Genomic DNA, 138,818 nt, shown 5'->3' with positions numbered 1-138,818 from the left:
CTGGGTTTAGCTATTCGGATTTTCTTCCTCGGATGATGGATTTTTAAATTAGGAGAAAATCCCTCTCAGAAACAAAGATGGCAGGAGGAAGCAATGATGAGAAGAGGGGCTTCTTAATTGGCTTATTAACTCCAGACTGAAGAGCGTTAAAGAGCGCTGACAGGCAGCAGGCCCCTCCATAGGCTGAGACTTAGGTCTACCTGCCTCTAAGCCTGACAGCAGACAGTGGAGTTTGAACTGAGGATAATTTCAACTCGTCCTTAAAAAATAAGAACATAAATAACAAAAAAGGATAAGAAAAAAGCTCTAAGACAAATTACTATCTAACAGCAGAACTAACAGATCTGAGGCAAGGTTGGAAAATGATGAGTAAAACAGTCAATTCCATCTGGTTTTAAAAGAAAGCAAAGTTAATCCTCTGAGCGAGTCTTAAGAGAGAGAAAGGGCCCTTTGTCTCATAGGCACTATCACTTGAGCCTGGAGGTGATTCCACACTGTTGGTGGCAAAGCGACCATGCAAATCATTCGCAGCCTCTGCCAAAGCTCCAGAAGGGAATATGACAAGTCCAAGTTCTATCCCTGTGGTGGTGCGGGCCTACCGTCCAGTCTGGGATGCTGAGGCCGCAAGAAGTTCAAGGTCAGTTTAGACTCCTGGTGACACCCTATCTCAAAATAAATGAACAAATAAGTCACAACTTCTGCATACCATCCTTTGTCTGGAACCAGAACTGGAAACAAGACTGAGCCTTGATGTCCCTGGAAAGGGACTATATACCTGGAGAGATGGCTCTGTCTAAGAAGCACTTCCTATGAAAGTTTAAGGATCTGAGGCCCCTGCCCAGAACCTGAGAAAAAAGCTGGGTTTGGTGGCAAAAGCTTGTAACCCCAGAACAGGAGAAGATAGAAACCGTGCGTTCTGGAGTTTGCTGGTCAAACAGTATAGACCAATCTACCAGGAGCTCCATCTATTGAGACGCTCTGTCTTAACAAATAAGGTGGAAAGAGTTAGAGAGATGGCTCAGCAGCAAGAGAAGCTGTTGCTCTCATAGAGGACCTGGGCTGGTTTCCCATGGTGTCTCACAGCCATCCACAATGGCAGTCCCAGAATCGGTCCACCTCTTCTGGTCTCCTCAGACACCAGAAATGAATGTGGTTCACAGACACACATGCAGGAAAATCAACTGGTGCACATTAAAAAAATAAGTAAAGAGCTATTGAGACCTAGACCTCTGGCCTCCCCATGTGAGTCACACAGGAATGTGTAAAACACACGCACGCACACACACACACACACACACACACACACACACACACCATGCACCTTTATTTCTGATCTTCTATAAAAAGCCCGCTGCCCAGTTTCTCATCTCACAAACAATGATTTGTGCCACTGTACTCCACACAGCCGCTAAGGATGCTGAGCATCTAGAGGACTGCAAACACATGTGCACTTATCCAATCTACTCATCAATGTATGGAGGTCCAGCAGGACATTATTATCTGAGTTTCATCAGCAGGACCTACATGAAATAAAAAGAAAACCAGCTCTCGTAAGCTGTCCTCAGGCCTTTACATGCGCAGCATGGCTGGTGTGTGCACACATCTTATTGAGCTGAAATAAAGAGCACGCCAACAGCTCAAGTCTAGAGTGAAGATTAAGCATGGTAGCACGTGCAGAGTAGCCACAACCAGGCCAACACAAAAGTGCTGTCGAAAGGCGCAGTAGAAGTGAGTGTTGCCTTATAAAATGCTCTTGTCGACTGTGGAGCGCTGGGTACTGAGTGCAGACTTCATTTCCCTGTATAACAAAAAATCAGACCATTAAAGGTTTTAAGGAGCCCCTCTACATACCAGGACCTAGTGATATAAAATGTGTCGTTCATTGCAGTAGCCGTGGCGTCTCTATCCTCTCTGTTTCACTAGTGAGAAAGCAGCATCACAGGAAAACTAAACAACGTCTTGACCAGGCAATCACTAAGCAGGGATTCAATCAGCATTTGTTGATTACAATGGCTTTGCTGAGATCTCATGTACCCAGACCTGGTTGTTCGGTGCTGGGGAACCAGCAATGAGAAAAGTTTGCCCCCTTGGGACTTAGGGGTTAGGTTAGGGTTAGTAAGTCAACAAGATCATTCTGTAAGTTATGACAGCCACTGTGAAGGAAACTGCAAGGGTATGTGACAGAAGGAACCTGGTTATGTGACAGGGGACGCATCTCCGTGGAGCTGAGGACAATGAGCCGAGGTGAGCCTGGCTGGTCCTGGAGTTCCAGGAGGATGTGCTGCCCCATCTTGGAAAAGCTGCCAGAGGGTGGGATGGTTGATAGGACAACCCTGAAGCATTAGACTGGCCCTGAACAAAGGTGGTGGCCAAAGGGAGAATGTCCCTGTTACCTCCCCGCCCCATAAGACAGGTCTCACACAGTAAGAGGGGCAGGGCAGGGCAAGGGATCTGATTTCCCTTTAGTTCAGATGTGGAGGCAGTGCCCTGGCCCTTGACTTCAGGGTCCAGAGTCCCATCTTCTGGCCTGTACGAGAATTACAGAAGGAAAGTAGGCCAGAGCCAGAGCTGCTGAGGCTGAGACCTCTCTCCTAGAGCTCATTTGGTCTCTCCTTCCCAAGCTGGGTAGCTGCCTTGCTACCAGGAATCAGGCTTCTAGCTCCCAGCACTCCCTACACTGGTGTAAAAAGTGCAAATGGGCCCTGGAGCAGGTGGAGAAAAAACATTCAACTAAGAAACAGCATTAGCAGACCCCTGGAAGGGGAGTAAAGTGGACAGGAAAATACAAAAACACACACACAGAGACAGAAGTCATACAGGCGCATCAAATTAGCAGGACACTCGATGGGTATGACCTCATCTAATCCTTGCCACGCCTCTGTGAAGTAGATTCTCTCATCCCATTTCACATTTGAGAAACTGATGCTTAGAGAAGCCATGCCCCAGGTCACCCAGCCAGAACAGTAGGTTTGTGGAGATGCCAGCAGCTGAGGCCAGGTGCATCTGATCCAGGCAGGAAGGCTCTTGGAAGCCCTGGCTTCCCTGTCTCGTATAGACCCCACCCTCTCTTTCTGTCCTCCAGATGTAGTCTCTGCTTCTCTCTGCTCTTTAACATCGGTGGTTCACACACTTGGGGGAAAGAGGTTTGTCTTGAAAGCCCTGATACATGACAAATTGTTTAAGTCTCTCTCTGTATACAAAGCACACAAATTTGCAGTGTGTACAGACATAGCTGGGGACGAGGATGGTCCTAAGATACTCACCGGTAGGCAGGTCTATCCCTGTGCAAACATGTAAGGTACACTGCGCACAAACGGAGTCTACTAACACAAATTAAGAGGACTACCGTGTCACTCCGCGACACAATCCTAAAGGACCACCGTGTCCACATGTCCTACCCTCAACCAAAATGTCGTTATGTGTGAGTGTGTATGCATGTGTGCGTGTGCGAGTGTGAATGGAATGCGTGTGTGTATGTGTTTGCATGTATGTATGTTTGACTATAAATGCATGTGTGTATATGTGTGACTGTATAAGCATGTGTGTATGAGTGACTGTGTATACATGTGAATGTATGTGTGACTATGCGTGTGTGAGTATGTCTGACTGTGTATGCATGTGTGTGAATGTGTATGTGTGTGAGTAAAGTATATGTGACTGTGTATGCATGTGAATGTATGTGTGACTATGTATGTGTGTGTACGTGTGATTGTGTATGCATTTGTGTGTGACTGTGTATGCATGTGTGTGTGAATGTGTATGCACGTGTATGAGTTTGTGTGACTGTGTATGCATGTGTGTAAGTATGTGTGGATGTGTATGCATGTGAACGTGAATGTGTATGCACGTGTGTGAGTTTGTGTGACTGTGTATGCATGTGTGTCACTGTATGCATGTGTGTGTGAATGTGCATGCATGTGTGTGTGACTGTGTATGCATGTGTGTGTGACTGTGTATGCATGTGTGTGTGATTGTATATGCATTTGTGTGTGACTGTGTATGCATGTGTGTGTGAATGTGCATGCATGTGTGTGTGACTGTGTATGCATGTGTGTGTGACTGTGTATGCATGTGTGTGTGATTGTGTATGCATTTGTGTGTTACTGTGTATGCATGTGTGTGTGAATGCGTATGCATGTGTGTGTGACTGTGTATGCATGTGTGTGTGACTGTGTATGCATGTGTGTGTGAATGTGTATGCATTTGTGTGTGACTGTGTATGCATGTGTGTGTGAATGTGTATGTGTGTGTAAATATGTGTGAATGTGTATGCATGTGTGTGAATATGTATGCATGTGTGTGTGACTGTGTATGCATGTGTGTAAATGTGTATGTGTGTGTAAGTATGTGTGAATGTGTATGCATGTGTGTGTGACTGTTTATGCATGTGTGTGACTGTGTATGCATGTGTGTGTGACTGTGTATGCATGTGTGTGTGACTGTTTATGCATGTGTGTGACTGTGTATGCATGTGTGTGTGAATATGTATGCATGTGTGTGTGACTGTGTATGTGTGTGTAAATATGTGTGAATGTGTATGCATGTGTGTCAGAGAGTGAGCATGTGAGTGTGACTGTATTGGCTGGAGGCATTTTCTTCCTAAGAGACAAAATGACAAAAATGTGAGAAACAAACATCTGAGAAAATGTTCTATAATTGCAATAATTTTTTCCATCAAAATCATCTTAATTTTTCCTGTTAGCTTGCTTTTCCGCTCCAACCAAGGACCTCGCCTACATTAGGCAGGTGTTTCTACCTCCAGACTACACCCCAGGCTCTCCAGCTGAGCCCTATGCCAGTTTTGTTTCTTTGGTTTTTGTTGTTTTGGTTTTTTCTTGTTTCTCCCCGCTCCCCACCCCAGCACTGAGGACTGAACTCGGGGCACACTGGACATGCCAGACAAGCAAGCAAGCATTCTATCAACCGAGCTACATCCCAGCCCTTCGGTCAAGAGAAATGTTGTCTCTTGGTATTCCTCTTAATTACACATCTAAGTCCAAGAAAAGGCTGGAGAAAAAGATGGATCCAGGAAAGACTTAATTAGGGCTTGTTCGAGTGCAATCTAGAAGCACTTCCTGTGGAAGAGAAGGGGACAGGCTTCTTTGTCGTGCCAGAAAGGTTAAGCAGGTGCATGATTTGTTTTCAGCCTTTGCCAAGTCCCAGCTAAGGAGATGAGAGAATGCAATTGTCTTTGTTCACAGCATGCTGCCAGCCTGGAACACTGCATGTCACAGGAAAGAAAAGCAAATACCACACACACACATCCCGAGAGGAGAGCCAGCTCCTGACTGAGAACCACTCCCCCTCACCATCAGCATCATCCAGAGAGCTTCCTTGTGCCCGACTCCTTTACACCTTGCTCCAGACTAGCGACTCTGAGATGAAGTGCAGATACAGAGGCAAAGCCCTGCCCCACCCCCGCCTTCTTTGCAACCCTGATTGACAAGTCTAGACAGAAGCAGAGGAGGGAAAGGGGAAGCAGAACAAACAGAAAAACAAGTCCTGGAAAAGTGTCACCTGCAAGTGGGGCCCAGAGGAAAGGCACTGTGGAACTACAGGACCCTGACGGGAAGCATGTCGGGCATTTGCAAGACGCAGGTGTTCCCAAGGCATCTCTTGCCAAAGCTCTTGATACCAAATCTGAGCCCTTCTATGTTATGCTAAACACATTTGTCTTATCTGTTTCTAACCAAGTGTAACCCTGCTCAGAAATGTTTGTTTAAAGTAGTTTCTCTCTGAACCTTATCTTCCTGGGGTGAGATCTGTTCTACTTAGGCAGGAAGTTCTTGGCTCACTTCTAGCCCTCTGGCCTGGCCTGGCCTGGCCTTAAGGTGGCAGCAAATCCAACCTCTGTGGAGATCAGAGGCAGTGTGTGTGTGTGTGTGTGTGTGTGTGTGTGTGTGTGTGTGTGTTGGTCCTCCTTGCATGAAGGAGGGAAGAAAAAGAAGAGTTTCATAGTTTCATATTTAATATTTGCCTTTTGACTTTTAGGTGAAATGCAAGTTGGGTTGATGCTGTCTTCTTCTACCCACCTAGCAGTTCTGAGCTCACACAGTAAGTGACTGCTGAGAACTACTAGGGCAAAGGTACTGGGCTTCACATGCCATCTCCTTACAGTGTGGCAATGCAGTGGGCACAGGACTCGGCAGGGCTCTGTGGTCTGGGCAAGCCGTCTGCTCCTCCTGAGTTCCCATGTACACTACCAGCAAGAGGGGAAAGTACAGGAGACAGACATGCTGAGTCCATGTCAGTGTCTCTACCTTTGGACACAGTCGATGCTGGGGACCACTGGGACCTCAGGATGTCCAGGAGGATGCTGCCATTGCTGCTGATATTAGGGTGATAGATTTTGGTAGTGAAAGCAAACCTTTAGGGGTTTGGAAGGATAACCTGTAAGGTAGTGGATGGTCAGTGAGAAAACCCCTTCCTGGTAAGACTGTCCTTATTGCAGAACACTGAGCAAGACGATCCCTCTGTGACCAGGCAGTTCCTTCTGGACCTGATTCAGAGCCATGTTCCCACTGCTCAGGCCAACCCAGGGTTGCCTGAGACAGTGGCTGAGCCACAACTCTGTGTGGTTTCTTTGCCAAATGAAGTCATCTGAGACAAGGGGTTCCTCCCCATCGCATTGGCCCGTGGGCCAGCCTGAGAGGCATCATCCTGATTGATGGTTGATGTGGGAAGACTTAACCTGCTGTGGGTAGTGCCCCCCTTGGACAGGCGGTCCTGGGGTGCATAAGGAAATAGACTGAAGCAACTATAAGAGAGCCAGCCAGCCAGCCAGCGGCTAAGTAACCTCCTCCGTGATCTCTGCTTCAGCTCCTGCCTCCAGGTCCCTCCCTGACTCTGCACACACCTTTGATCCCAACGCTCAGGAGGCAGAGGCAGGCAGATCTCTGTGAGTGTGAACCCAGCCTGGCCTACAGAGTGAGTTCCAGGATGGCAAGGACAACATTAACACACACACACAACAATTACCAATGTGTTTCGCTAGGGTGTGTGGTTTCCTACAAATACAACTTCAATATGCCTGCACAGTGACCATCTCCCCCCTTGAACAGGTCACTCCTCCTACCACAAAGCAAAAGCCTGGGCATGGGTCCTCCTCTGCACAGTGAAAATTCCACGTCTTTTTCACTGCTTTCTTTTTCCAGTGCTGAGGATCAAACCCAAGTGATGGTTGGAACCTCACCCCCTGCACAATCCAGAAAGCCCCATTCCTGTCTCTCTCCCTCTCCAAACCTTGCCCGCTTAGAGAGTCTCCAACAAAGGAAAGGTGTCAAAAAGCCATACTTTTGGTGGCTATTGCAGCTTCCTCCTCTGAAGTTGCCAGTCACTCAAGTCCTGGCCTAAGCCATACCTAGATACAAACCCATGGTTTGTATGGTTGACATGTCATGATCCCTTGTCTACAACCTAGAAAATCTTCCTGCTTTTTTTCAGGGGAACGACTTTTCTGGCCCCAATCTCTGGGGCCACAGGGCCCACCTGGGAGTGGCATTGTTCTAATAAACCTGTTGTTTATTTTTCCATTTGGCTTCATTGGCATATCAGTAAACCTATTGTGGCGGAGGGGCAGAAAACCTATTACCAGACCTTGGACTGGCTGGGCAAGCTTTCTACCCTTGAGCAACACTCGCAGTTCCACAATTTCCCCTTTGAAATCTGTCCTTTCTGAACAAACTCGCACAACATAATGAAGAATTGCTAACACGGGCAAGGCTTGGGGTCGACTTTTAGCACATGGGGCATGAGACTCTAGTCTTAGAACACTTTGTAGTCAGGCATGGTGGATCATGCCCAGAATCCCAGCACTGAGAGGCTAAGGCAGGGAGGTGGGGAGTTGTGGGCCAGGCTACATAGTGTGGCCCTGTTGAAACAACCAAAACCCTCAGCTGTGTCTAGGGAAGGTGGACGGGGCTAGAGTAAGCCCCTTACAGTTACATCATAATCTGCACATCAGTCTGTCTCCCCAGAACTTCCCGCCCTTAGCCTTAGAAGAGGGGAGTTGAAGAGAGACTTAAAGTCCTACAAACCAGTTTTCTAACGTCATTTCCCCCCACAGCAACCCAGAAAAAGAGCCATCCAGCCATCCCAGGATACCTGTCCTGATGGTCATGCTGACAGTGGCAGTCCCTTCCCGGGATCAGTTGGCCTCACTGCTTGCCCAGCGGTTCTCAGCCTTCCCAATGCTGCAGCAACACACCCTGCTTTGCCATGTCCTCTGGTCCTCATGCCCGCCTGGCAATTTCCCTCAGTCATTCCCTCGGTGCCTGCTGGGATCATTTTAGTTATAGCTGGCAATTTTCGCTTTGTGCAGAATTCCAGAGATAATGTTTGATTGGAGATCCCAGCTTGTTCCTGTACAATTTGGAAAGCCCCATTCCCCCCAGCCCTGGTCTCTCACTGTCTCTGTCTCTCCAAACCCCACAACCCACTCAGAGAATTTCCAACAAAGAAAAGGCACCATAAAGCCTCTTCCTTCCTTGTACAACAGAACCACCTGTCCCAGGATCACATTATCCACCATAATGAGACTAGGCTCCCCTGCATGAGTTAACAATTAAGAACACACCCTGTAGTCATGTCTGCAGGCCAATCTGGTGAAGGCAACTCTTTGAGGTTCTGTCTTCCCAGGTGTGTCTACTTAATAACTGAGCCTATTACTGCAAGGTTTTATTCATTTTTGAGAGAAGGTTTCATGAAGACCAAATTGTCCACAAATTCAATATTTAACCGAGGATGACCGTGAACTTCTGATCTTCCTGTCTCTGCCTCTCAAGTGTTGGAGTTACAGGTATGTGCCACCAAGCCTGGCTTAGAAATTTTTATTTATCTTCCCAGATCCATATTATTCCATAATGTAGTGAATCCCATGGTGCAGTGAACTGTCCCTACTTTAAATTTTTACGTTTATTTGTTTATTTTTGCAGTGGTAAGATCATATGTGCAGGACCTTGGGAATAATTCAAGATTAGGCATGTGCCACCAACTCAGCTTGTGTGTGTGTGTGTGTATGTATGTATGTGCATACATGTGTGGTCATGTGTGTGTACATATACCCAACTAGAGTGTGATGTCTTTACCTCCTTCTATCTTTTCTTCCCTCAATCAATCCTTGAATTTGTTTTTTGTCATTGCTTTGAGACACGGTCTCTCTGTAGTCCTGAAACTCCATATATACACTGGCCTTGAACGCACAGGGATCCTCTTGGTTCTGCCTCCTGAGTGCTGGGATTAAAGGCATGTGCTGCCATATTCAAATAATCCTTGTTGTTTTGTTTTGTGGAGCCAGGATCTTACTATACAGTCCAGGCAGGCATGGAACTTGGTATGTAACTCAGGCTGGCTTTGCATTTATAATCCTTCTGTCTGTCTCCCAGCTGGTGAGATTAAGGCATAGGGCATCACACGGGTTCTAGGTCCACTTGTTTATTACTTACGACCATGTCTCATATAACCCAGGCTAGCCTCCAACTGGGAAATGTTGAGCCAAGGTTGGCCTGAGAGTTCTGATCCTTCTCCTTCAACTTAGAAGAATCAGAAGTTCAAGATCTAAGTAGAGTAAGGATCATGTCTAAGTGCCGGGATTAAAGCTACGTGTCGCCATGCTCAGCTTGGTACTGGTTTCTTTTATCGTCATTTTATTATGTGCTTATTTATTTATGAGTGAATATTTGTGGCATGGAGCATATGTGGAAGCCAGAGGACAACCCAAGGGAGTCTGTTCTCATCCCCCACAATGGATGTCTAGAGACTGAACTCATCAGGCTTGGTAGCAAGCGCCTTCCCCCACTGAGCCCTTCAAAGTTTCTGTATAAAGCCGGATGTGGTAGCACATGGGTGCAATCCTACCACTCAAGAGACAGTGTGCCACGATCTAGTGTGGACTAAATTTGGAGCTTTTTTATTTTATTTTATCTATCTACCTATTTATTTTTGCTTTTCAAGACATGGTATCTAAGTAGTGATGGAAGCAGTTAGGACTCACTCTGTAGACCAGGCTGGCCTTGAACTCACAGAAATCTGCCCGCCTCTGCCTGCCTCCCAAGTCCTTGTGCCACCACTGCCGAGTTACACAATCCAGTTTTAAAACACTTTCTTATTGAGAAGCAACTTCAGACTTTGCAAAGGTTGGAAAGAGGGGCGTGGGAGAAGCCTCGGTCAGTAAAATGCCTGCTGTGTAAGCATGAAGACTGGAGTTCAGATTCCTTGCATCATGTAAAAGCTGGGGACAGTTGGGACAGGCGGATCCCTGAAGCTGCTCCCCAGCAGCTTAGCCAGTCTGTGAGCCCCAGGTTCAGTGAGAGTCCTTGTCTCAAAATGTAAGCTGGGGAGAGAAGAAGAAGACACCCAAAAGATTCCTTCACTCTCATACACGCATGACCACCCGTGCACACACACATACACACAAGCTAGGCTGCTGCCACATGTCTGAACTCAAAATACTGAGGAAATGGACACAAGAAAATCAAAACCAGCCTCATTCCATAGTGAGTTCAAGGCCAACCTTGACAATATGAAATTCCAAAAAACAAACAACACCCCCCAAAAAAGGAAAAAGAGAAAAAAGAAAGAAATAAAAAAAATTGAAAGGCAGAAAAATGAAGCCCTGTATGGTTGGGTGTTGGTAGAGCATGCCATTCATCCCAGCACTCGGGAGGCAGAAGCAGGTCTGTGAGTTCAGGACCAGCATGGTCTACAAGAGCTAGTTCTAGGGCCGCCACCAAAGCTACACAGAAACCTTCTCTCAAATACCAAAAAGAAGAAGAAGAAGAAGAAGAAGAAGAAGAAGAAGAAGAAGAAGAAGAAGAAGAAGAAGAAGAAGAAGAAGAAGAAGAAGAAGAAGCAGCCCTGAATATACAAAAGTCATTTACATTTCCCTAAACATTTACATTTCTAATCACTTATTTTGTATTCCCTGAAACATTCAAACATACGTTATAGACATGGTTCTTCATGACAGGAATATTGTCTGCAGAGCAGTTTATCAGCCCAATGGGCGCAAAGGCCACTCTTATCCTGTAGTTTCTGCTCTGCTGGGGCTCAAACCCAGGGCTGTGGGCATGCAACACAAGCATTCTGCTGTCGAATTCCACCTCCGGCTTTTGTTTTGAGACGGGTTCTTAGGCTGCCATTGAGTTTGTGATCCTCCTGCTTGGGCTCCACAGAGCTGGGATTATAGGCATTTATACCTGGCTAGTGCTTTCCTGTTGCTCTGAGAGTCCAAGGGATCATCAGGAAAGGCATGAAAAGGTCTTTCTTCCTAAACCTCCTCTCCAAATCACAGAGATCCTCCTGCTTCTGCCTCTCGAGTGCTGGGATTAAAGACTTGCATCACCCCCACCCGGCTCTTTCTTTTATGTGGAGAAAAAAAAATCTCACTAATCCTAGACTTGTTGAGCTTGCTAATTAGTCAAAAATAACGTCCAATAAATCTCCTTCCCTCCACTCCCCAGTACAAGGACTAGAGCGCACACCATCTCACTTGGCAAAAATCTCTCTCTTTTCAATTTACAGGCGGCAACGGACAGTTTTATTTATTTATTTATTTATTATTTATATTTATTTATTTATTTATTTATATATTTTGGAGACTGAATCTCACTAGGTAGACCTGGCACTCAAGAGAGCTATCTGCACTGCCTTCTGAATGCTGGATTAAATGGATGCACCCCCATGTCCAGGCTTCCTTTTACATTTTTTTTTTGAGACTTAATTTTGTAGCAAAGGGTGCCTTGGAACTAAAGATTTCCTCGGGCCTGTGGCTTAACTCAGTGGGCATGGTAGTTTGAAAGAGAAATGCCTTCTATAAATTCATGAATGTAAGTGCTCGGTCCCCAATTGATGGTGGAGTTTCAGGAGATTATGGAACTTGTAGCACAGGAGCCTCTTAGAGGAAGTATGTCACTGTGGGTGGGCTTAGAGAACTTAAAGCCTTGCCCTCTCTACTTCAGATAACTCTCCCTCTCTGCTGCCTGTGTGTGATGGAGATGTGATTTCTCAGACAACAGGCCCTGTATCCAAACAACCAAAAGCTAGCTCATTTAACAATGCTATTTTATTTCCAATATAGAAAACATATATTGCCATGATTGGGGAAGAAGCAGGGGTTAGCGCCAGTAGAATCGATCAAGGTGGCCTTCTTTTCTCCCTAGTGCAGGGTCTTGGCTTCTGAGAGGCGCCTAGTCCCGTGCTGCAGAGAGGTGAGACATCCAGGTGACCCACAGTGCTAAAAAAGCTGGGATCACCTCGTCAGCCCACCAACTCAATTCTACTCAGCAGTAGTAAGATTCTCCATGGCTTGGCTTGCTGGGCTCTGCCAACAATCTAGCATCCAGAGAGGACCACCCAGTGTTCTCAGGAGCAGCAACCTGTCTCGTTCTCCTAGGTTTGGCCAGCAGGATGCTCCTGCAGAGGAGGTCAGATCTTCTACCTGCTTCTTCAACTAACTTTGTACTGCTTCCTCTTTTCCCTTCACCTTGTTTGTTTTTTTTATAGACCGACTTCTGTGGGTAGCCCAGGATGCCTGGGACAGCAAGTTCTGCAGTTGTAGATCAAGCTGACGTCACAGAGACCTGCCTGCATCTGCCTCCCAAGTGCTAGGGCTAAAGGTCCACAGCGCCCCAGGCTGACCTTGTGTTTCCTTACACTATTTTGACTTAAGTGTGTGCAGATGCACTCACACACTATATGCTTACACTGTGTACGTGTGCAGCGGTGTCCGTAGACACACACACTTGCAAGCTCAAGGTATTTGTGTGTAGCACAGGTGTTCGGTGTCAAATGTCACGTTGCGAGTGCTGGGCACCTTGTGTTTTAACACAGGCTTTCTCAAGGCCACTGAGGTGGAAATGCATCTGCCTCAAAGGTGGCACACACCCACAATCCTGGCATTCAGGAGTCAGAAGCTGGCAGATCTCTGTGAGTTCAAGGCCACCCTGGTCTAGAGAGGAAGGGCCAAACAGAAAAACCCTGTCTCCAAAACAAAAAAATCACAACAACAGAAGAAAAACGGAGATTCACCTGTCTCCATCTCCAGGTGCCGGGGTGGCCAGCTTCAGCAAGCCTGCCGGTCCTTTTCCTTGGATTCTGCACATGAACACATACCAAACAAGGTAACTAGACAGTGTACAGACAGACAGTCACTGTCGGGCTTCTTGTGCTTCTGAATCTCACCCAGGGCGTCGATTTCACACTCTTGCTTAGTGACAATCGTTTCCCATTATAGACAGCGGGGCCAGGAAGAAGCAGCAATGTTGTTTACGAAGTTTCTTAAGGGACAACCCCTGGGCAGAACGTCTATGATGGCTATTTTGTTCTTTTATTAAGATACTGTAGAAATGGAATGAAGTAAAGAAGGATAGAATCATGTCAGATGGGTACAGAGCAGTGGAAGCCTCCCCTCACCCCACCTCTGAGCACACCCAGTCACCCCAGTTTGTGGCAGGAATTGAAGCAGGGACCCCAGCAAACCAGGCTCACTAACACGGAACTGGTACAGAAGTGCCACAAGGGGGCAGCACAACATCAGAGTTTCTGATGTGTGGCAGGGCCAGCAGCCTTCCTGCCTTTCTCATTGGCACAGGTGGGGATCTCCATGCTCCCCAAACCTTTTGTCAGTGCCTCCCACCGGGCCAGCAGGGAGTACTTACCCAACAGATCCTCAGTGCTGTGCACAAGGATGAACTCAATTGGCTCAGGACAATTCCAGATGTGAATCACTGGAAATAGCCCTGCACATCTGGATGCCAAATTTCTTCTCTCTGTCAGAAAGATCTTTTGATTCACAAGGAATACGTGGTTGGAATGGGCTGCTATGTCACTGTTTTCTCAGATTGGGGCATTAAGATTTGGGGGTAGGTGCTGTTGGTTTTTCAAAAAGAGTGGCATTCCTCCTAGACGGGCCTCCAACTTTCTGTGTTGGAAGAAGGCCTTGACTCTCTGATCCTCTTGTGTCTTCCCCCCAATACCGGGATTCACGGCATGCTCCACCTGGTTTCATTTTATGCTAAAGAAGCCAGGCCCAGAGCCAGTGTGTATGCTAGGCACAGTGAGCATTAGTCCTTTGTTCACTTTCTGTGTTTTAGACAGAGAGCCACCAAAGCCTAGCCTACTGTTCCTCATGGAGGCCAGGCTGGCCTTGAATTTATGGCTAGTCACTAGACTAAACCTCTAGAGTCCTGGGATTATAGGCATACACCTTCACCCTAGCTCTATCATCTAGTTTTAAGACAAATCCACAAACTCCCTAGAACTGTCTAAATGTGAGGGATAGGAGATTGCCCCAAGGGGTGAGGTGACTAAACCTTCAAGCAGTGGGGGTGAGGCTCCATCTTCCTAGTTTAATCAGCCTGAGGTCGGGACATGGGCTGGTTAGGGCTGGTGACTTCCATTTTGTTTCACGCAGGTGCATAGGGAGTTAGTTGCGGGCGACTCGAGGGCTTCTGGTCAGAACATACCTTCAACGCTGCCTGGATACACAGGGGAGAGTCTGGGGACTCTGAGATGATACATGACTGGGACAGCCTGCTCTTCCTCCCCCACAAAGAACACAGCTCACTAGCTTCAGAAGAAGAGTGGCGTCCAGCTACACCCCTTGTGTGTGCAACTTCTAAAGACTCTCAGTCAGAAAAACAGGTCATCTAGAAAGGCTAAAAGAGAGACAGAGAGAGGGAGAGAGAGAGAGAGAGAGAGAGAGAGAGAGAGAGAGAGAGAGAGAGAGAGAGAAAGAGAGAAAGAGAGGGGAGAGAGAAATCAGGGTCAATGTGTAAGATCTTCAGTTCCATCAGGAGGTATTTCTCAGCTACAGAGAGAAATACCTAGTCTGAGGCTAGCCTGCCTGAGTTCTAGGTGTGACTCAGTTAGGGTAACTCTTCCTCACCAAGCAGAAACATGGGTTTGGTTTTCAGAACCAAAAAACCAGGCTTGGTGTGGAATTCCTGTAATCCCTACATTTGTACGCAGAGGCAGAAGGATTAAAATATGAAGGATATCCATCCCTACATAGATGATTTAAAAAGTAAAAATTCTAAAATACACTGAGACAAGTTACATACCTATACCACCTACACTCAGTTGGCTGAGGGTAGGAGGATCGACGGTCCTTGGCAGCTGGGACTACATACAGTAAACCGGAGTCCAAACAAGAGGAGAGAAAAAGAAAGGATTCTTCGTTAGAAGGAACCAATAGATATGCCACTGTGGGGTTTAAGAGTCATATGCTTTCGCAAAGAAAATAGACGACCATGAGTACAAGGTACAGACAGTCAGCAGTGAAGGGGAACAGACAAGGACAGGGTTGAAGAACTCTACAAAAGGCAAGTGAGTCTTCCTCCCACCTCTGTTGACGATGCCAGCAAGGTGGCTTCTCCAGCTTGAGGGCTGCCAGTAAGGACCCTGCATCACCACCTCTTGCCATCCAGTTTGCCCTTAACAGTCTTAGAGCCAGAGAGGGGCACATGCCACCCATTGCGGCTGAGGAAAGAAAGTGAGAAAGCAGAGGCTGGCTAGATCCTTTGCAAAGCGGGAGGCCGGGGCTAGAAGCAGCTTTTCTAGGCTAGGGTGCTAAACACTGAGTTTGGTCTTAACTAACTTCTGTTGTGTGGGGCTTGTGTGAGGCCTAGAACTCCTGATCAGCATGCATCACCTCCCAGGTACTGAAAACAGACACGTGCCACCGTTCCTGGCTTGCTTGCTTCGTTTTTTAATATTTGCTTTTCAAAACAGGGCTTCTCTGTGTAGCCCTGGCTGTCTGGAGCTCACTCTGTAGACCAGGCTGGGAGGGAACTCGGAGATCCACCCGCCCTTGCCTCCCATGTGCTGCACCATCACGACCTGGCTTTACCCGGCTCCTGACTGTTTCTTGAGACAGACCCTCTGTGTGTGATGCTAGCTTGGTATTCCCTATCTCATGCTGGCCGCGAAGCCTACCATTTCCATGCCTCAGTCTCCTGAGTGCTGACATTAAATCTAATCCCCATCGTTAATGGCTAAGTAATGTTTAAGGCAGGCGAGCGAGGGACGAGGCTCAGATATGGAGTTTGTGCCTAGTATGAATGGGCCCTGGATTTTATCACCAGCATTGTATAATATTGGGCTCGGTAGCTGCCATTGGGAGGTAGAAGCAGAAAGATCCGAGTTTAACTGCTGCATAGGATGGTAAGATTCTCCAAAACAAAGCCAGGCAGTGGTGGCTGTGCTCGCCTTCAGTGCTAGCACTCGGGAGGCAGGTGATTTCAGGGCCAGCCTGGTCTAAAAGAGCTAGTTCCAGGACAGCAGGACAGACTCCAAAGCTACAGAGAAACCCTGTCATGAAAAAGAAACAAACAAACAAACAAATTAAAAATGATTCTCCAAAACAAAAGAACATGTGACACCCACTTGTAGTTCCAGACTCAAGAAACTGAGGCTAGACGATGCTGGGACTTAAGAAACCAGCCTGGGTTGGACAGAATGTGGCTGATTCCCCGAGTTATTAGAAATGCTGTCTACAGTTCTAGGTTCACAGTGTGGGGTGGGTTCAGTTTCCAGTGTGTGTGTGTGTGGGGGGGATACTCCCAGTGATAGGGGTGAGAGTGACCACTTACCACTGTGGGGCAAAGTCTGGAGGGGCTCGGATAAGCCACACTTCTGTATCTTGAAACCGCAGCGCTCCAAGGAGAAACGAGGGGGATCCGAGTCTGGAGATATCGCCATAAAATTTGGGGGGACAGGAGAACAGAGTGACACCAGAGGCCGGGGTATCCGCCATCACAACGACCTGCGCTGAATGCTGGGACACATTCTTGAATATAGAAGATACCCAGGATGGTTCTAATGAGGAAGACAGCTGGAGAGATGGACCACCACACCAGTCGCACAGTCTTCTCTGGGTCTCTTGCTGTCACAGTTTGGCAAGGTCTAGGCAGAAAAAACACGAGATGAGATTTTACCAATGTGACTGTGGCATGGATGAGGCAGCTTCCCGGAAGCACACCCCACCCACCTCCAAAAGAAGTGGAAAAGCCTGCTCACCTTTAAAAGGCTGGGAAAAACAGAAGTCTTCTTAAAGAATTTCACTGGCCAGTGCAGATTCAGGCAGACTCAGGCAAGTTGGAGGCAGGAGGCACAGCAGGATGCTGACCCCTCATTAGGTTTTCAGGTTTAACTCTGACACCTACCAGTCCCTCAGGGTGTGGCACATGGTGTTAAGTGCAGGAGCTAGTTGTCACTGATGAGAATGGTGGCCTTGAAGGAACAAGCAGGCAGAGGCAGGAGGTGAGTAGCTGGAAGGCAGAATTGGTGGAGAGGGGGACTCTGCTGCCCTGGGGTCACTCACTCCCCAGCTCAGATTTTCCCAAGCTTTGGGTCTGAGGACTCAAGCAATGGAACCTGCTGGAATTACTTGTGGGGATTCCTGCTAAAGGTTCTTGCGGGAGCCTACCCTCTAGAGGAGTCGGTCCTACAGGGCTGCTTGCAGGACACATTCTCAACCTGGCAACCCAACTTAGGCCAGGCTGACTAGGAATACTCTCCTTGGGGGAGAGAAGTCTCACCCTATGGAGAAGACCGTGTTCTCTGCCAAGAAATGGGGCAAAGGTCAGTCACTACCCAGAGCACCACTTCTGATGTTCCCGCAGGCATGGGGAGAGGGCAAGGCACTATTGTTCCACAAGACAGCCTAGGGCACCTTTGCACCTCAGTCCTCCACACTGAGCTAGACCCTGTGGGAAGCCTACCCTTCCTGCCTGGGATTTTACCTGGAGAGATAGATGTTCTCTGGAGTGGACAGCTCTTCCTCTGCAGGAGGGGCCTGTGGCCAGATGGTGTCCTGGGCATCTGGCATGGGTCCCCAGAGTGGCTGTCTGAATCTCATCCAGACCGATCCCCAACCCGTGGCTCAGAAGCCATGGAGCTGGGGCTCGACCTCTTCGGGGCTTCAGAGAGAAAGGCACAGGAAGGAGACTCTTAGTGACTTCAAAACACACAAGACTTAGTGCACTGCCCAGCAGCGCCCAAGAACCCGACATGTTCCTCCAAGGAATCTTTGCCTCCTTTGGCCTTGCCCCCACCTCTCCCTGCTTGGCTCAGCATCTCTGCTGTCCCCCTGTTGCTCAACAAGCCTGAGGTCACACTTCAGGGGACACCTGGTCTTTCTGAAGTGACAGATTGTTATGCTCACAGTGTGCCATAGTGGACACAGGCATCATTTATCACAAAGGACAGGAGGAAAAGTACAAATCAGATGAAGTGAGAAAGGTGCTCACCTGGTTCTGTGGGTGCCTCTAGGATCCCCTGACTGTGGAGCCTGGTTCTCACGGGAGGCATGGTTACTCTCTGCAGGAGGCAGGCAGCAACATAGGTGTCGGAAGCCATTGACAAGGGTTTTCTTGACCCTCTTCCAGCGGTGACGCCTCTGGTTTTGGGAGGAAGCTGGCCCGGCATCCTGGGGCTGACCATGGCTGATGGCCTCTTCCTGTCTGGTGGTCAGCAGTGTGTCCCCAAGGGAGGAGCCTTTGGGGGTTACACGCAGAGTCGTCCCCAGCGAGCTGCAGAGTTTCTCTGCATCATTTGCAGCCTCATTGTGGTCTGCCCCATGAGGGTGGTACAGAGAGCAGGATGTCTGGGCCCTCGCCGTCAGGCTGCCACACAACCCAATCTTCGATGGAGAGAAACTCTTGCTGCTGTCCGGGCTGCTGCTAATGAGGGAATCAGCCACAGGACAGCGCAGGTGGGATAGGTGGGCAAGGCCTGGCTCCATGGGTGTTGTGGGTTTCACCTGGTGATGGCAGCAGTCCCCCCCGGGTGCCTGGTGTTGCAGACTCAGGTATGTGGCCATCGCCTGATCAAATTTTTGGACTTCTAGACACTCAATTATTTCTTCACCTGCCATGGTGCCGACAATGCTAGGGCTCAGGGTGCCTGGGAGACTCTGGATGGATGCCCGTGCCTGGCTGTTCCTGATCATGGGGCGCGTCAGGATTTGACTGATGGTGGGCCTCCTGTTGGGGCCGATCATGAAGATTTCCACGATTACGTTGAAAATATCAAGTGGGACATGATGAGGAACGCTGAAGTTTGCAGCCAAAATTTGCTGCTTCAACCCCATAGAAGAGCTCGCTTGGAACGGAAGGTGCCTGGCCACCATGTAGTAGAGGAGCACGCCTAAGTTCCAAACATCGCTGGCATAGCCATCGTATGGCTCCACTCCGAAGAGTTCCGGGGCACAGTAGGCCAGAGTGCCGCAGAAAGTCTTTAGTTTTGTCCCAGGGACAACTCTGACTGCCAGGCCAAAATCACAGAGCTTGGCATTTCCAGAGGCGTCGATCAAGATGTTATTTGCCTTAATGTCCCTGTGGACGATACAGTTGTCGTGGCAGTACTTCACTGCCTGTACTACCTGTCCAAACAGCCTTCGAGCCTCGCACTCCTGTAAGCCTCCCGGTTTGTGAATCTGACGCAAGAGGTCCCCTTTGGAGGCGTAATCCATTATGAGATACGTCATGTCCCGTGTCTGCACCTCCCGAAGGAACCTGATTATATGCGGATGAACGAGGGATCTCATTATATCAACCTCATTGTTGTTCCGGGCGCAGTCCCCATTCACATTTGCCAGAATCTTCACAGCCACGTAGCTGACAGTGGGCATGTGAAAGGCCAGTTTGACTGTGGCAAAAGTTCCTCGTCCCAGAGTTGTCAGCATTTGATAGATACTGCTAAATGTCTCCTTGTCACAGTAGAGGGTCTCTCTGACCTCCTCCATGGCCAGGTTCTCGCTGAAACACAACGGGAACTTTAAACAAACAGTTTAAATCACACCAATGAGAATGTTTATCACTATGAATTCCTACATTCCAAAGAGAAAAAGAGTCACAGATATTTCAGGCAACCTAACCAGCTACGTAGTGCTCAGGAATGGAAGGAAGTACCTTCCAAAGCAGTGGACAGCAGAACATAATACAGGTCAGGTTGGCCGGATTCACCCAGAAACTGAGAGAAGAAAACAAAGGGTCGCAGAAGCTACGAGCCACTGATTGGGAAGGAGAATCATCCTCTTACTTGAGCTGAACACTCATTGAGAGACAAGATACTAATAAAATCATATGCATGAGAAGTTGAGGAGACAACAGACACCCTGAAAACAGAGAGTGTCTAGGTGGGGAGATGGCTCAGGAGGTCAGAAGGTTTACTATTCTGGCAGAGGACCTGTGTTTGGTTCTCAGGACCCAGGCCAAGCGGATCAAGTGACTCCAGTTTAGGAGATCCTACACTTCTGCCCTCTGAGGGCATCCAAACACATGCGTGGACGATCTCAAGGGCAAACACAGACACACACACACACACACATCTACACACACACACACACATATGTATACACACAAACACACACTTGAGGTCACCTAAATGTATACTCACATGTACTATATATAATTTTAAAGAGTGATATAAGTCTCTTTGATTAATTTTCTTTCTATGACCTGGAAAGACATAAGACGGCAACAGATCCCCTAGGTGCGGCACTTCAGGAACTTATGTTGTCATGGGATTGCTGTGAGGCAGACCTGGTCTTCTGCGAGAAGAGTCCATGCTCCTAACTGCTGGGCTGTCTCTCCAGGCTAACCCATCTCCCAAAGAAATCTGTTTTTGAAAACCCTGAGAGTCCTTCTCATGGACTGGAAAATGTGGATGGAATTGAGAAACTTCTTGATATAAATTCAAGTAAGAAGATATGATAAAGAACAAGATTGAAATATTTATGAGGAAAGAATCTGCATAGCAAAGCCCAGGAGCAGGCAAACCTACTGATGAATCCTCCCAATCTCTTGAAAACAAATGTCAGTGTTCCTCAATAATCCACAAAATAGAAAGGTCCTTAGCAGTTTCAAACTCATTCATGCCCAAACCAGGAAAACACAATGAAGAAAAATAGAGGCTATTTCCATGATGAACATAGATGTAAAGTCCTTAATAATACTGCTTAATACTTTTCACCAAATTCACATAAGTCAGGCCATACTTCACGGTTAAAATATGCTCCCAAGGATCCTTGCAAGGATAGCTCTACGCATTTAGCCTGACAACACAACACTGAAACAGAATTAAGGGCAAGAGTGCCACAGTCATACAGAAGGACGGCCACAGAGAAGGATGAAACTGTGGTGCTCTCAAGAACATGGTTGTCACCAGAGAAGATCGATCTACATGGGAAAAGCCAGTCCTTCAAATGTGTCACTTTTCTTCTCTCATATGTGGAACTTGGGAGCAGGAGGAGGTCCTCAACATAAGAGGAGGCTCCTAGGAATGTGGAGGAGGTCGTGTGAGAAGAAAGCATAGCAGCGTGGGTTAATCACATGATCAAGTGCTCAGAATGCATTAGAGATGTTCCTGCGATTGCCAGGACTAAATTGTTCCTATGATATGGTACGCCATAACAAGGAAAGGCTTGAAATGAGAAAAGAGAAAGGAACCAAAGAACACATAACAAAAGTAAATGAAGAAGTAAAACTAAAGAAAGAGGTTCTGGAGAGATGAGTTAGTGTTTAACAGCACCTCCTGCTTTTTCAGAGAACCCTGGTTCGAGGCCCAACACACATGGTGCTCACAATCAATTATTATTCGAGTTCTAGCTAATCTGTCTTCTTCTTGTGACCTCCACAGGTGCGAGGCTCTTGGTACACACAAAGAAAGAAAACAATATACTCATACACATAAAATAATAATATGAAAAGTTATGCCCCAAGATGCACAACTTAAATATAAAAACTACCGGGCTGCGGTGGCACATGCCCTTAATCCCAACACTCAGAAGGCAAAGCAGGTAATCTTTTAGCTTGAGGCCAGCCATATCTACAGACTGAGTTCCAGGAAGGCCATACACAGAGTTATTCTGTTACACAGAGAATTTCTGTCTTGAATTCTCCTCCCATACACTCACACAATAACCAGAGTAAAAAAAAAAACATGAAAAAGTAAGCTCATAAATCAAGCCAGAAAATGAATAAATACACAGACAACAAAAAAACAACAACAACAACAATCAAAGGCAACAAAGCTGAAGGGAAACTTACTATGTTGGAGTCCAGCAGCTCTTGAAAGTCCAAATAGTCTCTTTCACCAGCACAGAGCTCCAACCACTTTCCACCTCACGAACCCGCTTGCACTGTAAGGAGAGGAGGCAACCTCAGCCAGTGATGTGATGGCACAGGCGCTGGCATTGTGAGGTCATAGCAAGAAAAGGACAAATGGTGGCTTTTCACAGCTCACGGGTTTTCTTCCCCTTCTGTCACCAAGTACAGAACGACTGAGTGAAAAAATAAGAACATGAAGGGACTTGAGAGGGGTGGGCAGGAAGCAATGAGATCAGGAGAATGTGGCTTTTCCCATCTCTCCTCTCGAAGACGCAGCTTCTGCCTTGCTCCATTCTCCCTACTACTCCTCTTCCCTTTTCTGTTTCTGTCTCTCTCTGCCTCTCTGCTCCTCTCCTCTTTCCCCTTCCCTCCATATCCACTAAATAAATATCCAACCTCACTCTGCAAGGCGTACCTATCCATCTGTCTCAACAAACTGAAATGAAGGGAAGAAAAGAAAAGACAAACAAAGAAACTCAGGGAGTGGAGTGGGCAACAAGTTGACAAGAATTAGCCAAGGAAGAACAAACCAGCCAGCAATATAGGAAGAGAGGGATGCACAGGATTGTGTAGGGAGGCACTTAGCTATTCGGGGTCTTTTTAGTTTGGGATGAGTGAAAAGATGCTTTTCTTGCTGGGTCTCTGTCCAAATAGGAAAGTAGATTCGTTGCTTCTTGGCTTCTCTGAGCTAGCAGGTTAGCACCCCAACATCTGACTCCCAAGGTTTTTTTTTTTTTTTTTTTTTGCATATGTTTTTCGAGACAGGGTTTTTCCGTAGCTTTTGGTTCCTGTCCTAGAACTAGCTGTTGTAGACCAGGCTGCCTGAAACTCACAGAGATCTACCTACCTCTGCCTCCCAAGTGCTGGGATTAAAGAGTGCGCCACCACCGCCCGGCTCTGACTCCCAAGACTTTATTGGTAAATAGAAGAAAAGGGCTTAGTTAAAACTTACATTTGGTGATTGTGGCCAAGCTGGTAACAGCGGGACCAGAAATCCCGCTAGGCCTCAGCCTATGTGGTGAGGTGTTGATTGTCAGGCCCTGGGGAGAAGATAGTAATTAAAATCAGGTAGATTCAGGTTAGGCCATTAAACTGACAGAAAAACATGAAAAGTCTCATAAAGGTGAGCACTTGGCTTTTTTTTTATTGGTTTGTCAGGACAGGTTCTCTGTTTAACAATCATGGCTGTCCCTGAACTCGCTCTGTAGACCAGGCTGGCCTCAAAGTCACAGAGGTTCAGCTGCCTCTGCCTACCGATTGCTGGGATTAAAGGCATGCACTGCTGTGGCCCGGCACATGGCAATTATTAAAGCTAGGAAAGTTGAGGCAGGAGGACCAGCAGTTCAGGTCATCTTTGGCTACACAGTGCTCTTGAGGCCAGCCTGTAGTACAGGAGACACTCTCTCACCAAACAAAAAAGCAAAAGCAAACAGAAGGGAAACGAATGCATTTGTCTTGTACATGATTGAGGATCCCAGTGCTTCAAAAGTAACCTTGGCTGTGAGACACAGGGCACGGACTGATAGAGATATGAATAATTTGCATTTTTGTGGATTTTAAGGTCAATTTTGTTATATGTATATGTATTTCTAATCTTGATTAAGGTATTGTGATTGTGTAGTTCATTTAAAAATGTAATGTATATATGTTGTTAATGGATAATCATCAATAATAGTCAAATTTGTAGTCATGTTAGTTAGATTTCCTAGATATATAGAGATACATTTCAATTAGATAGACATTCTTCATATCTTTCAAAGACTGCAGAATATGGCATTTGATGTTTTAATAACTTAGGGCTTTTCATGACAATGAGACACATCTGCTCCTGGCAGCACCAATCTACTTCAAGAGGAAGATGGGCATCGAAGAGACTCCTCATGGAGTTTGATAGCCATTTCGGCAAGAAACTGCTCTTGCCTGGACTGTTGCATAAACTGGACTGGCCACAAAGAACCCGCAGAAAGAGGACTGCTGAACTTGCCTAAAGGTGATATGATCTTTCAGGGTTCCTGATTCATGAAAAGTCTGTGAGACATTCTGCAGGACACAACAGATTGTGACTAAACTGCCTTTGAAATTTCCTGCTTCATGGAAATGGCACTGGATACTATGGGCCTGTAGGCCGAAGATGGATGCCCCAATGGTACAGAGGAACTTTGGGTGACTGTCCAGGCAGCGAGATGTCTCTGTGATTTCTAGAGTTTTGTAAGTTGTTTACTTCTCATTTACTTAGGTAATATTATATGCTTCTGGAGTCTTTGATGGAGTTGAAGAATAGATAGATAGTTATAGTTTTCCTCAGTTATGATAAAGGATAAAATAGATATCGTAACTGTAATTCTTGCTTGATAACAGTTTTGTTATATGTAATCTTACTATGTTAAAGTGAAAGCCTTTCTTTTTTGTTTAAACAGAAAAAGCGGAAATGATCGGGGAGAGTCTTCTGTTTTGTGTTAATTTCATTGGTTAAATAAAGAGACTGCCTTGGCCCTTTAATAGAACAGGAAATTACGTAGGCAGAGTAAACAGAACAGAATGCTGGGAGCTAGAAGCTGAGTCAAGTAGTCACCATGATTCTCCCACTCCAGACAGACGCAGGTTAAGATCTTTCCTGGTAAGGCACTTTTGGTGTTACACAGATTGTTAGAAATGGGTTAGATCAATATGTAAGAGCTAGCCAATAAGAGGGTGGAACTAATGGGCCAGTCAGTGTTTAAAAGAATACAGTTTCTGTGTAATTATTTCAGGCACAGCTAGCCGGGTGGCAGGAAGCAGCCCGCCGCTCCTCATCACAATGGACACAAGTGTGTCATGAGTGTGACATCAACACCTGAAGTGGGAGGGTGGCACTCAGCCTTTTTGTGTTCTTGAAGCTATGCTGCCTTCACCTCACCTAAGTAATCAACAGATTTACCCTTTAAATGGACCTCACAGGACCCACCCAGAACCAGCTATGGGGCATAAGCCAAAGAAACTGGATGGAAGTTTACGAAAGTTCAAGCAGGATGATCCCTGTCAATAGAAAGTTCACACCCCTAAGGCATCGTATGTGCACACATTATACACTTAGTTACTGGCTAGCAGCTCTTTGTGAGGACAAGGCCAGCCTGGTCTACAAACCAAGTTCCATAACAGCCAGAGCCACACTGAGAGGCTCCATGTCTGGAAAAATAAAGAAAAGATGAGATGAAAGAGTTTTCCTCTAGCCCAGGCTTGTGATAATCAAATAAAGGCAGTCCTTGTCAACAAAATGTCCCCCTGTTTTTTCCAAAAGGACAGGTATTTTGGGGTGGGTCTCTGGATTGCTGGGCAGAACATCCCAGCACTAGGTAGTTTTGTTCTAGACCGTGTTCCTTGAGGTCTCTGGCCAGCAGAACTGATCCTTTGCTTCCAAATGATTATTGCCCCCACACCGTGCCTGATAACACACGAGCTTTAGTACTGCAATCACCCTGCCCCCTGATAGAAAATGAAAACATCCCACGTTAGGCCAGTTTCAGGCACACAGAAGGATAGAAGATGGTGGAGGGACCTGGTGTGCTATGTCCCACCAAGGGAAGTTCCTCTCTTCCTCAAAGAACAGGTTCTTTCAGACTTTCACTTTTTCTGTTCTTGAATCCCCTGTTCCATCATTAGCATCACAAATGGGATCTAACTCTTACCTCTGGCCCTCTCCAGCCCTGACTTTGAACTGCCAGAAAGATCCTAAGATAACCAATTTGGAGGAGGTTTTCTGCTAGAGCACAGGCAGACATCCATCTGTGCCCTTCCTTAGGACACCATCCAGTGTGCCTGTCAGTCCTCTGGACAGGAGTCCACATGACTTGGCCTGGACTCGAAAGTACCTGACTGAGTTATTAAGTGAGAACACCAAGGGACTTGAAAAGGGTGGGCAGGAGGTAGTGAGATCAGGGGAATGTGGTCAAAGCTTTCCATGTGCGTGTAGATCAATGTCGCTGTGAGAATACTCATGTTGTAGAGTCAATGTAAACAGATGTTTTAAAATGGTGAACGAAGGAATGAGCCCATAGAAAATATTAAAACTAAAGGTTAAAATAGAGTAAACATCTAATTGATGCAGATAATAAAAATTGCCCCAAATTATACCCCAGACCGAGGAAGAAAGAAAGGAAGATATGGTTATTTTCAATCCTGGAAACACAAACCTCTAAACCCCAAATCTGTGACCTTTGAAGGAAACTCACTGTGTTCAGATACAACAGCTCATGAATATCCACCAAGTGGGACCAGCTCACTTCTATCTAAATCACTCTTTCAACTGAAAATCAGCCTCTCAACTGTAAGGAGAGGAGGCAGCCTCAGCCAGAGCAGTTAAGAAACAGGGTTCTGTCATTGTGAGGTCAGAGCAAGAAATGGACCAATGATGGCTTAGCTTAGATCACTGGTTTTCTTCACATTCTGTCCCTAAGTACAGGAAGGCTGCCCTGGTCAGTTGGCACGTAGGGGCCTGGGGAGGCTGGTTACACCCAGTTAGCATTCACTATATCTCCCTTTTTTTTGATCGTTTCTGTTCTTTCATTCTTTTGTTCTTTTGGGGACCTGACACCCAGCTCCCAATTAAATTATACACAGTAGCTTCTTCTTACTTACAATGCCTAGCCTTAGCTTGGCTTGTTCCTTTCCAGTTTTTCTTATCTTTGAATTATTTTGTCCACCTTTCCCTCTGGCTCTGGGCTTTTTAGTTTTTTGTTTTTTTTTTAAAGCACTCTGTGTATCTTTCTTTGATTATTACTCAGTGTCTGGATAACTGGATAGCTTACCCTAGCATCCTGCTCTCCTTGTTCTCTTGCTCTTTCTCTGTTCCTTCCTCTACGATTTCTCCTTCCATTTATACTCTCTGTGTGACTGACCAACCTATCCTTTCTCCTGCCTTACGTTTGGCCATTAAAATCTTCATTAGCCCACCAGGTGTTTTAGACAGGCAAAGCATCACAGCTTCACAGAGTTAAACAAGTGCAACCTAAACAGAAGTCACACACCTTAAATTAATATTCTACAACACCGCCTGTCCTACCGTTTACTTCTGGGTTTATTTACCAGGTTTTGCCAACTTTGAAACATGGCCACATGCTAGAGATCAGAGTTCAAACACAGGATCCTTCTTGGGTATTACACATCCAAACCCTAATAGAAACCACTTTAATAATCACAGTAGGTGGAATCGTGTGAATTATAACAGGCTCTGGATGTTGTCCTTCAACGGGTATGGACACTGTATACTTGTTTTCTCTTCCTGTGAAGAAACATCATGACCAAAAACAACTGGAGGAAGGAAGCTTTACTTCCCTTTCACTTTCCTATCAGAAGCTACCATGAGTGGAAGTCAGGGCAGGAAGTCAAGACCAGAACCTCGAGGCAGGAACCAAAGCAGGTACCATGGAGTAAAGCCACTTACTGACTTGCTCTCCTTTCCTCTCTAAGACAGCTTATTTTATAGATACACCCATGACCTCCAACCCAGGGACATCAGACACTGATTGAAATTCCCCATAGACTTACCTATTAGATAGTTAAGTTCCTTCTTCCTCAGATTACTCCAGCATGTGTCAAGTTGACATTTCCAACTGGCACACACTGACACCCATCTATTAGTGGATGGGGAGCATGGTCCACTTCTCACAGACCCTAACATACTGTCACGACTTTTGGCTCATGGAACCCATCACATCCATCCTCAAAGCAATCAATTCCTTTTGTAGTAGACTCAGATTGATCAGAGTAACATGGTAGCTTCTGACTGACTGTGGGATGCTGTGGCAATGCTTTGTTTCCCAGGACACTCCAGGGCAAGTGACTAACTTCTACGGGGCTGAGAAGAATATACTGTGTCACATTTTCTCCATAAACTCCTCATTCAATTTCCCACCAGACAGAAAACTAGGACCGCAGCAGGCAGTGGGTTGCTATGTTCAAAGTGATCAGAGGAAAAAAATCCATCAGTGGTCCCAGAATTCACACCCCTGAAAGGGGAGGCACATGTGGTTTCTTCAATGAAACCGGATGTTCTGGGCCAATATTTTAGGGAAAGTAGAGGGGGAAATCCTCCCAAAATAAACCAAATAACCACCAAAATAGTTGAGAATGCAAATGAAAAATTTAGAGCAGACCTCGGAGCTAGGGCAACTCCCAAGTAACTTTTCTGAGTGTTTCTAGACTCCTTTAGCTCTCATGGCTACTTTGATGATTTAAATTCTGTTTTGTGTCTCTGTCTATGTGGATTCTAAACCCTGGTACAGTTGGTGCTGTCTTAGTTCCAGGTCTTTATGATCTCATGCCTCAGAAATACCATCCATTGCCACCTGCATTAAGCCATCTGCTACTGCTAAGGCTCTCATTGTTGTCACCGTCTGACCTCCAGTCCCTCACTGCCACACCCCACCTTCTCCAAATGTCTCCACTGCCTGTTTGTCCTGCAGTCGAACCCAAGACCAAACCACAAGATCAGCTATCCACTCCCAGCTCTACTTTTTTCAATCATTTATCGTTTTTAGTGAGATATAATTTTCTCCCCTCCCCTCCCACCATTCCCCTCCCCTCTACCCTCTTTTATGACCCCTATGCTCACAGTTTACTCAGGAGTTGTCTTTTCCTACTTGCCATGTCCATTAGATCCCTGTGTGTCACTCTTAGGGTCCTCTTTGTTGTCCAGGTTCTCTGGTTTGTGAATGATTGGCTGGGTTTTCTTTGCTTTATGTCCACTCATGAGGGAGTGCTTATGATATTTGTCTTTCTGGGTCTGGGTTACCTCCTTCAATATGATGCTTTCTACATCCATCCATTTGCCTGCAAATTTCAAGATGCCATTATTTTTTTCTGCTGTGTAGTACTCCATTGTGTAAATGTCCCACATTTTCCTTATCCATTCATCAGTCAAGGGGCATTTAGGTTTTTTCCAGGTTCTGACTATGACAAATAATACTGTTATGAACATAGTTGAGCACATGCCCTTGTGGTATGATTGATCATCCTTTGGAGATATATATATCCAAAAGTGGTATTGCTTGGTCTTGAGGAAGGTTGTTTCCTAATTTTTGGAGAAATCGCCATACTGATGCCCAAAGTGGCTGTATCAGCTTTCATTCCTACCAGCAATGCAGGAGTGTACCATTTACCCCACCATATATCCTCTGCAGAAAATGCTGTCATTGGTGTTTTGATCTTGGCCATTCTGACAGGTGTAAGATATTAGCTCAGAGTTATTTTCATTTGCATTTCTCGGAAGGCTAAGGATGGTGAGCATTTCCTTAAGTGTCTTGCAGCCATTTTAGATTCATCTGTTGAGATTTCTCTGTTTAGGTCTGCATCACATTTTTTACTGGAATATTTGTTCATTTGATGACCAATTTCTTGAGTTCTCTGTATATTTTGGAGAACAGCCCTCTGTCTGATGTGGGGGGGGGGGGGGTTGGTGAAGATCGTTTCCAAATCTGTAGCTTGCCATTTTGTCTTGTTGACCATGCATGTTCTCTGCTTTACAGAAGCTTCTCAGTTTCAGGAGGTCCCGTTTATTAACTGTTGCTCTCGATGTTTGTGCTACTGAGGTTCTATTTAGGAAGTGGTCTCCTGTGTCAATCTGTTCAAGTGTATTTCCCACTTTCTCTTCCATGAGGTTCAGTGTGGTTGGTGTCATGTTGAGATCTTTGATCCTTCTGGATTTGAGCTTTGTGCATGGCGATAGTATGGACCTATTTCATTCCTCGACATATTGATATTCAGTTATGCCAGCACCACTTGTTGAATATGCTTTCTTTTTTCCATTTTATATTTTTACTTCTTTGTCAAATATCAGGTGTTTGTAGGTGTGTGGATTGATATCCATTCTTTGATTCAGTTCCATTGGTCCTCCTGTGTGTTCTTATGCCAATACCAGGCGGTTTCAGTATTGTAGCTCTGTAGTAGAGTTTGAGTCAGGGATTGTGAGGCCTTCAGAAGTTCCTTTATTGTACAGGATTCTTTTGGTTATCCTGGACTTTTTGCTTTTCCATATGAGGTTGAGTGTTGTTCTTTTGAGGTCTGTGAAGAATTTTGCTGGGATATTGATACACGTGGCTTTGAGTATGTAGATTGGTTTTGGTAAGATTGCCATTTTGACTACGTTAATTCTGCCTACCCGAGAGCATGGGACATCTTTCCATCTTCTAGTGTCTTCTTCAAATTCTTCCTTCAAAGATTTAAAGTTCTTGACTCACTGGCCGCTGGTCAACTTGGAGGCAGAGGCCAAAGGGGAAACTTTGTGGACCGCCTATCGATGAGCACCTGAACAGGAGCTGCTGTCCTTGGAACCGGAAGAGATCCGGAAGCGCCTGGAACTACTGAGTGCCAGATCCATAACCGCTGCCATGATACTGATCCGGGGCCTTCCGGGGGACTTGACCAACCAGGAAGTAGGCTATTGTGATCTTCTGAGCGACTATGAACTCAAGGACAGTTGGTGGACAAATACAAAGGGACAGCTTTCGTGACCCTGCTGGAAGGGGATCAGGCTAAGCTGCCATAAAGGCCTTCCACCAGAGCCGGCTTCGAGAGCCGGAGCTGTCAGTTCAGCTGCAGCCTACAGATGCTCTGTTGTGTGTGGCCAAGCTGCCGCCCAGCATGACACAGGCAGTGTGAGGAGCTGATGTGGCCCTTTGGCAGCCTGGAGCGCTGCTTCGTAGTGTACAGAGAGCGCACAGGCCACTCTAAGGGCTATGGCTTTGCAGAGTACATGATGAAAGGCTCGGCTGCCAGGGCAAGGCTGATTTACAGAGCCCCCAAACACTGTATGTGTATTGCACAGATGCTGGGCCGCTGTCTCCTGCCTTGTTGCACTCCCGGTGCCTCTGTGTGGACCATCTGCCACCTGGCTTCAATGACGTGGATGCCCTGCACCAGGCACTGTCCGCGGTCGATATACCCACCTTCTTTCACCTGCCATGTGGCCAGGGTGGGCAGCTGAGGGGCTTTGCAGTACTGGAGTATGAGACAGCAGAGATGGCAGAGGCTGCAGAACCAGAGGGTAGGTAGCCTGGCCCTGGGTGGCACTCACCTTCGTGTGTCCTTCTTTGCTCCAGGTCCTCCTGGCCGCAGCATGCTGACAGCACTCATTGCTGCCCAGGCCATGGCTCCCAATCGAGGCAAGGGACTCCCGCCTGAGCCAAACGTCCTGCAGCTGTTGGACAATCTGGGCCCATCTACCTCCCTCCGGGTGCTGCTCAATCCTCTGCTGCATGAAGTGCCAGTGGCCAGCAGGGCCTTTTGGGTGTGCCCACTCCATGCTACGGCTCTGCGGACCTACCCTGTCCACTGCCCTGCTCCAGTTAGCCCTGCACACCCAGAGTCAGAAGAAACCTGAGATCCTGGGAGACTCCCCTCTGGGTACCCTCCAGGCAGGTGCCCAACCTGTCAATTCCCTTCTTGGGAGGTGTCTTCAGATGGTGATGCTGGCTCTGGGACTGAAACCTGCTGAGGGAAGCCACAATCCCTTACTACCACCACTGCTGGGCCCTTCTGGGGAGACCGGGAGCCCATGAGTCTGCATTCCCCAGCATCCCAGCTCACTCCACACCCAACCCTTGTGGGGCTCTGAGGCCCCAGTCTTTGTTAGAGGCCTCCTGAAGGACAATGTGCCCCTGCCAACCACCCCTGGGTTGTCACTGTTGGAGGAGCCCCCAAAGGACTACCGCATCTCCTTGAACCCCTACCTGAATCTACATAGCCTGCTTTCATCCAGCAACCTGGAAGGCAAGGAGACCCGGGGCTGGTGAGCATTGTTTAATTTGCATGTGTTTGTGGGCTCTGGAATTAGCATTGCTGTTGAATTCTAATTTTAAGCCATGGAGATCTGATAAGATGCATGGGGTGTTTCAAATTTTTTGTATCTGTTGAGGTTTGCTTTGTTACCCAGTATGTGCTCAATTTTTGAGAAGGTTCCATGAGGTGCTGAGAAGAAGGTATTTTCTTTTCTGTTTGGATGCAATGTTCTATCGATGTCTGTTGAGTCCATTTGAGTTATCACATCGGCTAGAGCCACTGTCAGCCCTAGATCTGCTCTGGAAGGTGACCTTTGACTCTTGTCAGTGCTTTGACCCTGCTTATCTCTCAGGGGTGATGTGAACAGCCTTCTGGGATGGATGGCTGGGACCAAGCCTGCTTTGGTCTCAAAGTAGAGTGGCCTCACAGCAAAACCTGCCTTCAGTCAGGTCCGGAAGGGGTTAATCTTAACAAGCCCTGGCTGGAATCTTCTAGGGTGGTTGCACCACTGTAGAGAATTAGATCCTCAGGAAATACTGGTCTTTGTTGTGATAGTCAATGGGAGGCTCCCCCAAGGGACTGAAATGGCTCAGAGGTCTAGTCACATTTTGGGTCTTTCCTAGTTAGGTTTCCACTGCTGAGATAAACGCCATGACTGATACCAACTCGGGGAGACTGGGGTTTGTTCTTTACTACACTTCACCATCCATCAATGAGGAAAGCTGAGGTTCAAAGCTGGAGGCAGGAACTGAAGCAGAGACCATGGATGAGGCTGGTTACTGGCTTTGTCTCTCTGCCTTTCTACCTTCCTTGTACAACAAAACCACCTGTCCCAGGATCACATTATCCACCATAATGAGACTAGGCTCCCCTGCATGAATTAACAATGAAGAACACACCCTGTAGTCATGTCTGCAGGCCAATCTGGTGAAGGCAACTCTTTGAGGTTCTGTCTTCCCAGGTGTGTCTACTTAATAACTGAGGCCAATACTGCAAGGTTTTATTTATTTTTGAGAGATGATTTCTTGAAACCCAAATTGACCTCAAATTCAATATTTAGCTGAGGATGACCTTGAACTTCTGATCTTCCTGTCTCTGCCTCTCAGGTGTTAGAGTTACAGGCATGTGCCACCGAGGCTGGCTAAGAAATTTTTATTCCTCTTCCCAGATCCATATTATTCCATAATGTAGTGGATCCCATGGTGCATTTAACTGTCCTTACTTTAAACCTTTTCTTTTATTTACGTATCTATTTATTTTTGCAGTAGGGACATCATATGTGCAGGACCTTGGGAAGAACTCAAGTATAGACATGTGCCACCACCCCAGCTTGTGTGTGTGTGTGTGTATGTATGTAACATGTGTGGTCATGTGTGTGTACATGTACTCAACTAGTGCGTGATGTCTTTACCTCCTTCTCCCTTTTCTTCCCTCAATCAATTATTGATTTTGTTTTTTGTCATTGCTTTGACAGGGTCTTTCTGTAGTCCTGAAACTCCATATATACACTGATCTTGAACCCACAAAGATCTCTTGCTTCTGAGTTCTGGGATTAAAGGCATGTGCTGCCATATTCAAATAATCCTTGTTGTTTTGTTTTGTGGAGCCAGGATCTTACTATACAGTCCAGGCAGGCATGGAACTTGGTATGTAACTCGGGCTGGCTTTGCATTTATAATCCTTCTGTCTGCCTCCCAGCTGGTGAGATTAAGGCATAGGGCATCACATGGGTTCTAGGTCCACTTGCTTATTACTCATATAACCCAGGCTAGCCTCCAACTGGGAAATGTTGAGCCAAGGTTGGCCTGAGAGTTCTGACCCTTCTCCTTCAACTTAGAAGAATCAGAAGTTCAAGGTCTAAGTAGAGTAAGGATCATGTCTAAGTGCTGGGATTAAAGCTATGTGTTGCCATGCCCAGCTTGGTACTTTTTCCTTTTATCATCATTTCATTATGTGCTTATTTATGAGTGAATATTCATGGCATGGAGCATATGTGGAAGCCAGAGGACAACCCAAGGGAGTCTGTTCTCACCCCCCACAATGGAGGTCTAGAGGACTGAACTCATCAGGCTTGGTAGCAAGCGCCTTCCCCCACTGAGCTCTTCAAAGTTTCTATATAAAGCCGGATGTGGTAGCACATGGGTGCAATCCTACCACTCAAGAGACAGTGTGTCACTATCTTGTATGGTCTAAATTTGGGGCTTTTTTATTTTATCTATCTATGTATTTTTGCTTTTTCAAGACATGGTATCTAAGTAGTGATGGAAGTAGTTAGGACTCACTCTGTAGACCAGGCTTGCCTTGAACTCACAGAAATCTGCCTGCCTCTGCCTACCTCCCAAGTCCTTGTGCAACCACCGCCGAGTTACACAATCCAGTTTTAAAACACTTTCTTATTGAGAAGCAACTTCAGACTTTGCAAAGGTTGGAAAGAGGGGCAAGGGAGAAGCCTCGGTCAGTAAAATGCCTGCTGTGTAAGCATGAAGACTGGAGTTCAGATTCCTTCCATCATGTAAAAGCTGGGGACAGTTGGGACAGGCGGATCCCTGAAGCTCCTCCCCAGCAGCCTAGCCAGTCAATGAGCTCCAGGTTCAGTGAGAGTCCTTGTGTCAAATGTAAGCTTGGGAGAGAAGAAGAAGACACCCAAAAGATTCCTTCACTCTCATACACGCATGACCACCCGTGCACACAAACATACACACAAGCTAGGCTGCTGCCACATGTCTGAACTCAAAATACTGAGGAAATGGACACAAGAAAATCAAAACCAGCCTCATTCCATAGTGAGATCAAGGCCAGCCTTGACAACATGAAATTCCAAAAAACAAACAAACAAAAAAACCAAAAACACCTGAAAGGCAGAAAACGAAGCACTGTATATTTGGGTGTTGGTGGCACATGCCTTTAATCCCAGCACTCAGGAAGCGGAAGACCAGCCGGGTCTACAAGAACTAGTTCTAGGACTGCCACCAAAGCTACACAGAAACCTTCTCTCAACATACCAAGATGAAGATGAAGAAGAAGGAGGAGGAGGAGGAGGAGGAGGAGGAGGAGGAGGAGGAGGAGGAGACAAAGACGATGAAGAAGAAGAAGCTCTGTATGTACATTTACATTTCCCTAAACATTTACATTTCTAATCACTTATTTTGTATTCCCTGAAACATTCAAACATACGTTATAGACATGGTTCTCCTTGACAGGAATATTGTCTGCAGAGCAGTTTATCAGCCCAATGGCCACAAAGACCGCTCTTACCCTGTAGTTTCTGCTCTGCTGGGGCTCAAACCCAGGGCTGTGGGCATGCAACACAAGCATTCTGCTGTCGAATTCCACCTCCGGCTTTTGTTTTGGGACGGGCTCTTAGGCTGCCATTGAATTTGTGATCCTCCTGCTTGGGCTCCACAGAGCTGGGATTATAGGTATTTATAACTGGCTAGTGCTTTCCTGTTGCTCTGAGAGTCCAAGGGATCATCAGGAAAGGCATGAAAAGGTCTTTCTTCGTAGACCTCCTCTCCAAATCACAGAGATCCACCTGCCTCTGCCTCTCAAGTGCTGGGATTAAAGACATGCATCACCCCTACCCGGCTCTTTCTTTTATGTGGAGACAGAAAAATCTCATAAATCCTAGACTTGTTGAGCTTGCTAATTAGCCAAGGATAACGTCCAATAAATCTCTCTCCCTCCACTACCCCAGTACAAGGACTAGAGCGCACACCATCTCACTTGGCAAAAATTTCTCTCTTTTCAATTTACAGGCAGTAACAGCCATCTTTATTTATTTATTTATTTTGGAGACTATGTAGACCTCGCACTCAAGAGAGCTATCTGACACTGCCTCCTGAATGCTGGGAATAAATGGATGCACCCCTATGTCCAGCCTTCCTTTCGGATTTTTTTTTGAGACTTAATTTTGTAGCAAAGGGTGCCTTGGAACTAAAGATTACCCTGGGGCCTGTGGATTAGCTCAGTGGGCATGGTAGTTTGAAAGCGAAATGTCTTCTATAAATTCATGAATGTAAGTGCTCGGTCTCCAATTGGTGGTGAGGTTTCGGGAGATTATGGAACTTGTGGCACAGGAGCCTCTTAGGGGAAGTATGTCACTGTGGGTGGGCTTAGAGAACTTAAAGCCTTGCCCTCTTTACTTACAGATAACTCTCCCTCTCTGCTTCCTGTGTGTTAGAGATGTGATTTCTCAGACAACAGGCCCTGTATCCAAACAACCAAAAGCTAGATCATTTAACAATGTCATTTTATTTCCAACATAGAAACATATATTGCCATGATTGGGGAAGAAGCAGGGGTTAGCTCCAGTAGAATCGATCAAGGTGGCCTTCTTTTCTCCCTAGTGCAGGGTCTTGGCTTCTGAGAGGCGTCTAGTCCCGTGCTGCAGAGAGGTGAGACATCCAGGTGACCCACAGTGCTAACAAAGCTGGGATCACCTTGTCAGCCCACCAACTCAATTCTACCCAGCAGTAATAAGATACCCCAGCGCTTGGCTTGCTGGGCTCTGCAAACCATCTAGCATCCAGAGAGGACCACCCAGTGTTCTCAGCAGCAGCGTCCTGTCTCGTTCTCCTAGGTCTGGCCAGCAGGATGCTCCTGCAGAGGAGGTCAGATCTTCTACCTGCTTCTTCAACTAACTTTGTACTGCTTCCTCTTTTCCCTTCACCTTGTTTGTTTTTTTTATAGACCGACTTCTGTGGGTAGCCCAGGATTCCTGGGACAGCAAGTTCTGCAGTTGTAGATCAAGCTGACGTCACGGAGATCTGCCTGCCTCTGCCTCCCAACTGCTGGGACTAAAGGTCCACAGCGCCCCAGGCTGACCTTGTGTTTCCTTACACTATTTTGACTTAAGTGTGTGCAGATGCACTCACACACTATATGCTTACACTGTGTACGTGTGCAGCGGTGTCCGTAGACACACACACTTGCAAGCTCAAGGTATGTGTGTGTAGCACAGGTGTTCGGTGTCAGATGTCACTTTCGAGTGCCAGGCACATTGTGTTTTAACACAGGCTTTCTCAAGGCCACTGACGTGGAAATGCATCTGCCTCAAAGGTGGCACACACCCACAATCCTGGCATTCAGGAGTCAGAAGCTGGCACATCTCTGTGAGTTCAAGGCCAGCCTGGTCTAGAGAGGAAGGGCCAAACAGAAAAACCCTGTCTCCAAAACAAAAAAATCACAACAACAGAACAAAAACGGAGATTCACCTGTCTCCATCTCCAGGTGCCGGGGTGGCCAGCTTCAGCAAGCCTGCCGGTCCTTTTCCTTGGATTCTGCACATGAACACATACCAAACAAGGTAACTAGACAGCGTACAGACAGACAGTCATTGTCAGGCTTCTTGTGCTTCTGAATCTCACCCAGGGAGTCGATTTCACACTCTTGCTTAGTGCCAATCGTTTCTCTTTATAGATAGCGGGGCCAGGAAGAAGCAGCAATGTAGTTTACGAAGTTTCTTCAAGGACAACCCCTGGACAGAACATCTATGACAGCTATTTTGTTCTTTTATTAGGATACTGTAGAAATGGAATGAAGTAAAGAAGGATAGAATCACGTCAGAAGGGTACAGAGCAGTGGAAGCTTCCCCCCACCCCACCTCTGAGCACACCCAGTCACCCCAATTTGTGGCAGGAATTGAAGCAGGGACCCCAGGAAACCAGGCTCACTAACACGGAACTGGTACAGAAGTGCCACAAGGGGGCAGCACAACATCAGAGTTTCTGATGTGTGGCAGGGCCAGCAGCCTTCCTGCCTTTCTCATTGGCACAGGTGGGGATCTCCATGTTCCCCAAACCTTCCTGTCAGTTCCTCCCACAGGGCCAGCAGGGAGTACTTACCCAACAGCTCCTCAATGCTGTGCACAAGGATGAACTCAATTGGCTCAGGACAATTCCAGATGTGAGTCACAGGAAATAGCCCTGCACATCTGGATGCCAAATTTCTTCTCTCTGTCAGAAAGATCTTTTGATTCACAAGGAATACGTGGTTGGAATGGGCTGCTATGTCACTGTTTTCTCAGATTGGGGCATTAAGATTTGGGGGTAGGTGCTGTTGGTTTTTCAAAAAGAGTGGCATTCCTCCTAGACGGGCCTCCAACTTTCTGTGTTGGAAGAAGGCCTTGACTCTCTGATCCTCTTGTGTCTTCCCCCCAATACCGGGATTCACGGCATGCTCCACCTGGTTTCATTTTATGCTAAAGAAGCCAGGCCCAGAGCCAGTGTGTATGCTAGGCACAGTGAGCATTAGTCCTTTGTTCACTTTCTGTGTTTTAGACAGAGAGCCACCAAAGCCTAGCCTACTGTTCCTCATGGAGGCCAGGCTGGCCTTGAATTTATGGCTAGTCACTAGACTAAACCTCTAGAGTCCTGGGATTATAGGCATACACCTTCACCCTAGCTCTATCATCTAGTTTTAAGACAAATCCACAAACTCCCTAGAACTGTCTAAATGTGAGGGATAGGAGATTGCCCCAAGGGGTGAGGTGACTAAACCTTCAAGCAGTAGGGGTGAGGCTCCATCTTCCTAGTTTAATCAGCCTGAGGTCGGGACATGGGCTGGTTAGGGCTGGTGACTTCCATTTTGTTTCACGCAGGTGCATAGGGAGTTAGTTGCGGGCGACTCGAGGGCTTCTGGTCAGAACATACCTTCAACGCTGCCTGGATACACAGGGGAGAGTCTGGGGACTCTGAGATGATACATGACTGGGACAGCCTGCTCTTCCTCCCCCACAAAGAACACAGCTCACTAGCTTCAGAAGAAGAGTGGCGTCCAGCTACACCCCTTGTGTGTGCAACTTCTAAAGACTCTCCGTCAGAAAAACAGGTCATCTAGAAAGGCTAAAAGAGAGACAGAGAGAGGGAGAGAGAGAGAGAGAGAGAGAGAGAGAGAGAGAGAGAGAGAGAGAGGGAGAGAGAAATCAGGGTCAATGTGTAAGATCTTCAGTTCCATCAGGAGGTATTTCTCAGCTACAGAGAGAAATACCTAGTCTGAGGCTAGCCTGCCTGAGTTCTAGGTTTGACTCAGTTAGGGTAACTCTTCCTCACCAAGCAGAAACATGGGTTTGGTTTTCAGAACCAAAAAACCAGGCTTGGTGTGGAATTCCTGTAATCCCTACATTTGTACGCAGAGGCAGAAGGATTAAAATATGAAGGATATCCATCCCTACATAGATGATTTAAAAAGTAAAACTTCTAAAATACACTGAGACAAGTTACATACCTATACCACCTACACTCAGTTGGCTGAGGGCAGGAGGATCGACGGTCCTTGGCAGCTGGGACTACATACAGTAAACCGGAGTCCAAACAAGAGGAGAGAAAAAGAAAGGATTCTTCATTAGAAGGAACCAATAGATATGCCACTGTGGGGTTTAAGAGTCATATGCTTTCGCAAAGAAAATAGACGACCATGAGTACAAGGTACAGACAGTCGGCAGTGAGGGGGAACAGACAAGGACAGGGTTGAAGAACTCTACAAAAGGCAAGTGAGTCTTCCTCCCACCTCTGTTGACGATGCCAGCAAGGTGGCTTCTCCAGCTTGAGGGCTGCCAGTAAGGACCCTGCATCACCACCTCTTGCCATCCAGTTTGCCCTTAACAGTCTTAGAGCCAGAGAGGGGCACATGCCACCCATTGCGGCTGAGGAAAGAAAGGGAGAAAGCAGAGGCTGGCTAGATCCTTTGCAAAGCGGGAGGCCGGGGCTAGAAGCAGCTTTTCTAGGCTAGGGTGCTAAACACTGAGTTTGGTCTCAACTAACTTCTGTTGTGTGGGGCTTGGGTGAGGCCTAGAACTCCTGATCAGCATGCATCACCTCCCAGGTACTGAAAACAGACACGTGCCACCGTTCCTGGCTTGCTTGCTTCGTTTTTTAATATTTGCTTTTCAAAACAGGGCTTCTCTGTGTAGCCCTGGCTGTCCTGGAACGCACTCTGTAGACCAGGCTGGGAGGGAACTCGGAGATCCACCCGCCCTTGCCTCCATGTGCTGCACCATCACGACCTGGCTTTACCCGGCTCCTGACTGTTTCTTGAGACAGACCCTCTGTGTGTGATGCTAGCTTGGTATTCCCTATCTCATGCTGGCCGCGAAGCCTACCATTTCCATGCCTCAGTCTCCTGAGTGCTGACATTAAATCTAATCCCCATCGTTAATGGCTAAGTAATGTTTAAGGCAGGCGAGCGAGGGACGAGGCTCAGATATGGAGTTTGTGCCTAGTATGAATGGGCCCTGGATTTCATCACCAGCATTGTATAATATTGGGTTCGGTAGCTGCCATTGGGAGGTAGAAGCAGAAAGATCCGAGTTTAACTGCTGCATAGGATGGTAAGATTCTCCAAAACAAAGCCAGGCAGTGGTGGCTGTGCTCGCCTTCAGTGCTAGCACTCGGGAGGCAGGTGATTTCAGGGCCAGCCTGGTCTAAAAGAGCTAGTTCCAGGACAGCAGGACAGACTCCAAAGCTACAGAGAAACCCTGTCATGAAAAAGAAACAAACAAACAAACAAATTAAAAATGATTCTCCAAAACAAAAGAACATGTGACACCCACTTGTAGTTCCAGACTCAAGAAACTGAGGCTAGACGATGCTGGGACTTAAGAAACCAGCCTGGGTTGGACAGAATGTGGCTGATTCCCCGAGTTATTAGAAATGCTGTCTACAGTTCTAGGTTCACAGTGTGGGGTGGGTTCAGTTTCCAGTGTGTGTGTGTGTGTGGGGGATACTCCCCGTGGGTGGGGTGAGAGTGACCACTCACCACTGTGGGGCAAAGTCTGGAGGGGCTCGGATAAGCCACACTTCTGTATCTTGAAACCGCAGCGCTCCAAGGAGAAACGAGGGGGATCCGAGTCTGGAGATATCGCCATAAAATTTGGGGGGACAGGAGAACAGAGTGACACCAGAGGCCGGGGTATCCGCCATCACAACGACCTGCGCTGAATGCTGGGACACATTCTTGAATATAGAAGATACCCAGGATGGTTCTAATGAGGAAGACAGCTGGAGAGATGGACCACCACACCAGTCGCACAGTCTTCTCTGGGTCTCTTGCTGTCACAGTTTGGCAAGGTCTAGGCAGAAAAAACACGAGATGAGATTTTACCAATGTGACTGTGGCATGGATGAGGCAGCTTCCCGGAAGCACACCCCACCCACCTCCAAAAGAAGTGGAAAAGCCTGCTCACCTTTAAAAGGCTGGGAAAAACAGAAGCCTTCTTAAAGAATTTCACTGGCCAGTGCAGATTCAGGCAGACTCAGGCAAGTTGGAGGCAGGAGGCACAGCAGGATGCTGACCCCTCATTAGGTTTTCAGGTTTAACTCTGACACCTACCAGTCCCTCAGGGTGTGGCACATGGTGTTAAGTGCAGGAGCTAGTTGTCACTGATGAGAATGGTGGCCTTGAAGGAACAAGCAGGCAGAGGCAGGAGGTGAGTAGCTGGAAGGCAGAATTGGTGGAGAGGGGGACTCTGCTGCCCTGGGGTCACTCACTCCCCAGCTCAGATTTTCCCAAGCTTTGGGTCTGAGGACTCAAGCAATGGAACCTGCTGGAATTACTTGTGGGGATTCCTGCTAAAGGTTCTTGCGGGAGCCTACCCTCTAGAGGAGTCGGTCCTACAGGGCTGCTTGCAGGACACATTCTCAACCTGGCAACCCAACTTAGGCCAGGCTGACTAGGAATACTCTCCTTGGGGGAGAGAAGTCTCACCCTATGGAGAAGACCGTGTTCTCTGCCAAGAAATGGGGCAAAGGTCAGTCACTACCCAGAGCACCACTTCTGATGTTCCCGCAGGCATGGGGAGAGGGCAAGGCACTATTGTTCCACAAGACAGCCTAGGGCACCTTTGCACCTCAGTCCTCCACACTGAGCTAGACCCTGTGGGAAGCCTACCCTTCCTGCCTGGGATTTTACCTGGAGAGATAGATGTTCTCTGGAGTGGACAGCTCTTCCTCTGCAGGAGGGGCCTGTGGCCAGATGGTGTCCTGGGCATCTGGCATGGGTCCCCAGAGTGGCTGTCTGAATCTCATCCAGACCGATCCCCAACCCGTGGCTCAGAAGCCATGGAGCTGGGGCTCGACCTCTTCGGGGCTTCAGAGAGAAAGGCACAGGAAGGAGACTCTTAGTGACTTCAAAACACACAAGACTTAGTGCACTGCCCAGCAGCGCCCAAGTACCCGACATGTTCCTCCAAGGAATCTTTGCCTCCTTTGGCCTTGTCCCCACCTCTCCCTGCTTGGCTCAGCATCTCTGCTGTCCCCCTGTTGCTCAACAAGCCTGAGGTCACACTTCAGGGGACACCTGGTCTTTCTGAAGGGACAGATTGTTATGCTCACAGTGTGCCATAGTGGACACAGGCATCATTTATCACAAAGGACAGGAGGAAAAGTACAAATCAGATGAAGTGAGAAAGGTGCTCACCTGGTTCTGTGGGTGCCTCTAGGATCCCCTGACTGTGGAGCCTGGTTCTCACGGGAGGCATGGTTACTCTCTGCAGGAGGCAGGCAGCAACATAGGTGTCGGAAGCCATTGACAAGGGTTTTCTTGACCCTCTTCCAGCGGTGACGCCTCTGGTTTTGGGAGGAAGCTGGCCCGGCATCCTGGGGCTGACCATGGCTGATGGCCTCTTCCTGTCTGGTGGTCAGCAGTGTGTCCCCAAGGGAGGAGCCTTTGGGGGTTACACGCAGAGTCGTCCCCAGCGAGCTGCAGAGTTTCTCTGCATCATTTGCAGCCTCATTGTGGTCTGCCCCATGAGGGTGGTACAGAGAGCAGGATGTCTGGGCCCTCGCCGTCAGGCTGCCACACAACCCGATCTTCGATGGAGAGAAACTCTTGCTGCTGTCCGGGCTGCTGCTAATGAGGGAATCAGCCACAGGACAGCGCAGGTGGGATAGGTGGGCAAGGCCTGGCTCCATGGGTGTTGTGGGTTTCACCTGGTGATGGCAGCAGTCCCCCCCGGGTGCCTGGTGTTGCAGACTCAGGTATGTGGCCATCGCCTGATCAAATTTTTGGACTTCTAGACACTCAATTATTTCTTCACCTGCCATGGTGCCGACAATGCTAGGGCTCAGGGTGCCTGGGAGACTCTGGATGGATGCCCGTGCCTGGCTGTTCCTGATCATGGGGCGCGTCAGGATTTGACTGATGGTGGGCCTCCTGTTGGGGCCGATCATGAAGATTTCCACGATTACGTTGAAAATATCAAGTGGGACATGATAAGGAACGCTGAAGTTTGCAGCCAAAATTTGCTGCTTCAACCCCATAGAAGAGCTCGCTTGGAACGGAAGGTGCCTGGCCACCATGTAGTAGAGGAGCACGCCTAAGTTCCAAACATCGCTGGCATAGCCATCGTATGGCTCCACTCCGAAGAGTTCCGGGGCACAGTAGGCCAGAGTGCCGCAGAAAGTCTTTAGTTTTGTCCCAGGGACAACTCTGACTGCCAGGCCAAAATCACAGAGCTTGGCATTTCCAGAGGCGTCGATCAAGATGTTATTTGCCTTAATGTCCCTGTGGACGATACAGTTGTCGTGGCAGTACTTCACTGCCTGTACTACCTGTCCAAACAGCCTTCGAGCCTCGCACTCCTGTAAGCCTCCCGGTTTGCGAATCTGACGCAAGAGGTCCCCTTTGGAGGCGTAATCCATTATGAGATAAGTCATGTCCCGTGTCTGCACCTCCCGAAGGAACCTGATTATATGCGGATGAACGAGGGATCTCATTATATCAACCTCATTGTTGTTCCGGGCGCAGTCCCCATTCACATTTGCCAGAATCTTCACAGCCACGTAGCTGACAGTGGGCATGTGAAAGGCCAGTTTGACTGTGGCAAAAGTTCCTCGTCCCAGAGTTGTCAGCATTTGATAGATACTGCTAAATGTCTCCTTGTCACAGTAGAGGGTCTCTCTGACCTCCTCCATGGCCAGGTTCTCGCTGAAACACAACGGGAACTTTAAACAAACAGTTTAAATCACACCAATGAGAATGTTTATCACTATGAATTCCTACATTCCAAAGAGAAAAAGAGTCACAGATATTTCAGGCAACCTAACCAGCTACGTAGTGCTCAGGAAGGGAAGGAAGTACCTTCCAAAGCAGTGGACAGCAGAACATAACACAGGTCAGGTTGGCCGGATTCACCCAGAAACTGAGAGAAGAAAACAAAGGGTCGCAGAAGCTACGAGCCACTGATTGGGAAGGAGAATCATCCTCTTACTTGAGCTGAACACTCATTGAGAGACAAGATACTAATAAAATCATATGTATGAGAAGTTGAGGAGACAACAGACACCCTGAAAACAGAGAGTGTCTAGGTGGGGAGATGGCTCAGGAGGTCAGAAGGTTTACTATTCTGGCAGAGGACCTGTGTTTGGTTCTCAGGACCCTGGTCAGGTGGATCGCTGCCTCCAGTTCTAGGAGATCCTATACCTCTGCCCTCTGAGGGCATCCAAACAAATGTGTGGACGATCGCAAGGGCAAACACAGACACACACACACACACACATGTATACTACAAACACACATTTGAGTTCGCTTAATGTATACTCACATGTACTATATATAATTTTAAAAAGTGATATAAGTCTTTTTGATTAATTTTCTTTCTATGACCTGGAAAGGCATAAGACGGCAACAGATCCCCTAGGTGCGGCACTTCAGGAACTTATGTTGTCATGGGATTGCTGTGAGGCAGACCTGGTCTTCTGCGAGAAGAGTCCATGCTCCTAACTGCTGGGCTGTCTCTCCAGGCTAACCCATCTCCCAAAGAAATCTGTTTTTGAAAACCTTGAGAGTCCTTCTCATGGACTGGAAAATGTGGATGGAATTGAGAAACTTCTTGATATAAATTCAAGTAAGAAGACATGATGAAGAACAAGATTGAAATATTTATGAGGAAGGAATCTGCATAGGAAAGCCCAGGAGCAGGCAAACCTACTGATGAATCCTCCCAATCTCTTGAAAACAAATGTCAGTGTTCCTCAATACTCCATAAAATAGAAAGGTCCTTAGTATTCCAAACTCATTCATGCCCAAAGCAGGAAAACACAATGAAGAATAATAGAGGCTATTTCCATGATGAACATAGATGTAAAGTCCTTAATAATACTGCTTAATACTTTTCACCAAATTCACATAAGTCAGGCCATACTTCACGGTTAAAATATGCTCCCAAGGATCCTTGCGAGGATAGCTCTACGCATTTAGCCTGACAACACAACACTGAAACAGAATTAAGGGCAAGAGTGCCACAGTCATACAGAAGGACGGCCACAGAGAAGGATGAAACTGTGGAGCTCTCAAGAACATGGTTGTCACCAGAGAAGATCGCTCTACATGGGAAAAGCCAGTCCTTCAAATGTGTCACTTTTCTTCTCTCATATGTGGAACTTTGGAGCAGGAGGAGGTCCTCAACATAAGAGGAGGCTCCTAGGAATGTGGAGGAGGTCGTGTGAGAAGAAAGCATAGCAGCGTGGGTTAATCACATGATCAAGTGCTCAGAATGCATTAGAGATGTTCCTGCGATTGCCAGGACTAAATTGTTCCTATGATATGGTACGCCATAACAAGGAAAGGCTTGAAATGAGAAAAGAGAAACAGACCAAAGAACACATAACAAAAGTAAATGAAGAAGTAAAACTAAAGACAGAGGTTGTGGGGAGATGAGTTAGTGTTTAACAGCACCTCCTGCTTTTTCAGAGAACCCTGGTTCGAGGCCCAACACACATGGTGCTCACAATCAATTATTATTCGAGTTCTAGCTAATCTGTCTTCTTCTTGTGACCTCCACAGGTGCGAGGCTCTTGGTACACACAAAGAAAGAAAACAATATACTCATACACATAAAAGAATAATATTAAAAGTTATACCCCAAGATGCACAACTTAAATATGAAAACTACCGGGCTGTGGTGGCACATGCCCTTAATCCCAACACTCAGAAGGCAAAGCAGGTAATCTTTTAGTTTGAGGCCAGCCATATCTACAGACTAAGTTCCAGGAAGGCCATAGCTACACAGAGAATTTCTGTCTTGAATTCTCCTCCCATACACTCACAAAATAAACAGAGTAAAAAAAAAAAACATGAAAAAGTAAGCTCATAAATCAAGCCAGAAAATGAATAAATACACAGACAACAACAACAACAACAATCAAAGGCAACAAAGCTGAAGGGAAACTTACTATGTTGGAGTCCAGCAGCTCTTGAAAGTCCAGTAGTCTCTTTCACCAGCACAGAGCTCCAACCACTTTCCACCTCACGAACCCGCTTGCACTGTAAGGAGAGGAGGCAACCTCAGCCAGTGATGTGATGGCACAGGCGCTGGCATTGTGAGGTCAGAGCAAGAAAAGGACAAATGGTGGCTTTTCACAGCTCACGGGTTTTCTTCCCCTTCTGTCACCAAGTACAGAACGGCTGAGTGAAAAAATGAGAACATGAAGGGACTTGGGAGGGGTGGGCAGGAGGCAGTGAGATCAGGGGAATGGGGCTTTTCCCATCTCTCCTCCCGAAGACGCAGCTTCTGCCTTGCTCCATTCTCAGTACTACTCCTCTTCCCTCTTCTGTTTCTGTCTCTCTCTGCCTCTCTGCTCCTCTCCTCTTTCCCCTTCCCTCCATATCCACTAAATAAATATCCAACCTCACTCTGCAAGGCGTGTCTATCCATCTGTCTCAACAAACTGAAATAAAGAAAGAAAAGAAAAGAAAAACAAAAAAACTCAGGGAGTGGAGTGAGCAACAAGTTGACAAGAATTAGCCAAGGAAGAACAAAGTAGCCAGCAATATAGGAAGAGAGGGATGCACAGGATGGTGTAGGCAAGCACTTAGCTATTCGGGGTCTTTTTAGTTTGGGATGAGTGAAGAGATGCTTTTCTTGCTGGGTCTCTGTCCAAATAGGAAAGTAGATTCGTTGCATCTTGGCCACTCTTAGCTAGCAGGTTATCACCCCAACATCTGAGTCCCAAGTTTTTTTGTGTTTTTTTTTTTTTTTGGATTTTTTCGAGACAGGGTTTCTCTGAAGCTTTCGGTTCCCGTCCTGGAACTAGCTCTTGTAGACCAGGCTGGCCTCGAACTCACAGAGATCCGCCTCCCTCTGCCTCCCTAGTGCTGGGATTAAAGGCATGCGCCACCATCGCCTGGCTCTGACTCCCAAGTCTTTATTGGTAAATAGAAGAAAAGAGGCTTAGTTAAAACTTACATTTGGTGACTGTGGCCAAGCTGGTACCAGCAGGACCAGAAATCCGGCTAGGCCTCAGCCTATGTGGTGAGGTGTTGAATGTCAGGCCCTGGGGAGAAGAAAGTAATTAAAATACAGGATGATTCAGGTTAGGCCATTAAACTGACAGAAAAGCAAGAAAAGTCTCATAAAAGTGAGCACTTGGCTTTTTTTATTAGTTTGTCAGGGCAGGTTTCTCTGTTTAACAATCATGGCTGTCCTGGAATTCACTCTGTAGACCAGGCTGGCCTCAAAGTCACAGAGGTTCAGCTGCCTCTGCCTACCGATTGCTGGGATTCTAGGCGTGCACCACTGTGGCCGGGCACATGGCAATTATTAAAGCTAGGAAAGTTGAGGCAGAGGACCTGGAGTTCAGGTCAGCTTTGGCTACACAGTGGCCTTGAGGCCAGCCTGTGCTACAGGAGACCCTCTCTTACCAAACCAAAAAGCAAAAGCAAACAGAAGAGCAAGGACTGCTTTTGTCTTGTACATGATTGAGGGCCCCAGTGCTTCAAAAGTAACCTTGGCTGTGAGACACAGGGCATGGACTGATAGAGATATGAATAATTTGCATTTTGTGGATTTTAAGGTCAATTTTGTTATATGTATATGTATTTCTAATCTTGATTAAGGTATTGTGATTGTGTAGTTCATTTAAAAATGTAATGTATACAGGTTGTTAATGGATAATCATCTACAATAGTCAAATTTGTAGTCATGTTAGTTAGATTTCCTAGATATATAGAGATATATTTCAATTAGATAGACATTTTTCATATCTTTCAAAGACTGCAGAATATGGCATTTAATGTTTTAATAACTTAGGGCTTTTCATGACAATGAGACACATCTGCTTCTGGCAGCAACAATCTACTTCAAGAGGAAGATGGGCATCGAAGAGGCTCCTTATGGAGTTTGATAGCCATTTTGGCAAGAAACTGCTCTTGCCTGGACTGTTGCATAAACTGGCCTGGACACAAAGAACCCACAGAAGGAGTACTGCTGACTTCCCTAAAGGTGATATGATCTTTCAGGGTTCCTGATTCATGAAAGTTTCTGCGAGACATTCTGCAGGACACAACAGATAGTGACTAACCTGCCTTTGAAATTTCCTGCTTCATGGAAATGGCTCTGGATACTATGGGCCTGTAGGCCGAAGATGGATGCCCCAATGGTACAGAGGAACTTTGGGTGACTGTCCAGGCAGCGAGATGTCTCTGTGATTCCTAGAATTTTGTAAGTTGCTTACTTCTCATTTACTTAGGTAATATTATATCCTTCTGGAGTTTTTGATGGAGTTGAAGAATAGATAGATAGTTATAGTTATAGTTTTCCTTAGTTATGATAAAGAATAAAATAGATATCGTACCTGTAGTTCTTCATTGATAACTGTTTTGTTATATGTAATCTTACTATGTTAAAGTGAAAGCTTTTCTTTTTTGTTTAAACAGGAAAAGGGAAAATGATGGGTGAGAGTCTTCTGTTTTGTGTTGATTTCATTGGTTAAATGAAATTTAATCTTGGCCCTTTAATAGGACAGAAAATTAGTAAGGCAGGGTATACAGAATAGGATGCTGGGAGGAAGAAGCTGAGTCAAGTAGTTGCCAAGATTCTCCCACTCCAGACATACACAGGTTAAGATATTTCCTGGTAAGCCACCTTGTGGTGTTACACAGATTATTAGAAATGGGTTAGATCAATATGTAAGAGCTAGCCAATAAGAGGCTGGAACTAATGGGCCAGTCAGTGTTTAAAAGAATACAGTTTCTGTGTAATTATTTCAGGCACAGCTAGCCGGGTGGCAGAAAGCAGCCCGCCGCTCCTCATCACAATGGACACAAGTGTGTCATGAGTGTGACATCAACACCTGAGGTGGGAGGGTGGCACTCAGCCTTTTTGTGTTCTTGAAGCTATGCTGCCTTCACCTCACCTAAGTAATCAACAGATTTACCCTTTAAATGGACCTCACAGGACCCACCCAGAACCAAGCCAAAGAAACTGGATGGAAGTTTACGAAAGTTCAAGCAGGATGATCCCTGTCAATAGAAAGTTCACACCCCTAAGGCATCGTATGTGCACACATTATACACTTAGTTACTGGATTGCAGCCTTTTGTGAGGACAAGGCCAGCCTGGTCTACAAACCAAGGTCCATAACAGCCAGAGCCACACTGAGAGGCTCCATGTCTGGAAAAATAAAGAAAAGATGAGATGAAAGAATTTTCCTCTAGCCCAGGCTTGTGATAATCAAATAAAGGCAGTCCTTGTCAACAAAATGTCCCCCTGTTTTTCCAAAAGTACAGGTATTTGGGGTGGGTCTCTGGAGTGCTGGGCAGAACATCCCAGCACTAGGTAGTGTTGTTCTAAAGCGTGTTCCTTGAGGTCTCTGGCCAGCAGAACTGATCCTTTGCTTCCAAATGATTATTGCCACCACTCCGTGACTGATAACACATGAGCTTTAATACTGCAATCGCCCTGCTCCCTGATAGAAAATGAAAATGTCCCACAAAAGGTCAGTTTCAGGCACACAGAAGGACAGAAGATGGTGGAGGGACCTGGTGTGCTATGTCCCACCAAGGAAACTTCCTCTCTTCCTCAAAGAACGGGTTCTTTTAGACTTTCACTTTTTTTGTTCTTGAATCCTTTTCAGCTGCCCTGTTCCATCATTAGCATCACAAAATGGGATCTAACTCTTACCTCTGGCCCTCTCCAGCCCTGACTTTGAACTGCCAGGAAGATCCTAAGACAACCTCTTTGTAGGAGGCTTTCTGCTAGAGCACAGGCAGACATCCATCTGTGCCCTTCCTTAGGACACCATCCAGTGTGCCTGTCAGTCCTCAGGACAAAAGTCCACATGACTTGGCCTAGACTTGGAAAGTACCTGACTGAGTTATTAAGTGAGAACACCAAGGGACTTGGAAAGGGTGGGCAGGAGGCAGTGAGATCAGGGGAATGTGGTCAAAGCTTTCCATGTGCGTGTAGGTAAATGTCACTGAGAGAATACTCATGTTGTAGAGTCAATGTACACAAATGTTTTAAAATGGTGAATGAAGGAATGAACCCAGAGAAATATTAAAACTAAAGGTTAAAGTAGAGTAAACATCTAATTGATGCAGATGATAAAAATTGCCCCAATTATACCCCAGACCGAGGAAGAAAGAAAGGAAGAAAGGGTTATTTTCAATCCTGGAAACATATACCTCTAAACCCCAAATCTGTGACCTTAGAAGGAAACTCACTGTGTTCAGATTCAACAGCTCATGAATATCCACCAAGTGGGACCAGCTCACTTCTATCTAAATCACTCTTTCAACTGCAGATCTGTCAGGAGCCTCTCTCAACTGTAAGGAGAGGAGGCAGCCTCAGCCAGAGCAGTTAAGAAACAGGGTTCTGTCATTGTGAGGTCAGAGCAAGAAATGGACCAATGATGGCTTGGCTTAGATCACTGGTTTTCTTCACATTCTGTCCCTAAGTACAGGAAGGCTGCCCTGGTCAGTTGGCAGGTAGGGGCCTGGGGAGGCTGGTTACACCCAGTTAGCATTCACTATATCTCCCTTTTTTGTTCATCGTGTTTGTTCTTTCATTCTTTTGTTCTTTTGGGGACCTGACACCCAGCTCCCAATTAAATTATACACAGTAGCTTCTTCTTACTTACAATGCCTAGCCTTAGCTTGGCTTGTTCCTTTCCAGTTTTTCTTATCTTTGAATTATTTTGTCCACCTTTCCCTCTGGCTCTGGGCTTTTTAGTTTTTTGTTTTTTTTTTTAAAAGCACTCTGTGTATCTTTCTTTGATTATTACTCAGTGTCTGGATAACTGGATAGCTTACCCTAGCATCCTGCTCTCCTTGTTCTCTTGCTCTTTCTCTGTTCCTTCCTCTACGATTTCTCCTTCCATTTATACTCTCTGTGTGACTGACCAACCTATCCTTTCTCCTGCCTTACGTTTGGCCATTAAAATCTTCATTAGCCTACCAGGTGTTTTAGACAGGCAAAGCATCACAGCTTCACATAGTTCAACAAGTGCAACCTAAACAGAAGTCACACACCTTAAATTAATATTCTACAACACCGCCTGTCCTACCGTTTACTTCTGGGTTTATTTACCAGGTTCTCCAACTTTGAAACATGGCGACATGCTAGAGGTCAGATTTTAAACACGGGATCTTTCCTTGGGTATTACACATCCAAGCCCTAATAGAAACCCTTTCCACTTTAATAATCACAGTAGTTGGAATCATGTGAATTATAACAGGCTCTGGATGTTGTCCTTCACCATTATGGACACTGTATACTTTTCAGGAGCCATTTTCCCAAACATGATTGCAGGCACCATTGTCCTAAGAATGTTTGCAGAAAGCCTCACTATCTTGAGAGCTATTTTCTCATGAAAGCTGCCACAAATCCCAACTTTCTTGATAGGAGGGACCATTGTCCCAAGAATGTATGTAGAGAGCCCCCACATCCTAGCTACCTTGAGAGCTGTTTGTTAAGCAGAGCCACAAAAGTAATGTTTCCACTTACCAGGTGTGCTGACTAGTGACTTTGCTGCCTTGGCAAAGGCCCCCAACCCGATTCAGGTCCCTCATCCAGGGGCTATATAAGCCACTGCCATTATGCTAAAAAATGGAGGCTTTGACAAGAGAATTTGGCTTGGCCTCATTCTTCTCTTGCGCCCATGTTCTTTCAGGTAGCACCTCTCTAGACCCTGGAATAACTGGACCTGCTGAGCAGGTAAATATACTTGCTTTCTCTTCCTGTGAAGAAACATCATGACCAAAAACAATTTGAGGAAGGAAGGTTTACTTCCCTTTCACTTTCCTATCAGAAGCTACCATGAGTGGAAGTCAGGGCAGGAAGTCAAGACCAGAACCTCGAGGCAGGAACCAAAGCAGGTACCATGGAGTAAAGCCACTTACTGACTTGCTCTCCTTTCCTCTCTAAGACAGCTTATTTTATAGATACACCCATGACCTCCAACCCAGGGACATCAGACACTGATTGAAATTCCCCATAGACTTACTTATTAGATAGTTAAGTTCCTTCTTCCTCAGATTACTCCAGCGTGTGTCAAGTTGACATTTCCACCTGGCACACACTGACACCCATCTATTAGTGGATGGGGAGCATGGTCCACTTCTCACAGACCCTAACATACTGTCATGACTTTTGGCTCATGGAACCCATCACATCCATCCTCAAAGCAATCAATTCCTTTTGTAGTAGACTCAGATTGATCAGAGTAACATGGTAGCCTCTGATTGACTATGGGATGCTGTGGGAATGCTCTGTTTCCAAGGACACCCCAGGGCAAGTGACTAACTTCTACGGGGCTGAGAAGAATAGACTTTATCACATTTTCTCCATAAGCTCCTCATCCAATTTCCTACCAGACAGAAAACTAGGACCCCAGCAGGCAGTGTGTTGATATGTTCAAAGTGATCAGAGGAAAAAAAATCTATCAGTGGTCCCGGAATCCACACCCCTTAAAGGGGAGGCACATGTGGTTTCTTCAATGAAACCGGATGTTCTGGGCCAATATTTTAGGGGAAGTAGAGGGGGAAATCCTCCCAAAATAAACCAAATAACCACCAAAATAGTTGAGAATGCAAATGAAAAATTTAGAGCAGACCTCGGAGCTAGGGCAACTCCCAAGTAACTTTTCTGAGTGTTTTTAGACTCCTTTAGCTCTCATGGCTACTTTGATGATTTAAATTCTGTTTTGTGTCTCTGTCTATGTGGATTCTAAACCCTGGTACAGTTGGTGCTGTCTTAGTTCCAGGTCTTTATGATCTCATGCCTCAGAAATACCATCCATTGCCACCTGCATTAAGCCATCTGCTACTGCTAAGGCTCTCATTGTTGTCACCGTCTGACCTCCAGTCCCTCACTGCCACACACCACCTTCTACAAATGTCTCCACTGCCTGTTTGTCCTGCAGTCGAACCCTAGACCAAACCACAAGATCAGCTATCCACTCCCAGTTCTACTTTTTTCAATCATTTATCGTTTTTAGTGAGATATAATTTTCTCCCCTCCCCTCCCATCATCCCCCTCCCCTCTACCCTCTCCTATGACCCCCATGCTCACAGTTTACTCAGGAGTTGTCTTTTCCTACTTGCCATGTCCATTAGATCCCTGTGTGTCACTCTTAGGGTCCTCTTTGTTGTCCAGGTTCTTTGGGTTGTGAATGATTGGATGGGTTTTCTTTGCTTTATGTCCACTCATGAGGGAGTGCATGATATTTGTCTTTCTGGGTCTGGGTTACCTCCTTCAATATGATGCTTTCTACATCCATCCATTTGCCTGCAAATTTCAAGATGTCATTATTTTTTTTTTGCTGTGTAGTATTCCATTGTGTAAATGTACCACATTTTCTTTATGTATTTTTCAGTCGAGGGGCATTTAGGTTGTTTCCAGGTTCTGGCTACGAAAAACAATACTGGTATGAACATAGTTGAGCACATGCCCTTGTGGTATGATTGCTCATCCACTGGATATATATATCCAAAAGTGGTATTGCTGGGTCTTGAGGAAGGTTGTTTCCTAATTTTTGGAAAAATCACCATACTGATGCTCAAAGTGGCAGTATCAGCTTTCATTCCTACCAGCAATGCAGGAGTGTACCATTTACCCCACCATATATCCTCTCCAGAATATGCTGTCATTGGTGTTTTGATCTTGGCCATTCTGACAGGCATAAGATGTTATATCAGAGTTATTTACATATGCATTTCTCTGAAGGCTAAGGATGTGACCATTTCCTTAATTGTCTTTCAGCCATTTTAGATTCATTTGTTGAGAGTTCTCTGTTTAGGTCCATACCACATTTTTTACTGGAATGTCTGTATTTCCCACTTTTTCTTCCATGAGGTTCAGTGTGATTGGTGTCATGTTGAGATCTTTGATCCTTCTGGATTTGTGCTTTGTGCATGGCGATAGTTGGACCTATTTCATTCCTCGACATATTGATATTCAGTTATACCAGCACCATTTGTTGAATATGCTTTCTTTTTTAATATTTTATATATTTTACTTCTTTGTCAAATATCAGGTGTTTGTAGGTGTGTGGATTGATATCCATTCTTTGATTCAGTTCCATTGGTCCTCCTGTGTGCTCTTATGGCAATACCAGACGGTTTCAGTATTGTAGCTCTGTAGTAGAGTTTGAGTCAGGGATTGTGAGGCCTTCAGAAGTTCCTTTATTGTACAGGATTCTTTTGGTTATCCTGGACTTTTTGCTTTTCCATATGAGGTTGAGTATTGTTCTTTTGAGGTCTGTGAAGAATTTTGCTGGGATATTGATACACGTGGCTTTGAGTATGTAGATTGGTTTTGGTAAGATTGCCATTTTGACTACGTTAATTCTGCCTACCCGAGAGCATGGGACATCTTTCCATCTTCTAGTGTCTTCTTCAAATTCTTCCTTCAAAGATTTAAAGTTCTTGACTCACTGGCCGCTGGTCAACTTGGAGGCAGAGGCCAAAGGGGAAACTTTGTGGACCGCCTATCGATGAGCACCTGAACAGGAGCTGCTGTCCTTGGAACCGGAAGAGATCCGGAAGCGCCTGGAACTACTGAGTGCCAGATCCATAACCGCTGCCATGATACTGATCCGGGGCCTTCCGGGGGACTTGACCAACCAGGAAGTAGGCTATTGTGATCTTCTGAGCGACTATGAACTCAAGGACAGTTGGTGGACAAATACAAAGGGACAGCTTTCGTGACCCTGCTGGAAGGGGATCAGGCTAAGCTGCCATAAAGGCCTTCCACCAGAGCCGGCTTCGAGAGCCGGAGCTGTCAGTTCAGCTGCAGCCTACAGATGCTCTGTTGTGTGTGGCCAAGCTGCCGCCCTGCCTGACCCAGGCACAGTGTGAGGAGCTGGTGCGGCCCTTTGGCAGCCTGGAGCGCTGCTTCGTAGTGTACAGCGAGCGCACAGGCCACTCTAAGGGCTATGGCTTGCAGAGTACATGATGAACGGCTCGGCTGCCAGGGCAAGGCTGATTTACTGTGCAAACCACTGAGCCCCCAAACACTGTATGTGGATTGCACAGATGCTGGGCCGCTGTCTCCTGCCTTGTTGCACTCCCGGTGCCTCTGTGTGGACCATCTGCCACCTGGCTTCAATGATGTGGATGCCCTGCGCCAGGCACTGTCCGCGGTCGATATGCCCACCTTCTTTCACCTGCCATGTGGCAAGGGTGGGCAGCTGAGGGGCTTTGCAGTACTGGAGTATGAGACAGCAGAGATGGCAGAGGCTGCAGAACCAGAGGGCAGGTAGCCTAGACCTGGGTGGCAGTCACCTTCGTGTGTCCTTCTTTGCTCTAGGTTCTACTGGCCACAGCATGCTGACAGCACTCATTGCTGCCCATGCCACAGCTCCCAATCGAGGCAAGGGACTCCCGCCTGAGCCAAACATCCTGCAGCTGTTGGACAATCTGGGCCCATCTACCTCCCTCCAACTGCTGCTCAATCCTCTGCTGCATGAAGTGCCAGTGGCCAGCAGGGCCTTTTGGGTGTGCCCACTCCATGCTACGGCTCAGCGGACCTACCCTGTCCACTGCCCTGCTCCAGTTAGCCCTGCACACCCAGAGTCAGAAGAAACCTGAGATCCTGGGAGACTCCCCTCTGGGTACCTCCAGGCAGGTGCCCAACCTGTCAATTCCCTCCTTGGGAGGTGTCTTCAGATGGTGATGCTGGCTCTGGGACTGAAACCTGCTGAGGGAAGCCACAATCCCTTACTACCACCACTGCTGGGCCCTTCTGGGGAGACCGGGAGCCCATGAGTCTGCATTCCCCAGCATCCCAGCTCATTCCACACCCAGCCCCTGTGGGACTCTGAGGCCCCAGTCTTTGTTAGAGGCCTCCTGAAGGACAATGTGCCCCTGCCAACCACCCCTGGGGTGTCAATGTTGGTTGAGCCCCCAAAAGGACTACCGCATCTCCCTGAACCCCTACCTGAATCTACATAGCCTGCTTTCATCCAGCAACCTGGAAGGCAAGGAGACCCGGGGCTGGTGAGCATTGTTTAATTTGCATGTGTTTGTGGGCTCTGGAATTAGCATTGCTGTTGAATTCTAATTTTAAGCCATGGAGATCTGATAAGATGCATGGGGTGTTTCAAATGTTTTGTGTCTGTTGAGGTTTGCTTTGTTACCCAGTATGTGCTCAATTTTTGAGAAGGTTCCATGAGGTGCTGAGAAGAAGGTATTTTCTTTTCTGTTTGGATGGAATGTTTTATCGATGTCTGTTGAGTCTATTTGAGTTATCACATCTGTTAGAGCCACTCACAGCTCTAGATCTACTCTGGAAGGTGACCTTTGACTCTTGTCAGTGCTTTGACCCTGCTTATCTCTCAGGGGTGATGTGAACAGCCTTCTGGGATGGATGGCTGGGACCAAGCCTGCTTTGGTCTCAAGGTAGAGTGGCCTCACAGCAAAACCTGCCTTCAGTCAGGACCAGAAGGGGTTAATCTTAACAAGCCCTGGCTGGAATCTTCTAGGGTGGTTGCACCACTGTAGAGAATTAGATCCTCAGGAAATACTGGTCTTTGTTGTGATAGTCAATGGGAGGCTCCCCCAAGGGACTGAAATGGCTCAGAGGTCTAGTCACATTTTGGGTCTTTCCTAGTTAGGTTTCCACTGCTGTGATAAACGCCATGACTGATACCAACTCGGGGAGACTGGGGTTTGTTCTTTACTACACTTCACCATCCATCAATGAGGAAAGCTGAGGTTCAAAGCTGGAGGCAGGAACTGAAGCAGAGACCATGGATGAGGCTGCTTACTGGCTTTGTCTCTCTGCCTTTCTACCTTCCTTGTACAACAAAACCACCTGCCCCTGGATCACATTATCCACCATAATGAGACTAGGCTCCCCTGCATGAATTAACAATGAAGAACACACCCTGTAGTCATGTCTGCAGGCCAATCTGGTGAAGGCAACTCTTTGAGGTTCTGTCTTCCCAGGTGTGTCTACTTAATAACTGAGGCTATTACTGCAAGGTTTTATTCATTTTCGAGAGATGATTTCTTGAAACCCAAATTGACCTCAAATTCAATATTTAACTGAGGATGACCTTGAACTTCTGATCTTCCTGTCTCTGCCTCTCAGGTGTTAGAGTTACAGGCATGTGCCACCGAGGCTGGCTAAGAAATTTTTATTCCTCTTCCCAGATCCATATTATTCCATAATGTAGTGGATTTAACTGTCCTTACTTTAAATCTTTTCTTTTATTTACGTATCTATTTGTTTTTGCAGTAGGGACATCATATGTGCAGGACCTTGGGAAGAACTCAAGTATAGACATGTGCCACCACCCCAGCTTGTGTGTGTGTGTGTATGTATGTAACATGTGTGGTCATGTGTGTGTACATGTACTCAACTAGTGCGTGATGTCTTTACCTCCTTCTCCCTTTTCTTCCCTCAATCAATTATTAATTTTGTTTTTTGTCATTGCTTTGACAGGGTCTTTCTGTAGTCCTGAAACTCCATATATACACTGATCTTGAACCCACAAAGATCTCTTGCTTCTGAGTTCTGGGATTAAAGGCATGTGCTGCCATATTCAAATAATCCTTGTTGTTTTGTTTTGTGGAGCCAGGATCTTACTATACAGTCCAGGCAGGCATGGAACTTGGTATGTAACTCGGGCTGGCTTTGCATTTATAATCCTTCTGTCTGTCTCCCAGCTGGTGAGATTAACGCATAGGGCATCACATGGGTTTCAGCCTCAGTTTCAGGTCTGCATCCCTGTCTCACCGACCTTTAAAATATTACCCTAGATCAGTCAATTCTGTAAACTAGAGACAAGAGCAGGGGCGGGCATCTGGGAAGGCCAAATTTACATGGATAAAAATGTCTGTCCTCATCTGGTACATACAGAAGCTCTCTTCCCATCCTCGGTATGTCAGAGAACCACTAGAAACCTATTTGTTCTTTCATTATACCATGTTTTTTTTTTTAACTTGAATATTTTGTATACAATGTATTTCCAGGAAATACTTTCCCTCTCCCCTCCTTCACTCTAGATCAGTCCTTCCCAATGTGGCGAGAACTCCATTCCCAGTTAACAATGATATTTTAGCCGGGCAGGGTTGGCACACTCCTTTAAACCCAGCACTTGGGAGGCAGAGGCAGATGGATCTCTGTGAGTTCGAAGCCAGCCTGTTCTACAAGAACTAGTTCCAGGACAGGCTCCAAAGCTACAGAGAAACCCTGTCTCAAAACCAAAAGAAAACAACAACAACAAAACAAAAGACAATGATATCTCATCACATCAGGGCCTACCTGTTATTACAGATTAGTCTTTTATTCCTAGTCTGACATTCAAGAGCTCCCAAACAGGGACAAGTCTTGGTATATTTGGCATAAACAGACATAACTTTTGCTTGTCTGTGGAAAGAACAGCAGCCACAAATAGCTTATATGCATACGTTACCTGGGAAGGGACATTTTTGGGTGGCTCAATTCTAATGGATGGGTCCCACTCCCCTGGAGGGAGCACAGTCACCTGGTCCAGGAACTCATCTATCCCGGCCAGAAGGTCATCTCGCTCCTTGGCTTTATATGCCACATCATGAAAAATCTACAGAAGGGAGGAAAACACCTTAGGAAAACTCAACATTACTGTGTTTGCAACGATATCCACTGAGAAATGGATACAGCCTCTTGATTTTTATCTCTGGCATGGATATCTAAGACATAAAACTTAGTGCTTAAAGGAACCTAACGCAGAGTGCGGAGGTGCCTGTGCCCGTGAATCCAGGCACACCCCAGACCACAGCAGGAGGGCACCTCAAGTGGAAGGCCAGGTGGGCTCACGGAGTGAGACCCTGTGTCAAGGAGATAAGACACCACTTAAAGTCATTTTATTGTCTCCACAGGAGAAAGGACACAGAAATTCTCTTAGTCACGTCTGAAAATAGACAGTCTTGCTAATGGAGGTCATCTGTGAAAGGACCAGAGAGAGATCACACATGAACTTAGCGCACAGATGTGTGCCTTGGACAGCCATACATGAACTTAGCGCACAGATGTGTGCCTTGGAACCACTGCACAGCAGCCCTCACCAGGTACAGAGTGACCATGACACCTCCACATGACACTGCCCGAGGGCACAGCCTGACCTTATGCAAACCTCTCTTTCCAGGGAACAGGAGTATTTCTTTATACAAATAAGTTCAACATATTTAATTAACTATATTCTCTAGAAAGTTAACTCAGGCTTCATGAGCTACATTAAATATGAGTTGACACATTTTACTTGGCAATAATAATTCTCCCAGAAAATGATGTCTTTGCATCTTGGATTACTTAAAAAAGGGAGAGTTAAGTGGCCATAGTGGTACATGCTTATAATCCCAGCACTAGGTGTTCAAGGCCAACCTGGGCTACTAAGAACCTGTCTATAAACAAACAAGCAATGGAACTGCAAGGAAAGTCTCCCAGAGGGTGTGGTTCTCTTTGAATGGCTCCTAGAGAAGTCCCGGATGCTTCCCAGCAGATGCTGCCACAGTCCTTATCGTATCCCCAACAACGCACACAGCTTCCGCGAGATAGAAATGCTCACTAATTACGAGATGAGTGGATGGAAGGCAGAGTGGTCTGTACCTCATCGGTCATGATGGTGGCCATGGATCTGCCAATCTCGTGGTACTGCTGACCTTTTCCTACTGGGCCCAGCAAGATAAACAAAAATCTGCCAAAACACACAAAAGAGGGAGCTACATAAATAAAGAAGGAGAGGGACATCTTATCCACTCTAAATAGCAAACCTCGCCCCGACTACCACACAGAGACCATCACCGCCTTCAAGAAGAACATCAGCCTGCTATGGCCAGGCGCCATTCAGAGCTATTAATAAGACATCATTCAATAACGTGGCTGGCTGGGCTTCTTAGCGTTACCATAGACACAGTTCCTAGCCATAGAAAGGATGTCTTTTCAAAACACTGCACCGCTGTGTAAATTCAAGGTTATCTAATCCCCATCCATTGTTCTATTAAGAAAATGACAGAGAAAGGGAAGGATAAGAAGTTGAAATGACCAAGTCCTGGAGAGGAGCGTGAATTGTGTTCTGGACATCTGTGCACTCTCTATAATCAGTGGGGCTCTGAATCACCACGTCACCACCTTGGGGCACACAAATAGCCAAGTCCTGCCAGCACTGTGGAAAGACATCAGTACCTTTCCCTAGAGACAGTTCCCTGGAGACGAAGGCCTCCTGGTGTGACAATCCACTGGACCTTGCTGTGCTCTTTCCCTGTTCTCCTGGGCTCTTCTTCCAAGGCCAACAGTACTCATGGTCACAGCCTTAAAACTTAGAACTCACTCCCCCCCACCCCTCATCCTCCCTTCACCCCCACTTTCATAGCTCACCAAGGAATTTTAAACACTCTCTCCGAACGGCCCACCCTAACTTCTGGTACTAACTAGCTGCTAGCGCCAGTGCTCACACAGGTCACTCAGCTCGGGGCAGGACCCAGGTACCTTGTTGGGATGGGCACTTCTGTCAGGCCCGAGAGGAGCACAGCTGGGGAGAGCCTCACAAAGGCGACGATGGGACGGTCCAGAGTGTCCACCTCTCCAACCAAGACATTGGAGGCCTCTGCCCCAGTGGGAATTTTTTTCATGAAATGAAGGTCCACCTGAAAGTACACAGGAGCCTTTGAGAATTTAGGAGCCATCGGCTTCGCTGGCAATCATTCTCTTCAAGTATCACTCAAGGTTACAGAAGAGTTCCTCACTGTTTTATTTGATTTTTATAAAAACCCTGAATGGAGCGATCATAGATCAGATCAGTCCACTATTTTAAAAAAAAGGGGAAGAGATTAAGATTCAGGGAGAGAATTCTGACTACAACTACGGAGTATAGAATACACGCATGAGTGTGTACACACACACACATTTATCATTTATAGCACATATAAACTATATGTAATTTAGTGTGTGGGGTGTGTGTTTAGGTGTTGTATGTGTGTGTGTCTACACAGGCTGCAGTCCATGTATGGAAGCCAGAGAACACCTTGTGAAAATCAGTTCCTCCACCACTGTGTGGGTTTCAGGGCAGAATTCAGGCAGCAACACCTTTAGCCACTGAGCCACTCAAGAATCAAAGTTTAAGTCCGAGAACTTTCATCCCACCCCACCATGCTCCTCTGGGAGGAAGCGCCTCGGGAGTTCTGGGTCATGTTATTTCTCCTTGCAAATACTGACTGCTCCATCAGATGCAGCAGCCACAGCCCTCCAAGAAGAGCCAGACATCACGAGCTTTAGGAGGCAGCGGCAAAATACTGCAGTGACAACAGTGACGAGAGTGAGAAGGATGCACGGCAGCAGGTGCCAGAGGGTCACTAATGCACCGGGAGCCAGGGCAGTGGGGCTCAGCAGAGTCTGCCTTCACTGTGCTGAGTCGGCCGGCTGAGTGTGCACAGGGAGACAACAAGGAAGATGGCGTCCCTTTCCACAGAAGCAGTGCTGCTCCTGGGGAAGGCTCATGAGCCGTCGGAGCTTACCAGACCCCAGAAAGATTCCAGAAGACCCTGGGCTCCACTACAGACAACCTTCGGTCTAGAAGTCAACCTGCCATGTCTCCTCACCTTGCTTAGATCCACAGGACTGTGCTCGCAATTCACTCCGTTTTTCACCTCAAGACTCGTAGTTGGAGCAGACTGAGGAGAAACAGTCTGACCTATTTGGAGACAGTCAAACAGAATCTGCCAAGGGCTTGCCCCTCCTTCCCCTCAGATCCAGCCATCCATCACAGCCAGCTGTGACCTCTACAGGCTGGGAGGACTATGAAGCAGGGTCCATCAAGTCTGTCCCTGCACTCAGTGCTAAGAAGGCAGAGGTCTAGTCCTCCATTACCTTCCTATCTTCCTTTCTCTCTGCAGAGAGCCATCCTGACCCTCAGTGCGCCAGCACCTCTGCAGAGAGCTTGGCAAACAGCTTGCCAACAAAGGAGGAGAAGCTGCAGGTGAGGCCTCGCCCAGCCATGGCAAGAGAAGCGGTTAACAGCTGGGCCCACCCGCGCCTGTACACAGGCTATGGACCTAAGCTAACACACAGAAATCCCACAACAAATGGAAGGAAGGTCCTGCCATTGTCTTTATTAAGTGCGATGTGAAGATTGTCCAGGGCCATACACTCTCCAGGGGGTGGAGCCAAAGCACAAGCCTGGAGGCCTGGCTAGACCACAGCAGTTTGTGTCTAAGCAGACTTTTGTTTAACTGGACAAGGCTGCAGCTCACCTTCTCTGGCCCAGCTCCTCATCGATGTGACCATTCTCCCCAGAGCTACACCTTCTCTGGGAGCACAGGGGATACATCCCTCACCTCGCAGTCCCCCCTGGAATGCTATCCAAGGGCACACGGAGAAGGGAGCATCCTAGTCACCCAGCTCACTACCCATCAAGGAGTCCAGGGGCCTAAGTGTCACAGCCTCGCCCTGCAGTAATTCCGCATCGCCAACTGGTCCCCAAATGTGTTTTCAACAGAGAGAAAAAGAGAGACACCCCCAAGTCCTTACCATCTTTGTCCATGGAATGTGGGTCCGATTGCTTCTTGCCAACCTCAGCAAAGGAGCGGACAATGGGAATGAGGTTGTTCCTCCGCCTATCATTCTGATGGTGGTGTTTCTTGAGAAGGGCTTCCCGCACTTTAACCCTCATACTGTCATTCAGGTCACTGAACAGTTCTTGCTGGTCCAGTATCAGGTCTAGGAAAGAGACATTCACAGCAACACTCAGACGGAGAGTTCAGGAACTCAAGGGGAAGGGTATGAGGTGGCAGGGGAAGGGGAAAAAGGCAGAGATGAGCTGCTCTCCTAGCGTCACCAAGGTGGTTTCAGCTTCCTGTCTGAAGGAGCATTTGGGTTTTGTAGGTATGGAACACCGTCCTTTGCTTATTTAACAACGAGACAACAACGTGAACACATGGTTTAGGGACAGAGTGTCACTATGCTACGTAGGCTGCCATGAATTCCCGGGTTAATGTGACCTTTCTGCAAGAGTGGGACTTACTGGAGCTGGAGAGATGGCCCCATGGATAAGAACACTGACTGCTCTTACAGAGAACCTGGGTTCTATTCCGAGTACCCCCATGGTGGTCATAACCATCTGTAATTCCAGTTCTAGGAGACCCAACACCCTCTTATAGCCCCCAAGGGCACCAGGCATGTGGTGTACATGCACACATGATATCAAACGACTCATACGTATAAAATAAAACTAATTAATTAAAAAAATTTTAAGGTAGGACTTAATCACGGTGAGTATGCCATTATGCTTAGCTCCAACCATTGCTTAGGGAACGAGGTCTCTGAGTATTTAATGCATGCCCAGAACTGTACCATGGGGTTTTCATCTGTCCAGTCCTCACTGAAGCTCAAAAAAGTGGGCATTTTGATGAAAATTCTTTTTTAAATTCTATTTTTAAATGGATTTTTTATCTATATTTATGTGTGTGTGTGTGTATGCCCCATATGTGTGCAGGTACCCAGGAAGACTGGAAGAGAATCATCAGCTCCCCTGTAGCTGGAATTACAAGTGGCCATGAGCCACACAATGTGGTCCTGGGAACCAAACTTGAGTCCTCTGCAGGAGGAGCAAATGCTCTTAACTTCTGAGCCAGAGTTCTTCCAAACAAGGAAACCAAGGCACGGTTCTTACAAAAGTCCCCAAGCTCTTACACCTGCGAAGCCGAAGAGCCAGGGTTCGCGTCCAGCTCTGGCTGACTAAGAGCCCACGATTACCCTCTTAACTCTACTGTCCTTCCTCCATGAGCCCAGCATTGTTGTAACTGTCAGGGATGCTGCAACCTTGAGCTCCAGTGGATACTTGAAAGTGCAGCCTATAATCAACCCAATTATAAAATGGGGCACTGAGCTGAACAGAGAATTCTCAACAGAAGAACTTCAAATGGCCAAAAGACACTTAAGGTCATGCTCAACTTCCTTAGCGATCAGGGAAATGCAAATCAAGACAACTTTAAGATACCATCTTACACCTGTCAGAATGGCTAAAATCAAAAACACCAATGATAGCCTTTGCAGGAGAGGTTGTGGAGAAAGGGGTACACTCATCCATTGCCGGTGGGAATGCAAACTTGTGCAATCACTTTGGAAAGCAGTGTGGCGGTTTCCTAGGAAATTCGGGATCAACCAACACTGGACCCAGCAATACCACTCTTGGGAATATACCCAAGAGAGGCCCTATCATACAACAAAAGTATATGCTCAACTATATTCATAGCAGCATTGTTTGTAATAGCCAGAACCTGGAAACAACCTAGATGCCCTTCAATGGAAGAATGGATGAAGAAAGTATGGAATATATACATATTAGAGTACTACTCAGCACTAAAAAACAAGGACTTCTTGAATTTTGCATACAAATGGATGGAAATAGAAAACACTATCCTGAGTGAGGTAAGCCAGACCCTAAAAGAGGAACATGGGATTACTCACTCATATTTGGTTTCTAGCCATAAATAAAGGATATTGAGCCTATAATTCGCGATCCTAGAGAAGCTAAATAAGAAGGTGAATCCAAAGACAAACATATAGGCATCCTCCTGAATATTAACCTTCATCAGGCGATGAAACGAGACAGAGTCAGAGACCCACATTGGAGCACCGGACTGAAATCTCAAGGTCCAAATCAGGAGCAGAAGGAGAGAGAGCACGAGCAAGGAACTCTGGACCACAAGGGGTGCACCCACACACTGAGACATTGGGGATGTTCTACCGGGAACTCACCAAGGCCAGCTGGCCTGGGTCTGAAAAAGCATGGGATAAAACCAGACTTGCTGAACATAGCAGACAATGAGGACTACTGAGAACTCAAGAACAATGGCAATGAGTTTTTGATCCTACTGCACATACTGGCTTTGGGGGAGCCTAGGCAGTTTGGATGCTCACCTTACTAGACCTGGATGGAGGTGGGTGGTCCTTGGACTTCCCACAGGTCAGGGAACCCTGATTGCTCTTCGAGCTGATGAGGGAGGGGGACTTGATGAGGGGAGGGAGAGGGAAATGGGAGGCGGTGGCAGGGAGGAGGCAGAAATCTTTAATAAATAAATAAATTTAAAAAAGTATATAAAAGAAAAGAAAGTGCAGCCTAAAGAAAGGTTAAATTGGGGATGGAGAGATGGTTCCGTGGTTTGGAGCATGGGCTGCTTTTCCAGAAGACATACATGCAGATAAAATATGAATATAAAATGAAATAATAAAGTTTAAAAATGTATTATTTAAATTAGTTAACTGCTCACTGAAGACAATCACCAGCATTAAAACTATCAAGGTTTGCGGAAGGTCTTACTTGGTTCTGTCATCAGGGCTCTAGATAAATGTCCAGAGCTTCAGGCCCTACACTCTATCCCTAATTCCATTATTCCTGACCTATCTGACCTTGGAATTACATGACCACTCTCTTCTCAGTCTCCCCTATACAGAGAGGACAGCGCCGATGTCTCCCCATGCTGATGGCTGCCACATTGAGCTGTGAGCAGCTGGTCCTCCTGCCTGTTCTATGTGCCGGGACCAGAGGGGTGAGCAATCAAGGCAGGAGTCCTGCATATTTAGCCTTTATAATGATTATTTCTTCTCTCATAAACACTCATGCTTCAAAATCCTGCACTTTGAAAGAAGAAAATTCCACCAGGGCCCTCTTCTAGCTATTGTTTTTATCTTTTCTCTTCCCACTTAAAATTCTCAAAAGCAAACAATCGTACTTTAAGAATTACCTGCCGCTCCCTGCCAAGTGCCAAAGTGTCACGAAAATCCGTGTCTGCTCTGGGCCTTTAGGAACACAGCTCTGCCAAGAACTCATTTCAGATTTCCGGCTTCCAAACTTATTGTTTGATTGGTTTCATTTTGAGACGAGATCTTGCTACAAGCCCAGAGTGGTCTTGAACTTGATCTACCTGCCTTACCCTCTGAGTGCTGGCATTCCAGGTGTTACCGCCACACATGTGGACTTGGGTTGCAGCAGTCCTGGTGGCTAACACAGGCTTGGCAGCTGGCACTGGCTGTCCCCTCACCATCCGCACTCCTGAGCTCAGTCTCCACGGGCGACTCGCTTCCGTCAGCCTGCTTATGCCCCGCAGTCATCCTCAGACAGGTGGTGTCCCCACCCCCATTTTTATCCTCAATGATCTCAACTGCCCTGGAGACTGTAAGCACCAAATGCCATGGACCGGTGTGACCTATCTCAAGTCACATCAAAGATTCAATCATGAGCAGACATCATCTGGATGTACCCACACCCTAAAACTTAGCAAGTACAAAATGAAACCCATCCTCTTTCCACCCACCAGACCTCCGGATTTTCTAGTCATCCAGCCACAACCTAGAATCCTGAACATTCTTCCCTTCCTGCCCAAAACCAGTCCATCAAGTGATTCCCACCACTCTATCTCCTGAGCTGCTCTGGCAATCAGCCCTTGCTGTAGGGCCCACTGAGGGGACCCTGGCCCACTGAGGGGACACTGGCCCACTGAGGGGACACTGGCCCACTGAGGGGACCCTGGCCCACTGAGGGGACACTGGCCCACTGAGGGGACCCTGGCCCACTGAGGGGACCCTGGCCCACTGAGGGGACACTGGCCCACTGAGGGGACCCTGGCCCACTGAGGGGACCCTGGCCCACTGAGGGGACCCTGGCCCACTGAGGGGACACTGGCCCACTGAGGGGACCCTGGACCACTGGAGCAGGTGGCTCTGCCAGGTCTTACCCTTCTCCCTCAGCCCCTCTGCCTTGCTTAAAAACCTTTGGGTTGCATTCCTAAAGCTGCCACCAAGGTTTCTTCCCTTGTTGTCCACCTCCTCCTCCTGAGACTGACTCGAGTCCAGCTATCAGAAGCCCCCTTTGACTCACCTAATTAACATGCCCAATTAAAATTAAACACCTCACCCTAATACAGATTTCTCCTACTTTACCGTTATGTGCCTATGTGCCACATCTGTCTCCTCCTATTCGGAGGCGGTCCTTTGTCCCTCTGGGACAAATATTCCTGCCCCCCTTCCCTCATCAGCTTCCCCATCCCCCCTCAGCCCTACCTCTGTCATCACCGCATCCTAGCCCACTTAAGAGAACCCCCTTCCCTCATCTGCTACCCCATCCCCCCTCAGCCCTACCTCTGTCACCACTGCACCCTAGCCCACTGTAACATGGACCCCCTTCCCTTCTCCTAAAATTCCACCTGCAACGTCATCTGCTGCTTCTTTTTCTGCCTGAGTCAGACAGCAGCCACTTAAACTTTTCTTTTCCACTTATAAAAGATCACCTTAGAAACAGGTGCTTGGATGTGGTTTGTACCTAATCTGGGGTCCAGGAAGGAGCAGCCCTGTGCCGGGGGTGGTGGAGGGAAGGTCTCCTTCCTCTGCAGTGGAGCACCATCTCACCTGATCGGATCCAACGACCTGGTTCACGCTCCCTTTAGCTCACCCTCCGTCTTGCTTACAGCTAATTTGATCGAGTACTACCCCCCAGACTTCAGCAGGGTCTCCTCATTCTTGATGATTATAATATCACTAACTCTCCGGGGCTCCTCCACTGAAAAACAGGGCACAAACTTTCTGGGGAACTTCATGGGCATTTATACACATAGTCAGAAGTCAATGAAATACAGATGCGACCCACTTGGATTAAAGTCTATGAGTTGAGTCGTGTGAGGGAAGATAAAAGTACTCTGGGAAAATTCCCAGAAACCATGAGTGTTGGGACCTCAGTTTCTTCAAAAACACCCAACTGTTCTGGGATGTGCTTTTGTGCCCCTTCCAGGTGTATTGATTGGACAGGAGTAAGTTTATTCTTTACGACTGGCTACTGTTTGTATGAGGTGTATTGATTGGACAGGGGTGAGTCCACTCTTTCTGATTGGCTACTGTTTTTATAAGCCTCCACAGAGAACATGTTTTTGCCAATTGCCAAGGGCAACTTGCCCACTACCTGAGACTTGCCTGTGGCGCTGTCTTCAGGGTGTAAACTGTACTTTGGGGCTCCATTCTCGCAGGTTCCACTATCTCTAGAGCAGTGAACGTGACTCTAACTCTGAACTCACTTTTTTTTTTAAAAAATTCTACTTCCCCCACAGTTGGGAGTACACCTGGGGCACCGCCTTAGGAAAGAGTTCGCACAGGAGTCCATCAGTACTGACCTCCATCCCCCGGGGCCCCCAAAAGTCCTTAGAGAGGCATGATTATTTAGACACTTGGAATGGAGAAATCTTTAACCTGTCTACTAGAATGGAGTCAATCTGAGGGGAAGTGTTCCACATGCCATCTGGTAGTCTCCAAAGCTGTGCCCCAAACACAGTATCTTAAAGTCTGTTCACATCAGAAAACCCCACAAGACAGGTCTATCCTGCATGCTGCGCTGAACCATGGGAATGCTATGGCTCACGTTCCTGCATATCTGTTCTAGATGACATATTTTATACTGCTAAATCTTTAATTTTCTTCTTTTAGGTATTAGGATTGTCACAATTATTTGTGTGCACGTGTGTGTGATGAAGGCATGCGCCATCGGGTCTTCGTGGAGGACAGAGGACAACTTTCCTAAGTTACTTCTTCCGTCATGAGTTTCTGGGTGGGACTCAAGTTGCCCAGCAAATATGTTTACTAACTGAGCCATCTGAGCAGTCCTTTCATTTTCTTTCTTTCTGACTTCCTTGTTCTGTCTGTTTTGCTTAAGATAAAGTATCACTGTATAGTGCAGGCCTTGAACCCGTCTTTCCCCTGCTTCAGCCCTGCCAACTTCCAGGATTACCGGTGTGCACCAGAACACCTGCCTCTTATACTTTCTATTTATGCAAAATGTCTCGGCCCTTTATTAGCCTTACCTGAAATTTCTTCTATGCTGCTTGCACGCATGTCCAGGAGGACAGAGCCATTGATGAGGCAGCTCCTCAGCTCAAACAGACTGTGCAGAGAGAGGGTGGCCACGTAAGGCTTGCTCCAACGCTCTCCCCCATCTTCAACATCCTCTTCAAACTTCAGCCACCTGCAAACACGGCCAATAATGAGATGCCACAGACAGAAGATGGTTTTTTTTTCAAGAGGACAAAATATCTAAAAGGTCATAGAGAACACTGGAACACCTGGTTCAGACACAAAAATACTGGAAAAGCAAGTTGTGACACAGTGCAAATCTTTTTTGTTTTGTTTTTTGAGTACGGGTTTCTCCGTGTAACAGCCCTTGCTGTCCTGGAACTCACGTTGTAGACCAGGCTGGCCTTGAACTCCTTTGTCTCTGTCTCCTGAGTGCTGGGACTAAAGGTGAGGATCACCAATGCCCAACCTTAATCCCACTTTTATTTAAAGACAAATCTAAAATTATAAACACATATATGTATAAGACCCTAAATATATGCCTTGTTTTCGCCTTGGGACAGTAGGATTGAAGGTAACTGTCATTTTCTTCCTTTTGCGTACCTTCACTTATTTTATTGTCTATAGGAAACGTGACTTTTACAAATTTAATCTTTATCATTTGGACATATTGACAAACCGTATTAAGAAAAAAATGACATTTTTATCTGTGCTCTATATGACTTCAGAAATCCACAAAGACAGAAACACGGAAGACTAACCGTCTTGTCACATGGCATCAGGCCAGCTGGCCTGTTTAGCTCTCTCGGCCCCTGGGAAACAGCCACAGTAGGCCATGTATCAACGCTAGCTACATCAGTGTGAGCAGGAGCCAGGCCTCCTAGCTACCACTTCAGCCATGAAGAGTCAGGGCAAGCAGGCCTGCCACCTGCTGAGAGGTGTGCACCTGCCTGTCCCCGGGCTCCTGACCCGGCTCCTTCAGGGCCTCACCTGGCCCCGTCTCCTTCCACTTGGCATCCTCTCCCTCTCTCAGACAGATCTCGTCCAGCTCTGTGAACAGCTCATGAGGCACATGCTCCTCGTCGTCCTCAGTGCCCAGAATGAACTGAACATGCTGAGAGGGGGTGTCTAGAAAACCAACAGAGAAAGGTCTGGATGTGTATCTAGCTCCAAGTCAGAACGAAAATAACATTCTGCCTCACAGCTAAGGGAATATATAGATGTCCTGAATACAGATTTAAAAGTTCTTTTGTTCTTAGGGAAAAGGCTAAGGGTAAACATTTAAACCAGAGAGCAGAACTATAAACTAAGACCACTGCAGAGGTCCCATGAGAACCTAGAAATCAGTTCAGTTCCCAGCACCCACACGTAGTTCACAACTGTCTAACTCCAGTCCCAGGGATATGTCCCCTCTTCTAGCCACCAAAGGCACCGGGCAAGCATGTGGCGCATAAACATACATGCAGGCAAAACACCCAAACACATAAAAATAGATTTTTTTAGTTTTCTAGAGAGCTGACAAATTTTAAATAGCAAAGGATTACTTATGGTGTTGACTGAGGTGTTGAAATGTCAATTTCAGGAAGACATTTTTAGTTCTTAGAAGCATTCCTTCTTCCTGGGAACCCTAGCGAAGGGCTAGAAAATCAAGACCACCTGCCTATGCCTTCTGCATTCCCATGAATCACCATATCACCCTCTCATAGACACTGGTCCTCTCTCCTCAGGGTTGTTACCTCCCCTCTCCCCAGAGCGCTACCCCTCTCTCCCCAAGGTATTACCATGGGCCAAAGCTTCCAGGACCTCTTCACCCTGGCTGGTTCCTTTGCCCCGCACTCCTCGTCTCCGGTGCTTCTGGCCATGAGTGCGGTGGTGCCGATGGCCCTGCCTGCCCAGTGGCATCCGAACCCCCACATACAGAGTTCTATGACCTGGATGAAAGCAGAAGACCTATGGTGAGAATGCCTTTCCCAAAAGGAGTCTAGCGTAATTGAGAGTAAAGAACCACAGGGTTTTTGTGCCAGGCCCTTCTGGAATGATTAAACATCAGAGACTCCACTAATAAAGACAGCAATCACAGAGTTGGCAGTGTCTTCCTCTGTCCTGCACGTGGATATAAACCTCACGAGGATGTGTGGCAATCTAATGAAGAACACGTGAGACTGAAGGACATGTGAAGGGCACAGCAGGTCACATATTAGAGCACGGGAATGCAGCTGGAGGCCTTGGTGTGTGCAAGGCTCTGAGAGGGAGGGGGAGGAGGGAGGATTGGAAGAGGGAGGGAGAATAGGAAGGGAAGGAGGGGATATGACTTACAAACTATGGATATATGTTACTTTTTGCTATTACAAGAAAAATGGGGTGATTTTAAGAGACAATTCCTGTATGGGGACTTTGGCCGGTTTTGGCAGAAAGTGGTTAAGCATGGTCAAGACCCCAGTCAGCCCAGCTGGGCTTAAAGCTCCCTTTCAGCACTGGATGTCTGAGGATGAACAAGCCTCTCTTGACTCAGCTACTAAAGGAACGCTGGCACTCCTTCTTTTTAACTCACGGGGTTATCAAGAGCAGCAAAGAAGTTTAGGACAGAAACTGCTCAAGGCAGTGCCCAGCACCGCAGGCCATACCACCTAGACTGCTGCAGATGGCCCTTCTACCTAGGGGGCCTGGTTGGGTTTAGAGACACTAAAGACAGGCACAGAGTGGAGGACACGGAAGTAAGTGACCCGACAGCAGTCCTTTCTCGTCCCTCCTCCTGCTCCCCACTCCTCCCATACACCCCCTTTGGTTTTCATCCTCCACCTGACTTCCTGCCAAGCCTGGAGCCCAGAATCAGAAGCTTCAGGGCTGTTCCAAAGCCTTATACTCGCAACACTGCTGTGCCCACACTGTTCCCATGGCTCCTGGCATCTTTAGCTGGTGTCTTTGAATCCTACCTACACCCATTCCTTCCCTTTGACTCCTTGTTTCTTGCTTTACTGAGAAGACGCGGGGCATTTCATGGAAACGCTGTTCATCACAGTCTGGCTCCTCTGCCCGGCTCGGGAGTTCTCCATCCCATGCCCCCCACTCCCCTGTCCTCTGCTGGGATGGCTACCCTCACTCTCTCCTCAATCCAGTCCTTCCATGGCTGACCTATGAAGACTCCCACTGGCTGTTCCCCGTGTTTCCCCCTCTCCTTCCTTTCCCACCAAGAATCATGACTGGCCTCACTCCCCCCGCCAAGTTCCTGCTCCATGGCCTCTGACTGTGGCTTCTGTCCCTGCCCTCTACTAAAGTTGTATGCAGTAAGGACATCAGATGGCACTTAGTCACCAAAGCTCTGTCCAGCACATCTCCCAGTTCCACAGACTCCACGGCGAGCCCGGCATGGATCCGGGAACTCCAGATGCCCGTCTTCTTTGGAGTTCTGGGTTCCTTGCACTCTCGTGCCGCTGCCGCCGGACACCTTCAGATGTCTCATAACCCAAAACAAGGGTGACTCTTGACCCGTGCTCTCTCCTCTTTTTCAGTGGGACCCAGTCTTTGAATTTCAAGTTCACTTCTACATGAGACTCTCCTAGCCCCTGGTTTTAAGTCTTTATGTTTATTCCAACTTGGCCTACCTGGTTGGTTTTCTACAATTCTGCCTCAGTCCGGAATTATAGGTGTGTGCTACATACAGCTTGAAATCTTTTATGTTTTAATGGCTGAGCCATCTCTCAGCTTTTTTTTTTTTTTTTTTTTTTGGCACCACTGCCTGGCCAGCTTCAAATAATCTTTATCTACAGCAGTGGTTCTCAACCTTTCTAATGCTGAGACCCTTTAGTACAGTTCGAAACCATAAAATTATTTTTGTTCCTACTTTATAACTGTAAATTTGGTACTGTTACAAATCATAATGTAAATATCTGTGTTTTCTAATCGCCTTTCATGACCCCTATGAAAAAGCTGTTTGACCCCCAAAAGGGGTCATGATCCGTAGGTTGAGAACTACTGACCTACAGTGATTAACATGCCCCAAAACAAATTTAAAATTCTCTCCCTTTGAAAGTCAAGCTCATTGCAGATGTGGTATCTCACACCTAGAATCCTAGCACACAAAAGGATGAGAACGGTTGGCTAAACCTTGGAAGTCAATCTAGGACACATAGCGAGTGAGACAAGAGGGAGGCCCTGTCTCAAAACAAGCAAACAAACCTCAAACTGGAATGAGGCACCACATTTATGTCCACAACGCCACCGCTGTGTGGATTCCATGGTGGCTGGGAGGGTGCTCAGCCCTGAGCTGCTCTTGTTGCTCTTGCAGAGGCCCTGGGTTTCCCAGCAGCTCCACTGTGGCTCACAACTGCAATTCCAGTCCTAGAAGAGCTCACGGCCTATGCTGGCCTCCATGGCATTGCATATACACGATGCATTGATAAACATACAGGTAAACACCCATACACAAAACAAAGTCATTTCCCTCAGCGTTACCTTAGATTCCCAGGTCCACCCCGCTGTCCCCTTCATTGTGGGTCCTTGTAGGCATAATTAAAGAGACCCACAAGATCCCAGAATAAAGGATAACAAGTGTTTATTTATTTGAGGAAAAATCTCACGATAAGGGTGGAGAGCCATGGTCCTCTATGGGTGCTGGAAGCTGTGACCCAAACTCTGACCACCAACCAACAGAGAGCAAGCACAGTTTTCATCTGCTTAGACCTCAGACCATGCCCTCAATGGTCGATACCCAAAAGGCTATTGGCTGAATGAATTCCCACATCAAGCCATTCGCGTCTCCTGCTCTGACGAAGCAGGGTCTCTTCCCTGCCCTCCACACTAACTTAACGTTACAGAGTTGTTCTCCTGGTTACAGTCATATGGTCCATCTTGTGTGTGCAGTGTCCCTGTGGTCAGTTCTCAGTGACCATCCTGTGTGTGCAGTGTCCCTGTGGTCAGTTCTCAGTGACCATCTGTGTGTGCAGTGTCCCTGTGGTCAGTTCTCAGTGACCATCCTGTGTGTCCAGTGTCCCTGTGCTCAGTTCTCAGTGACCATCCTGTGTGTCCAGTGTCCCTGTGGTCAGTTCTCAGTGACCATCCTGTGTGTCCAGTGTCCCTGTGGTCAGTTCTCAGTGGCCATATTGTGTGTCCAGGACAACTGTGCTCGGTTCTCCTCACTTCTTTGGATTTTCTTTCCTTTGGGTCAAGTTTACATATTTAACATGGAAATAAACGACCCTAAAAAACCAGGTTATCAGCTCAAGAGAGCAAAAAGGGTAGCCCTACCTCTGGCACAGAACGAACATTCTGGAGAAGAATACACGCGCACACCTTTGTAGCCTCGCCAGCACCCAGTGGTAGGTCTCGGCGCCCTCCGCCTTCCATAGCTGCTGTATCCACAGTGGTTCATACTCTCTACCTGAGCCAGGCTGCTCTTCCTCACGAGTGCTGGCACTGTCTGCACATGTACTCACCAAATTCTCGGTAAACTCTCTGCCTCCTTGGCATTGTTTCTAATCTCCCCGGTGAGATGTGTGGTCTCCTTCCTCCAAGCCACCCAGAGCCCCAGCTGAAGCTTTTCTCACGCCTTCTTTTCTGTCTTGCATTACAGATGAGCAGCTGCTTACTCCCAACTGTGATATGTGAACTCCAAGTCCCTGCTGAGATCTACTCCAGCACTGGTGTGGAACCACGCTCATTCTATAGTGAGTGTCACAGTGAGTCTACAGGGGTCATGCGGCTGCAAATAATTTAGTAAAACTTGTAAGAAAGATGTTGATGTTTTTTAAAAAAAATGCACACACACACACACGCACAAACACACACACACAAACACACACACAGACACACACAGACACAAACACACACAGAAACACACACACAGACACACACACACAAACACACACACAGGCACACACAGACACAAACACACACACAGACACAAACACACACAGAAACACACACACAGACACACACAAACACACACATAAACACACACACATAAACACACACGCACAAACACACACACACAAACACACACACAGACACACACAGACACAAACACACACAGAAACACACACACAGACACACACACAAACACACACACAGGCACACACAGACACAAACACACACACAGACACAAACACACACAGACACACACAGACACAAACACACACATAAACACATACACATAAACACACACGCACAAACACACACACACAAACACACACACAGACACACACAGACACAAACACACACAGAAACACACACAGAAACACACACACACAGGCACACACACACAGACACACACACACACAAACACACACACAGACACAAACACACACAGAAACACACACACAGACACACACAAACACACAGACACACACAAACACAAACACACACATAAACACACACGCGCGCGCACACACAACACAAACACACACACACAGGCACACACACACAAACACACACACACGTGCACTGAGAGCAGCCATAAATGAGAAACACGGGGTCTTTGGGACAGAAGAGAAAGCATGGGTTGGAGCCACCACAGAGATGGGGCTGCAGACCACACTGCAGCTGGTGCTTATGGCCGAGCACTCACTGGGGAGCCCTAAGGGAGACTCTGCTCCTTTGGGCTCCCAGGATGACTCTAAGTGGATAACCACAGGAAGTCCTACATGAGGAACACACGCAAGCCCCTTAAAGCTACAAATACAACCAAGTGGGGCTAGCTTTTGTTAAAGTGCATTAAGCTGACATCAGGAGTCATAAATCTAGCACTTAATCAGGAGTAATGTCATTTTCCAGCACTGTGATATCCTGCAGTTTTCTTTCCCAGCAGAGGGGAGCATGGCATCATCTGGAGATGTTGCTGAGCTGACCTCGATGGATGAGACCTGGCCCTCAAGATCCATGAGAAGCTGCCTGGGCTTACTATTCTATTCCCTCACAAAAATATTCAAGCATGTCCACTTCCCAGGGGAGGATTAACGTGCACAGGTAATTGTAGAGGACAATGGAGCTGCTCACAATACCCTGCGAGGCGCTGGGACAGCACAAGGGTGAGGGGATACCTGTGTGTCTGCCTTGCAGTAGAGAGGGAGAAAAGATGGATTCCACCCAGTCTTCCCCACCATCAGGTCGGTTCTCAAAACTAAATTGGAAGTTGCACCAACATGTGTCTCAGGTACTGTGAGGGCTGAAGTTATGTTTAAGTTTAAATTACTGAGTCTAAGAGATTTATATTTTAAAAAATGCTTCTAACCTGTAAGCCCCACTTACAGGGATAACTTCCTGGAATGCTGGGGCTCTTGTTCATGTAGGACAACAAGTCACGTGTTCTCACTTCTCTAAACAAGGTTGGCGGCCCCAACTGCATGGGATGTGCTCCATCACAGGTAGGTTGGAGGCACAGAGGCAGGAAGTACAGCTGGATATATGCTTGCCTCTGATTGGACGAAGGCCGGAAGTGCAGAGTCTTGCAGGGTTTGCCTTTATAAAGCCCCTGGCTAAGGTAATTTGGCCCAACACTCTGGAAATCCTGGGTAGGGACCTGGCCAGAGTCCAGAATCCCAGCCAGAATTTAATAAAGCTTGCTTCAAATATCTCAGAAACTGTGGTCATAGTCCTATTTTTGCCTGTGTGATTACCAGTACTACAGATGCAGTGGGAGTCAAGATCATGATTGGGAAACCCACAGAGACAGCTGACCCCAGCTTGCAGGAGCTCCCAGACTCTAGACCAACAGCTAGGGAGCCTGCATGGGACCAACCTAGCAGTGGGATCAGAATCAGTCCCTCGTGCACGAGCTGGCTTTTTGGAACCCACTCCCTATGGTGGGATGCCTGGCTCAGCCTTGATGCAGGGGCAAGGAGCTCGCTCCTGCCTGAAATTGATATGCCAGGCTTTATTGACTCCCTAAGGGAGGCCTTACTCTATTTGGGGCAGGGGCTAAAAAGAGGTGTGGTGGAGAGAAAGGGAAGAGAAGAGAAAGGGGAAACTGGTTGGTATGTAAAATAAATTTTAAAAAAACTGCTACAAACAAAAAGGCAGCAGTTACGAAGAGTCAGTGAACTAAGTGATCACTTCACAGTCTCAAAGAAAGGGTTTTTGCTATTGTTGATATCTGTGCTGAGCGGCCCAGTACTCCATGCCTGTGTCTCACGCTGCCTACTGGGTCCTGCGCCAAGCCTATCAGACAGGGGCACGCTTATCTCTGCTCTTGTTTAAGACAAGGACCAAGAGGCAAAGGAAGGTAGCTGTTTTCCCCACAGGGTCCCTCAGCCAGGAAAAAAAGAGTCAGATGTGAACCCAGGTCTCCAGAGGACTTTTGTTTTCCCTGGCCATGGGAGGCAGCCTCCTACCTTCCAACTCTTCCTTCTCATAGTGAACGTTGAGGGTTGTGCTGGTCCCGCCCTGATCCACCACAGCTTCCTCATCTGGTCTCTGTTTAAAAACAGATATGCAAATGGTCACAGGAATACATGCATATTCATTCTCCAATGCAAACGATCATGGAAATACACGCATATTCATCATTCAAATACTCCAAACCACAGTATATACCAAGGCTCCTCTGAGATACCTGGAGGGGGAAGCAGTGGTTTATATATATTTTTAAGTTGGAACCTCACATCCCCTTGAGATGCAAATATGGCAGTCATTCTCTTTCCCAGGCTGTAACATTAAATAACCATGCCCCGAGATCACAGATGTGGTAGAAGGAGTTAAGACTGAGCAGCTCCATCCTCTCCAATGGCCCAGTTACACATCTGCAAAGCCAACTCGAGCAGGCACTTGCCTTGAATGGTGACTGCCCCTCACTTCCAACTAACCTAACAGCCCCCAATTTTTATGTCCTAAAGGCATACTGCAATTCTGCTTAGCAAGGAAACAGAGATGTGGGGGCTAGAGAGATGGACCAGTGGTTAAGAGTGTGTATACTCTTGCCGTCTCCAGCCTCTGACTCCAGCTCCAGGAGATCCAACACCATCTTCTGGGCTCCGTGGGGCAACTGCACTCGTGTACACACACTCACACACGTGTACATAATTCAAAACAAAACAAGCCAGGCATGATGCACTCGGAAGGCAGAGGCCAACCTAGTCTATAGAGCAAGTTCCAGGTCAGCCAGTGTTGCATAGTGAAACTGTCTCAGAGAAGAAAGGAAAGGAAAAGAGAGATATTTTTAAAAGACTCTAGCCCCATACACAGCACAGAAACATTCACATGGTAACTGCTCAGTAAGACTTTTTTTTAAGATTTAATTTAACTTTATTTTATGTGCATTGGTGTTTTGCCTGCATGTATGTCTGCGTGCAGGTGTCAGATCTTGGAGTTACAGACTATTGGGAGCTGCCATGTGGGTGCTAGGAATTGCACCCAGGTCCTCTGGAAGAGCAGCCAGGACTCTTAACCACGGAACCATCTCTCCAGCTTCCAGAAAGTCTTTCTTAAAAGAATGCTGTGACCCAGTCCCCTCCTCCTTCACAGGCATCGGGCCACTAAGACAAACACACTCAGTGCTACTCTGGACTTACTTTCCCTTTCCCGGCATGAGGCTCCAACTGGGCTACTTCACCACAGGGACACAGGCACACTCTCACTTCCACGTGGCCTGTGCACACTGCCAGGCTTGGTGCTTCCCCCAGCTCTTTAGCTCGCCAGGATCGCCCTCCAGGTATAGCTCAGATCTCCAACTCACTCTGAAGCCCCCACATCATCAAGCCCATCTACGCTCACCCCCCCAACACAATGCTGAAGACAGGCAATCCAGTTCTCCAGTGAGACGATATTTTAATGAGATTAACATAGATATTCTTAGAGAAATAGAATGTCAAATGTCAATTCGTGATTAATTTGATAATTTACTTTTGTAGATATTTAAAATTACATATTACTATTATGAAAAATATTTAAGAGATAATATTAAGTTTTAAAAGCAAAGTGGAGAAAACTGTGATTTGCTCCATCTTACCAAAGAAAAGGGAGCTGGAACATAAACGCCTGGCTAGACTTTAGAGCACAGGGCTGGAGAGAGCTCCACCAGCCGCCACATGACCTGCACACACAGGGCAGGTGTTCACAGACACAGACACACATGAATAAAAATACATCTCTTCCAAAGGGAATTCTCAAAATAAAAAACCAAACAAGCAGATGTGAAATTGGTGGTGTGGCTATTTCAGAAGAATGATTCTAAGTCAGAGCGCATAGAGCTGGAACGCGGCCGGCTGGGGCTGGCATTCCAACTCCAGATCAGTTCCTGGCAAAACAGAAGACAAAGAGAAACCAGGACAAAGTAGCCAATTGCCCAAGCAGTACACATTCCCAAGAACAGACAGACAGACAACTGCAGCAAAGATCATAAACTGCTTTTTCTCTTTTTTGGCTTTTGAGAACAAGTCTTTCTCTGTAGCCCTGGCTGCCCTCCCACGGGCTGTCTTGCTTCAGCCACCCTGAGAGCGGGATTAGTGTGAGCCACTGCGTGGAGCCCCCTGAGCGGCCTGCAGGCAGCACGCCCTTGGTGGCAGCACTCACACTGGGCATCGGCATCTGAGGGCACAGTGTGCTGTGCGGTGACTGTGTGAACTGTGTCATCCCCAGGGTGGCTGAGAGGAAGGACTCTCAAAGGGTTCGCAATGAGACATGAGAGCAGAGACAGAAGGTAAATAAAAAGGCTACGTCTTTCTCACGTGGAAGGTGTCAGTGAAAACATACGACACATCCTTTGTCCATAAATAGCTTTAAATTAGTAGATATTTTTAACCTCTGTCCTTTCAAAGGCCTATAATACATGATCAACCGTAGCTGGAAGTATCATCGGCACCAAGATTATGACCTCTGAAAATATCATTCTCTACTTAAAGAAATCAGAGTTTCTTGAAAACGAAACGAAACAAAACAAAACAGCTGATAGAAGGGCATAGTGGCGTCCACCTTCAAACCCAGCACTTCAGAAGCAGGAGCAGGAATATCTGTGACTATTACAGGCCAGCCTGGCCCACACAGTAAGACCCTCTCAAAACAAAACAAAAATTGGCTGGCTACAGGTCTGGAACGTGTTTGAACCCTTCCCTTTTATCAGACAGTAAGACAGCAAGAGCAGCAGACACACGGCCACGGGCACCAGCAGCCGCCAACCACAAGTAACCTGCCCTTCAGTGTGGACCGGATTTCAGTAGGCCACACAGAACAAATATGCTAAGATCCGTGAGTCTGCACACTGTAACTTCTAACAAGAAGCATTGTCTGGCCTGTGCAGGACCATGGGTTCAACACACAGACACACACACACGCACACGCACGCACACACACGCAGACACACACACGCACACACACACGCACACACACGCACACACACACACACACACATGCACACACTTTCACACACACACACACACACACACACACGCACAGGCACACGCATGCGCACACACGCGCACACATACACACACGCACACATACACACACGCACACATGCACACACTTTCACACACACACACGCACACATACACACATACACACACACACGCACACATACACACACGCACACATGCACACATACACACACACACGCACACATACACACATACACGCACACATACACACACGCACACATACACACACACACGCACACACACACACACATGCACACACTTTCACACACACACACACACGCACAGGCACACGCATGCGCACACACGCGCACACATACACACACGCACACATACACACACGCACACATGCACACATACACACACACACGCACACATACACACATACACGCACACATACACACACACACACACACACACACACACGCACACACACACACTTGAACTGATCAGCCTTCTTTGAAGGACAGTGCTATCAAGGCAACTCTTCACTTGGGAAGGTGACAGTTTGTCTAGGCTCTCTTCCACGTGTACCAGAGCAGATGAGAGAGGCTTTTCATTACAGAATAAATGAAAAATATCTTTTAAAAATTCCCAAACACCACTTGAAAACCGCTCGCGGACTGCACAGGCCTTCAGTGGCTGCCAGCGTGGCAACGAGAGACAATGAGCTAGTGGGGACTGCGGTATAAATCGTCCCTGAGTCTGATAAGCATCTAAACCCAAATACGAATTCACCGAGAATCCAGGGTTCTCACAGGGTTTCACAGAAAACACCACCATGGAATACAGTCAGCAACACTGCACTCCGTCCACTCAGCCGGGTGCCATCAGCACAGCGCCATTAGCACTGGGATCGCCAGCTCTTACACCATTTTCTGCTACAGAAAATTCAAGCAGGTTAAACAATAAGCCTATTAGATTTTTATTCAAACCATTAGCTGTTTCTTTTTAAAAAAAAATTGTGCAGGGCCAACAAGATGGCTCAGCAGGTAAAGGCCCTCACCACCAAGCCTGACAACCTGAGCTCAATCCTTGAGACAGGACCCGCACGATGGAAAGAAAACTGACTCCCCCACGTTGTCTTCTGACCTCTACATGGGCGCCATGGCATGTGCATGTGTGCACAAGCATACAAAACAAGTAGATAAAAAACGTAATTTTAAAATATGTCTAGAAGCCAGGCGGTGGTGGCGCACACCTTTGATCCTAGCACTTGGGAAGCTGAGGCAAGGATCAATGGGTTCCACACCAGCCTGGGCTATGCAGTACACAGCCAGACCCTGTTCAAAAGCAAGGTCTGCACAGCTATTGGGATTGCCAAGAATCTAGGACACTAGTAACAACAGACCTCCCTCTTTGCTGTTGGGGAAAAACACAATTCTGCAGCCACACTAGAAGACAGTTTCTTCCAAAAACAAATTCTTACTTTATAAATCAGTGTTGATAGTTACCACCCAAGACTTTATTATTATTATTATTATTACTACTACTATTATTATCATTATTTTGGCGGTAGTGGAGCACACCTTTAATCCCAGTACTCCGGAGACAGAGGCAGGCAGATCTCTGTGAGTTCAAGGCCAGTCTGGTCTATAGAGCTAGTTCCAGGACAGCCAGGACTATTACACAGGGAAACCCAGTTATAAAAAGTTTTAAATCAACACAAAAACCTGAACATAGAAGCATGCAGAAGTTTTATTCATAATTGCTAAAATTTAGAAGCAACCAAGATGTCCATCTTGGTGAACAGATAAACTGTGGTCCATCTAGACAATGGAGTAGTGTGGGCATGAAAAAGAAATGAACTATTAAGTCATAAGAAGATAATGCCTTAAATGCATTTTATTAAGTGAAAGAAGCCAATTCAAGAGGCCATGAGACCTGGAGACACAGGACGGTGGCAAAGAGCTGGCCTGGCATGAGGCCCTGTGCTCCATCTCTAGCACTGCACAGAGAGGAGAAAAGAAAACTGGGAAAGAATTATTAACTCTCCATAAACTTTTAACCCAGTGTGGTAGCACACTCCTGTAACCTCAGAACTCAGGAAGCCGAGGCAGGACAATCACTAGTTCTAGGGAAGTTGGGTTTGGGGTGTTTTGTTGTTGCTTTTAAGAAAGAGAGAGAGAGAGAGAAAAGAAAAGAAAAAGGAAAGGAAGAAAATTCCATGTACTGAATAATTCCAGCCCTGTGATATTCAGGAAAAGACAAAGCTATGGAAACAATAAAAAAGAAGAATGTAGGGACTGGAGAGATGGCTCAGAGGTTAAGAGCACTGACTGCTCTTCCAGAGGTCCTGAGTTCAATCCCAGAAACCAAATCGTGGCTCACAGCCATCTATAATGAGATCTGGTGCCCTCTTCTGGCATGCAAGCATACATGGAGGGAATGTTGTAAACATAATAAATAAATAAATCTATCTTTAAAAAAAATGAAGAAGAATGTACTGGTTGTGATGGTGCATATCTTTAATCGCAGCACTCAGGAGGGCAGAGGCAGACAGGTCTCTGTTTGTTTGTTTGTGTTTTACTTTTTTTATTAAGCTATACCTTTTTCTCTGCTCTACTCCTTTCCATCCCCTCCCTTCTACCCTCGCCCATGACCCCCACACTACCAATGTACTCAAGAGATCTTGTAGTTTCTACTTCCCATGTAGATTAGATCCATGTAAGTCTCTTTTAGGGTCATCATTGTTCTCTAGGTTCTCTGGGGTTGTGAATTTTAGGCTGGTTTTTCTTTGCTTTATGTCTAAAAGCCACTTATGAGTGAGTACATTTTATATTTGTGTTTCTGGGTCTGAGTTACCTCACTCAATATGTTTTTTTCTAGATCTATCCATTTGAACTGTGAGTTCAAGGCCAGCCTGGCCTACAGAGTGAGTTCCAGAACAGCCAAGGCTACAGGGAGAAACCTTGCCTGGAAACCTTCCTTCCCCCTGACCAAAAAAGAAGAGCTGGGGGGAGAAGCTAAAAGGTCACACACAGAGCATTTGGGGGAACGGGAATGAGTCTGTATGGTCTAAGCATGGGGGGCCCATGTCATCAAACATCTAAGCCTACAGAATGTCCTGCACTAAGGCATCACCCTAGTGCAAGCTACGGACTTAGCACAAAAAGCTGCTCTGCTGGGGAAGTGGATAATAAAAGAGGGCAGGCAGGGGGTGGGACAGGGACCAAAGAGAATGTTCTGTGCCCTCTGCAGTGTACTGTGAAAATAAAGCTGTTTGCTGCAAAGTCTCTAAAATCAGAACAAAAATGGGACATATGGGCCAAGTGCCAATGCGAATGGTGACGAGGCCACTCGCGGTAAGCGAAGACTGCTCCCCTTTGGACCACGGGCTGGTGTGGTGCAGGCCTTACAGTGTAGAGACACACCGAAGAATTATCAGATGAAGCTAATGTTTCAGAGCCAAGCACGATGTTCACACTTGTAATCTAGATGAGGCAAACAGATGGCCATGAGTTCAAAGCCAGCCTGGTCTCTATAGTGAGAACCAGGTCTGGGAGGCTACACAGAAAGACCCTGGAGAGGGGTGGCAGGAAGAGGAGGAAGGAAAAAGACTGAAATTGGCCTATATAGTATTTCTTTTTTTTCGACATAGGGTTTCTCTGCTTAACAGCCCTAGCTGTCCTGTAACTCGCTCTATAAACCACGCTGGCCTCAGACTCACAGAGATCCACCTGCCTCTGCCTCCCCAGTGCAGGGATTAATGGCGTGCCCACTGTGGCTCGGTTAATCTTCAGATACACCTTTTAACCTCCGCACCTCCCTCAGCCCCATATGATGAACACCATTTCCAGCGCACAGCAGCTCTACTTGCAGAGAAGCTGCAGAGTCCACAGTCTTCCCTGCAGAATCATTTTCTGTTCTTTTTCGTGTGCACGAGGGGCTAGGAACCACGTTTTAGTGGAAAACAACTGACTTTACTCACATGCGCTCTGCTTACCTAGCTTATCTTTCAGGTCCTGAGTTTCCCCTCCCTCCTGCTCTCCCTCCCTTCTTGCCTTCTTGATTTGTTTTTTAAGACAGGGTCTCAGTATGTAGCCCTGGTTAGCCTGGAATTCAGAAATCTACCTGCCTCTGCTGGGCTTAAAGGCATGTACCACCACACTCAGCATGGAAACACACTGTCATCCATGAGTGTCCCCTAGAGCCCAGCACAGTGGCCTACACTGAACCCGGCATGCGTCCCTGTTAGCTCCAGGACAGGTGTCACTTCCTGACCAGGACAATGCCAGCACGTGACAAGTAACTTCCAATGAGCAACATTAGTTTCTGAACTCGTGGTGTGTGTGTGTGTGTGTGTGTGTGTGTGTGTGTGTGTGTGTGTGTGTGTGGTTTCTCTGTGTAGCTTTGGAGCCTGTCCTGGAACTTGCTCTGTAGATCAGGCTAGCCTTGAATTAACAAGAGTTCCACCTGCCTCTGCTTCCCAAGTTCTGGGATTAAAGATGTGCGCCACTACCACCTGGCCTACTTTCTGAACTCTTTATGTTATCATATAGTCTCTTGAAGCCAGGTATAATTTTATATGGAGGTAATTATTAATGTTGACTACCAAGTTACTAGCCAGCTAGAGCTAGTCTCCAAGCTGATATTTAAATATCCAGCATCACTTATAATAGTTGGTACCATCTAAGCAGACAGCTGGCATAGCACAAAACAAGGTGCCAATAAGGAGAGGGAGGAAGAGAGGTAGAACTTACAGATTTCTCTAAGACTATAAATCAACAGAGGTGGGAGGGAGGGAAGGAAAGGGATAACTGATACAAATCCATTATAATCTCAAAGAATAAAATTAATTATAACAATTTAAAAAACACATCTTCAACATTATATATGTATATATACATATCTATATGTGTGTTATGTGTATGTATGTATGTATGTCGTTGTGTATGGAGAGAGAGAGTAAAGTCAACTACTGGAAAACTTCAAGCTTTCTTATCTTGGTTATCCAGAGCTGAGCTCACTGACAGATGTTCGTCCTCTTTGTCCGCCAGAGGAGCAGTCACTATCCACATCCATTAGCAGCTGGAACACTGAAAAGGCCACACTGGAATATGAACGTGCGTCCTGGCTCACATAAAGTCATGTTTAAAAAATAAAAGAAAAAATAATTATAACTAATTCACAGAAATTTAAACAGAATGGCTGATTATATTCCTTTATTTATAATTTGTTGTTGAGACAGGGTCTCTCTATGTAAACCTGGATGTCCTGGAACTTGCTATGTGGACCAGACTGGCTTTGAACTCACAGAGATCTGCCTGCTCTCAGGTACTTTTTAAGGTATGGTAATTGTTTGGAAGTTCCATCCCAAGCCCCCTCTCCTGGGAGTTGTCTCAGTCCAGACTCCAGCTCCAAGAAAGACCACCAAAAGATGAGCCTCCCCAGAGATGCTCAAGACCACACCCACAGGGTATTTAAACTGCCCCACAGACAACAAACAGTGGTTTTCTGGTCTTCCTTCCTTCTCCTCTCTGGGGGGCTGGAATGCCACCTGGGAGCGCTGGTATCCGTTCAACCCCGGCTTTCTCTAATTCGGTTTGCTCTGACTTAGACTATTGCAGCAGCAGAGAGGCTAATCAGGCTGCAAAACCTTTTCAGTTAGTAATCCTGTGATGTGGCCTCAATACATTTTAAAAAACGCCCTTCAGCTGGGATTTGGAGCCTGGAGAGAGACAGAGAAGAAACAAGATGTGTGTTCATTCTTGATGCCAAGTCATGGGCACAGGGTGATTCACTATGCAAATGTTTCTCCTTTGATAGACATTTGAAATGTTCCCCAAATTTCAAGCATATGCCAAAATTGTCTGAAATTGTTAAGTTTAAAAGAAAAGAAAGACTGGGCCTCCTGGTTTATGCCTGCTGCAGGGGCCACCCAGGCCGGTTGTATTTGCCTCTGCCACCATCACTGTCCACAGAAAGCAAGATTTACCAATGTGGAGTCCATGAATTTCTAGAATACCTGTGGATGCTTCAGAGGAGGGGGTGGTATGTGTGCATGTACGTTTGGTGGTATGGGAGGCTGCCCACGACTTTTACCAGAGTCTCAGAGGGCCTTGTGACTCAAGAACGATTATATTCACAGGAAACACATTAAACACGCTTAAGAGAAAAGGAGAGGGAGGGCAGGAGGGAGGGAAGTAGTGAATTGGAAAAACAACATGTAAAGTAATCCTCTTTTTATATTTTCTCTGAGTGGCTCATGAATTATGCCTCCTATTAAGCCTGAACTGGATGGTCCCAGGGATTAGTTAGAGCTGAGGTGGCTAATTCAACTAAAGCTTTGACACTGGGATGCTGGAGAGTCAGTTGCTAAGCACTTGCTGTTCATATAGAGAACCAGAGTTTGCTTCCCAGCACCCAAATCAGGCAGCTTTCAATTAACCACAATAACTCCAGCTCCAGGGGATCTGACACCCTCTTCTGGCCTCCACAGGCATGTGTGCTCGCAAGTGCCTATGTGCGCAAGCACACACACATACACAGAGACAAATACACACGTACACATAAACAAAAATGATAATAAACTTTTTAAATTAAATCATTGATATTGCATGGCATGTCTTGAGAGATAAAGTGCTGTTTATAATCCTTAAAAAATTGTCTTTTCCAGGAGAAAGCTCCCCAAACTAGTTATCCAACACTGAGAGGTCAGCTCTGAGAGCACATACATACAGCCGACATGTGGACCGAGCAGGCTGTATTTATACACTGTGTGTGTTGTGTGTGTGTTCGCGTGCACGTGTGTGTGTGTTTCTGGGGGAACAATTAAAGAAAAACAGACTATGATGTGAGAAAGAGAGCAAGAGGGTGAATGAGAAGGGTTGGAGAGAGGAAAGGAAAGGGAGCTGTGACATGACTATATTATAATTAAAAACATAAAAATTATTACTGAAGAAAATGAATGAAGCAGGACACCGTGACACATCTTTAATCCCAGCACGCAGGAGGCACAGACAGGTGATCTCTAAGTTCAAGATCAACCTGGTCTACAAACTGAGTTCCAGGACAGTCATGGCTACAGAGTGAGACCCGGTCTCAAGAAAAAAATGAGTCTGATTTTGGTAAATTAAAGCCTTGCTTTCAGTAATGAACAAAGAAAAAGACAAAAACAGGGCTAATTATTATTACATAATGCCCTAACTCCTAGACACAGCCAAGAAGCTGCAGGGAGAATGAAGGTTGTGGGCACAGGCCACGTAGAACCCCTTCTAGACACACTGACCCTGCTGGCTATTCTGGACTTGTGCCCAAATGAACTCCATCCCTCTTCTGGTACGAGCATCCCAACTTTATCTCAAACACCTCTTCCATCCCCACTCCACCCCATGGAGCCAATGTTTTCAGTCTTCAGCTGCGGCACTCCCCGCAACCATCATTCGCACCCAGAACAACATCAAGAAAGCTTTTGCTGAGTGCTGCAGAGTGAGCTCCAGGGCCCCCAGGCGAGCACTCCGCACAGAGGACATCCTCAGCCCTACCTCCTGGGTTTCTAGTCAACCAAAGAACAGGAACTAATTTCAACAAAAGGCTTACTTACGCCTACCAGTTTTGCTACAGATATCACATACTTAATCTTCACAAGGTCCTAAATCAAGACAAAGTAAGATCTCACAGGAGCCGAGAGGGGTTACAAGGTTCAAGTTTGTTATTAATTATGTATTGATAGTGCCCAAAGCAAAGGAAGTGGCCAATTTTGAGTGTTCCAGAAAACTAATCATGGATTCATACCCACAGTGAGACCAGCTTGAGATTCACATCGTCTTCCCAAGCCGTCAATGCTCCAGGACCTCACATACACAAGAGTCCTTTTGCTCAGCAGCTCTCCAGCCGTTTCCGGCCCCTGGTCCATCTGCCTCTTCACCTGGATTCTGGCCCTCAGTGGAAGCCTGGCCGCTGAGCCTGACCCAGCTCTCTACTTTTCTTGCACATGTCCAACTTTGGCTTAGAACAAAAGAAGCCAAAGAGGAGATCTTTTTGGTGGCTTTCTGAAACAAAGAGCCGTGCAGTTCTCGAGCGTGAACTCTGTGGATGACAGCCATGTGCCTGCCTCACGTTGAAAGGTTGGACATGCCTGAGTGCCTTCACTAACTTCCTCACTGCCTACAAACACCGGTCCACAAGGCCTGTGGCAGGAGTCGTGAGCCATGAGCTTTCCTGTCCCTCGCACCCTCCAGCAGTTTGCTGGGAAAAAAGACTCCACAGTGGCTCTGCCATTCTTCCCTTGAACCCCACTTAGAGTCGCTCCTAATTAGCACAGACTTGGAGAATAATGGCTCTTGGAGAGATGCCCATCTGATCCCCAGTGATCTGAGAGTTTGTGACTTTACCTGGCAAAAGAGAATTAAGACTACAGCTAAAGGTCACATCACTGATAAACTGACCTTCCAAGAAGGCTGTTGGAAATTATGTAAACTCCAGAGTAACTTCCTGTAATCTAAAGCATTGTAAAGCCAGGTGTGGTTGTACTCCAGCACGTGGGAGACTGAACTAGAAAGAGCACAAGTTCAAGGCTAGCCTGGTCTACACAGTGAATTCCAGGCCAGCCTGGTCTACACAGTGAATTCCAGGCCAGCCTGGTCTACACAGTGAATTCCAGGCCAGCCTGATATACACAGTGAATTCTAGGCCAGACTTGAGCCTTTCTTTTTGAGGTTGTTGCGATGGTTTGTTAGGTAGGAGCACTGGTTGCTTTTGCCAAGGACTTGGGTTTAGTTCTCAGCACCCACATAATTGTTCATAACCACCTGTAACTACAGTTCCAGGGAATTCAATGCCTTCTTCTGGCCTCTGGGGTAACTGTACATACATGAAGCATCCACATGCATGCAAGGAAAACTCTCAGCCATGTAAATATTTTCCAAAATTCATCCACAAACAAAAGAGGCAGAGAAGTAGAATCAGAGAGGAAGATTTGAGGGAAAATTTTCGGCCTTTAAGACGTGATTTTTGGCCCTGAGGCAGGAAGAAGAGAAGGGGAAACGAAGAGGCAAAGAACATGGGCCAGTCTTAATCTAACAGGATGGGAAGGGACAAAGAGACTCTGTCCTGAGGCTTCCAGAACCACAGCCCTGGCGACAGCTTATGCTTACAAGCAAAGGCATCAGACTCCCACTGCAGAACTGTTCCCATGTAGACATAGGTAGTTTGAGTCACTCTGCCTCTGGTAACGTCACGGAGGCAGTAAGAGGCCAGTGCAGTGTGTGTATTTGGACTCCCTAACGACCACAGCTAGCGTGAACTTGTTCTTACCTTATGGGAAATGACCAAGGCTCCTAAGGTGTGCTGCTGTAACCTAGCAGCGCATTTAGAGCCGACTTGCTGCTTTTCCTTGTGTTGATGGCTACGGGCCCTGGTTACCCTGCCAGGGCAAACAGCACTGAGATGGGTATCTAAGGCTCCTAGGAAGGAAACGTGCAGCCTGAGCTGCCCCGTTTGCTGCCCACGGCTCTGCTTGGCCCGCAGCTCTGCTACAAAGCTTCCCAGCAGAGCTGGCAGGGCATGGCAGAGGGTACCCACAGCCACCCCACCCACCTGCTAGGAGAGGACGGGGGTCGGCTTGTTATTCTGCAATGAGGTGACAGGGCAAACTCCATCCAGGATTGGCACTTTTGTTCAGTAGTGTTGAGCAAATTCTTATCATCTGCTTACCACAAACCGACCATGACCCTTGGGATGCCAATCTGCTCTCCCTGGAGCCGCTCGTTCATTTCTTCAGCAAACAGGTACTGTGGTCCTGTGCCAAAGTCAATGAACACTAGAAGCCACAGCTCCTTTGGGAACTCTTGTCCTGCGTGGTTGTTCCCAGTCTACCGTAAGAGATAGGGGCATGCTCTTCCAGCCGGCTGTACGCTTCAGCCATCGCCCACACGCCAGGGTTTGGCACCGTCTCCTGGCTGTTTGTTTAGCCAGAGTCTCACACAGCCCAGGCTGGCCTTGAACTATCTATGTAGCCAACATCCATTGTGAACTTTTTTCTAGATTTATGTGTTGAGTGCTTTACCTGCACGTATATGTGTGTGCACTACTTGTGTGCCCAGTTTCAGAAGAAGGCATCAGAGCCCCTGGAACTGGAGTTATGGTAACGAGCCACCATGTGGGTGCTGGGAATTGAACTAGGGTACTCTGCAAGAGCAAGAAGTGTTTTTAACTGTTGATTCATCTTTTTTCAAGTATTACACCGTGTGTGTGTCTGTGTGTGTGTGTGCACGTATGTATAGTGTATGCAGGCATGTGCTGCCATGGTGTACCTATCAAGGTCAGAGGACAACTCTGTAGAGTCTGTCTTTTCCTACCTTTATGCAGGTCTCACAGTTCAAACTCAAGTGGTCATACTTGTCCAGAAGTGCTCTGTCCATTGTTCCATCTCCCTGGCTTTGACCTTGAACTAATTCTCCTGCTTCTACATTCCCAGTGCGGGGATCACAGCCATTTGCTCCCATGTCTGTCTCCGGGGTTTGGAGTTGGTACAACTGTTATGGCACTGGTGCACAGAAAAGCCAGGCTTCTTTGCTTTCCTTGTCACTATTTCCACGCTCCCTCGACGTCCCGTCGATGCCCTTCTGTTCAGTGTCTCCACGCTTCCTGAATGTCCCACCGATGTCCTCTGTCCACTGCCTACATGCTCCCTGGACGTCCCATTGATGCCCTCTGTCCACTGTCCCCACACTCCCTGGACGTCCAGTGATGCCCAGCACTACCTTACCTGGACGCCGTGATGCCCAACCTCCCAGTCCTTCCAGCGCTTCCTTCTGGTCAATTCTGAAAGTGCTGTTCAGCAGAACTGAGAGGCTGTCGGGTGTTCTAGCACAAAGTAGGGCTTTCCCTAAGCTGTCTGGTTGCTTTCTATTACTCCCAACTTGTAAGGACTTGTCAGTAACACCTCAGAGAGCTTAGCAAGGTGGATGATGCAGGCCACGTTGACACAGCCTGCATCATGCCAGCAGCCTCGGGCTGGCCTCCCTCACTCCAGCCGGCTGTACTCCAGTGCATTCCTTGTGTGCCTTTCCAAGCTCTTCTGGTGCTCACTCAGGGCCAGGCGCTGCTCCAGATGGCAAGACAAACAGCTGTGGTAACGCACAGTAGTTGAGGGCACAGCCTTTGGAGAGCAGCGGCTCTGCCCTTTCTGGAAGTCCCTTCACCTCACTGCATCTCCATTTCTTTGTTTACGCAGTGGGACCAATACAGGTGCATATTCTCAGGATGACAGGAAGATAACGGGGATGTGAGGGTGGGCAGTGCAGCCACAGAGTGCTTGCCGGGCATGTGTGAGGCTCGGGTGCAATCCTCAGCGCTGTCACTAAAGAAAGGGGAACACGTGGAGAGCAGCCAGCATGGTGCCCGGCACATAGAAAGCATTCCCTGCTCACACAGCAACAAAGGGAAGATCGGGCAAGTGGCAGGAGCAGAGTGGACACATGGGAGTGCTTGGCGGGGGCAGTGGGCAGAGGAGACCGAGTGGCAAATCCTGGTGGAGCTCCATGGAACCAGCTCTGAAGGCCAGAATGGAATTTCCTCAGAGAAGAGACGGGAAAGTTGCTGCAGCTCGCTAACCTGAGCAAAGGTACCAAAGAACGAGGAGCTTATGAGTGTGCCACTAACAGCCATCTGCTGCTCCGTGCAAATCCTGTTAGTAGACCACGAGCTCCTAAGAGAAAGACTTCAGCCTCCCGAGCCTTCCCCTCCAGCAGCCAAGCACTAACTGGACACTGTTAGTAGACCACGAGCTCCTAAGAGAAAGACTTCAGCCTCCCGAGCCTTCCCCTCCAGCAGCCAAGCACTAACTGGACACTGTTAGTAGACCACGAGCTCCTAAGAGAAAGACTTCAGCCTCCCGAGCCTTCCCCTCCAGCAGCCAAGCACTAACTGGACACTGGGCGATGTATGAGACAGGGTCACCAGCGCACCCTGCCCTCCTGAAACTTCCTCAAGAAGACAGCAGGACATCAAAACAAGAAGACTCATACACAGTGTGCTAGGGAGGAACACAAGAGCATCCTACGGAGCAGTGTGACTCAGGGTGGAGGTCAGGGGAAGCTATTCTTCGGGAGATGCAAATGAGTCATGAGGACACCGAGCTGAAAGAGTGTCCTAGAAAGAGGACACATCCCCGAGCTGTGAGGGAGCTGGTCATACTAAAGAAACACAAAGCCAGCCAGAGTCGGAGTGCGCGGTGAGAGAGAAGGGCGTTCCCGGCACAATGGGCAAGGCTGCAGTCATGTCCAACCTTGGTAAGCCACCGCAGAGTTAGGGTTTTATTCTAAAATTCACTAGGAAGCCGCTGGCAGGGGTCAAGTGAGGACATGATCTGGCTGGCATTTCTAAACCCCGCTGGCTGCACGGTGGAGCCGGCTGTGAAGAGAATCAAAGGGAAAAGCCGGAGTCCACCAGAGAAAACTCTAGTCTTGGGATGGGGGATGAGATGTCTGGAAGCTCTCTGCTTCCATCGAGTCACACAATCTACTCTCTTTGCAAGGTCCAGCTCTCTCAGGTGGGCACACAGGGGGCTTGGTCACTAAGGTCACTGCCCATTGGTTGACTATGTCTCCTCCAGGCCATTCCCACTTCCTTTCCTCTTTAAGTCCCCATTCTCCTCACCTTCTGAAATCTCAAGTTCCTGTGTCTAATGCCTGACATCACGAGCACCTGCTGGTCCCTCCCTTTTCTCTCTCCACTCCGTGACCCACAATAATAGTAGCTCAATGTAAAGAACATATGTATTGTCTGTTCAGAAACCCAAACCACCGACCATCAGCAGAAACCTAAGGGTGCCTATGTACTGGCCATAGCCCGCACACATTCAGCATGTTAGACACAGGGTCTGCTCACATCCGAGCTTGATCGCCCACAGAAGCCAGAGAAATCTTTCAACAGAGGAAATCTGAGCAGGACTAAAGCTCATCATGACTGCTCTTGGTCCTCAGGTAAATATCAGCTTCTTCAGTGGGGGCCAAGGTGTCTAGCTGTTAGGAACCCAGGACACACCCCGCCATTTCCTCCTTGCTCCCTGTGGCTCCACCCTATGTCCTTGCAGAACGCGCCCCCTATCGGCCACAGGACTGTTGTACACCCTCTCCTCTGTTTCCAAGTCTCTGACCTCCCCTTTCCTTCAGCTGAGAGTCATTCTTCAGACCTTTGCCCATTTTCTTCTTAGAAAAATCTCCTATGATGTGCGTCAACGTACACTCACAGGATGGTCTGAGAGGTGTCAAAGCACCTGATTTTATAACAACACAGTTCCTTGTGCAGATCTTCTGAGACAGGGTCTCATTATGGAGTCTATGTGAACCCCAAACACATGATCCTCCTGCCTCAGGCTCCTAGTATTTTGTGTGAAATGAAGATGGGTGACGTACTTGTCTCACAGAATGAAGACCTGGACGCAGACCTCAGCACCCATGGAAGCAGGCAGCATGTGCTCGTCTGTAAGCCCAGCACTGGGGGTGGGGGTGGGGCGAGTGGGTGGGGGAGACAAGCAGATCCCAGGGGCTCACTGGCCGGCTCAAATGGTTCCAGGTTCAGTGCAAGAACATGTTTTCAGTAAATAAAGATAGAGTGATAAAGATACCAGTTATCAAACTCTGGCCACCAAACACACACACACACACAGACACACACAGACACAGACACACAGACACACACCCCCCTCCACACACACACAAACACAGGCTGGGGATAGGGCTCAGCAGCAGGGTGTCTACCTTTAAGTAAGAAGGCAGTCCATCCCCAGCATTCTCAATGGCAAAACAAACAAAGCTAATTCTCCTCCTTTCCCAGCAGCTGGGAGGAGCAAGATCTTGGCCTCTTTTTGCTTCTGTCTCCCAAACAGAAGCTGACTATAACATGGTATGTCATGAGATCAGAAATGGAAAGATTTCCCAAAAATCTCACATCTATTTATTTTGGTGACTGGCAAGCAAATAGTCCTGCCAGGAAAGAAGAGGAGTAGGGAGCGTCACAACCGTGTCGCAACACTCAGGAAGTTTCCCCTGCCTTTCCCAGACCCCACAACCATGTCAACCGGGCATTTGCTTCCAAAACCCACCACCCTTCTGCAACAACATCGTCTCGGTTCCCCTCCCTCCTTCAAATCCTCTTTCCAGGGCAGCAATCACATCTGATCCGGGTTTCACAAGGCGGGTGGGTGAGAATTCAAAAAGCTACTACTCGCTTATTAGGGCTCACACAATAAACCGTGATTCACAGAGTCCTTAAAACAGCCCTGTGAAGTAAACCGTACAAACATTACTATTTCCATTTTAATAGATGGGGAAACTGAGGTTCAAAGAGGCAAGTAGCACGCACAAGGTGAGAAAGCCTAGAAGAAACAGACCGGGACTTGAACCCACACACTCTTAATACCTAGTCCAAATGCTTCCTAATATTAACCGCCCCTGCGGTTCCACCATCAACTACTTAAGGCTGGTGGTGTCGTTCCTGGCTTCCCTGGTCCATGTGCAATCCCTTCCTCAGAACTTATCGGCTGTCTGGACAGCAGGGCGCCGATACACAAAACCGGCCACATTCTCGGGGTCTTTGCAAGGCTTCCTCTTAGCCACCGAGGAACCAGAATCAAAACACAAAGACCCGCGAAGGTCCCCGGATACCCTCTCGACCACCTAAGGTAGAGAGCGGGGCAAGGCCAGAGGCCGGCGTCTGCCGCCAAAGGGGACCCGCGGACAGAGGTCACTGGTCCGGGACACCGGGCTGCAGGCGATGCGGGGGGGCTGCGGCGGTGCCGGCGGCTCAGGGTTCCGGCCCAAGGTCACCCTCCCTGGCCACCCTGAGCGCCCCCTGGCGTCCCACGCGCCCCCCCCCCCCCCCGGCTCTCGGGGACACGCCCGGAGCCCCGGCTGGAACGGAGCCGGGCGGTGGGCACCCGACCCAGACTGAGCCGGGGAGGAGCGGGAGGCGGGGCCCACCTGATAGCTGAGGACTCCGTCCGGCTCGTTGCTCCCGGCGGGCATGGCCGGGCGGAGCCCGGTCTCGCCGGTAGATTCCAGGTTGAGCAGCAGCAGTCCTCGCCCTCTGATCCCGTGGGAGCGGATCGCACATGCGGCGACCCCAACCCTGAAGCCAACGCTCAACCATCAACCGGCGCCACCTTCATAGCCACCAGCCGGCGAGGCGCACGCCACGACCAATCAGAGAGCGGACCGAGCAGCCAATCGGAGCGCGGAGCACGGGTGGACGCTATCTGGCAGTATCCTGAGCTACCAGGAAGAGGCCAGGAGGGCGCCAGAGAGCCAACCCCTCCCTGGGCCGGTTGCCTTGGAAACCGCCTCCCTCTCTCCCTCAGGGTGGGCTGGGGGTTCTGGGCTCAGAGGTCCTTTCAACTGCCTACTAGGAAGGAAAACCACTGCTTCTGTTTGCATTGCACCGACTCTGGGAAAGTGCTGGGTTTAGCTATTCGGATTTTCTTCCTCGGATGATGGATTTTTAAATTAGGAGAAAATCCCTCTCAGAAACAAAGATGGCAGGAGGAAGCAATGATGAGAAGAGGGGCTTCTTAATTGGCTTATTAACTCCAGACTGAAGAGCGTTAAAGAGCGCTGACAGGCAGCAGGCCCCTCCACAGGCTGAGACTTAGGTCTACCTGCCTCTAAGCCTGACAGCAGACAGTGGAGTTTGAACTGAGGATAATTTCAACTCGTCCTTAAAAAATAAGAACATAAATAACAAAAAAGGATAAGAAAAAAAGCCCTAAGACAAATTACTATCTAACAGCAGAACTAACAGATCTGAGGCAAGGTTGGAAAATGATGAGTAACACAGTCAATTCCATCTGGTTTTAAAAGAAAGCAAAGTTAATCCTCTGAGCGAGTCTTAAGAGAGAGAAAGGGCCCTTTGTCTCATAGGCACTATCACTTGAGCCTGGAGGTGATTCCACACTGTTGGTGGCAAAGCGACCATGCAAATCATTCGCAGCCTCTGCCAAAGCTCCAGAAGGGAATATGACAAGTCCAAGTTCTATCACTGTGGTGGTGCGGGCCTACCGTCCAGTTTAGGAGGCTGAGGCCGCAAGAAGTTCAAGGTCAGTTTAGACTCCTGGTGACACCCTATCTCAAAATAAATGAACAAATAAGTCACAACTTCTGCATACCATCCTTTGTCTGGAACCAGAACTGGAAACAAGACTGAGCCTTGATGTCCCTGGAAAGGGACTATATACCTGGAGAGATGGCTCTGTCTAAGAAGCACTTCCTATGAAAGTTTAAGGATCTGAGGCCCCTGCCCAGAACCTGAGAAAAAAAGCTGGGTTTGGTGGCAAAAGCTTGTAACCCCAGAACAGGAGAAGATAGAAACCGTGCGTTCTGGAGTTTGCTGGTCAAACAGTATAGACCAATCTACCAGGAGCTCCATCTATTGAGAGGCTCTGTCTTAACAAATAAGGTGGAAAGAGTTAGAGAGATGGCTCAGCAGCAAGAGAAGCTGTTGCTCTCATAGAGGACCTGGGCTGGTTTCCCATGGTGTCTCACAGCCATCCACAATGGCAGTCCCAGAATCGGTCCACCTCTTCTGGTCTCCTCAGACACCAGAAATGAATGTGGTTCACAGACACACATGCAGGAGAACAACTGGTGCACATTAAAAAAATAAGTAAAGAGCTATTGAGACCTAGACCTCTGGCCTCCCCATGTGAGTCACACAGGAATGTGTAAAACACACGCACGCGCACACACACACACACACACACACACACACCATGCACCTTTATTTCTGATCTTCTATAAAAAGCCCGCTGCCCAGTTTCTCATCTCACAAACAATGATTTGTGCCTCTGTACTCCACACAGCCGCTAAGGATGCTGAGCATCTAGAGGACTGCAAACACATGTGCACTTATCCAATCTACTCATCAATGTATGGAGGTCCAGCAGGACATTATTATCTGAGTTTCATCAGCAGGACCTACATGAAATAAAAAGAAAACCAGCTCTCGTAAGCTGTCCTCAGGCCTTTACATGCGCAGCATGGCTGGTGTGTGCACACATCTTATTGAGCTGAAATAAAGAGCACGCCAACAGCTCAAGTCTAGAGTGAAGATTAAGCATGGTAGCACGTGCAGAGTAGCCACAACCAGGCCAACACAAAAGTGCTGTCGAAAGGCGCAGTAGAAGTGAGTGTTGCCTTAGAAAATGCTCTTGTCGACTGTGGAGCGCTGGGTACTGAGTGCAGACTTCATTTCCCTGTATAACAAAAAATCAGACCATTAAAGGTTTTAAGGAGCCCCTCTACATACCAGGACCTAGTGATATAAAATGTGTCGTTCATTGCAGTAGCCGTGGTGTCTCTATCCTCTCTGTTTCACTAGTGAGAAAGCAGCATCACAGGAAAACTAAACAACGTCTTGACCAGGCAATCACTAAGCAGGGATTCAATCAGCATTTGTTGATTACAATGGCTTTGCTGAGATCTCATGTACCCAGACCTGGTTGTTCGGTGCTGGGGAACCAGCAATGAGAAAAGTTTGCCCCCTTGGGACTTAGGGGTTAGGTTAGGGTTAGTAAGTCAACAAGATCATTCTGTAAGTTATGACAGCCACTGTGAAGGAAACTGCAAGGGTATGTGACAGAAGGAACCTGGTTATGTGACAGGGGACGCATCTCCGTGGAGCTGAGGACAATGAGCCGAGGTGAGCCTGGCTGGTCCTGGAGTTCCAGGAGGATGTGCTGCCCCATCTTGGAAAAGCTGCCAGAGGGTGGGATGGTTGATAGGACAACCCTGAAGCATTAGACTGGCCCTGAACAAAGGTGGTGGCCAAAGGGAGAATGTCCCTGTTACCTCCCCGCCCCATAAGACAGGTCTCACACAGTAAGAGGGGCAGGGCAGGGCAAGGGATCTGATTTCCCTTTAGTTCAGATGTGGAGGCAGTGCCCTGGCCCTTGACTTCAGGGTCCAGAGTCCCATCTTCTGGCCTGTACGAGAATTACAGAAGGAAAGTAGGCCAGAGCCAGAGCTGCTGAGGCTGAGACCTCTCTCCTAGAGCTCATTTGGTCTCTCCTTCCCAAGCTGGGTAGCTGCCTTGCTACCAGGAATCAGGCTTCTAGCTCCCAGCACTCCCTACACTGGTGTAAAAAGTGCAAATGGGCCCTGGAGCAGGTGGAGAAAAAACATTCAACTAAGAAACAGCATTAGCAGACCCCTGGAAGGGGAGTAAAGTGGACAGGAAAATACAAAAACACACACACAGAGACAGAAGTCATACAGGCGCATCAAATTAGCAGGACACTCGATGGGTATGACCTCATCTAATCCTTGCCACGCCTCTGTGAAGTAGATTCTCTCATCCCATTTCACATTTGAGAAACTGATGCTTAGAGAAGCCATGCCCCAGGTCACCCAGCCAGAACAGTAGGTTTGTGGAGATGCCAGCAGCTGAGGCCAGGTGCATCTGATCCAGGCAGGAAGGCTCTTGGAAGCCCTGGCTTCCCTGTCTCGTATAGACCCCACCCTCTCTTTCTGTCCTCCAGATGTAGTCTCTGCTTCTCTCTGCTCTTTAACATCGGTGGTTCACACACTTGGGGGAAAGAGGTTTGTCTTGAAAGCCCTGATACATGACAAATTGTTTAAGTCTCTCTCTGTATACAAAGCACACAAATTTGCAGTGTGTACAGACATAGCTGGGGACGAGGATGGTCCTAAGATACTCACCGGTAGGCAGGTCTATCCCTGTGCAAACATGTAAGGTACACTGCGCACAAACGGAGTCTACTAACACAAATTAAGAGGACTACCGTGTCACTCCGCGACACAATCCTAAAGGACCACCGTGTCCACATGTCCTACCCTCAACCAAATGTCGTTATGTGTGAGTGTGTATGCATGTGTGCGTGTGCGAGTGTGAATGGAATGCGTGTGTGTATGTGTTTGCATGTATGTATGTTTGACTATAAATGCATGTGTGTATATGTGTGACTGTATAAGCATGTGTGTATGAGTGACTATGTATACATGTGAATGTATGTGTGTGTATGTGATTGTGTATGCATGTGTGTTTGTGAATGCTTGTGAGTATGTGAGTGTGAATGTGAATGTATGTTTGTATGTGTTTGCATGTATGTATGTATGACTATAAATGCATGTGTGTATATGTGTGACTGTATAAGCATGTGTGTATGAGTGACTGTGTATACATGTGAATGTATGTGTGACTATGCGTGTGTGAGTATGTCTGACTGTGTATGCATGTGTGTGAATGTGTATGTGTGTGAGTAAAGTATATGTGACTGTGTATGCATGTGAATGTATGTGTGACTATGTATGTGTGTGTACGTGTGATTGTGTATGCAATTGTTGGTGACTGTGTATGCATGTGTGTGTGAATGTGTACGCACGTGTATGAGTTTGTGTGACTGTGTATGCATGTGTGTAAGTATGTATGGATGTGTATGCATGTGAATGTGAATGTGTATGCACGTGTGTGAGTTTGTGTGACTGTGTATGCATGTGTGTGACTGTGTATGCATGTGTGTGTGAATGTGCATGCATGTGTGTGTGACTGTGTATGCATGTGTGTGTGACTGTGTATGCATGTGTGTGTGATTGTTTATGCATTTGTGTGTGACTGTGTATGCATGTGTGTGTGACTGTATGCATGTGTGTGTGAATGTGTATGTGTGTGTAAGTATGTGTGAATGTGTATGCATGTGTGTCAGAGAGTGAGCATGTGAGTGTGACTGTATTGGCTGGTAGCATTTTCTTCCTAGGAGACAAAATGACAAAAATGTGAGAAACAAACATCTGAGAAAATGTTCTATAATTGCAATCAATTTTTTCCATCAAAATCATCTTAATTTTTCCTGTTAGCTTGCTTTTCCGCTCCAACCAGGGACCTCGCCTACATGAGGCAGGTGTTTCTACCTCCAGACTACACCCCAGGCTCTCCAGCTGAGCCCTATGCCAGTTTTGTTTCTTTGGTTTTTGTTGTTTTGGTTTTTTCTTGTTTCTCCCCGCTCCCCACCCCAGCACTGAGGACTGAACTCGGGGCACACTGGACATGCCAGACAAGCAAGCAAGCATTCTATCAACCGAGCTACATCTCAACCCTTCGGTCAAGAGAAATGTTGTCTCTTGATATTCCTCTTAATTACACATCTAAGTCCAAGAAAAGGCTGGAGAAAAAGATGGATCCAGGAAAGACTTAATTAGGGCTTGTTCGAGTGCAATCTAGAAGCACTTCCTGTGGAAGAGAAGGGGACAGGCTTCTTTGTCATGCCAGAAAGGTTAAGCAGGTGCATGATTTGTTTTCAGCCTTTGCCAAGTCCCAGCTAAGGAGATGAGAGAATGCAATTGTCTTTGTTCACAGCATGCTGCCAGCCTGGAACACTGCGTGTCACAGGAAAGAAAAGCAAATACCACACACACACATCCCGAGAGGAGAGCCAGCTCCTGACTGAGAACCACTCCCCCTCACCATCAGCATCATCCAGAGAGCTTCCTTGTGCCCGACTCCTTTACACCTTGCTCCAGACTAGCGACTCTGAGATGAAGTGCAGATACAGAGCCAAAGCCCTGCCCCACCCCCGCCTTCTTTGCAACCCTGATTGACAAGTCTAGACAGAAGCAGAGGAGGGAAAGGGGAAGCAGAACAAACAGAAAAACAAGTCCTGGAAAAGTGTCACCTGCAAGTGGGGCCCAGAGGAAAGGCACTGTGGAACTACAGGACCCTGACGGGAAGCACGTCGGGCATTTGCAAGACGCAGGTGTTCCCAAGGCATCTCTTGCCAAAGCTCTTGATACCAAATCTGAGCCCTTCTATGTTATGCTAAACACATTTGTCTTATCTGTTTCTAACCAAGTGTAACCCTGCTCAGAAATGTTTGTTTAAAGTAGTTTCGCTCTGAACCTTATCTTCCTGGGGTGAGATCTGTTCTACTTAGGCAGGAAGTTCTTGGCTCACTTCTAGCCCTCTGGCCTGGCCTGGCCTGGCCTTAAGGTGGCAGCAAATCCAACCTCTGTGGAGATCAGAGGCAGTGTGTGTGTGTGTGTGTGTGTGTGTGTGTGTGTGTGTGTGTGTTGGTCCTCCTTGCATGAAGGAGGGAAGGAAAAGAAGAGTTTCATAGTTTCATATTTAATATTTGCCTTTTGACTTTTAGGTGAAATGCAAGTTGGGTTGATGCTGTCTTCTTCTACCCACCTAGCAGTTCTGAGCTCACACAGTAAGTGACTGCTGAGAACTACTAGGGCAAAGGTACTGGGCTTCACATGCCATCTCCTTACAGTGTGGCAATGCAGTGGGCACAGGACTCGGCAGGGCTCTGTGGTCTGGGCAAGCCGTCTGCTCCTCCTGAGTTCCCATGTACACTACCAGCAAGAGGGGAAAGTACAGGAGACAGACATGCTGAGTCCATGTCAGTGTCTCTACCTTTGGACACAGTCGATGCTGGGGACCACTGGGACCTCAGGATGTCCAGGAGGATGCTGCCATTGCTGCTGATATTAGGGTGATAGATTTTGGTAGTGAAAGCAAACCTTTAGGGGTTTGGAAGGATAACCTGTAAGGGAGTGGATGGTCAGTAAGAAAACCCCTTCCTGGTAAGACTGTCCTTATTGCAGAACACTGAGCAAGACAATCCCTCTGTGACCAGGCAGTTCCTTCTGGACCTGATTCAGAGCCATGTTCCCACTGCTCAGGCCAACCCAGGGTTGCCTGAGACAGTGGCTGAGCCACAACTCTGTGTGGTTTCTTTGCCAAATGAAGTCATCTGAGACAAGGGGTTCCTCCCCATCGCATTGGCCCGTGGGCCAGCCTGAGAGGCATCATCCTGATTGATGGTTGATGTGGGAAGACTTAACCTGCTGTGGGTAGTGCCCCCCTTGGACAGGCGGTCCTGGGGTGCATAAGGAAATAGACTGAAGCAACTATAAGAGAGCCAGCCAGCCAGCCAGCGGCTAAGTAACCTCCTCCGTGATCTCTGCTTCAGCTCCTGCCTCCAGGTCCCTCCCTGACTCTGCACACACCTTTGATCCCAGCGCTCAGGAGGCAGAGGCAGGCAGATCTCTGTGAGTGTGAACCCAGCCTGGCCTACAGAGTGAGTTCCAGGATGGCAAGGACAACATTAACACACACACACAACAATTACCAATGTGTTTCGCTAGGGTGTGTGGTTTCCTACAAATACAACTTCAATATGCCTGCACAGTGACCATCTCCCCCCTTGAACGGGTCACTCCTCCTACCACAAAGCAAAAGCCTGGGCATGGGTCCTCCTCTGCACAGTGAAAATTCCACGTCTTTTTCACTGCTTTCTTTTTCCAGTGCTGAGGATCAAACCCAAGTGATGGTTGGAACCTCACCCCCTGCACAATCCAGAAAGCCCCATTCCTGTCTCTCTCCCTCTCCAAACCTTGCCCGCTTAGAGAGTCTCCAACAAAGGAAAGGTGTCAAAAAGCCATACTTTTGGTGGCTATTGCAGCTTCCTCCTCTGAAGTTGCCAGTCACTCAAGTCCTGGCCTAAGCCATACCTAGATACAAACCCATGGTTTGTATGGTTGACATGTCATGATCCCTTGTCTACAACCTAGAAAATCTTCCTGCTTTTTTTCAGGGGAACGACTTTTCTGGCCCCAATCTCTGGGGCCACAGGGCCCACCTGAGAGTGGCATTGTTCTAATAAACCTGTTGTTTATTTTTCCATTTGGCTTCATTGGCATGTCAGTAAACCTATTGTGGCGGAGGGGCAGAAAACCTATTACCAGACCTTGGACTGGCTGGGCAAGCTTTCTACCCTTGAGCAACACTCGCAGTTCCACAATTTCCCCTTTGAAATCTGTCCTTTCTGAACAAACTCGCACAACATAATGAAGAATTGCTAACACGGGCAAGGCTTGGGGTCGACTTTTAGCACATGGGGCATGAGACTCTAGTCTTAGAACACTTTGTAGTCAGGCATGGTGGATCATGCCCAGAATCCCAGCACTGAGAGGCTAAGGCAGGGAGGTGGGGAGTTGTGGGCCAGGCTACATAGTGTGGCCCTGTTGAAACAACCAAAACCCTCAGCTGTGTCTAGGGAAGGTGGACGGGGCTAGAGTAAGCCCCTTACAGTTACATCATAATCTGCACATCAGTCTGTCTCCCCAGAACTTCCCGCCCTTAGCCTTAGAAGAGGGGAGTTGAAGAGAGACTTAAAGTCCTACAAACCAGTTTTCTAACGTCATTTCCCCCCACAGCAACCCAGAAAAAGAGCCATCCAGCCATCCCAGGATACCTGTCCTGATGGTCATGCCGACAGTGGCAGTCCCTTCCCGGGATCAGTTGGCCTCACTGCTTGCCCAGCGGTTCTCAGCCTTCCCAATGCTGCAGCAACACACCCTGCTTTGCCATGTCCTCTGGTCCTCATGCCCGCCTGGCAATTTCCCTCAGTCATTCCCTCGGTGCCTGCTGGGATCATTTTAGTTATAGCTGGCAATTTTCGCTTTGTGCAGAATTCCAGAGATAATGTTTGATTGGAGATCCCAGCTTGTTCCTGTACAATTTGGAAAGCCCCATTCCCCCCAGCCCTGGTCTCTCACTGTCTCTGTCTCTCCAAACCCCACAACCCACTCAGAGAATTTCCAACAAAGAAAAGGCACCATAAAGCCTCTTCCTTCCTTGTACAACAGAACCACCTGTCCCAGGATCACATTATCCACCATAATGAGACTAGGCTCCCCTGCATGAGTTAACAATTAAGAACACACCCTGTAGTCATGTCTGCAGGCCAATCTGGTGAAGGCAACTCTTTGAGGTTCTGTCTTCCCAGGTGTGTCTACTTAATAACTGAGCCTATTACTGCAAGGTTTTATTCATTTTTGAGAGAAGGTTTCATGAAGACCAAATTGTCCACAAATTCAATATTTAACCGAGGATGACCGTGAACTTCTGATCTTCCTGTCTCTGCCTCTCAAGTGTTGGAGTTACAGGTATGTGCCACCAAGCCTGGCTTAGAAATTTTTATTTATCTTCCCAGATCCATATTATTCCATAATGTAGTGAATCCCATGGTGCAGTGAACTGTCCCTACTTTAAATTTTTACGTTTATTTGTTTATTTTTGCAGTGGTAAGATCATATGTGCAGGACCTTGGGAATAATTCAAGATTAGGCATGTGCCACCAACCCAGCTTGTGTGTGTGTGTGTGTGTGTGTGTGTGTATGTGTGTGTGTGTGTATGTATGTATGTGCATACATGTGTGGTCATGTGTGTGTACATATACCCAACTAGAGTGTGATGTTTACCTCCTTCTATCTTTTCTTCCCTCAATCAATCCTTGAATTTGTTTTTTGTCATTGCTTTGAGACACGGTCTCTCTGTAGTCCTGAAACTCCATATATACACTGGCCTTGAACGCACAGGGATCCTCTTGGTTCTGCCTCCTGAGTGCTGGGATTAAAGGCATGTGCTGCCATATTCAAATAATCCTTGTTGTTTTGTTTTGTGGAGCCAGGATCTTACTATACAGTCCAGGCAGGCATGGAACTTGGTATGTAACTCAGGCTGGCTTTGCATTTATAATCCTTCTGTCTGTCTCCCAGCTGGTGAGATTAAGGCATAGGGCATCACACGGGTTCTAGGTCCACTTGTTTATTACTTACGACCATGTCTCATATAACCCAGGCTAGCCTCCAACTGGGAAATGTTGAGCCAAGGTTGGCCTGAGAGTTCTGATCCTTCTCCTTCAACTTAGAAGAATCAGAAGTTCAAGATCTAAGTAGAGTAAGGATCATGTCTAAGTGCCGGGATTAAAGCTACGTGTCGCCATGCTCAGCTTGGTACTGGTTTCTTTTATCGTCATTTTATTATGTGCTTATTTATTTATGAGTGAATATTTGTGGCATGGAGCATATGTGGAAGCCAGAGGACAACCCAAGGGAGTCTGTTCTCATCCCCCACAATGGATGTCTAGAGACTGAACTCATCAGGCTTGGTAGCAAGCGCCTTCCCCCACTGAGCCCTTCAAAGTTTCTGTATAAAGCCGGATGTGGTAGCACATGGGTGCAATCCTACCACTCAAGAGACAGTGTGCCACGATCTAGTGTGGACTAAATTTGGAGCTTTTTTATTTTATTTTATCTATCTACCTATTTATTTTTGCTTTTCAAGACATGGTATCTAAGTAGTGATGGAAGCAGTTAGGACTCACTCTGTAGACCAGGCTGGCCTTGAACTCACAGAAATCTGCCCGCCTCTGCCTGCCTCCCAAGTCCTTGTGCCACCACTGCCGAGTTACACAATCCAGTTTTAAAACACTTTCTTATTGAGAAGCAACTTCAGACTTTGCAAAGGTTGAAAAGAGGGGCGTGGGAGAAGCCTCGGTCAGTAAAATGCCTGCTGTGTAAGCATGAAGACTGGAGTTCAGATTCCTTGCATCATGTAAAAGCTGGGGACAGTTGGGACAGGCGGATCCCTGAAGCTGCTCCCCAGCAGCTTAGCCAGTCTGTGAGCCCCAGGTTCAGTGAGAGTCCTTGTCTCAAAATGTAAGCTGGGGAGAGAAGAAGAAGACACCCAAAAGATTCCCTCACTCTCATACACGCATGACCACCCGTGCACACACACATACACACAAGCTAGGCTGCTGCCACATGTCTGAACTCAAAATACTGAGGAAATGGACACCAGAAAATCAAAACCAGCCTCATTCCATAGTGAGTTCAAGGCCAACCTTGACAATATGAAATTCCAAAAAACAAACAACACCCCCCAAAAAAGGAAAAAGAGAAAAAAGAAAGAAATAAAAAAAATTGAAAGGCAGAAAAATGAAGCCCTGTATGGTTGGGTGTTGGTAGAGCATGCCATTCATCCCAGCACTCGGGAGGCAGAAGCAGGTCTGTGAGTTCAGGACCAGCATGGTCTACAAGAGCTAGTTCTAGGACCGACACCAAAGCTACACAGAAACCTTCTCTCAAATACCAAAAAGAAGAAGAAGAAGAAGAAGAAGAAGAAGAAGAAGAAGAAGAAGAAGAAGAAGAAGAAGAAGAAGAAGAAGAAGAAGCAGCCCTGAATATACAAAAGTCATTTACATTTCCCTAAACATTTACATTTCTAATCACTTATTTTGTATTCCCTGAAACATTCAAACATACGTTATAGACATGGTTCTTCATGACAGGAATATTGTCTGCAGAGCAGTTTATCAGCCCAATGGGCGCAAAGGCCACTCTTATCCTGTAGTTTCTGCTCTGCTGGGGCTCAAACCCAGGGCTGTGGGCTTGCAACACAAGCATTCTGCTGTTGAATTCCACCTCCGGCTTTTGTTTTGAGACGGCTCTTAGGCTGCCATTGAGTTTGTGATCCTCCTGCTTGGGCTCCACAGAGCTGGGATTATAGGCATTTATACCTGGCTAGTGCTTTCCTGTTGCTCTGAGAGTCCAAGGGATCATCAGGAAAGGCATGAAAAGGTCTTTCTTCCTAGACCTCCTCTCCAAATCACAGAGACCCTCCTGCCTCTGCCTCTCGAGTGCTGGGATTAAAGACTTGCATCACCCCCACCCGGCTCTTTCTTTTATGTGGAGAAAAAAAAATCTCACTAATCCTAGACTTGTTGAGCTTGCTAATTAGTCAAAAATAACGTCCAATAAATCTCCTTCCCTCCACTCCCCAGTACAAGGACTAGAGCGCACACCATCTCACTTGGCAAAAATCTCTCTCTTTTCAATTTACAGGCGGCAACGGACAGTTTTATTTATTTATTTATTATTTATTTATTTATTTATTTATTTATATATTTTGGAGACTGAATCTCACTAGGTAGACCTGGCAATCAAGAGAGCTATCTGCACTGCCTTCTGAATGCTGAATTAAATGGATGCACCCCCATGTCCAGGCTTCCTTTTACATTTTTTTTTGAGACTTAATTTTGTAGCAAAGGGTGCCTTGGAACTAAAGATTTCCTCGGGCCTGTGGCTTAACTCAGTGGGCATGGTAGTTTGAAAGAGAAATGCCTTCTATAAATTCATGAGTGTAAGTGCTCAGTCCCCAATTGATGGTGCAGTTTCAGGAGATTATGGAACTTGTAGCACAGGAGCCTCTTAGAGGAAGTATGTCACTGTGGGTGGGCTTAGAGAACTTAAAGCCTTGCCTTCTCTACTTCAGATAACTCTCCCTCTCTGCTGCCTGTGTGTGATGGAGATGTGATTTCTCAGACAACAGGCCCTGTATCCAAACAACCAAAAGCTAGCTCATTTAACAATGCTATTTTATTTCCAACATAGAAAACATATATTGCCATGATTGGGGAAGAAGCAGGGGTTAGCGCCAGTAGAATCGATCAAGGTGGCCTTCTTTTCTCCCTAGTGCAGGGTCTTGGCTTCTGAGAGGCGCCTAGTCCCGTGCTGCAGAGAGGTGAGACATCCAGGTGACCCACAGTGCTAAAAAAGCTGGGATCACCTCGTCAGCCCACCAACTCAATTCTACTCAGCAGTAATAAGATACCCTATGGCTTGGCTTGCTGGGCTCTGCCAACAATCTAGCATCCAGAGAGGACCACCCAGTGTTCTCAGGAGCAGCGTCCTGTCTCGTTCTCCTAGGTTTGGCCAGCAGGATGCTCCTGCAGAGGAGGTCAGATCTTCTACCTGCTTCTTCAACTAACTTTGTACTGCTTCCTCTTTTCCCTTCACCTTGTTTGTTTTTTTTATAGACCGACTTCTGTGGGTAGCCCAGGATGCCTGGGACAGCAAGTTCTGCAGTTGTAGATCAAGCTGACGTCACAGAGACCTGCCTGCCTCTGCCTCCCAAGTGCTAGGGCTAAAGGTCCACAGCGCCCCAGGCTGACCTTGTGTTTCCTTACACTATTTTGACTTAAGTGTGTGCAGATGCACTCACACACTATATGCTTACACTGTGTACGTGTGCAGCGGTGTCCGTAGACACACACACTTGCAAGCTCAAGGTATTTGTGTGTAGCACAGGTGTTCGGTGTCAAATGTCACGTTGCGAGTGCTGGGCACCTTGTGTTTTAACACAGGCTTTCTCAAGGCCACTGAGGTGGAAATGCATCTGCCTCAAAGGTGGCACACACCCACAATCCTGGCATTCAGGAGTCAGAAGCTGGCACATCTCTGTGAGTTCAAGGCCAGCCTGGTCTAGAGAGGAAGGGCCAAACAGAAAAACCCTGTCTCCAAAACAAAAAAATCACAACAACAGAACAAAAATGGAGATTCACCTGTCTCCATCTCCAGGTGCCGGGGTGGCCAGCTTCAGCAAGCCTGCCGGTCCTTTTCCTTGGATTCTGCACATGAACACATACCAAACAAGGTAACTAGACAGTGTACAGACAGACAGTCACTGTCGGGCTTCTTGTGCTTCTGAATCTCACCCAAGGAGTTGATTTCACACTCTTGCTTAGTGACAATCGTTTCCCATTATAGACAGTGGGGCCAGGAAGAAGCAGCAATGTTGTTTATGAAGTTTCTTAAGGGACAACCCCTGGGCAGAACGTCTATGATGGCTATTTTGTTCTTTTATTAGGATACTGTAGAAATGGAATGAAGTAAAGAAGGATAGAATCATGTCAGATGGGTACAGAGCAGTGGAAGCCTCCCCTCACCCCACCTCTGAGCACACCCAGTCACCCCAGTTTGTGGCAGGAATTGAAGCAGGGACCCCAGCAAACCAGGCTCACTAACACGGAACTGGTACAGAAGTGCCACAAGGGGGCAGCACAACATCAGAGTTTCTGATGTGTGGCAGGGCCAGCAGCCTTCCTGCCTTTCTCATTGGCACAGGTGGGGATCTCCATGCTCCCCAAACCTTCCTGTCAGTGCCTCCCACCGGGCCAGCAGGGAGTACTTACCCAACAGATCCTCAGTGCTGTGCACAAGGATGAACTCAATTGGCTCAGGACAATTCCAGATGTGAGTCACAGGAAATAGCCCTGCACATCTGGATGCCAAATTTCTTCTCTCTGTCAGAAAGATCTTTTGATTCACAAGGAATACGTGGTTGGAATGGGCTGCTATGTCACTGTTTTCTCAGATTGGGGCATTAAGATTTGGGGGTAGGTGCTGTTGGTTTTTCAAAAAGAGTGGCATTCCTTCTAGACGGGCCTCCAACTTTCTGTGTTGGAAGAAGGCCTTGACTCTCTGATCCTCCTGTGTCTTCCCCCCAATACCGGGATTCACGGCATGCTCCACCTGGTTTCATTTTATGCTAAAGAAGCCAGGCCCAGAGCCAGTGTGTATGCTAGGCACAGTGAGCATTAGTCCTTTGTTCACTTTCTGTGTTTTAGACAGAGAGCCACCAAAGCCTAGCCTACTGTTCCTCATGGAGGCCAGGCTGGCCTTGAATTTATGGCTAGTCACTAGACTAAACCTCTAGAGTCCTGGGATTATAGGCATACACCTTCACCCTAGCTCTATCATCTAGTTTTAAGACAAATCCACAAACTCCCTAGAACTGTCTAAATGTGAGGGATAGGAGATTGCCCCAAGGGGTGAGGTGACTAAACCTTCAAGCAGTGGGGGTGAGGCTCCATCTTCCTAGTTTAATCAGCCTGAGGTCGGGACATGGGCTGGTTAGGGCTGGTGACTTCCATTTTGTTTCACGCAGGTGCATAGGGAGTTAGTTGCGGGCGACTCGAGGGCTTCTGGTCAGAACATACCTTCAACGCTGCCTGGATACACAGGGGAGAGTCTGGGGACTCTGAGATGATACATGACTGGGACAGCCTGCTCTTCCTCCCCCACAAAGAACACAGCTCACTAGCTTCAGAAGAAGAGTGGCGTCCAGCTACACCCCTTGTGTGTGCAACTTCTAAAGACTCTCCGTCAGAAAAACAGGTCATCTAGAAAGGCTAAAAGAGAGAGAGAGAGAGAGAGAGAGAGAGAGAGAGAGAGAGAGAGAGAGAGAGAGAAAGAGAGGGGAGAGAGAAATCAGGGTCAATGTGTAAGATCTTCAGTTCCATCAGGAGGTATTTCTCAGCTACAGAGAGAAATACCTAGTCTGAGGCTAGCCTGCCTGAGTTCTAGGTGTGACTCAGTTAGGGTAACTCTTCCTCACCAAGCAGAAACATGGGTTTGGTTTTCAGAACCAAAAAACCAGGCTTGGTGTGGAATTCCTGTAATCCCTACATTTGTACGCAGAGGCAGAAGGATTAAAATATGAAGGATATCCATCCCTACATAGATGATTTAAAAAGTAAAACTTCTAAAATACACTGAGACAAGTTACATACCTATACCACCTACACTCAGTTGGCTGAGGGCAGGAGGATCGACGGTCCTTGGCAGCCGGGACTACATACAGTAAACCGGAGTCCAAACAAGAGGAGAGAAAAAGAAAGGATTCTTCGTTAGAAGGAACCAATAGATATGCCACTGTGGGGTTTAAGAGTCATATGCTTTCACAAAGAAAATAGACGACCATGAGTACAAGGTACAGACAGTCGGCAGTGAGGGGGAACAGACAAGGACAGGGTTGAAGAACTCTACAAAAGGCAAGTGAGTCTTCCTCCCACCTCTGTTGACGATGCCAGCAAGGTGGCTTCTCCAGCTTGAGGGCTGCCAGTAAGGACCCTGCATCACCACCTCTTGCCATCCAGTTTGCCCTTAACAGTCTTAGAGCCAGAGAGGGGCACATGCCACCCATTGCGGCTGAGGAAAGAAAGGGAGAAAGCAGAGGCTGGCTAGATCCTTTGCAAAGCGGGAGGCCGGGGCTAGAAGCAGCTTTTCTAGGCTAGGGTGCTAAACACTGAGTTTGGTCTCAACTAACTTCTGTTGTGTGGGGCTTGGGTGAGGCCTAGAACTCCTGATCAGCATGCATCACCTCCCAGGTACTGAAAACAGACACGTGCCACCGTTCCTGGCTTGCTTGCTTCGTTTTTTAATATTTGCTTTTCAAAACAGGGCTTCTCTGTGTAGCCCTGGCTGTCCTGGAGCTCACTCTGTAGACCAGGCTGGGAGGGAACTCGGAGATCCACCCGCCCTTGCCTCCCATGTGCTGCACCATCACGACCTGGCTTTACCCGGCTCCTGACTGTTTCTTGAGACAGACCCTCTGTGTGTGATGCTAGCTTGGTATTCCCTATCTCATGCTGGCCGCGAAGCCTACCATTTCCATGCCTCAGTCTCCTGAGTGCTGACATTAAATCTAATCCCCATCGTTAATGGCTAAGTAATGTTTAAGGCAGGCGAGCGAGGGACGAGGCTCAGATATGGAGTTTGTGCCTAGTATGAATGGGCCCTGGATTTCATCACCAGCATTGTATAATATTGGGCTCGGTAGCTGCCATTGGGAGGTAGAAGCAGAAAGATCCGAGTTTAACTGCTGCATAGGATGGTAAGATTCTCCAAAACAAAGCCAGGCAGTGGTGGCTGTGCTCGCCTTCAGTGCTAGCACTCGGGAGGCAGGTGATTTCAGGGCCAGCCTGGTCTAAAAGAGCTAGTTCCAGGACAGCAGGACAGACTCCAAAGCTACAGAGAAACCCTGTCATGAAAAAGAAACAAACAAACAAACAAATTAAAAATGATTCTCCAAAACAAAAGAACATGTGACACCCACTTGTAGTTCCAGACTCAAGAAACTGAGGCTAGACGATGCTGGGACTTAAGAAACCAGCCTGGGTTGGACAGAATGTGGCTGATTCCCCGAGTTATTAGAAATGCTGTCTACAGTTCTAGGTTCACAGTGTGGGGTGGGTTCAGTTTCCAGTGTGTGTGTGTGTGTGGGGGATACTCCCCGTGGGTGGGGTGAGAGTGACCACTCACCACTGTGGGGCAAAGTCTGGAGGGGCTCGGATAAGCCACACTTCTGTATCTTGAAACCGCAGCGCTCCAAGGAGAAACGAGGGGGATCCGAGTCTGGAGATATCGCCATAAAATTTGGGGGGACAGGAGAACAGAGTGACACCAGAGGCCGGGGTATCCGCCATCACAACGACCTGCGCTGAATGCTGGGACACATTCTTGAATATAGAAGATACCCAGGATGGTTCTAATGAGGAAGACAGCTGGAGAGATGGACCACCACACCAGTCGCACAGTCTTCTCTGGGTCTCTTGCTGTCACAGTTTGGCAAGGTCTAGGCAGAAAAAACACGAGATGAGATTTTACCAATGTGACTGTGGCATGGATGAGGCAGCTTCCCGGAAGCACACCCCACCCACCTCCAAAAGAAGTGGAAAAGCCTGCTCACCTTTAAAAGGCTGGGAAAAACAGAAGCCTTCTTAAAGAATTTCACTGGCCAGTGCAGATTCAGGCAGACTCAGGCAAGTTGGAGGCAGGAGGCACAGCAGGATGCTGACCCCTCATTAGGTTTTCAGGTTTAACTCTGACACCTACCAGTCCCTCAGGGTGTGGCACATGGTGTTAAGTGCAGGAGCTAGTTGTCACTGATGAGAATGGTGGCCTTGAAGGAACAAGCAGGCAGAGGCAGGAGGTGAGTAGCTGGAAGGCAGAATTGGTGGAGAGGGGGACTCTGCTGCCCTGGGGTCACTCACTCCCCAGCTCAGATTTTCCCAAGCTTTGGGTCTGAGGACTCAAGCAATGGAACCTGCTGGAATTACTTGTGGGGATTCCTGCTAAAGGTTCTTGCGGGAGCCTACCCTCTAGAGGAGTCGGTCCTACAGGGCTGCTTGCAGGACACATTCTCAACCTGGCAACCCAACTTAGGCCAGGCTGACTAGGAATACTCTCCTTGGGGGAGAGAAGTCTCACCCTATGGAGAAGACCGTGTTCTCTGCCAAGAAATGGGGCAAAGGTCAGTCACTACCCAGAGCACCACTTCTGATGTTCCCGCAGGCATGGGGAGAGGGCAAGGCACTATTGTTCCACAAGACAGCCTAGGGCACCTTTGCACCTCAGTCCTCCACACTGAGCTAGACCCTGTGGGAAGCCTACCCTTCCTGCCTGGGATTTTACCTGGAGAGATAGATGTTCTCTGGAGTGGACAGCTCTTCCTCTGCAGGAGGGGCCTGTGGCCAGATGGTGTCCTGGGCATCTGGCATGGGTCCCCAGAGTGGCTGTCTGAATCTCATCCAGACCGATCCCCAACCCGTGGCTCAGAAGCCATGGAGCTGGGGCTCGACCTCTTCGGGGCTTCAGAGAGAAAGGCACAGGAAGGAGACTCTTAGTGACTTCAAAACACACAAGACTTAGTGCACTGCCCAGCAGCGCCCAAGTACCCGACATGTTCCTCCAAGGAATCTTTGCCTCCTTTGGCCTTGTCCCCACCTCTCCCTGCTTGGCTCAGCATCTCTGCTGTCCCCCTGTTGCTCAACAAGCCTGAGGTCACACTTCAGGGGACACCTGGTCTTTCTGAAGGGACAGATTGTTATGCTCACAGTGTGCCATAGTGGACACAGGCATCATTTATCACAAAGGACAGGAGGAAAAGTACAAATCAGATGAAGTGAGAAAGGTGCTCACCTGGTTCTGTGGGTGCCTCTAGGATCCCCTGACTGTGGAGCCTGGTTCTCACGGGAGGCATGGTTACTCTCTGCAGGAGGCAGGCAGCAACATAGGTGTCGGAAGCCATTGACAAGGGTTTTCTTGACCCTCTTCCAGCGGTGACGCCTCTGGTTTTGGGAGGAAGCTGGCCCGGCATCCTGGGGCTGACCATGGCTGATGGCCTCTTCCTGTCTGGTGGTCAGCAGTGTGTCCCCAAGGGAGGAGCCTTTGGGGGTTACACGCAGAGTCGTCCCCAGCGAGCTGCAGAGTTTCTCTGCATCATTTGCAGCCTCATTGTGGTCTGCCCCATGAGGGTGGTACAGAGAGCAGGATGTCTGGGCCCTCGCCGTCAGGCTGCCACACAACCCGATCTTCGATGGAGAGAAACTCTTGCTGCTGTCCGGGCTGCTGCTAATGAGGGAATCAGCCACAGGACAGCGCAGGTGGGATAGGTGGGCAAGGCCTGGCTCCATGGGTGTTGTGGGTTTCACCTGGTGATGGCAGCAGTCTCCCCCGGGTGCCTGGTGTTGCAGACTCAGGTATGTGGCCATCGCCTGATCAAATTTTTGGACTTCTAGACACTCAATTATTTCTTCACCTGCCATGGTGCCGACAATGCTAGGGCTCAGGGTGCCTGGGAGACTCTGGATGGATGCCCGTGCCTGGCTGTTCCTGATCATGGGGCGCGTCAGGATTTGACTGATGGTGGGCCTCCTGTTGGGGCCGATCATGAAGATTTCCACGATTACGTTGAAAATATCAAGTGGGACATGATGAGGAACGCTGAAGTTTGCAGCCAAAATTTGCTGCTTCAACCCCATAGAAGAGCTCGCTTGGAACGGAAGGTGCCTGGCCACCATGTAGTAGAGGAGCACGCCTAAGTTCCAAACATCGCTGGCATAGCCATCGTATGGCTCCACTCCGAAGAGTTCCGGGGCACAGTAGGCCAGAGTGCCGCAGAAAGTCTTTAGTTTTGTCCCAGGGACAACTCTGACTGCCAGGCCAAAATCACAGAGCTTGGCATTTCCAGAGGCGTCGATCAAGATGTTATTTGCCTTAATGTCCCTGTGGACGATACAGTTGTCGTGGCAGTACTTCACTGCCTGTACTACCTGTCCAAACAGCCTTCGAGCCTCGCACTCCTGTAAGCCTCCCGGTTTGCGAATCTGACGCAAGAGGTCCCCTTTGGAGGCGTAATCCATTATGAGATACGTCATGTCCCGTGTCTGCACCTCCCGAAGGAACCTGATTATATGCGGATGAACGAGGGATCTCATTATATCAACCTCATTGTGGTTCGGGGCGCAGTCCCCATTCACATTTGCCAGAATCTTCACAGCCACGTAGCTGACAGTGGGCACGTGAAAGGCCAGTTTGATTGTGGCAAAAGTTCCTCGTCCCAGAGTTGTCAGCATTTGATAGATACTGCTAAATGTCTCCTTGTCACAGTAGAGGGTCTCTCTGACCTCCTCCATGGCCAGGTTCTCGCTGAAACACAACGGGAACTTTAAACAAACAGTTTAAATCACACCAATGAGAATGTTTATCACTATGAATTCCTACATTCCAAAGAGAAAAAGAGTCACAGATATTTCAGGCAACCTAACCAGCTACGTAGTGCTCAGGAAGGGAAGGAAGTACCTTCCAAAGCAGTGGACAGCAGAACATAACACAGGTCAGGTTGGCCGGATTCACCCAGAAACTGAGAGAAGAAAACAAAGGGTCGCAGAAGCTACGAGCCACTGATTGGGAAGGAGAATCATCCTCTTACTTGAGCTGAACACTCATTGAGAGACAAGATACTAATAAAATCATATGCATGAGAAGTTGAGGAGACAACAGACACCCTGAAAACAGAGAGTGTCTAGGTGGGGAGATGGCTCAGGAGGTCAGAAGGTTTACTATTCTGGCAGAGGACCTGTGTTTGGTTCTCAGGACCCAGGCCAAGCGGATCAAGTGACTCCAGTTTAGGAGATCCTACACTTCTGCCCTCTGAGGGCATCCAAACACATGCGTGGACGATCTCAAGGGCAAACACAGACACACACACACACACACATCTACACACACACACACACATATGTATACACACAAACACACACTTGAGGTCACCTAAATGTACACTCACATGTACTATATATAATTTTAAAGAGTGATATAAGTCTCTTTGATTAATTTTCTTTCTATGACCTGGAAAGACATAAGACGGCAACAGATCCCCTAGGTGCGGCACTTCAAGAAGTTATGTTGTCATGGGATTGCTGTGAGGCAGACCTGGTCTTCTGCGAGAAGAGTCCATGTTCCTAACTACTGGGCTATTTCTCCAGGCTAACCCATCTCCCAAAGAAATCTGTTTTTGAAAACCCTGAGAGTCCTTCTCATGGACTGGAAAATGTGGATGGAATTGAGAAACTTCTTGATATAAATTCAAGTAAGAAGACATGATGAAGAACAAGATTGAAATATTCATGAGGAAGGAAACTGCATAGGAAAGCCCAGGAGCAGGCAAACCTACTGATGAATCCTCCCAATCTCTTGAAAACAAATGTCAGTGTTCCTCAATACTCCATAAAATAGAAAGGTCCTTAGTAGTTCCAAACTCATTCATGCCCAAAGCAGGAAAACACAATGAAGAATAATAGAGGCTATTTCCATGATGAACATAGATGTAAAGTCCTTAATAATACTACTTAATACTTTTCACCAAATTCACATAAGTCAGGCCATACTTCACGGTTAAAATATGCTCCCAAGGATCCTTGCAAGGATAGCTCTACGCATTTAGCCTGACAACACAACACTGAAACAGAATTAAGGGCAAGAGTGCCACAGTCATACAGAAGGACGGCCACAGAGAAGGATGAAACTGTGGGGCTCTCAAGAACATGGTTGTCACCAGAGAAGATCGCTCTACATGGGAAAAGCCAGTCCTTCAAATGTGTCACTTTTCTTCTCTCATATGTGGAACTTGGGAGCAGGAGGAGGTCCTCAACATAAGAGGAGGCTCCTAGGAATGTGGAGGAGGTCGTGTGAGAAGAAAGCATAGCAGCGTGGGTTAATCACATGATCAAGTGCTCAGAATGCATTAGAGATGTTCCTGCGATTGCCAGGACTAAATTGTTCCTATGATATGGTACGCCATAACAAGGAAAGGCTTGAAATGAGAAAAGAGAAAGGAACCAAAGAACACATAACAAAAGTAAATGAAGAAGTAAAACTAAAGAAAGAGGTTCTGGAGAGATGAGTTAGTGTTTAACAGCACCTCCTGCTTTTTCAGAGACCCCTGGTTCGAGGCCCAACACACATGGTGCTCACAATCAATTGTTATTCGAGTTCTAGCTAATCTGTCTTCTTCTTGTGACCTCCACAGGTGCGAGGCTCTTGGTACACACAAAGAAAGAAAACAATATACTCATACACATAAAATAATAATATGAAAAGTTATGCCCCAAGATGCACAACTTAAATATAAAAACTACCGGGCTGCGGTGGCACATGCCCTTAATCCCAACACTCAGAAGGCAAAGCAGGTAATCTTTTAGCTTGAGGCCAGCCATATCTACAGACTGAGTTCCAGGAAGGCCATACACAGAGTTATTCTGTTACACAGAGAATTTCTGTCTTGAATTCTCCTCCCATACACTCACACAATAACCAGAGTAAAAAAAAAAACATGAAAAAGTAAGCTCATAAATCAAGCCAGAAAATGAATAAATACACAGACAACAAAAAAACAACAACAACAACAATCAAAGGCAACAAAGCTGGAGGGAAACTTACTATGTTGGAGTCCAGCAGCTCTTGAAAGTCCAAATAGTCTCTTTCACCAGCACAGAGCTCCAACCACTTTCCACCTCACGAACCCGCTTGCACTGTAAGGAGAGGAGGCAACCTCAGCCAGTGATGTGATGGCACAGGCGCTGGCATTGTGAGGTCATAGCAAGAAAAGGACAAATGGTGGCTTTTCACAGCTCACGGGTTTTCTTCCCCTTCTGTCACCAAGTACAGAACGACTGAGTGAAAAAATAAGAACATGAAGGGACTTGAGAGGGGTGGGCAGGAAGCAATGAGATCAGGAGAATGTGGCTTTTCCCATCTCTCCTCTCGAAGAGGCCGCTTCTGCCTTGCTCCATTCTCCCTACTACTCCTCTTCCCTTTTCTGTTTCTGTCTCTCTCTGCCTCTCTGCTCCTCTCCTCTTTCCCCTTCCCTCCATATCCACTAAATAAATATCCAACCTCACTCTGCAAGGCGTACCTATCCATCTGTCTCAACAAACTGAAATGAAGGGAAGAAAAGAAAAGACAAACAAAGAAACTCAGGGAGTGGAGTGGGCAACAAGTTGACAAGAATTAGCCAAGGAAGAACAAACCAGCCAGCAATATAGGAAGAGAGGGATGCACAGGATTGTGTAGGGAGGCACTTAGCTATTCGGGGTCTTTTTAGTTTGGGATGAGTGAAAAGATGCTTTTCTTGCTGGGTCTCTGTCCAAATAGGAAAGTAGATTCGTTGCTTCTTGGCTTCTCTGAGCTAGCAGGTTAGCACCCCAACATCTGACTCCCAAGGTTTTTTTTTTTTTGCATATTTTTCGAGACAGGGTTTTTCCGTAGCTTTTGGTTCCTGTCCTAGAACTAGCTGTTGTAGACCAGGCTGCCTGAAACTCACAGAGATCCACCTACCTCTGCCTCCCAAGTGCTGGGATTAAAGAGTGCGCCACCACCGCCCGACTCTGACTCCCAAGACTTTATTGGTAAATAGAAGAAAAGGGCTTAGTTAAAACTTACATTTGGTGATTGTGGCCAAGCTGGTAACAGCGGGACCAGAAATCCCGCTAGGCCTCAGCCTATGTGGTGAGGTGTTGATTGTCAGGCCCTGGGGAGAAGATAGTAATTAAAATCAGGTAGATTCAGGTTAGGCCATTAAACTGACAGAAAAACATGAAAAGTCTCATAAAGGTGAGCACTTGGCTTTTTTTTTATTGGTTTGTCAGGACAGGTTCTCTGTTTAACAATCATGGCTGTCCCTGAACTAGCTCTGTAGACCAGGCTGGCCTCAAAGTCACAGAGGTTCAGCTGCCTCTGCCTACCGATTGCTGGGATTAAAGGCATGCACCGCTGTGGCCCGGCACATGGCAATTATTAAAGCTAGGAAAGTTGAGGCAGGAGGACCAGCAGTTCAGGTCATCTTTGGCTACACAGTGCTCTTGAGGCCAGCCTGTAGTACAGGAGACACTCTCTCACCAAACAAAAAAGCAAAAGCAAACAGAAGGGAAACGAATGCATTTGTCTTGTACATGATTGAGGATCCCAGTGCTTCAAAAGTAACCTTGGCTGTGAGACACAGGGCACGGACTGATAGAGATATGAATAATTTGCATTTTTGTGGATTTTAAGGTCAATTTTGTTATATGTATATGTATTTCTAATCTTGATTAAGGTATTGTGATTGTGTAGTTCATTTAAAAATGTAATGTATATATGTTGTTAATGGATAATCATCAATAATAGTCAAATTTGTAGTCATGTTAGTTAGATTTCCTAGATATATAGAGATACATTTCAATTAGATAGACATTCTTCATATCTTTCAAAGACTGCAGAATATGGCATTTGATGTTTTAATAACTTAGGGCTTTTCATGACAATGAGACACATCTGCTCCTGGCAGCACCAATCTACTTCAAGAGGAAGATGGGCATCGAAGAGACTCCTCATGGAGTTTGATAGCCATTTCGGCAAGAAACTGCTCTTGCCTGGACTGTTGCATAAACTGGACTGGCCACAAAGAACCCGCAGAAAGAGGACTGCTGAACTTGCCTAAAGGTGATATGATCTTTCTGGGTTCCTGATTCATGAAAGAGTCTGTGAGACATTCTGCAGGACACAACAGATTGTGACTAAACTGCCTTTGAAATTTCCTGCTTCATGGAAATGGCACTGGATACTATGGGCCTGTAGGCCGAAGATGGATGCCCCAATGGTACAGAGGAACTTTGGGTGACTGTCCAGGCAGCGAGATGTCTCTGTGATTTCTAGAGTTTTGTAAGTTGTTTACTTCTCATTTACTTAGGTAATATTATATGCTTCTGGAGTCTTTGATGGAGTTGAAGAATAGATAGATAGTTATAGTTTTCCTCAGTTATGATAAAGGATAAAATAGATATCGTAACTGTAATTCTTGCTTGATAACAGTTTTGTTATATGTAATCTTACTATGTTAAAGTGAAAGCCTTTCTTTTTTGTTTAAACAGAAAAAGCGGAAATGATGGGGGAGAGTCTTCTGTTTTGTGTTAATTTCATTGGTTAAATAAAGAGACTGCCTTGGCCCTTTAATAGAACAGGATATTACGTAGGCGGAGTAAACAGAACAGAATGCTGGGAGCTAGAAGCTGAGTCAAGTAGTCACCATGATTCTCCCACTCCAGACAGACGCAGGTTAAGATCTTTCCTGGTAAGGCACTTTTGGTGTTACACAGATTATTAGAAATGGGTTAGATCAATATGTAAGAGCTAGCCAATAAGAGGCTGGAACTAATGGGCCAGTCAGTGTTTAAAAGAATACAGTTTCTGTGTAATTATTTCAGGCACAGCTAGCCGGGTGGCAGGAAGCGGCCCGCCGCTCCTCATCACAATGGACACAAGTGTGTCATGAGTGTGACATCAACACCTGAGGTGGGAGGGTGGCACTCAGCCTTTTTGTGTTCTTGAAGCTATGCTGCCTTCACCTCACCTAAGTAATCAACAGATTTACCCTTTAAATGGACCTCACAGGACCCACGCAGAACCAGCTATGGGGCATAAGCCAAAGAAACTGGATGGAAGTTTACGAAAGTTCAAGCAGGACGTTCCTTCTCTGTCAATAGAACGTTCACACCCCTAGGGCATCGTATGTACAAACATTACACACTTAGTTACTGGCTAGCAGCTCTCTGTGAGGTCCAGGCCAGCCTGGTCTACAAACCAAGGTCCATAACAGCCAGAGCCACACTGAGAGGATCCCTGTCTGGAAAAATAAAGAAAAGATGAGATGAAAGAGTTTTCCTCTAGCCCAGGCTTGTGATAATCAAATAAAGGCAGTCCTTGTCAACAAAATGTCCCCCTGTTTTTTCCAAAAGGACAGGTATTTGGGGTGGGTCTCTGGAGTGCTGGGCAGAACATCCCAGCACTAGGTAGTTTTGTTCTAGACCGTGTTCCTTGAGGTCTCTGGCCAGCAGAACTGATCCTTTGCTTCCAAATGATTATTGCCCCCACACCGTGCCTGATAACACATGAGCTTTAGTACTGCAATCACCCTGCCCCCTGATAGAAAATGAAAACGTCCCACATAAGGCCAGTTTCAGGCACACAGAAGGATAGAAGATGGTGGAGGGACCTGGTGTGCTATGTCCCACCAAGGGAAGTTCCTCTCTTCCTCAAAGAACAGGTTCTTTCAGACTTTCACTTTTTCTGTTCTTGAATCCCCTGTTCCATCATTAGCATCACAAATGGGATCTAACTCTTACCTCTGGCCCTCTCCAGCCCTGACTTTGAACTGCCAGAAAGATTCTAAGATAACCAATTTGGAGGAGGTTTTCTGCTAGAGCACAGGCAGACATCCATCTGTGCCCTTCCTTAGGACACCATCCAGTGTGCCTGTCAGTCCTCTGGACAGGAGTCCACATGACTTGGCCTGGACTCGAAAGTACCTGACTGAGTTATTAAGTGAGAACACCAAGGGACTTGAAAAGGGTGGGCAGGAGGCAGTGAGATCAGGGGAATGTGGTCAAAGCTTTCCATGTGCGTGTAGATCAATGTCGCTGTGAGAATACTCATGTTGTAGAGTCAATGTAAACAGATGTTTTAAAATGGTGAACGAAGGAATGAGCCCAGAGAAAATATTAAAACTAAAGGTTAAAATAGAGTAAACATCTAATTGATGCAGATAATAAAAATTGCCCCAAATTATACCCCAGACCAAGGAAGAAAGAAAGGAAGATATGGTTATTTTCAATCCTGGAAACACAAACCTCTAAACCCCAAATCTGTGACCTTTGAAGGAAACTCACTGTGTTCAGATTCAACAGCTCATGAATATCCACCAAGTGGGACCAGCTCACTTCTATCTAAATCACTCTTTCAACTGAAAATCAGCCTCTCAACTGTAAGGAGAGGAGGCAGCCTCAGCCAGAGCAGTTAAGAAACAGGGTTCTGTCATTGTGAGGTCAGAGCAAGAAATGGACCAATGATGGCTTAGCTTAGATCACTGGTTTTCTTCACATTCTGTCCCTAAGTACAGGAAGGCTGCCCTGGTCAGTTGGCACGTAGGGGCCTGGGGAGGCTGGTTACACCCAGTTAGCATTCACTATATCTCCCTTTTTTTTGATCGTTTCTGTTCTTTCATTCTTTTGTTCTTTTGGGGACCTGACACCCAGCTCCCAATTAAATTATACACAGTAGCTTCTTCTTACTTACAATGCCTAGCCTTAGCTTGGCTTGTTCCTTTCCAGTTTTTCTTATCTTTGAATTATTTTGTCCACCTTTCCCTCTGGCTCTGGGCTTTTTAGTTTTTTGTTTTTTTTTAAAGCACTCTGTGTATCTTTCTTTGATTATTACTCAGTGTCTGGATAACTGGATAGCTTACCCTAGCATCCTGCTCTCCTTGTTCTCTTGCTCTTTCTCTGTTCCTTCCTCTACGATTTCTCCTTCCATTTATACTCTCTGTGTGACTGACCAACCTATCCTTTCTCCTGCCTTACGTTTGGCCATTAAAATCTTCATTAGCCCACCAGGTGTTTTAGACAGGCAAAGCATCACAGCTTCACAGAGTTAAACAAGTGCAACCTAAACAGAAGTCACACACCTTAAATTAATATTCTACAACACCGCCTGTCCTACCGTTTACTTCTGGGTTTATTTACCAGGTTTTCCCCAACTTTGAAACATGGCCACATGCTAGAGATCAGAGTTCAAACACAGGATCCTTCTTGGGTATTACACATCCAAACCCTAATAGAAACCACTTTAATAATCACAGTAGGTGGAATCGTGTGAATTATAACAGGCTCTGGATGTTGTCCTTCAACGGGTATGGACACTGTATACTTGTTTTCTCTTCCTGTGAAGAAACATCATGACCAAAAACAACTGGAGGAAGGAAGCTTTACTTCCCTTTCACTTTCCTATCAGAAGCTACCATGAGTGGAAGTCAGGGCAGGAAGTCAAGACCAGAACCTCGAGGCAGGAACCAAAGCAGGTACCATGGAGTAAAGCCACTTACTGACTTGCTCTCCTTTCCTCTCTAAGACAGCTTATTTTATAGATACACCCATGACCTCCAACCCAGGGACATCAGACACTGATTGAAATTCCCCATAGACTTACCTATTAGATAGTTAAGTTCCTTCTTCCTCAGATTACTCCAGCGTGTGTCAAGTTGACATTTCCACCTGGCACACACTGACACCCATCTATTAGTGGATGGGGAGCATGGTCCACTTCTCACAGACCCTAACATTCTGTCATGACTTTTGGCTCATGGAACCCATCACATCCATCCTCAAAGCAATCAATTCCTTTTGTAGTAGACTCAGATTGATCAGAGTAACATGGTAGCCTCTGACTGACTGTGGGATGCTGTGGCAATGCTTTGTTTCCCAGGACACTCCAGGGCAAGTGACTAACTTCTACGGGGCTGAGAAGAATAGACTGTGTCACATTTTCTCCATAAACTCCTCATACAATTTCCCACCAGACAGAAAACTAGGACCGCAGCAGGCAGTGGGTTGCTATGTTCAAAGTGATCAGAGGAAAAAAATCCATCAGTGGTCCCAGAATTCACACCCCTGAAAGGGGAGGCACATGTGGTTTCTTCAATAAAACCTGATGTTCTGGGCCAATATTTTAGGGAAAGTAGAGGGGGAAATCCTCCCAAAATAAACCAAATAACCACCAAAATAGTTGAGAATGCAAATGAAAAATTTAGAGCAGACCTCGGAGCTAGGGCAACTCCCAAGTAACTTTTCTGGGTGTTTTTAGACTCCTTTAGCTCTCATGGCTACTTTGATGATTTAAATTCTGTTTTGTGTCTCTGTCTATGTGGATTCTAAACCCTGGTACAGTTGGTGCTGTCTTAGTTCCAGGTCTTTATGATCTCATGCCTCAGAAATACCAGCCATTGCCACCTGCATTAAGCCATCTGCTACTGCTAAGGCTCTCATTGTTGTCACCGTCTGACCTCCAGTCCCTCACTGCCACACCCCACCTTCTCCAAATGTCTCCACTGCCTGTTTGTCCTGCAGTCGAACCCAAGACCAAACCACAAGATCAGCTATCCACTCCCAGCTCTACTTTTTTCAATCATTTATCGTTTTTAGTGAGATATAATTTTCTCCCCTCCCCTCCCATCATCCCCCTCCCCTCTACCCTCTCCTATGACCCCCATGCTCACAGTTTACTCAGGAGTTGTCTTTTCCTACTTGCCATGTCCATTAGATCCCTGTGTGTCACTCTTAGGGTCCTCTTTGTTGTCCAGGTTCTCTGGTTTGTGAATGATTGGCTGGGTTTTCTTTGCTTTATGTCCACTCATGAGGGAGTGCTTATGATATTTGTCTTTCTGGGTCTGGGTTACCTCCTTCAATATGATGCTTTCTACATCCATCCATTTGCCTGCAAATTTCAAGATGTCATTATTTTTTTCTGCTGTGTAGTACTCCATTGTGTAAATGTCCCACATTTTCCTTATCCATTCATCAGTCAAGGGGCATTTAGGTTTTTTCCAGGTTCTGACTATGACAAATAATACTGTTATGAACATAGTTGAGCACATGCCCTTGTGGTATGATTGATCATCCTTTGGAGATATATATATCCAAAAGTGGTATTGCTTGGTCTTGAGGAAGGTTGTTTCCTAATTTTTGGAGAAATCGCCATACTGATGCCCAAAGTGGCTGTATCAGCTTTCATTCCTACCAGCAATGCAGGAGTGTACCATTTACCCCACCATATATCCTCTGCAGAAAATGCTGTCATTGGTGTTTTGATCTTGGCCATTCTGACAGGTGTAAGATATTAGCTCAGAGTTATTTTCATTTGCATTTCTCGGAAGGCTAAGGATGGTGAGCATTTCCTTAAGTGTCTTGCAGCCATTTTAGATTCATCTGTTGAGATTTCTCTGTTTAGGTCTGCATCACATTTTTTACTGGAATATTTGTTCATTTGATGACCAATTTCTTGAGTTCTCTGTATATTTTGGAGAACAGCCCTCTGTCTGATGTGGGGGGGGGGGGGGTTTGGTGAAGATCGTTTCCAAATCTGTAGCTTGCCATTTTGTCTTGTTGACCATGCATGTTCTCTGCTTTACAGAAGCTTCTCAGTTTCAGGAGGTCCCGTTTATTAACTGTTGCTCTCGATGTTTGTGCTACTGAGGTTCTATTTAGGAAGTGGTCTCCTGTGTCAATCTGTTCAAGTGTATTTCCCACTTTCTCTTCCATGAGGTTCAGTGTGGTTGGTGTCATGTTGAGATCTTTGATCCTTCTGGATTTGAGCTTTGTGCATGGCGATAGTATGGACCTATTTCATTCCTCGACATATTGATATTCAGTTATGCCAGCACCATTTGTTGAATATGCTTTCTTTTTTCCATTTTATATTTTTACTTCTTTGTCAAATATCAGGTGTTTGTAGGTGTGTGGATTGATATCCATTCTTTGATTCAGTTCCATTGGTCCTCCTGTGTGTTCTTATGCCAATACCAGGCGGTTTCAGTATTGTAGCTCTGTAGTAGAGTTTGAGTCAGGGATTGTGAGGCCTTCAGAAGTTCCTTTATTGTACAGGATTCTTTTGGTTATCCTGGACTTTTTGCTTTTCCATATGAGGTTGAGTGTTGTTCTTTTGAGGTCTGTGAAGAATTTTGCTGGGATTTTGATAGACATGGCTTTGAATCTGTAGATTGGTTTTGGTAAGATTGCCATTTTTACTACGTAAATTTAGCCTACCCAAGAGCATGGGACATCTTTCCATCTTCTAGTGTCTTCTTTAAATTCTTTCTTCAAAGATTTAAAGTTCTTGACTCACTGGCTGCTGCTCAACCTGGAGGCGGAGGCCAAAGAGGAAACTTTGTGGACCGCCTATCGATGAGCATCTGAACAGGAGCTGCTGTCCTTGGGACCAGAAGAGATCCGGAAGCACCTGAAACTTACTGAGTGCCAGTTCCGTAACCGCTGCCATGATACTGACCCGGGGTCTTCCGGGAGACTTGACCAACCAGGAAGTAGGCTATTGTGATCTTCTGAGCGACTATGAACTCAAGGACAGTTGGTGGACAAATACAAAGGGACAGCTTTCGTGACCCTGCTGGAAGGGGAGCAGGGTGAAGCTGCCATCAAGGCTTCCACCAGAGCCGGCTTCGAGAGCCGGAGCTGTCAGTTCAGCTGCAGCCTACAGATGCTCTGTTGTGTGTGGCCAAGCTGCCACCCAGCGTGACACAGGCAGTGTGAGGAGCTGATGTGGCCCTTTGGCAGCCTGGAGCGCTGCTTCGTAGTGTACAGAGAGCGCACAGGCCACTCTAAGGGCTATGGCTTTGCAGAGTACATGATGAACGGCTCGGCTGCCAGGGCAAGGCTGATTTACTGTGCAAACCACTGAGCCCCTAAACACTGTATGTGTATTGCACAGATGCTGGGCCGCTGTCTCCTGCCTTGTTGCACTCCCGGTGCCTCTGTGTGGACCATCTGCCACCTGGCTTCAATGACGTGGATGCCCTGCACCAGGCACTGTCCGCGGTCGATATACCCACCTTCTTTCACCTGCCATGTGGCCAGGGTGGGCAGCTGAGGGGCTTTGCAGTACTGGAGTATGAGACAGCAGAGATGGCAGAGGCTGCAGAACCAGAGGGCAGGTAGCCTGGCCCTGGGTGGCAGTCACCTTCGTGTGTCCTTCTGTGCTCCAGGTCCTCCTGGCCGCAGCATGCTGACAGCACTCATTGCTGCCCAGGCCATGGCTCCCAATCGAGGCAAGGGACTCCCGCCTGAGCCAAACGTCCTGCAGCTGTTGGACAATCTGGGCCCATCTACCTCCCTCCAACTGCTGCTCAATCCTCTGCTGCATGAAGTGCCAGTGGCCAGCAGGGCCTTTTGGGTGTGCCCACTCCATGCTACGGCTCAGCGGACCTACCCTGTCCACTGCCCTGCTCCAGTTAGCCCTGCACACCCAGAGTCAGAAGAAACCTGAGATCCTGGGAGACTCCCCTCTGGGTACCTCCAGGCAGGTGCCCAACCTGTCAATTCCCTCCTTGGGAGGTGTCTTCAGATGGTGATGCTGGCTCTGGGACTGAAACCTGCTGAGGGAAGCCACAATCCCTTACTACCACCACTGCTGGGCCCTTCTGGGGAGACCGGGAGCCCATGAGTCTGCATTCCCCAGCATTCCAGCTCACTCCACACCCAACCCTTGTGGGGCTCTGAGGCCCCAGTCTTTGTTAGAGGCCTCCTGAAGGACAATGTGCCCCTGCCAACCACCCCTGGGTTGTCACTGTTGGAGGAGCCCCCAAAGGACTACCGCATCTCCTTGAACCCGTACCTGAATCTACATAGCCTGCTTTCATCCAGCAACCTGGAAGGCAAGGAGACCTGTGGCTGGTGAGCATTGTTTAATTTCCATGTGTTTGTGGGCTCTGGAATTAGCATTGCTGTTGAATTCTAATTTTAAGCCATGGAGATCTGATAAGATGCATGGGGTGTTTCAAATGTTTTGTATCTGTTGAGGTTTGCTTTGTTACCCAGTATGTGCTCAATTTTTGAGAAGGTTCCATGAGGTGCTGAGAAGAAGGTATTTTCTTTTCTGTTTGGATGCAATGTTCTATCGATGTCTGTTGAGTCCATTTGAGTTATCACATCTGCTAGAGCCACTGTCAGCTCTAGATCTGCTCTGGAAGGTGACCTTTGACTCTTGTCAGTGCTTTGACCCTGCTTATCTCTCAGGGGTGATGTGAACAGCCTTCTGGGATGGATGGCTGGGACCAAGCCTGCTTTGGTCTCAAAGTAGAGTGGCCTCACAGCAAAACCTGCCTTCAGTCAGGACCAGAAGGAGTTAATCTTAACAAGCCCTGGCTGGAATCTTCTAGGGTGGTTGCACCACTGTAGAGAATTAGATCCTCAGGAAATACTGGTCTTTGTTGTGATAGTCAATGGGAGGCTCCCCCAAGGGACTGAAATGGCTGAGAGGTCTAGTCACATTTTGGGTCTTTCCTAGTTAGGTTTCCACTGCTGTGATAAACGCCATGACTGATACCAACTCGGGGAGACTGGGGTTTGTTCTTTACTACACTTCACCATCCATCAATGAGGAAAGCTGAGGTTCAAAGCTGGAGGCAGGAACTGAAGCAGAGACCATGGATGAGGCTGGTTACTGGCTTTGTCTCTCTGCCTTTCTACCTTCCTTGTACAACAAAACCACCTGTCCCAGGATCACATTATCCACCACAATGAGACCAGGCTCCCCTGCATGAATTAACAATGAAGAACACACCCTGTAGTCATGTCTGCAGGCCAATCTGGTGAAGGCAACTCTTTGAGGTTCTGTCTTCCCAGGTGTGTCTACTTAATAACTGAGGCCAATACTGCAAGGTTTTATTTATTTTTGAGAGATGATTTCTTGAAACCCAAATTGACCTCAAATTCAATATTTAACTGAGGATGACCTTGAGCTTCTGATCTTCCTGTCTCTGCCTCTCAGGTGTTAGAGTTACAGGCATGTGCCACCGAGGCTGGCTAAGAAATTTTTATTCCTCTTCCCAGATCCATATTATTCCATAATGTAGTGGATCCCATGGTGCATTTAACTGTCCTTACTTTAAACCTTTTCTTTTATTTACGCATCTATTTATTTTTTCAGTAGGGACATCATATGTGCAGGACCTTGGGAAGAACTCAAGTATAGACATGTGCCACCACCCCAGCTTGTGTGTGTGTGTGTATGTATGTAACATGTGTGGTCATGTGTGTGTACATGTACTCAACTAGTGCGTGATGTCTTTACCTCCTTCTCCCTTTTCTTCCCTCAATCAATTATTGATTTTGTTTTTTGTCATTGCTTTGACAGGGTCTTTCTGTAGTCCTGAAACTCCATATATACACTGATCTTGAACCCACAAAGATCTCTTGCTTCTGAGTTCTGGGATTAAAGGCATGTGCTGCCATATTCAACTAATCCTTGTTGTTTTGTTTTGTGGAGCCAGGATCTTACTATACAGTCCAGGCAGGCATGGAACTTGGCATGTAACTCGGGCTGGCTTTGCATTTATAATCCTTCTGTCTGTCTCCCAGCAGGTGAGATTAACGCATAGGGCATCACATGGGTTCTAGGTCCACTTGCTTATTAATCATATAACCCAGGCTAGCCTCCAACTGGGAAATGTTGAGCCAAGGTTGGCCTGAGAGTTCTGATCCTTCTCCTTCAACTTAGAAGAATCAGAAGTTCAAGGTCTAAGTAGAGTAAGGATCATGTCTAAGTGCCGGGATTAAAGCTATGTGTTGCCATGCCCAGCTTGGTACTTTTTCCTTTTATCATCATTTCATTATGTGCTTATTTATGAGTGAATATTCATGGCATGGAGCATATGTGGAAGCCAGAGGACAACCCAAGGGAGTCTGTTCTCACCCCCCACAATGGAGGTCTAGAGGACTGAACTCATCAGGCTTGGTAGCAAGCGCCTTCCCCCACTGAGCTCTTCAAAGTTTCTATATAAAGCCGGATGTGGTAGCACATGGGTGCAATCCTACCACTCAAGAGACAGTGTGTCACTATCTTGTATGGTCTAAATTTGGGGCTTTTTTATTTTATTTTATCTATCTATGTATTTTTGCTTTTTCAAGACATGGTATCTAAGTAGTGATGGAAGCAGTTAGGACTCACTCTGTAGACCAGGCTTGCCTTGAACTCACAGAAATCTGCCTGCCTCTGCCTACCTCCCAAGTCCTTGTGCAACCACCGCCAAGTTATACAATCCAGTTTTAAAACACTTTCTTATTGAGAAGCAACTTCAGACTTTGCAAAGGTTGGAAAGAGGGGCAAGGGAGAAGCCTCGGTCAGTAAAATGCCTGCTGTGTAAGCATGAAGACTGGAGTTCAGATTCCTTCCATCATGTAAAAGCTGGGGACAGTTGGGACAGAAGCTCCTCCCCAGCAGCCTAGCCAGTCAATGAGCTCCAGGTTCAGTGAGAGTCCTTGTGTCAAATGTAAGCTGTGGAGAGAAGAAGAAGACACCCAAAAGATTCCTTCACTCTCATACACGCATGACCACCCGTGCACACAAACATACACACAAGCTAGGCTGCTGCCACATGTCTGAACTCAAAATACTGAGGAAATGGACACAAGAAAATCAAAACCAGCCTCATTCCATAGTGAGATCAAGGCCAGCCTTGACAACATGAAATTCCAAAAAACAAACAAACAAAAAAACCAAAAACACCTGAAAGGCAGAAAACGAAGCACTGTATATTTGGGTGTTGGTGGCACATGCCTTTAATCCCAGCACTCAGGAAGCGGAAGACCAGCCGGGTCTACAAGAACTAGTTCTAGGACTGCCACCAAAGCTACACAGAAACCTTCTCTCAACATACCAAGATGAAGATGAAGAAGAAGAAGAAGAAGGAGGAGGAGGAGGAGGAGGAGGAGGAGGAGGAGGAGGAGGAGGAGGAGGAGGAGACAAAGACGATGAAGAAGAAGAAGAAGCTCTGTATGTACATTTACATTTCCCTAAACATTTACATTTCTAATCACTTATTTTGTATTCCCTGAAACATTCAAACATACGTTATAGACATGGTTCTCCTTGACTGGAATATTGTCTGCAGAGCAGTTTATCAGCCCAATGGCCACAAAGACCGCTCTTACCCTGTAGTTTCTGCTCTGCTGGGGCTCAAACCCAGGGCTGTGGGCATGCAACACAAGCATTCTGCTGTGGAATTCCACCTCCGGCTTTTGTTTTGGGACGGGCTCTTAGGCTGCCATTGAATTTGTGATCCTCCTGCTTGGGCTCCACAGAGCTGGGATTATAGGTATTTATAACTGGCTAGTGCTTTCCTGTTGCTCTGAGAGTCCAAGGGATCATCAGGAAAGGCATGAAAAGGTCTTTCTTCGTAGACCTCCTCTCCAAATCACAGAGATCCACCTGCCTCTGCCTCTCGAGTGCTGGGATTAAAGACATGCATCACCCCTACCCGGCTCTTTCTTTTATGTGGAGACAGAAAAATCTCATAAATCCTAGACTTGTTGAGCTTGCTAATTAGCCAAGGATAATGTCCAATAAATCTCTCTCCCTCCACTACCCCAGTACAAGGACTAGAGCGCACACCATCTCACTTGGCAAAAATTTCTCTCTTTTCAATTTACAGGCAGTAACAGCCATCTTTATTTATTTATTTATTTTGGAGACTATGTAGACCTCGCACTCAAGAGAGCTATCTGACACTGCCTCCTGAATGCTGGGAATAAATGGATGCACCCCTATGTCCAGCCTTCCTTTCGGATTTTTTTTTTGAGACTTAATTTTGTAGCAAAGGGTGACTTGGAACTAAAGATTACCCTGGGGCCTGTGGATTAGCTCAGTGGGCATGGTAGTTTGAAAGCGAAATGTCTTCTATAAATTCATGAATGTAAGTGCTCGGTCTCCAATTGGTGGTGAGGTTTCGGGAGATTATGGAACTTGTGGCACAGGAGCCTCTTAGGGGAAGTATGTCACTGTGGGTGGGCTTAGAGAACTTAAAGCCTTGCCCTCTTTACTTACAGATAACTCTCCCTCTCTGCTTCCTGTGTGTTAGAGATGTGATTTCTCAGACAACAGGCCCTGTATCCAAACAACCAAAAGCTAGATCATTTAACAATGTCATTTTATTTCCAACATAGAAACATATATTGCCATGATTGGGGAAGAAGCAGGGGTTAGCGCCAGTAGAATCGATCAAGGTGGCCTTCTTTTCTCCCTAGTGCAGGGTCTTGGCTTCTGAGAGGCGTCTAGTCCTGTGCTGCAGAGAGGTGAGACATCCAGGTGACCCACAGTGCTAACAAAGCTGGGATCACCTTGTCAGCCCACCAACTCAATTCTACCCAGCAGTAATAAGATACCCCAGCGCTTGGCTTGCTGGGCTCTGCAAACCATCTAGCATCCAGAGAGGACCACCCAGTGTTCTCAGCAGCAGCATCCTGTCTCGTTCTCCTAGGTCTGGCCAGCAGGATGCTCCTGCAGAGGAGGTCAGATCTTCTACCTGCTTCTTCAACTAACTTTGTACTTCTTCCTCTTTTCCCTTCACCTTGTTTGTTTTTTTTATAGACCGACTTCTGTGGGTAGCCCAGGATTCCTGGGACAGCAAGTTCTGCAGTTGTAGATCAAGCTGACGTCACGGAGATCTGCCTGCCTCTGCCTCCCAACTGCTGGGACTAAAGGTCCACAGCGCCCCAGGCCGACCTTGTGTTTCCTTACACTATTTTGACTTAAGTGTGTGCAGATGCACTCACACACTATATGCTTACACTGTGTACGTGTGCAGCGGTGTCCGTAGACACACACACTTGCAAGCTCAAGGTATGTGTGTGTAGCACAGGTGTTCGGTGTCAGATGTCACTTTCGAGTGCCAGGCACATTGTGTTTTAACACAGGCTTTCTCAAGGCCACTGACGTGGAAATGCATCTGCCTCAAAGGTGGCACACACCCACAATCCTGGCATTCAGGAGTCAGAAGCTGGCACATCTCTGTGAGTTCAAGGCCAGCCTGGTCTAGAGAGGAAGGGCCAAACAGAAAAACCCTGTCTCCAAAACAAAAAAATCACAACAACAGAACAAAAACGGAGATTCACCTGTCTCCATCTCCAGGTGCCGGGGTGGCCAGCTTCAGCAAGCCTGCCGGTCCTTTTCCTTGGATTCTGCACATGAACACATACCAAACAAGGTAACTAGACAGCGTACAGACAGACAGTCATTGTCAGGCTTCTTGTGCTTCTGAATCTCACCCAGGGAGTCGATTTCACACTCTTGCTTAGTGACAATCGTTTCTCTTTATAGATAGCGGGGCCAGGAAGAAGCAGCAATGTAGTTTACGAAATTTCTTCAGGGACAACCCCTGGACAGAACATCTATGACAGCTATTTTGTTCTTTTATTAGGATACTGTAGAAATGGAATGAAGTAAAGAAGGATAGAATCACGTCAGATGGGTACAGAGCAGTGGAAGCTTCCCCCCACCCCACCTCTGAGCACACCCATTCACCCCAGTTTGTGGCAGGAATTGAAGCAGGGACCCCAGGAAACCAGGCTCACTAACACGGAACTGGTACAGAAGTGCCACAAGGGGGCAGCACAACATCAGAGTTTCTGATGTGTGGCAGGGCCAGCAGCCTTCCTGCCTTTCTCATTGGCACAGGTGGGGATCTCCATGTTCCCCAAACCTTCCTGTCAGTGCCTCCCACAGGGCCAGCAGGGAGTACTTACCCAACAGCTCCTCAGTGCTGTGCACAAGGATGAACTCAATTGGCTCAGGACAATTCCAGATGTGAGTCACAGGAAATAGCCCTGCACATCTGGATGCCAAATTTCTTCTCTCTGTCAGAAAGATCTTTTGATTCACAAGGAATACGTGGTTGGAATGGGCTGCTATGTCACTGTTTTCTCAGATTGGGGCATTAAGATTTGGGGGTAGGTGCTGTTGGTTTTTCAAAAAGAGTGGCATTCCTCCTAGACGGGCCTCCAACTTTCTGTGTTGGAAGAAGGCCTTGACTCTCTGATCCTCTTGTGTCTTCCCCCCAATACCGGGATTCACGGCATGCTCCACCTGGTTTCATTTTATGCTAAAGAAGCCAGGCCCAGAGCCAGTGTGTATGCTAGGCACAGTGAGCATTAGTCCTTTGTTCACTTTCTGTGTTTTAGACAGAGAGCCACCAAAGCCTAGCCTACTGTTCCTCATGGAGGCCAGGCTGGCCTTGAATTTATGGCTAGTCACTAGACTAAACCTCTAGAGTCCTGGGATTATAGGCATACACCTTCACCCTAGCTCTATCATCTAGTTTTAAGACAAATCCACAAACTCCCTAGAACTGTCTAAATGTGAGGGATAGGAGATTGCCCCAAGGGGTGAGGTGACTAAACCTTCAAGCAGTGGGGGTGAGGTTCCATCTTCCTAGTTTAATCAGCCTGAAGTCGGGACATGGGCTGGTTAGGGCTGGTGACTTCCATTTTGTTTCACGCAGGTGCATAGGGAGTTAGTTGCGGGCGACTCGAGGGCTTCTGGTCAGAACATACCTTCAACGCTGCCTGGATACACAGGGGAGAGTCTGGGGACTCTGAGATGATACATGACTGGGACAGCCTGCTCTTCCTCCCCCACAAAGAACACAGTTCACTAGCTTCAGAAGAAGAGTGGCGTCCAGCTACACCCCTTGTGTGTGCAACTTCTAAAGACTCTCCGTCAGAAAAACAGGTCATCTAGAAAGGCTAAAAGAGAGAGAGAGAGAGGGAGAGAGAGAGAGAGAGAGAGAGAGAGAGAGAGAGAGAGAGAGAGAGAAAGAGAGAAAGAGAGGGGAGAGAGAAATCAGGGTCAATGTGTAAGATCTTCAGTTCCATCAGGAGGTATTTCTCAGCTACAGAGAGAAATACCTAGTCTGAGGCTAGCCTGCCTGAGTTCTAGGTGTGACTCAGTTAGGGTAACTCTTCCTCACCAAGCAGAAACATGGGTTTGGTTTTCAGAACCAAAAAACCAGGCTTGGTGTGGAATTCCTGTAATCCCTACATTTGTACGCAGAGGCAAAAGGATTAAAATATGAAGGATATCCATCCCTACATAGATGATTTAAAAAGTAAAACTTCTAAAATACACTGAGACAAGTTACATACCTATACCACCTACACTCAGTTGGCTGAGGGCAGGAGGATCGACGGTCCTTGGCAGCCGGGACTACATACAGTAAACCGGAGTCCAAACAAGAGGAGAGAAAAAGAAAGGATTCTTCGTTAGAAGGAACCAATAGATATGCCACTGTGGGGTTTAAGAGTCATATGCTTTCGCAAAGAAAATAGACGACCATGAGTACAAGGTACAGACAGTCGGCAGTGAGGGGGAACAGACAAGGACAGGGTTGAAGAACTCTACAAAAGGCAAGTGAGTCTTCCTCCCACCTCTCTTGACGATGCCAGCAAGGTGGCTTCTCCAGCTTGAGGGCTGCCAGTAAGGACCCTGCATCACCACCTCTTGCCATCCAGTTTGCCCTTAACAGTCTTAGAGCCAGAGAGGGGCACATGCCACCCATTGCGGCTGAGGAAAGAAAGGGAGAAAGCAGAGGCTGGCTAGATCCTTTGCAAAGCGGGAGGCCGGGGCTAGAAGCAGCTTTTCTAGGCTAGGGTGCTAAACACTGAGTTTGGTCTCAACTAACTTCTGTTGTGTGGGGCTTGGGTGAGGCCTAGAACTCCTGATCAGCATGCATCACCTCCCAGGTACTGAAAACAGACACGTGCCACCGTTCCTGGCTTGCTTGCTTCGTTTTTTAATATTTGCTTTTCAAAACAGGGCTTCTCTGTGTAGCCCTGGCTGTCCTGGAACGCACTCTGTAGACCAGGCTGGGAGGGAACTCGGAGATCCACCCGCCCTTGCCTCCCATGTGCTGCACCATCACGACCTGGCTTTACCCGGCTCCTGACTGTTTCTTGAGACAGACCCTCTGTGTGTGATGCTAGCTTGGTATTCCCTATCTCATGCTGGCCGCGAAGCCTACCATTTCCATGCCTCAGTCTCCTGAGTGCTGACATTAAATCTAATCCCCATCGTTAATGGCTAAGTAATGTTTAAGGCAGGCGAGCGAGGGACGAGGCTCAGATATGGAGTTTGTGCCTAGTATGAATGGGCCCTGGATTTCATCACCAGCATTGTATAATATTGGGCTCGGTAGCTGCCATTGGGAGGTAGAAGCAGAAAGATCCGAGTTTAACTGCTGCATAGGATGGTAAGATTCTCCAAAACAAAGCCAGGCAGTGGTGGCTGTGCTCGCCTTCAGTGCTAGCACTCGGGAGGCAGGTGATTTCAGGGCCAGCCTGGTCTAAAAGAGCTAGTTCCAGGACAGCAGGACAGACTCCAAAGCTACAGAGAAACCCTGTCATGAAAAAGAAACAAACAAACAAACAAATTAAAAATGATTCTCCAAAACAAAAGAACATGTGACACCCACTTGTAGTTCCAGACTCAAGAAACTGAGGCTAGACGATGCTGGGACTTAAGAAACCAGCCTGGGTTGGACAGAATGTGGCTGATTCCCCGAGTTATTAGAAATGCTGTCTACAGTTCTAGGTTCACAGTGTGGGGTGGGTTCAGTTTCCAGTGTGTGTGTGTGTGTGGGGGATACTCCCCGTGGGTGGGGTGAGAGTGACCACTCACCACTGTGGGGCAAAGTCTGGAGGGGCTCGGATAAGCCACACTTCTGTATCTTGAAACCGCAGCGCTCCAAGGAGAAACGAGGGGGATCCGAGTCTGGAGATATCGCCATAAAATTTGGGGGGGCAGGAGAACAGAGTGACACCAGAGGCCGGGGTATCCGCCATCACAACGACCTGCGCTGAATGCTGGGACACATTCTTGAATATAGAAGATACCCAGGATGGTTCTAATGAGGAAGACAGCTGGAGAGATGGACCACCACACCAGTCGCACAGTCTTCTCTGGGTCTCTTGCTGTCACAGTTTGGCAAGGTCTAGGCAGAAAAAACACGAGATGAGATTTTACCAATGTGACTGTGGCATGGATGAGGCAGCTTCCCGGAAGCACACCCCACCCACCTCCAAAAGAAGTGGAAAAGCCTGCTCACCTTTAAAAGGCTGGGAAAAACAGAAGCCTTCTTAAAGAATTTCACTGGCCAGTGCAGATTCAGGCAGACTCAGGCAAGTTGGAGGCAGGAGGCACAGCAGGATGCTGACCCCTCATTAAGTTTTCAGGTTTAACTCTGACACCTACCAGTCCCTCAGGGTGTGGCACATGGTGTTAAGTGCAGGAGCTAGTTGTCACTGATGAGAATGGTGGCCTTGAAGGAACAAGCAGGCAGAGGCAGGAGGTGAGTAGCTGGAAGGCAGAATTGGTGGAGAGGGGGACTCTGCTGCCCTGGGGTCACTCACTCCCCAGCTCAGATTTTCCCAAGCTTTGGGTCTGAGGACTCAAGCAATGGAACCTGCTGGAATTACTTGTGGGGATTCCTGCTAAAGGTTCTTGCGGGAGCCTACCCTCTAGAGGAGTCGGTCCTACAGGGCTGCTTGCAGGACACATTCTCAACCTGGCAACCCAACTTAGGCCAGGCTGACTAGGAATACTCTCCTTGGGGGAGAGAAGTCTCACCCTATGGAGAAGACCGTGTTCTCTGCCAAGAAATGGGGCAAAGGTCAGTCACTACCCAGAGCACCACTTCTGATGTTCCCGCAGGCATGGGGAGAGGGCAAGGCACTATTGTTCCACAAGACAGCCTAGGGCACCTTTGCACCTCAGTCCTCCACACTGAGCTAGACCCTGTGGGAAGCCTACCCTTCCTGCCTGGGATTTTACCTGGAGAGATAGATGTTCTCTGGAGTGGACAGCTCTTCCTCTGCAGGAGGGGCCTGTGGCCAGATGGTGTCCTGGGCATCTGGCATGGGTCCCCAGAGTGGCTGTCTGAATCTCATCCAGACCGATCCCCAACCCGTGGCTCAGAAGCCATGGAGCTGGGGCTCGACCTCTTCGGGGCTTCAGAGAGAAAGGCACAGGAAGGAGACTCTTAGTGACTTCAAAACACACAAGACTTAGTGCACTGCCCAGCAGCGCCCAAGTACCCGACATGTTCCTCCAAGGAATCTTTGCCTCCTTTGGCCTTGTCCCCACCTCTCCCTGCTTGGCTCAGCATCTCTGCTGTCCCCCTGTTGCTCAACAAGCCTGAGGTCACACTTCAGGGGACACCTGGTCTTTCTGAAGGGACAGATTGTTATGCTCACAGTGTGCCATAGTGGACACAGGCATCATTTATCACAAAGGACAGGAGGAAAAGTACAAATCAGATGAAGTGAGAAAGGTGCTCACCTGGTTCTGTGGGTGCCTCTAGGATCCCCTGACTGTGGAGCCTGGTTCTCACGGGAGGCATGGTTACTCTCTGCAGGAGGCAGGCAGCAACATAGGTGTCGGAAGCCATTGACAAGGGTTTTCTTGACCCTCTTCCAGCGGTGACGCCTCTGGTTTTGGGAGGAAGCTGGCCCGGCATCCTGGGGCTGACCATGGCTGATGGCCTCTTCCTGTCCGGTGGTCAGCAGTGTGTCCCCAAGGGAGGAGCCTTTGGGGGTTACACGCAGAGTCGTCCCCAGCGAGCTGCAGAGTTTCTCTGCATCATTTGCAGCCTCATTGTGGTCTGCCCCATGAGGGTGGTACAGAGAGCAGGATGTCTGGGCCCTCGCCGTCAGGCTGCCACACAACCCGATCTTCGATGGAGAGAAACTCTTGCTGCTGTCCGGGCTGCTGCTAATGAGGGAATCAGCCACAGGACAGCGCAGGTGGGATAGGTGGGCAAGGCCTGGCTCCATGGGTGTTGTGGGTTTCACCTGGTGATGGCAGCAGTCCCCCCCGGGTGCCTGGTGTTGCAGACTCAGGTATGTGGCCATCGCCTGATCAAATTTTTGGACTTCTAGACACTCAATTATTTCTTCACCTGCCATGGTGCCGACAATGCTAGGGCTCAGGGTGCCTGGGAGACTCTGGATGGATGCCCGTGCCTGGCTGTTCCTGATCATGGGGCGCGTCAGGATTTGACTGATGGTGGGCCTCCTGTTGGGGCCGATCATGAAGATTTCCACGATTACGTTGAAAATATCAAGTGGGACATGATAAGGAACGCTGAAGTTTGCAGCCAAAATTTGCTGCTTCAACCCCATAGAAGAGCTCGCTTGGAACGGAAGGTGCCTGGCCACCATGTAGTAGAGGAGCACGCCTAAGTTCCAAACATCGCTGGCATAGCCATCGTATGGCTCCACTCCGAAGAGTTCCGGGGCACAGTAGGCCAGAGTGCCGCAGAAAGTCTTTAGTTTTGTCCCAGGGACAACTCTGACTGCCAGGCCAAAATCACAGAGCTTGGCATTTCCAGAGGCGTCGATCAAGATGTTATTTGCCTTAATGTCCCTGTGGACGATACAGTTGTCGTGGCAGTACTTCACTGCCTGTACTACCTGTCCAAACAGCCTTCGAGCCTCGCA

The 138,818-nt window shown here is 47.4% G+C and overlaps 5 protein-coding genes and 3 pseudogenes across 5 annotated transcripts in view; 3 read left to right on the top strand and 5 right to left on the bottom strand.

Annotated features, from left to right (window-relative positions):
- Positions 1-18,244: 18,244 nt before the first annotated feature.
- On the bottom strand, positions 18,245-19,745 carry LOC142844170 (sperm motility kinase-like). Its single transcript, XM_075962458.1, has one exon. It carries the CDS (start codon positions 19,742-19,744, stop codon positions 18,245-18,247), a length of 1,500 nt encoding a protein of 499 aa, XP_075818573.1. The 5' UTR covers position 19,745.
- Positions 19,746-19,820: 75 nt separating this feature from the next.
- On the top strand, positions 19,821-31,876 carry LOC142844168 (ribonucleoprotein PTB-binding 1 pseudogene; annotated as a pseudogene).
- Positions 31,877-42,271: 10,395 nt separating this feature from the next.
- On the bottom strand, positions 42,272-43,771 carry LOC142844167 (sperm motility kinase-like). The gene has a single exon (XM_075962457.1). The coding sequence runs from the start codon at positions 43,769-43,771 to the stop codon at positions 42,272-42,274; it is 1,500 nt and encodes a 499-aa protein (XP_075818572.1).
- Positions 43,772-43,847: 76 nt separating this feature from the next.
- On the top strand, positions 43,848-56,078 carry LOC142844166 (ribonucleoprotein PTB-binding 1 pseudogene; annotated as a pseudogene).
- Positions 56,079-58,287: 2,209 nt separating this feature from the next.
- LOC142843396 (electroneutral sodium bicarbonate exchanger 1-like) lies at positions 58,288-95,364 on the bottom strand. Its single transcript, XM_075960696.1, has 11 exons — positions 95,173-95,364; positions 90,547-91,804; positions 77,213-77,294; positions 70,670-70,819; positions 69,887-70,016; positions 68,900-69,066; positions 62,586-62,774; positions 61,658-61,749; positions 60,549-60,706; positions 59,670-59,757; positions 58,288-58,644 (listed from the first exon to the last, which is right to left on the bottom strand). Exons 2-11 carry the CDS (start codon positions 90,691-90,693, stop codon positions 58,360-58,362), a joined length of 1,488 nt encoding a protein of 495 aa, XP_075816811.1. The 5' UTR covers positions 90,694-91,804; positions 95,173-95,364; the 3' UTR covers positions 58,288-58,359.
- An 18,224-nt stretch (positions 95,365-113,588) lies between these two features.
- LOC142844164 (sperm motility kinase-like) lies at positions 113,589-115,088 on the bottom strand. Its single transcript, XM_075962453.1, has one exon. The coding sequence runs from the start codon at positions 115,086-115,088 to the stop codon at positions 113,589-113,591; it is 1,500 nt and encodes a 499-aa protein (XP_075818568.1).
- Positions 115,089-115,164: 76 nt separating this feature from the next.
- Positions 115,165-127,227, top strand: LOC142844162 (ribonucleoprotein PTB-binding 1 pseudogene; annotated as a pseudogene).
- Positions 127,228-136,568: 9,341 nt separating this feature from the next.
- The window catches only part of LOC142843401 (sperm motility kinase-like), a 4,934-nt gene continuing 2,684 nt past the window's right edge, over positions 136,569-138,818 (bottom strand). Inside the window, exons 2-4 of the mRNA XM_075960702.1 lie at positions 137,659-138,818; positions 137,152-137,328; positions 136,569-136,639 (exon numbers count right to left, since the gene is read on the bottom strand). The exon at positions 137,659-138,818 is cut by the window's right edge and continues 349 nt beyond it. Coding sequence (XP_075816817.1) covers positions 137,292-137,328; positions 137,659-138,818 — 1,197 coding nt within the window. The 3' untranslated portion in view covers positions 136,569-136,639; positions 137,152-137,291. The remainder of the gene's footprint in view (positions 136,640-137,151; positions 137,329-137,658) is intronic.

This window comes from Microtus pennsylvanicus, chromosome 2 (genome assembly GCF_037038515.1).
Source record: "Microtus pennsylvanicus isolate mMicPen1 chromosome 2, mMicPen1.hap1, whole genome shotgun sequence".
NCBI classification, from domain to species: Eukaryota; Metazoa; Chordata; class Mammalia; order Rodentia; family Cricetidae; genus Microtus; species Microtus pennsylvanicus.
This window is presented reverse-complemented; position numbering and strand designations above follow the sequence as displayed.

Excerpts from the sequence above, each read along its gene's own strand:
- LOC142844164 (XM_075962453.1), bottom strand. The coding sequence starts at position 115,088 with ATGGAGGAGGTCAGAGAGACCCTCTACTGTGACAAGGAGACATTTAGC.
- LOC142844167 (XM_075962457.1), bottom strand. The coding sequence starts at position 43,771 with ATGGAGGAGGTCAGAGAGACCCTCTACTGTGACAAGGAGACATTTAGC.
- LOC142844170 (XM_075962458.1), bottom strand. The coding sequence starts at position 19,744 with ATGGAGGAGGTCAGAGAGACCCTCTACTGTGACAAGGAGACATTTAGC.
- LOC142843396 (XM_075960696.1), bottom strand. The coding sequence starts at position 90,693 with ATGGGAGCAAATGGCTGTGATCCCCGCACTGGGAATGTAGAAGCAGGA. Across the intron at positions 62,775-68,899 it reads CAGCATAGAAGAAATTTCAG|ACCTGATACTGGACCAGCAA; the intron begins GTAAGGCTAATA and ends TCTCTTTCCTAG. Across the intron at positions 60,707-61,657 it reads GTCCTGTGGATCTAAGCAAG|GTGGACCTTCATTTCATGAA; the intron begins GTGAGGAGACAT and ends GTGTACTTTCAG.